This window comes from Hetaerina americana, unplaced genomic scaffold, assembly GCF_022747635.1.
Source record: "Hetaerina americana unplaced genomic scaffold, ioHetAmer1.1.p SCAF_12, whole genome shotgun sequence".
NCBI lineage: Eukaryota > Metazoa > Arthropoda > Insecta > Odonata > Calopterygidae > Hetaerina > Hetaerina americana.
Genome location: NW_027286292.1, coordinates 29803224 through 29947402, shown reverse-complemented (window position 1 = coordinate 29947402; position 144179 = coordinate 29803224). Strand labels below are relative to the sequence as shown.

Sequence of the window (144179 nt, the reverse complement as noted above, 5' to 3'; positions counted from 1 at the left end):
TACGGCGACTAAATTCTTTTATTCGCGGCTACTACGACCAAGGCAAACCTTCCCTTTAATGTAACCTTTCTCAGGAGTGTATTCTATCATTTAGCATCCACTCTCCCATCCATCTCGAGCATTTTTCGTTCCTTGATTTCCAATATTTGGTTTCATAACTAACGGTAATATTACAACTTTTTTCAAAATTATAGCTGTTTTGTATGATTCTCTTCATAGAAATGCTCTTTGAAAATAGACCGAAATCACTTTCCCACTTCCCACAAAACTGACTTAGTAATTTATTTATTTCACATTAATGCGAAAACAAAACTTTGGCCTTTACACCGGACTTTTAAAAAGAATACAACGATAGAAACAAAATTACAAATACCCAAGCCCAAGAGTAAAACCCCCCTTGGCGGGAATCGAACCCGGCACCTCTGGGTGGGCTACTACCGTTCCCTGAATACTTCGTGACTTTATAATGCATGTTACACATGAGAAATAGGATCATTTCGCAATATCACACAAGTGCGAGGACAAATCAAAACACAGGCGCAATGGAGGTATGTGGCCCTATATATTAACCTCCGTTTCAAGAAATAATATCAGGGCTAGGGCGAGGGTCGCATTGTGAGGTATTGGTCAATGCTTTGAATTGATGCTGTAGGGGAAATAATCCCGCCTGTCATCTCACAAGAGTGCCATCTACTCATGCGTAATAACACGGGGCAGGAACTTTAACATGACCGGCTAAGGACAGCATTAAAAACTATAATTAAGAGTCTAAAAGTAAGGACAAATTTATAAAAAGGGCGCGTCAGAAGCCAAAAAAGGTTTACTACAGACAGTTCAAAGAGATCCTGGAAAGGATCAATTCCAAACTAACATGATACTGTTCTGTCGTCAAAATATTAAAACCTAAAACAGATCAATAGCTAAGTGCTAATTTGGTGAAAACATTATCAGCAGTATAGTATTCTTAAGAATCGAAATCACATCGTACCACATTACGAAGGATGGTTCGACAGATCGGAACCATCAGCTTCATTGGTGTTCACCAACGACCACTGTAGTGGCGCGCCGCCACTTAATTTAGCCGTGATTGGAACGTGGAAAATTACGTTAGTAGGTATTTGTAAAAGGAAAACGTATAACACCCATCTTCCCTAAAAATAGAAGTTAATATCCATGCCGCTTCCATCGACTTACTCTCGCTCTTCAATCAATCTTGTTCTTATTATGAGTGCCACTTACGAAAGAGGAAACTGGCTATTTTATTATGACTGTTTGGATGTTCGTTTCTCTTCCTGTATCCGGCGGTCGTTTCTAAAATTAGCGCCGGAACTCGATAGTTTTCCCGGTTCTAAAAGTAAAACAAGAAAAGCCCAGTTCAGAGTCTAAAAGGAAGGAACCTAATTCGATTATTCTTTCAGGTAGTCCAGCGAGTAGGCAACCTTTATCGTCTCGTGAATAACTCTCGAGTCATAGAGCGGCACGAGCCGGTAAGTGGCACGCTTGAAACCACTAAGCAGCATTTTACTATTAATCCCGGGGGGAATTTACCACCACTCGACGGGCCGGATTGAAACCTGTTAACTGGATCCGGGACTTAGGGTTACCGACCCCTGTCGCTGAAAACTATTTACTCGCCCCCGTGGCGGATTTCTGCACAAAATAACCGCTTTTGGCAATGCACTACTCCAACTTTTCACCACCACTCCACACTGTGGCCCAAAACTATCCGTTCCTTTCCTCACCTTTCCGACCTACCTACAGTCCTCTCTTTACGGAAGACTCCAGGGGATCGGTATGGTGCGGTGGCTAACGTACAAAATTCCCACAGAAAGGGCCCCCGTTCAAATCCTGGTGACAACAAATATTTTTTCGGTAGCATCCCGATCCCTACTTGGGTAGCTTTGTGGAGAGCACTTTGAGTGAGAACGACGTCCGTCGGATGGGACCTTAAACTGCGGACCCCTTGGCTCCTTTCGACAAGAGTAGACTAATACCGGGTTTCTCTCCGCCCTTCCTTTCCCATCCATCTCTAATGGCACAATAATCCCTTAGCTGTCGATCACCCCCCCCCCAAAATAGTTAACTAACGGAAGACCCCATATGCCTCCCATTCACCCTTTCTTCCCCCTAAAAAATTCCACACAACTTCCTCTACCCAACGAAACGCTTTTCTTTCTCCACAGCTATACATATGTCTACATATATACGTCTATATGCATATGTCATGTCTATATACATATGTCTACATACAATACATGTCTTGTACATGTCTAGCCTCCAATATACGATATCCTTCGTACACAAACTCAATCAAGCCCATGTTCATGTCTTGATTAAATGTTTCTTTAGGTTTCCACTCGGTTACTTCAACTTTATTTTTTCCCTTGCTCCAATTACTACTCTACTAATGTCATGTGCATCCGTTCTAACCCCTGTACCAATTTACATGAAGTCAGCGTTATTATTCACACAACGTCTTCTGTGCGTGACCTATTAAGACGAAACAAACCTGATGAATAAATAAACCTATCTCCGGGAATTTTCGCCGCGAACGCAGGCATAAACGTGATTGCATCGACGCTGAGAGTGCTCAATAACCCCAATTTCCTACGCTTACATTGGGCCGCCGCCACAGGGGCTAGGGAAGAAGTTGTTAGGACAAGCCTGTCAGAGGCGAGAACTAAACGGGATAAGATTGCAAGCGGAATGAAAACCTTCTAGATGTATTCTATCAGCAAAAATTAATGTAAATGGTCATTAGGGCTCCTCTTAAAAGAACACACAGCAGGGTACGATCACAGAAAAATCCAACTAAGGAGAAGGTTCGTTGCACCATGAGAAGGTGCATCCCTTCAAGGCGTTGATGCGCCGGTAATACTTTTATTTCACGCACAAAATCCTAGTTTTCCTTAATTCCAGGTAGAGATTCAATTTCTACTCGCGTGGTTAAGGTTTGGCTCAAGCTTTTCCTGAAAGTTTCGTAAAAAGTGCGAGTTATTTACGAGTTTGCATGATATACCCCAATGGCATATAACGTTTGCGTCACGACTAAGGGAAAGGAGTGAGGTAACGTCAGTGACGGGGGACAAATTACCCCCATTCTTGGAGCTCGCTCATTCATTGGTAGCTTGCCTATTAAAGGTAGGTTTTGGGTGACCCCTGACATACATTACGTAATCCTATTAAAATTTCATTTTTCACTAAGTCCTTTTCCCTAAATATTGGTTGGATTGATTGTTGTGGAGAGCATGACTTTTAACTGGCTGAGCAAAATTAATTTTCATATTTTTTTCTCGACAAATGGCAATGGCATTGACCATGGTCGCTCCGTGTGCGCACAAAATGTATTCTATATTTTGCTATAGGGTGACACTACATAATAATCAACTTTTTGAAACTGGGACATTTCAGGGTAATTGACCGCTTTATACATAGTACAGAACCTAATTTCAAATTGATACCTAATCTAGTCCTAGGACCCTAGGTGATAGCATCTTACAGATATTTCAAATTCGTCCTTTAAGGTACTTAAACCATCATTAAATACACTCCCGAAACAATCTATTTTGTTGAATAATAAACTGTTAAAAAGGGCACGTTAACTGCTCTTAAAAGGGCACTGTGGTGATGCACACGCAGTGTTCTTCTGGTGAGAGGTCGAGAGTCCCTGAGGCTGGAAAACTCTGGTAGACTGAGTCAAAATATAAATCCATTTCAGATCTAATGCCACTAAGAATATTAAATTGCTGAGGTTTCGCGCAAGGCTCTCTCCAAATAAATCTGTACTTCTGCGTAACGGAGAGAGATGAATTTGAGTATTGACAAATATCAATTAAGGGGAAATGGGGGTGGGTTTGACTGCTCATAAGGTTGATAAAAACGATGGAAATATATTTGTTAAATACAATGAAGCCATATCTTTTTCTTTCCCTCTCTTCCTGGCTTCCAATTCAACGATCTTCGTCGGCGTTTCAGTTTCGAGGTGCGAGGGATGAAATGGGTAGCCTTAAAATAATGGGGGTCGACCCCCCACATGCCTCTCCTCCGCTTATCCCCCCCACTCCCCTCTCCCTCACTGCCCGCTCCATACCCCGGACGGCCACGCCTACTCGCTGAATATGACCGTTCCCTAATCAAAAACAATCCGCCAAACCTCAACACATGTGGGCCACGACACTTCAACGGTTGTTCTCATTGTACAATTATCACAGGATTACGGCCAATGACGAATGCCACGTGGTAAGCAGCCTATTTTCACCACATGGACGAACCGAAAGTCTCAACTTGAATCAAAGCGGGATTCCTATTGCCAAAGCATTACACTGTGTATGTACTGTAGGCCATTCGAGTACGCTGAATAAATCAACTTTCAAGAAGAATATGAACACTAGGCGTACGCTGTGCAATAGTAACACTATTATTTTTAAATGTCTGCCTAAAATAACGGTACGAAGAGTATCGAGCTTCTAAGATTTTAAAACTGTACACACTACCCTACAAATATAAATCGTTACTTGGACGTAAATGATATCACATTCCTTCACGCATTTATCAGCCATCGCTTACTTCATTGCCTTGCGAAAAGAGCCTATCGAAGCACCGAACTATACTCAAGCGACGAGCGACCTTGGCACATCGAACATCCCACCCTGGCTATGAAAACAAATCATATGCTTCCACTTCTCTTAAGTATTACAAGCCTCAAAAATCACGTTCCGTATGTGCCGAGTCCTATCTTTTTACAAAACAAGCAATAAATCCCTCACCACAATGAATTTTATGGAGCATTAGCATAGAGCAGCCATGAGCATGGTTTACCGACCTACTTGTGCGCGGAGGAAAAATGCCGAGTGGAGAAAAAAATCATACCTTTCTTTCATTCATTCTTAGCGGACAGGTGGACGTTTTGGCTATCCATCTGACCATCTGCTGGCCAGTCATTAAATCGTAGCTTTTTCGTCCAAAAAATATGATCAAAATGTAAAACACAAGAGCTTTAAACGCAGTCGTTACGCAAACGTATTAAGTAATTTTAATTTGGGAGATCTTAAAAACTGACCAGAGTACTTCACTGCGTAATTACAATGTGATCACACAGAAATAGTATCGGCGTTTTCCCATATTAAAAAACCACTTAGCTAAAATGACACAATGATGAGTTTCGTTCTATTTACGTCATTCAATTTCCGACACCAAGGAATGCGCCAATCATATTCAAATATAGAACGCAGAATAAATCCGCTAGTGCCATGAAAACCAGTTGGAAAATGGCTATTCGGTGGCCACATGTTATTTTTCACATCAACGGTTATTAATTATTACGGAATTCTGGAGAAGGCGCACATGCTTTCAATTGCTTGAAATAGAATATTTTGACGACATACAAATTGTGGCTGGATTATGTTCGATAAGGAATCATTTCCAATATGGTATGAAACCTAAAATATGACCCTGTTACCAGATTGGCACAGAGTCAGGGGAGTCAAATGAGTATTGCCACCCTATAACACCTCGACAACGTTTTTAACTGCAACCAATCCATGAGATGTGGCGTTATCCTTGGGTCAAGGCTTCCTTTTAGGCAATGTAGTAGTATGTTAAAGTTAACGGTAGATTACAACTGTTCATATCCATTAAGCCTTCAACCTGCGGCAAATCTATCGGATAAATTGCCATGTATTACTATATACCCATTCTACAACCATAAAAAGTTCCTAACTCGTTTAGTGCAAGTGGAAGAAGAGAGAGTACCAATTTTGCCCTTACATCACGATAATACCACAATTCCTTAGTGATTTTTCCGCGACAGCAATAATACTCTAAGGCTCGAATAATTGGATTTCCCGAAATACCATTCCCAGGAAAATAATTTCAAGAGAGACTCACTTATTGGTTGAATAATTAAATTAAGTAAATGTAAGCCATTTAACAAATTTCATTTTTCCCTAAAGCAGCTACACTATTTGGTGGTTAGATTTGTTGAAAGGCATTAACTGTAAACCTCCGTCAACAGGTGAATTAACTCAGCACAGAACTATATTTTTAAAACAAACCAACGCGTTCACAAAAGGAAGAAAACTCCAGTAACCATTGAAAGATGAGATACATCGACACTTCTAGCCCAAAGGTTAGACATGTGCCGCATTTACCCACCTGTCTTGCTTGTCGAAGACTGGAAACTTCTTCTGCCTTAGCTCTTGGATTGTACTCTGACTCTGAGGCTCCGCTGAAATTCCTTGAGCCCTCTGTTTCCTTGGCCGAGGAACCCATTCTCCTAATCTCCCGCCCCCATGAAAAGGAATCACAGATTGAAACTTGTCGAGATGCGATCGAAGTTCTAGTATTTCCTGCTCGCGTGCCCGCAATTTCTCTTCCAACTCCCGAACTCGAAGTTCCTTGGCGGCGAGGAGGATCCGGAGGTCGTCGGTTCGGCCTTCCGCTTCATTTCCGAAAAGAATCATGCTCGCCACGCCAGCCGACACCCCGTCGTCTAAACGAGTGCTCATCGTCCCAGCGAGCGGGGCGGCCGAGCCTCCGCTCGTAACGCTCCACACCGAACACAGCTCCTCCCTCAGCGATAGCGAGGCGGCTCACGGCCACACAACACACATCTACACTACGGACACGACAAGCACTCGGCGGTGCCACTATTATGATATGACGTTAATAGCAGTGGTGCTCGTTCAGTTCACTGGTTAAAAGCAGTGGGCTTGAAACTTTCGGGCGATGGCAGATTGCCTCCGAGAGACGTTCCCTCCCTCCTCCGACCGCACCGGTTAGAGAGTATGTCCACATGGGTAAATTATGCTAACGTCAAAGAACTGTCACATACAATTCATAGTAACACATGGGACGACAAACACCGAAAAACTGTCCACGTGAACGTTCAGTCAATGGCCTCTTGTTCCTCGAACTTGGGCTGGAACAAGTTAGAAGGTCACACACATTCACCCGAACTACCGCGCTAGCGACGACCTCCACACTGCAAGGTACAGAGGCGGTTGAGTCGAGTCGCGGGCTGGACGGGAGCCAAGCGGGAAAGGTACTCAAGGGGAAGAGCGCTACGCCGCGGCAAACACGAGAACTAACTTCAGTCGCCTAGCACCGCTCTCGGAAGAAATTATGGAGCCTACGAAAAACGCGCTATCTTATCGAAATAAAACAAATGAGCCCACTCATATGAGATAAATGAAAGTCGACAGGCCAACTTTCCGCGTATGAAGAAACATATTTCAACAAGTTCTTCTGAAAATTGCAGTCAACCAGCATCGCATCTGCATTTGCACTTGAAAATTTCCCAACGTCATCTTAAAACGTATCTCGAGGCATAAATCGGAGTGGCATGCGGATAGTGAAACTTGAAGTGAAAAAATTTGGATTCTAGTGAGCCCAACGGAGAGGCCCAAGTTCGACTTCATGAAAAGTAGGTTTCCACCCAAAAATGGAAGGGGAAAATTTTAGATTTTAGTGCTAAACTATTCATTTTTTAGCTTTTTACAGCATCGCCTTATAATAATGCATTCGGGCTAATACCGTTTTATAGGGATAAATAGTTTGAAATAGTAGCTTGAAATATGTTTAAAATTTTCTGTTTATTTCGTTCTTGTAAATTTAATGATATTTCTATTCGAAGGCAAAAACCAGCAAGTTTAAATTAGATATATTAAAGAAAAGTGATAGCTAGCTGCTGCGGAAGAATATGGTCGAAGAGAGAGGGTAAGCAACGGTATTTTTACACTTGCTGAAGGTAAAAAACGTGGTTTTATTAACGCCTCCTTCGATGAGCAATGTCTCGCACGTAAGTAATTAGAGTGTACTCACACTGCACTCCAGCACGATCGAACACAAGCATGTGAGACTAGTAACAATAGTCTGAATGTCAGCCTTCCTTATTTTGAAGTACGAGTGAGAAAGTGATGGGCGATAGGTGATACGTTTTTCTTTTTAATCCCACAACGTTAAATAATAAATTCAACTCTACAAGGTGTAAATCCGTGGAGATATTTGATGGTTCTTTTTACTACGATCTAAATTTTTTCCACAATTTTATTGGAAGGAGGCCCTGCAGTCCATAATTCGATTTCATTTAACCTGTTCATGAAATATCTTAAATCGGGAAAACGTTTACAGAGATTCTCAAGGAAATTTTTTGCTCATTGCTCCTTCTAGGATAGGTTGCGACTCAAAATTTCGTCGCACTCGCACGGGACATGTGTAACTGCCGTAGTTGAGCGTAACTTGCTCACATTTGATCGCACAGAGCTTCTGCTCCCTATGCACCATCTGCTGACTTAAGAGAGCACTGGTTCACAGACGCCAAAACGGGGTCAGCTCACATGAGTCTCGATAGATATTAGATAGGAAGAAGAATAACATAATAGCCAAAAACTTATACCCTCCCAAGAGCTTAGCCGTCTGAATGCGTTATAATATAAAATTATGCATGGTAAAATTATAAAAAATGCATTATGAACTTCTCGAATAAAATTATTCTAAGATTTAAAAAAAATTGAACGGTGGTACGTTTTCTTCCATAAAAAGAATACGCGATTTAGAACAACCTATAGATGTTCATGATATTTTCATTTTGTTTTGCCTATTATTAAAAATATTTCCACCAAAGGGAAATGTAGTTTTGGAGTCTTGGGTCCTTAACGAAGGCCACCGTTCTACACGTTCACATGCGGGCCAAAAGGTATTTCCAAAGCTATCCCCAGACCACAGGTAAATTTTTTACACTAGTCGCATACCTGCGGGGGATCCTATGGTTCTCACTTATGAGTGCAGGAATTTTTCAATTATGAGAGCATTCCCTTTTCTGGTAGAACGAGTTACATATGCGCTTTAAGGCAAATCCTCGACTACACTTCCGTTATAAAAGCTAAGGGCACTGGCTTAATGCCAACATTGAGTGTGCCTCAGTCATCACAGATTTTTTTTCTCATAGCTGCCTCTATTGTGCCAAATTCACTTATTTATTTTTCCTCAATGAGCTACAAACCACACTGTAAGGAGCATGATTTCATGACGGCCTGATTTTTCATGATAGATACATTTTTAACTGCTTTCCCGCAGTTTCAAAACTAGCTATATCCATTAGCAATCTTTTCCATATTAAAAGACTAATCTTTTCATATTAAAACAAAAATGGAACGACGCATATCATCTCTGTGAATACTGGAAGATTTCCTAGGCTTTGTGAATAATTATAGGCTTTCAAGAAAACACCAATGTGTTGGCAATGGTGGTTTGGTGTCGTGAAAATTCGACAGCTGATAAGAAAGTTCCGAGTTCAAATCTGAGTGATTTCTCCTTTAATTCACGCTACTTTGAACACGCCTAATTCGCGCAACTTTCTGGGGACCGGCTGAATTTGTCTGGTAAAGCAATCATCAGTCTGCAATTTCTGCAAATTTGTCTGGTCAGCAATCATCAAAAATGTAAAGTACCTAATTTCACAAGCTCTTGTATGGTAGAAAAAAATGTGCAATAAAAATAATAAGGGTTTATTGAATATCGATTCAATTAAACGTTGTGCGAAAAACAATATAAAACTCTGACATCCCATTGGAGATTAAAACAAGAAGAATTGAATATTGAGTATGAGGCGAGCGTTTGGGATCCATAAAAAAAATTAATTACAGCATTGTATGAGTACAGAGAAAGGCCGCTAGGTTCATGAAAAACTCGTAGCAAAGGACATAAGGCGTCACACATTTATATGCAGAATCTGTGGGGGGAACCTTTGGATATGCAGCGACGCAGGGCTGGATAAAACCTATTATAAATTTCAAAAGCGTACCGTTTCGCAACCGAAATTGGAGGTATAATTAGGTCCCCTAATTACATTAGCATGTCGACAATTGTCACAAAATTAGAGAGTTAGACTGTCCAACTGATAGATTCAAGTATTCGTTTTTCCCGCGCAGTATTCGTGGCAACGACCTAAAAAAATAATAGGTACGTTCTGTCGAAAATAGGGGTATACAAGATTAAATTCCCAAAACCCACTCTCCATGTCTGGCGTCCCAACGCCCCCAGACTTGTGCCCTCGTGCCCGGTGGGGTGTAACTGAATGTGCGTATAAAAGTCTATTGTATTTGTGAAATTTCCGTCCGGAATTTGTAGAATAGTAATGAGTAATAAGTGTCTGAATTGAATGTATGCCTGGTCTCTTTTAATGTATTTTCTTGTCCTCTTTGTGTAGGTATGGGAAAAGAAGCTAACCGTGTAATACTTAAAATATATGTAGGCATGCCGAATGATTTGTGTTCGGTCGCCCCCTTTCCACGCGGTTTATGGAGGATCGCGGTGTGCCAAGTGCAAAAGGGAATAGGGGGAATATAAGTAGAATGGCTGGTGACCAACCACCCCCTGCCACATGCCCTTGCGACGGCTTGCGGGGTTATTATGTAGACGTAGAGGAAGCCTATAAGGAATTTCAGGAGTTCACAATTCTGTGTTAATACATTGAAATCGAAAAAAACGAAAATTAAAAAAATAACTATAGCATCTCAGAACCTGTACATGCTCTTTCAATAATATGAGTGTAGCCAAATATAAAAAAATTAATTTAAAAAAATAATAAAAATTAATTAAGTGAAAAAGACACTAAAGAAACAAGCATACTACGCAATTCCCTTACGAGACTGATAATAGATCATAAGCAGCCAATAGGCCTGCCGGGTAACACTACTTTGTGTTCTGATAGTTGATAGAGTGTTTCCTTTCAATATTTCCTTTTAAAAAAGGCGGGAGGGCATTTATTTTCCGTGTCTAAGTGGTTTCTCCGACACCTCTGAACCACGCAATATAAGTCACACAAATTGCTTATGTCTTCAGATATCCAAAAATATCAACCGGATTTGACCCTGAAAACAGTAGCTATTGCTGATGACCCGACGCCTCGTAACGCAAGTAACCTGAATTTTTGAGGCCGTACATTACTCTTTCAAGATTTCGAATGATCATGCCAAAGAGTGATCAACTAGAAAATTCTGCTTGTCAGAAAAATTTCACTCGTAACTACTGAACTGAATATGTCACAACTCGCAGCAGTTGCCGCAATACTAGAGCACACTCAATGAAACTCCTAAAAAGTGTAAATAACACATTAGGCTATATGCCATATAGTATAAAATGAAATGTTCGCACCATAAATTATACGAATAAATGATTGATGATCACTCTGTAAGGAACGTGTATTTATTTTTCCTCCTAAGATATAATTGATACCCATACGACGTCTGGTCAGTAATTTCTCGAATTCATTTATTACAAAAAAATTCTTAACTAACAAATTATTGATCAGGGTCCCGTTCAAAGTAGTTTTCTCTCCAACTTATACCCTAATCTCAGCGGTGTTTCCACTTTTTGAGACAGCCCTGGAACGCTTTTTAAGGAATGCTTATAAGCTCCTCCGTAGAATTTTTCTCTATCAATATTATTCTATAGAATATTCTGAAATGGTGGCAAATCTTTTTCCTTTGAGCAGGGTTTTTAGTTTGGGGAACAGGAAAAAGTCACATGGGGCCAAGTCTGATGAGTATGGTGAGTGGGGAAGAACAGCAGTTTTGCTTTTGGCTAAAAACTCACGAGTTCTGAGAGACGAATGAGCCGGCACGCTGTCGTGGTGAAAAAAACTACTCGCCGCTTCTCGTAAGTTTAGGCCGTTTTCGCCTGATTCTTTCTCATAGACCTTTCATAACTCCAGGTAGTACTCCGTGTTGATTGTCTGGCCTATGAGTAGATATTTGTGATGCAGAACCCCCGTTTCCTTGAAAAAAAACAGTCAAAATCACCTTGGCATTCGAGCGAACTAGTCGAGCTTTTTTGGGGCGGGGGAATGTTTCATCAATCCATTGTGAAGATTTCACATTTGTTTCGATGTCATTTTCATCTTCCCATGATTCATCAACTGTTATGATCCTGGACAAGGTTTCATCCTTTTCAGCTCGATCACACAGTTCCTGACAGACTTGAACTCAATGTTGTTTCTGGTATGCTGTCATCTGACGAAGCACGAATTTTGTCGGCAACTCGTAGCATCCTCAATTTTTCAGTCAGGATTTCATAGCATGAACCTTTCCCAATGCCATACTCTTCTGCAAGTTCCCTGACAGTCAAAAGTCGATTTGCTCGAACGAGATCGTTCTTTTTCTCAATGTGGGAGTCATCAGTCGACGTTGATGGTCTCCCGGAACGCTTGTATTCTACTGATTTCTAATAACCCCCAGGGATACTCCCAGTTGGCTATCTTTGCTTGCTACGGGAACCTCTGGAACAGACCTCGTAAATTAACCAATGGAAGAAAGATTTGTGAACTGAAAACAAAAAGCACGTTTTTTAAGTGAAAAATTGTAATGAGAAATGTTTGTGAAGTTGGTTCATATTTGTCTCCTAAAATTGGGACAAGTTTATCCCAGAAATTGAGAGAATTAATCAGTCAGAAATGTTCTTCCGGTCTCTAAGTAATGCAAACAAGTCGTAGATAAGCGCATTGTTGACGCACTACTGAACAAAAAAGTATGATGGAATGAAAGATGGGGATAGGGATGGTGCAGCGGCTAACGTAATGGCTTCCCACCCAGAGGGCCCGAGTTCGAATTCCGACGGCAGCAGATATTTTATAGTGGTATCTCGATCCCTACTTTAGGTGCTCAGTGATGGGAGTGAGTACGTCGTCCGTCGGATGGGATGTTGAACTGCGGACCCCTTGGCGCCTTTCGCTAAGAGTAGACTAATACCGACGCCAGGTTTCTCTCCCCACTTCATCCTTACCTTTCCATCCCTAATGGCGAAAATGACCTTACCTGTTGCCTCCCCTAAGTACGATTACTACTATTGGAATGAAAGATTCTCAAAGGCTCAAACAAGGATAGGTAAAAGACACAACAAATGTACTATGATCACGCAATCGTGTGAAAAAATCGTACGTTCTTTGTGCCACTCACGAGCGTCGGCGTAAACATTTTCATTGGACAGTCCATGAGTCTTCTAGAGTCCCCACAAATAGTTGTGACCCTCCCACCACCCCTAACACCTTACTGACCCCTCACCTCTCATGTTAGACCGGATGGGTAGACCAAAGAGTTAGCGACAATAAAATTTTCACTTTATACACGTTAATAAAAATATCTTATACGTTAGATCAGGCATATATGATTGATTGCCTTTGGATTTCTAATTTTACATGAAAATTGGTGGGATAATTAATGAGCGAAAAAATATGTACCCCAGCATTAACAGCAGAAAATCTATTCCTTTTCCTATTTTTAATTTTGTAAAATTCCTTTTCTTCGCGGAGACATTCATCGCGAAAGTCACTCGTTTACCTGGAGACCTTCGCTTCATGACGCTTGGTGAATAGGGCCCAAGTCCCATGATTGTGTGTAAAGGCATGTCCCAAACGAAATCTACATATACACCTTTGATGGCCCATTCGGATATTTCGGCCATCCTGCGATGAGTATCCTAAACGCTTGCAGCTGTGGTATTGATTTCGCTCAAAATATTTGCAGGTGGGTCACGCCAATAGTATACGTTAAAAGTAAGGTAGAAAATTTCTCTTGTATCTTTTGAATAAATTGAGGAGGGTAAGTGTTTGCATAAATGAGGTGCGAGTTTCATTGGATATCAAAACAATTCACCAAAAAGCAACCTCATTAATCAACCCGAAAGTTGGTTTCATAGGCTAGGCTAGAGTTCGCAAAATAGTGAACCTATTCTCGGGAGAAATTCACACAGCGTGAAGAGAAGCCAATTCCTTTCCCTGCGCCTCCCCTGGTTTCTCAGGAACACCTGTTAACCAAGAAATCATACTGCTTGTGTGAAGCTGAGAGTGCCCTGAGGTGCCACCAGGAATCAAACCTGGTCCTTTCAGTTAGTAGCCTAGCGTTCCGCTCACTGGACTACCCCGCCTCACTCATTTCACAATCGGTAATCAATCCGAAGGTTGGTTTGATAGGTGAGGGTAAAGCTCACCTCGTAGTCGGAAACAACCACATTCTAAACCTATCCGTTTTGCAATCTATCTCTTTGATCTTGAATGCGTATATTGTGGTGTAGCGTATTAGGGTGGTCCGCCAGGGTGGTGGATGGGAGGGTGAGTATTAGTTTTCAACACCCCTACTCCCCTTCCTCCTCCTACTCCCTCAAATGATGAGAATGAGCAAGGGGGAAGAGTTTTCATGTACCGCATGATATTTATTTCCCAGTAAATTCAGTGAGTCCGAAATCGAAATATCACAAATCCAGTGAGAGAGAGGGAGTCCAGAGGCGTCACTCCGTCCCGATTATCAAGATGCCCATCAAACTATCCAAGTCGATCGTCCACCTACCACACTGCCTTTCACAGCTTGCAAATTCCTGTAAATAAGGTATCCTATCAGGTATCATCGTGATAGATTCTGGGGTGGTGTGGGATTGGGGAGGAGGGATATTGTAAGGCCAGCAGCCATGGTTAGAGTCTGACCAGTCTTGAGTAAAAGCATAACCACTGTTAGTTGAAGCCTATCAAATAGCTTGTCAATTAATGTCGTTCATTTTTAAGTATTTTTAACGATTTCTGCCTGATGCATGAAGAATTTTTCCAATATCCATTAAGTGAACTAACAATATATTAGTAGAAGAATGGGTGTCCACAAATTTTTATTAATTCAGAATAAAATATGCAAAGGGATGATAATATCTTGTGTGATGGATTGACGTGGAATGTCACAGTTATCAGTACATCTACTTGTATCATTTGACCGCTCAATTTTTAACTACTTTTTAAATGGATTACATCGATGCCCGGGTGGTATGGTACTCTGTCGCTCCTCTGAAATATTTTCCTAGTTTTTTCAAATTAATATTTGAGATTTTCCCAGTTCCAGGGTTTTTCTTCGTACAGTTTCCTAGGAACCCTCTCCTGCCGACGAGGTTGCTCATTTCATGGAGTGAGACGAGGGTGCTGGTTGGGAGGAATAAAATCCAAATTTTGCTACTTTTCTATTGAATCAATTACCCTCCATCAGATTTCAATGATCCTCGTCATATGGACGGCCATTTGTAAGTGCTATATGTAGAAAAATTGTGTAGAAAATTTGAGTTTCGCTCATCTCTACGCCTTACTATATGTACCTTAAAGGTATTCAAACAAGAAGTCCACGCAGATTTCTGCTAAATTTGCTTGACAAAAATGGTTGTCAAATTATTGCACTCATTTTTTTTTAATTTTAAACGGAGACTTAAAAGTTGCCCTTGAATTGATTCAAGGAAACGAGTACATGCGTTTTCGTTTCCATTAATATTAATAACTTCATTCATTTGTTCGTGCGTAAAATTTACATTAGTTTCATCAGCGACACAATTGCAAGGATCACAGATTCGTTGCATATCTCAAATGGCGAAAATGTTTCCATTCCATTTTTAGAACTGAAAAATAATAAATATTCAAGTTTCATAGTCGTATTCTCTGATATTCATTTTACAACATGTGTTATGCAAATATTTCATTGTTCCACGAACGGAATTCAGTTGAAGAAAACTTTCATCGATACTGGCTTTTCAAAAACTCTTTAAAAGTTTATCCAACCGGGTCATATGCGAAAATTGACCACGAAATTAATACATTCTCGGAGGAATGAACGTGATCCGATCATTTTTTTTTTTTAAGGTAATCTACCGGTTAAGGTAGGTTTTTGGATGGACACAACTACCAAACAAGCATTTTATTATTCCTAACAAAACAAAAAAAAATCCATCATCCTACTCTACATCAGGTCCCTCTTCATCTCTGAGTACTTTCTTCCTCCCTTCATCCCGTCCAACATCCCTATCCTGTTCCTTCCCTTTCCTCTTTTGCCCAGCATTCTACCCTCTATCACCGTCTTCAACATCCCACTGCCGGTCAAAATCCCCTTCATCCACTTTTCCTGCCTCCATAGGATTGCTCCCAACAAACCCCTGTCCTCGCCCACCATTTTAAGTACTTCCTCATTTGTTTTCTTCTCTGTCCATTTCACCTTCTCCAATCTTCTCCACACCCACATTTCAAAAGCCTCCAATCTACGTCTATCCTCCTGTTTCAATGACCATGTTTCCGCGCCGTACATAGCTACGCTCCATATCAAAGTTTTTACGAGTCTTTTCTTAACATCCTTACTCAATGTCCCTGTCATCAACTCCCTCCTCCTTGTGAAAGCCTCTTTGCCTAGCGCAATTCTTCTCCTTACGTCCCTACTACTTTGACCGTGCTGGTCCAAAACACTACCGAGATACGTAAACTGTTCTACCTGCTCTAGTTTTTGCCCTCCTATTTTAATGTTAAGCTTGGCCTTTTTCTTTCTAGAAAATCGCATAACCTTTGTTTTACTAATGTTGATTCTCATCCCATACCTGTCGCACTGAATTTCCAATTCACTCAGCAATGCTTGCAGCCCCTTGGCTGACTGACAAACTAAAGCTTGGTCATCAGCAAACCTAACTGATTTTACGACTTCCCCGCCCACTTTCATTCCTACCTCGAGTCCTTCCCATGCCTCTTTGATCATTTCCTCTGCATACAGGTTGAACAGCAATGGTGATAATGGGCAACCCTGCCTTACACCCCGTCCTAACACTGCCCATTCTGACTCCCCGTTTCCCACCCGCACCTGAGCAGTCTGAGACATGTACAGGTTGCGGATTAGCCTCCTTTCCCTCCAGTCTATACCTATTTTTGGCAATATACTCATTAGTTTTTCCCAATTCACTCTATCAAACGCTTTTTCGAAATCTACGAAACAGGCAAATACCTCCTGGTTGTGTTCTATATTCCTCTCGATTAATAATCTCATTACTGCAATGGCATCACGCGTCCCTCTCCCCTTCCTAAACCCAAACTGATCATTCCCTAAGTAATCTTTTGCCCTACTCTCTATCCTTTTGTTTATGATCCTAAGAACAACTTTAGCTGCGTGGGATATCAAACTAATTGTCCTGTAGTCCTCACATGACGTGGCCTTTACCTTTTTCGGAATAGGAACTAAAACTGATCTCACAAAGTCTTCCGGCCAGATTCCCTCCTCTTAAATACTACGGATCAGCCCATATAGACTCTTCCTCCCACATTTTCCTAAGCATTTTAAAAGTTCCACGGGAATGTTATCTACCCCCACGGCCTTATTTAGTTTCATATCCCTTAATGCCCTTTCTATCTCATTGTCTAGTATGCCTGGGCCTAAGCTGTCTTCCTCTACGTCATTTTCTTTTTCAATGTCTAACTTTGTTGGTCTAAGCTCCTTACTATACAGTTCTTCTATATACTCCTTCCATCTCTCTTGGATCTTTCTTGCGTCAACTATTACCTTACCCGCCTTATCTCTAACTGTTAGCAGAGCTCTTCCTTTCTTACTTCCCGATAACGATTTAACTTTGCTGTACAGCGCACCGATTTCACCCTTCCTCTGGAGACTCTCCACATCCTCGCACTGCGTCTTCCACCAGGCTTCTTTTGCTTTATTTGTTGCCCGCCTCAATTTATTGTTTAATTCTTTGTACTTCATTTTGCCTAACTCTGTATTTACATTCTTCCATTTTCGCCGCTCATCCATCTTTGTAATCACCTCATCCGTGATCCATGGTTTCCTAGTCCTTTTAGCGTTAACGGTTCCAATAGTATCTTTTGCGGCTTTAGACAGCCCTTTCTTGAAACTTTCCCATTTTTCTTCGATAGTACTTAGCTCTTTACCATCCTCCATGATTTTCTCTACCGCCTGTTTGTATTCCTTCCTTTTCAACCCATTTAATGCTTCTACATTCCATTTTCTAACTCGCCGCCCCTGACTTATCTTTTTGAAACGTACGCTACATTTCATAACAACTAAATTGTGGTCTGAGTCCGCATCCGCTCCCGGGAAGCTGTGGGAATTTATAACGCTGTTCCTAAACCTGTGTCTAACCAGGATATAATCTAGCTGATATCTTCCTGAGTCACCTGGCATTTTCCATGTATACCTGCGTCTTTTTGGTGTCTAAACCAAGTGTTGGTGATGATTAACCCCTGTCTCCTGCAGAACTCAACTGCTTTCTCCCCGCGGCCATTCCTCGCGCCTAAACCGTAGTCCCCCACCTCATCACCATCTCTTCCTTCGCCTACCGTCGCATTCCAATCCCCCCCATAACTATCAAATGTTTCCCTGCAGGAACACACGCGATCATGTCCTCTAACTGATGGTATATCCTATCGACCTCTTCTTCCTTATGGTTGCTCGGTGGCATGTATACCTGAATAATAACTAAGTTCGTCGGTTCTGCTTTTATCTCCACTAGTAGTATTCTATCCGTTACCTGCTCTATGTTGACTACGCTTCTCCCTACCTCTTCATTTAATACAATGGCAACCCCTCGTTGGCTCTCGTCCCCACCGCTGTATATTATTCTATACTTATCACTCCAGTAATCCCCGCTATCTTTCCATCTCACCTCGCATAGACCTAAAATATCTATATTTCCCCTTTCCATCTCTCGCTTAACATTCTCCAATTTCCCTGTCCTCATCATTGTCCTAACATTCCACGTTCCTATTCTAACTAATTTGGTCTTCTTCTCCTGCGTCTTCTGTCCTGCTGCTGCTGGTTTTCCCTTGCAAGGGTTTCGTGGGATGACGACCGCGCAAGCCTTGCCTCCCCCGCTGCCGGCCACGACACACGGCCGATTGGGCCGAGCCCCGTGGTTGCCAGGACTCAAAATATCTCTATTGTCCATCATATTTTTCTAGGGAATGATAATTGAGGTGGTTTCCCGTTGCCTTCCTCAATAGTGTTTTTAACGTGACACCATCAATTACTGGCCGCCCCACTGGGGTCAGACGCCATTGCAGCCACCTCACTGAGGAACAGACGCTGCGTGGACTACCTTTCGTCTGGCTCCTAACCTTCGACCTATCTGGCATGGGTGACCCTACCAGGAGCAATTTTTATTACTCCCGCCAGCACAGCTCTAGGGGTCATCGGAACACACAAGCCCTTCCACCACGTCAAGGTTGTAGTCCGGGGAGGGGATCCGATCATAGCCATAATCATATTTTAAATTAAATAACCCACCCACTATAAAAGTACACAAAGAATGTATTTCGTGAACCGGTAACCTGGATAACCAAAGATGTTTTCATATTCTAAAGCTATTTGCATTTCAAATTTCCTGAGGCGAAAACCAGCGCTCTTTGAACATACGCCACCCGAAATTGGGGCTATTCCAGAGGCCTCTACTATTTTCAAAAGTATTTGCGTAAACTTGTTGAATTTAGTGTATACTACATTGATCAAAAAGTTCCCGGAATAACCACCGTGTGGCGCTCCCATCGTTCCGATTTGAGTTCTGTTTTTTTTGTTAAATTGGTACATCTGTTGTTGATATTCCCTTTAAATCTTAGTGTCATAACTTGACATTTGCAAAAGTTACGGTCGGTTTTCGGTATGTCCATCAGTGCTTCCTGCGATTTTTCCATTACTTCCTCTCGGCTGCTAAAACGCGTTCCCCGTAATGGTTTTTTAACTCGATTGAACAGAAAGAAGTCACAGGGAGCCAAATCAGGTGAATTCGGTGGCTGTTGGATGGTATTTGTTGCATTTTTCGTCAAAAAAATTACGAATAATGATAGCACTGTGCGACGGTGCGTTATCATGGTGCAAAATCCACGAGTTTTCTGCCCACATTTCTGGTCTCTTTCGGCGAATTGCTTCACGCAAACGTCTCATAACGCCCAAATAATACTCTTTGTTTACTGTCTGGCCTTCTGGCAAAAATTCATGATGCACTACACCGTTGTAATCCATGAAAACCGTCAGCATTGCCTTCTTTTTTGACTGAAAACGACGTGGTTTTTTTGGTCTCGGCTCATTTGGTGAACGCCATTCACTTGCCTGATGTCTGGATTGCGTGTCGTACTCATAAACCCACGTCTCGTCTCCAGTAATGATCCTTTTGATGAATGTGGGATCGGATTCAGCCTCGCAAATCATGTCTTTTGCGACGTCAACACGGTCTCTTTTTTGCATGAAATTGAGGTCTTTTGGCACCAACTTTGCTGCTACACGACGGAAACCCAAATCATTAACCACAATGTCTTGGGCGGATCCATAGGCAATGTTCAAGTCCTCCGCTATTTCTCTGATGGTTAATTTGCGGTTATTGACCAACATTTCTTTTACTTTATCAATTTTTTCACCGACTTTCGATGTCGATGGTCTGCCACTGCGTTCATCATCTTCGATTGACTCACGACCACTTCTGAACCGCTCGTGCCACTGGTAAACGACCGTTTTTTTTAGAGAATCGTTGCCGAAACACTTTTCCAACATTTCCAACGTCCGTGCGCCACTAAATCCGTTTTTTACGCAAAATTTAATACAAGTTCGTTGTTGCAAATTTAAATCCATTTCTGAAATTGTAAAAAATCGCCAACACACACAGAGATAGATGTACTCTTGGCTACGTAACTTTTGCAAATGTCAAGTTATGACACTAAGATTTAAAGGGAATATCAACAACAGATGTACCAATTTAACAAAAAAAACAGAACTCAAATCGGAACGATGGGAGCACCACACGGTGGTTATTCCGGGAACTTTTTATTCAAGGTAGTATGTCTCAAAATCTAAAGAAATAATCACAAATAGTAGATAATACAAAAGTAGGTAATAGATTAAAATGGATAAAGAATAGTAAATAATATAATAGTAGTTAATAAAGCAGTATGTAATAGATTTGTCACTTTCATTAGGAAAACTTTCACGAAAATCTATTTTTTGCTAGTTTTAATGCATTACTTGCCAGGAATTGACGTCGACAAGGCTTACTCCCATCTTCAATTAGCTCACAGCACCCCGGTAACACACTGCAGTCGGATACGTTCACTTGGCACCAGTTGAATTTAGTTTAGAGCCATTCCCCTGGGATTGCTAGAAGTATGTCCTAAATACTCAACATTGCAACCTAATAATTCAAAATGCTAGCAGCGAGACAACTAGCAGAAGAATAATTGCCATGGCGGGAGTGTATTATACATGTTGGTCACAATAACATTGGTTATCCCTAAAAGAAGTACACTTCTACTCGTTAAAAAACGAAGGACTTTATTAAGGCGAGATAGGAAAAGAGCTTTCCGTAGGCAAGAGAAATTTGGCGTGAAATGGCGTGGCGAGAAATGTAGCTTGATTCTTGTACTAACTTTATTTTATCAAGTTATTGGGTAAAGATATTTGAAATGTAGAGTCAAGAATATATTTCTTCGTTTTTTGCTCCGTTTCATGAATAGAACATCGTATTTGTCGTCGTGCTTGTATCCATGCCTCGCTTGTGTGGTTATTAAATATTATTTGGGTATACAAACATTGCGGCAAACAAACCTCGAGCATAATTTTGTGTTTGGAGAGTGTGGGAGTTTATCAATGCCCTTAGTAAAAATACTATATAGCTGGTTGCACGAAACCAACTGGGTAATCATAGTTCGTTTGCCAAACCTTAGCAAAAGGAGTCGCTGTTTCACCCAGTTGGTTTGTTGGTTTTATTACACCCACGATGTAATAAAACCAACAAAAATGGAAAAGTGGCTACAAACACTAATTGTAGGATAAATATTTTATTGATGCTATGTTTAACTTCAAAATGTGAAACATTTAGCAAGGAAAGTACGCATAAATATAAATGAACAACAAAGCATATCTTAAAACAATTACTGACCAGCATTAACGACCGAAAAATTACACTGGAATTAAATACTATGCAATAAGGGTGAAAGAAAGAGAAAAAACAACTTTGCACTTCCACACACTTATTTAATGTAACACGACCATGGTTTCGATGCTGCGCATCATCTTCAGGTACAATACAACAAAATTATTCAACTTATATAGCCAGGAGCCAGGTAGGGGAAGTCAGGGAGAGGAGTGGTAGCAATCATTGGTGGGTGAAAGGAAAGTGAGGGGGAACTAATGGATGCAGACGGTACAAAGGGGGGTGGTTGTTTACAACGGTTGTTTAGCAAAGTTGTTTTTTCTCTTTCTTTCACCCTCACCATGAAAGAATTCCACAAAGTTAAGCCTGAAACTGTTAGCTTTAACTATGCAATAAGGTAAAATGTTGAAAGTTATTGAAATGTAAGACTATCTGACCGAATAATTAAAGCAAAATATAAAAAACTTATAATCCATAAAAAATTTAATATAGAAATCCATTAAATTTAAATATTAAGAAAAAATGAACGCGAAACTAGTGCCAAAAATCACTCAAGGTACTAAATTGAATGAAAAAATGGAAACCTATAATAAAAGACTACCGAATGAATTTTGAAGTGAACTCGAGAGTTACGCCAAAACCGTTTAGCGGTTTTGCAACTACACCCCAAAGTTACAATTTCAAATATCAAAATATTTACATTCGGGCATCATCTGTTTATGCCTTATTCTTTGCTAAATCGATGGCAGTACTACTGCGCAGGGTGTCTAAATTCAAGCTGCCTTTTCATTGTGCGCCTGACATTTAGGCAACTAAAAATCATGCTCCCTAATGCCTATCCTGTTTGGACGCAGCTTAAATGTAAAATGCCTATTGGAAAGGAATCTTGAGTTTGGATACCCTACGCAATAGTACTACCATCATTGTACCTTAGAATAAAAAATCAAGTGATGTATATAGATTTTTAATATAACTACAAAATAAGATATGGGATAAAAAATACAAGTAAAAATAGATTAGGACTATTGACATTGAGTAATTTGTGTGCAGCGCTTTCAGCACACTTCAATTAAAAATTCTTTTCGGCAGATTCAAGCGAGATGTAGCGGAAGTTTGTCTTGAGAAAACAAATTTGCACTTGTTCATAAGTTTATTGGTAACGAACAACGTGTTTCGGTTGACAGAACCATCTTGATCAACTGTCTTGTACCTGATGAGGTTTGGTGAACCGAAAAGCTTTCTACGTCAACAATAAACTTTTGGAAAGGTGCAAATTTGTTTTCTCATAAAATTATTTTGGTATTTTTTCGCATTCACCGTTCTATGTTCCTATTTATTCCAAAAAAAAGCAATTATGAGATTCCGTTGGGACTACAAGCTCCATTAATTTCGGGAATTTCAGAGTACCTTTGTGGATGTACGTAATGCTTATTCAAAAAAGTAAAAAATATAGAACTTATCCACGATGAATTGGGAAGAAAGCCATTCGACGGTGTGAGAATAAAACCACGTTTGTTGCTTCTTTGCCTGTAAGTTGCAATATTTTTTCTTTCACAAGAAATGAAGAAGGAAATAATATCGAGAAAACAAGAGTAAGGACTCGCAATGCGTAGAAGATAATAATAATTAGGGACCGTCTCAAAACCTAACTTATTGGGTAGAATACCTTGAATGAATCGCATATTATTTTCTCTTTTTAGGATTTTTAAATATGGACTTAGGCACCTAACTGATGAGTTGGTACGCAGCTTTAAGCTAGTACCGCTGAATCAAGCCTATTCTGAAATCTCACACTATCGACAACTACCTAGACAATGATAATGTTTTCTTCGGTTTAAAGTATGATGGCACCCGGTCTTTAAATATCGCGGAATATCTCTTCAATTTCAAGCTTATCTCGACGTACATATCTCTCTATTTTTAAGGCGGATGATTACTTCCGAAAAAGAGTAGGGAGTTAATCATTAAATTTTACATTTTAACTCCCAAATCTGTTACATCATATACAACCGTCTCACCAGCGCGTGCATAAATATTTGCAGAAGGATTCTGTTAATTTCTCCAGCAAAACTAGTAATTACTCATGAGAACGAAGGGATGTTGGGAAGGAATCTAGACACTTCCCGACGAGGAAGCGATCACGGGCCAACTTGCTTACACAAATCTATTTGATGACTATTTTACCATCTTGACGAGTGATTAATCCGGGGGTTGCTATGTAGCACCTCTCTAGTCGACGCCCAGATCCCTGCCAGGATCTTCATTCCCTCATAGCTCCTTGCACTGGCATCTTCCATCACATGCTTGTACGAGTAACGCCCACAAAGTAAGTTTCATTTTTATTTCTTGTCGTGGTCATGCTGTAATCTTAGTTCATTGCATACGCAATAGTGCACCGATTTCTTCGGAAGGCGCTGGAACCTTTTTGAGGTTAGTAAGTGTTGCATTCGCTCAAACCTGCTTGTTAAAAATGGAAAAGAAAATTGAAAATTCCAATCCCCCATAAGACTATGACCTGCGATGTGTTGTCTGATGACGTGGCGTGATAATGTGCCAGGCGATGAACGAAGTGGGGGAACGAAGTATTAGATTAGTGGTGATTTGATTCAAACAATTGAATAAAAGATTAAATAAAATCGTAGGTTTACAATTTATGCTCTGACTATTGAATTTTCCCAAATTTCAAGATCAGTACTTCATGAAATCGTTTATGAAAAAATTACTTCCGAAATTTTGTCACCAGCGAGGACAAAAGCCAAGCAAACTTTGACAGATCGACTCATTTACTTGACCTTTGACTCGACATTTAATGTTTACCGCAAGACGCTTAGGAAGCTGTGTGCGGCAATGAATGCTCCCTCGCGGTATTGTTCATGACAATGCCTGACCTCTTTGCGAATTTGACACGAACACGGTCAGAAGACTTTCGCTGGGAACAATTTGACCACCCTCCATAGAGCCCCGGCCTTGAATCTAGCGACTTCATCTCTTTTTAAACATGGAGTCCTACCTTGGTGGACTGAAGTTTGATAACGATGGCGACGTGAAATAAGCTTTCAACACACGGTTGAAATACGTAGGAGCAACAAATTTTTGTGGAGCGTGCATACAAAAACTCTTGGCCCACTAGGACTAAGTGTCTAGGGAATGATGGGAACTTCATAGAAAAATAGTTTAAGATTAATTAAAATTGTTTGACAAGACATTTTTTGTGCGTGCACTTGCTTTTTTTTAATTGCCAGACAGAGTTTTCTTGGTGAACATACTTCGTAGTAATTCATCCTTGGCCTTCCTCTGTGATTCTTCCCATCAATTAAGGTCTTCGGTCAATTATCACGCCTCAGAATGAACTCCACTTGTATCCATCTTCGCTGTGCAATTTCCCCCCATAGGCTTCTCGCGTCATTCATACTTTGAAGTACTTCTTCATTTGTTACTCTATCCATTCGATGTGTATTTCTCATTTCTCTGCGTTACCACGTTTCCATCTTCCTTTCTTTGCTGCTTCTAAAGAGGATTATCTCTCTCTCTCTCTCTCTCTCTCTCTCTCTCTCTATATATATATATATATATATATATATATATATATATATATATATATATATATATATATCGTATACAATGTATCACAATCAAAGAGAATGAGTCTCCAACTTTTTCTATAGGTAGAGTTGCCATCATTTTTGCCTTTGATTTTTTAACAGTAAATTAAAAAATAAAGGAACTGGGCTCCCTATCCCAAATTAAAGAAATTAAAACGCCTTTGGGCTTAGCAACAGGTGATCCCTAGCGTCACTTATGAAACCCAACTATGGGTTTGGAACTGTTTTGTTTGCGACATCATGTTTTTATAGCATGATGTCTAGTAGTTTACCAGGATGACGACCCTCTTTCGGAGACAATTTAGCTGACCTGAAAAGCATTCCAGGGAGGCAGGAGCAATGGCCCTCCACTTGTGCTCGGGCCAGCTTTAAGAAGCAACATTTCCCGGCAAACTCGTCTTCAGGTGTGTGCGGGGGGGAAGGGGGGGGAGAGAGAGAGAGGAGGCCAGCGGAAAGGGGAGTTGAGAGGGCTCCGTGGAGACTTGTGGGATCGCGTCACAAGCTTCTCGGCAGCCTCCCTTCCCACATATAAATGAGGTTTTACGGTCCTTAATGTCATTCGCACTCGTCTGGACATGGTCTGCTAAACTTTTCCCCTCCTAAAGACGATGGGACAATGAGACCATGTCTCAACAGGGCTCGGAAGCAGATTTGGTGCCACAATTTCATGTTCTCTCATGTCCCCAAGCCCCCCCCCCCCCCCCGCTCGAAGCTCAACGCCGGAATCATTTCTGAAAAATCACGACAGGGTTTCGGAGGTTAGCTTTTTGAGAATAGGTGGTATCATATTTTGTGTTGAATTACAATATCTAACTACTTCTTCGTGCGAGCAAGGGTGCATGGTGCTTTAAGCAAGCATTACATATCGGGGTGCCTAAGTGAGGTAAGGACTGTTTTATGATAAGGGGAACTGTTCGATCTGGAGGGAGGAATGCGATGGAGAAGCCCATATTTCCCAAGAGGTTAAGCTGTCTCGCCCGTTCGAAAGGTAAAACGTCTTGTAAATAGTTTTGATTCTATAAGCGTACATTTAATTTAAATGAATGCTGGGAACAGGAGTCCTTCTCCTTCTACTAACTTCTTTCGCGAGCCAGTAGTACACTTTAAAATTATCTCCTCAAATTAGATTAGGCATGTGCTGGAGACACGTTCCACAATCCAAAATATGAAATATTTTTGAATGGCCGAGAGAAGTATATTCCAAGAGACGGTTTTCTCTTGAAATGCTTTTGTCTCCTTCAACCTATAATTTGCTTCTAATTGTCGGTGAATATGCTGTATTTAATGATAAATGTATCCGTTTCCTTCTAAAAAATGGCTCATCTAGCAACTAGTGATCGCATTAAGTGGCCAGTACCGTCTCAATAATCAGTGTGCATGGAAATAACTGTAATAACCCTCGGGGTCGTGTATATGATTTAGTAACATGATTCGGTAGTTTATCGTAAAAAAATTTTTTCAAATTTTTGCTGGTGTTGTAATAGGTAAACTTCTACGCTTCGCATTAAATATCAATTTATTTACATTATCAAACAATCAAATGTAGATTCAAATAAGATCTGGTGTTTTCCCAGGGTATTGCAGGGTGCATTCCAAAGTTAAGGCAATTGAATTTCTCGCGCCGCTACTATTGGTCGGAGTGGGGTCAAACTACTATGAGTGGGTGGGGAGGCCGCTAAGCTTTTCCGCGAAACCGGTCTCAGTGCTCTTCAAATTGTGCAAGCGGCAGTGCGTCCGTTATTGTAAACCTCTGCGCGCTGACCGTGTCACAAAAAATTGGAATCGACGATCGAGCAACATTACGCGATTACTAAGTTTTGTGCTAAACTGAAAAAATCCCTTGAGGAGGCACAAAATGATTCCCGAGGCTTCCGGAGACTCTTGCTCTGTCCTACTCACAAGTTTATAGGTGGTTAAAGGTCTATAAGAAGTGCCGGGAGGAGGTTCAAGACAAACAACGCTCTGAGCGGCCGTCAACTAGCAAAACCCACAACAATGTGACTCGTGTTCGACAATTGTTGGACTCTAACCATCGATTGGGTATCAAGATGGTTGCCAATGAACTGAACTTATGGTCTACTGTTTTGTTTCGCATTGTTACTGAAGATTTAACGATGAGGACTTTGTGCGCAAAGCTCGTACCCAAGGTGTTTGCTACAACGCGCTACGAGTCCGCGATTTCCTGGCCAAAAACTAGGTGCCAACGCTGCCCCATCCCCCCTATAGTCTTGACGTCACCCCAGGAGACTTCTTTCTGTTCCCTCGGATTATGACAGCCCTGAAAGGAACCCGTTTATCGTCCATAGAAGAGATCCAATCAGCCGTGACGAAGCTTGCGAGAGGTCCCGGAAGACTACTTCCAGTGCGCGTACCGGCCATGGCAGAGTCGCTGGAAAAAATGTGTAGAGGCCCAAGGACAGTAATTTAAATAATTTTAAGTGTTTGTGCAAATCTGTTCAATTAATTACTAAAAAATAAATTGCATTACTTTTGGAACGCACCCTATTCGTGCAAAAATTTCTTTCTGATCTTCCACCGGGCGAGAGTCTCCATTCTGGCTGACGTTTTGATTCTCGACTCGGGCATCATCTTTACGGCAAGAGTGAAGCCCTCTTGCCCCGAAGGCAATTTCCGAGTCGAGCATCGAAACTTCGGCCGGAATGGAGACTCTCACCCGGTGGAAGAGCTGAGAGGGATTTCTACAAAAATGACTGTTCCCTCTAAATAAAACAATGCTTTCCTTAATTGGATTATTCCACATCAATTCCACAAATAAAAGTGTCATCTTTTGGCATCAACCTTTCAGATTTTGTTCAAAATTTCTGTATATGTTGATGCTCACCTAAAATTGAGCACCATCAAAGAGACAATTTCCTTTAGGTCCCCTAATAATAATCTCTTGTCTTTGTATTTAAGAGATTCCACGTGTACTTACCATGTCTTTGATGTCAGGCATTTTCCTACTTACGTTTGGCTCTGAATAAGAAATAATAATTTGTCTCCAAACTCTAGGGGCAGTGTCTTCCCGCCGCCTTGTCACATCCATCCGGTCTTTTCTCTGAACTTTTGTAAACGTAGGCCGCCGGCCGAGGAGTACGGAGCGAGCAGACGAGTAATCAGATTCCTTAAATTTACTTTCAACAATAGAATCATTTCCAAAATGTTACTGTGTTAAAGGTTTGATTCATTATTTTTTAGGGAGGAATACAAAAATAGAGGTGTGGTAGTCCAGTGAGTATAGAGCTGGGCTACTGACTGGAGGGCTCAGGTTCGCTTCCTGGGGGCGCATCTTGGTACCCTCAGTTTCACCCAACTGTGTGATTTATCCAGTACCAGATCTTCCAGGGAAACCACAGTTATCACAGGGAAAGGAACTGGCTCCTCCCGCGCCGTTCAGTTTAGTACTGGATGAGGTCTATCCTCACCTATCATACCGCTCTACCGGTTAATAACTGTGTTTGATGACGTGGTAAATTTATTAAGGAACTCAGCGAGTGATTATTTGAGAACATGAATTTGAGAAATGGGTTTTGTGGTTTTGAATCAATTGAAAATAAATTTAATGGGATCATTTGGGGGATTGCACACACGTTGACGACATTTCTCATTTTTCATTTGATTTGCAAAAATTGTTCATTCACAAATCCATTTCATGAGGATCAATTATGGATAGGTATCAATTGGTACAGAAAGTTTGAACAAAATCTGAGTGAGTGCCACCAGATCGTTCGTTAAATTGACGTAACATGACTCAAGTATTTTAAAGTCTATTTTGAGTCCTCAACTTTCCAAGTTAAGGCTGAAAATGTTGGCACGTTCACGAGGTTTTTATACTTGGGAATGCTGAGGGGCGACAATTATCGAATTTTTTACTATACCTTGTCCAACTTAACATCTCCATAATGATGTTTTATAATTGCAGCATTGATTTGTTGTAACCTCTCGTACTAACCAGATCCCCTCCAATCTCTGCATTTCCTCATCGCTCTTCACGGCCTTCAATAAAAAATTTCACCACAAAATTTGTTTTCCCCAATGAGTTTCCCTATTATTCTTGTCTCCATCATTTTCCGTAGAATAATCTCTCCACCCACACCCCTAGGGACTTACCCTTTTGCCACTAGGTCTGTTATGCTTTCACCAATTTTCTTTTCCCTTCGGTTTACTTTCTTATCTCTGCTATTGTTATCGTCTAAATATCACACCTATTTAAGTCCCTTAAATATGTTTATGAACCGTTTGTGATAGAGGGTCTCCTTCGTTTGGAATATTCTGTTATTTTCATCATATTTCATTCATTGCGGATGATCATGATGAAAGCTATATTTTTCCATTATTTTATGTGCATTCTATATTAGTTCTGATATTGATTTATCTTCATTGGATCGAACGCAGACCATTGCCCTCTTTTTGAATCTACTTCCATTCCAACTGAGTCGTAAGACAGGTCATACTCTACTGACTTCCAAGGAGATGTATGGCAGGGTGAAACTACGAGTATTTACTTAGATTTTGAACTTTTTTATCCTATTCTCCTAACTGCATACCTGGTGGGAAATCATTCCCTACCAGAAGAACCGCGGCGTAACATGAAAATATACGAGTATATAGTATTCGGGTTAGTGTTCTCATCAAACCTTTTTTTTCTATCCTGCAATCATGTTCTCACACCGCAACATTACTAATATTTCTCCAAGCATCAGTATATCGCCTCGTATTTTTCCTTGACCTCAATCATGTCTTTGTTGCTTAGTGTCTTACTGGCAGGATTCATTATTTCTCTCTTTCCGTGAATCATAATTTCACGATAAATGTTAATGAGCTGATTTCACAATTTCTTGTCCCAATGGCCTGTTGATAGTAGTTAATGAGTTCTGATGTGGCCCCTACCTTATAATAGACGGCATTAAAAAACTGACCGCACAAATGGGATCCAATAAATTTTCCTAATTGCAACGAGATTTATATAATTACTATTATTTACTGCCGGTTCAACGAATAAAGATTCTGCGAGGAGTGAAAATACCTTTCGTGTAGCTCCAACACTTCGATCTACGTGGCATTGTTGGTCTTAAAAATAATCGCCAATAGCTACTACTAGCTTCGAGGATTATCTATTTCACCATGTCAAATTCGCTATCCACGGGGAGAAGATGGTGAGCGAACTGCACTAATGGTTATGCATTTCCACATCTAAGAAGCAAAACCTTAGAAAGGATTTTTTTGTTACATAAGGGCAAAGAGATGTCAACACTGAGCGGCTTTGACAGATCGGTCCTACAGTGGGTAGAGAATTTAGTTGAAAACAAAATTCAGCTTGAAAATATCGCTTAGCCTCTGAAGTGATTGAGAGAGGTGACCGTCGGGAGAATATGGCGGGTACGAGAAGCCCAGACGAAGAAAGGGAATAAAGGGCACGTGGCCCACGTGGTTTCTCTGGTTGATACTTCTGCCGGTCACTTGCCATTACTTCCCCTAATCTCCTCTCTACTCCTAACTAGTCCTCTTTCCTCGCTCCCCCGCGATTATGGCATGAGAGCCACGAGCTTTAGTTTCGTCAACACTGACCGGATGACCGGAGTTCATATGCAAATGACTGACGCCCTCAAACAATCCGACCCCACAAAAGATGCCCAGGGAAACCTCAGACAGCAGAGGGAAAGAAGGAAGAAGCAACTTACCTATAAACCCCCCCCCCCCTCCCTCCTTCCATGATTCTTGGATCTTACGGGCCGCAAGGTTGGTAGGAGGCTCAACACGAAGTGAGATTCGCCTTCACCTATCAAACCAGTCATAGGGTAGATTAGATACGTAAGTGGTTAGCGAAACTGGTATTCAACGCAATAAAAATAAAGGGAGAAGAAGCAAAGACAAAAAGTGAGACAAATATCCATTTTATCTGAACAGAAAGGCAAAGAATATGAATTAAAGATAAGAAAATAGAGTTCAGAAAATAATTTGACGCTGAAGACACAAATGCCATTGAAGTGATTTCTTTTTTTTTAGCACTAATCCGAAAATAGATTTTTTTAGCCTTTATCTCGGATATTTAACTGTAATGTAACATTAAAGACGATTATAAAAATTCAACACTTAGGTTTAGATAAACCCACCTTGGCGGGGATCGAAGCCACGACCTCTTGTTTTCGCAGCCGAGGATGTCATGATTTTGTAATACGTGAAATATAACGGCATTTTTGCCGCTTGCACAAGATTCCCGCGTTTCCCATCTCGATGCTGAAGTCCAACCTATTTGCTGGCTTTGTAATTATGGCCGTAAAGATATCCCCTGTAAGAGACAACAATATATTAGAAAGGGAACGCCAAAGCACCGATACTCAATTCAATAAAATCTCAAGAAATGGAAACTGCAAGCTCCTTATTTCGCGCGCCGACAAATAAAATTATACCTACTCAAAAAAAGGTATTTATAAAAATATGATATGAAAACAAAAAACGATGAGATGGATAGGTCTTTATTTGGGCGAAATTGAGACTAAATGGTCCCTTCTTCCATTTAACCTATCGTCGTATACATATTATATTATCCATAAAATTTATAATTACATGCATACACATAAATACATATAGACAGACAGGCATGCACTGCATAAAGATTTGCACATATAAAAAATACATAAATATCCATATCTTAATTACATGCATACATATAAATACAGACAGGCATACACTTCGCACAGATTTTCACATATAAAAAATTCCAAGTCTGTTTCACAGGTCGTCGACTAGTCTTTCCTCTTGCATCAAAGTGAAAGTCGAAATGTGACACCAGACAGTTGCCTGTTGAGGGGCGCCATGCGGCCCTGAACTGCTGAAGCCATTCTGGCAAGGAGCATTGGCAGCTAACAATAAACGTCTCGATCATACTGCAGTGCTGTCTGTCAAAGCATGGCTGACCTGATGTTAGCAAGGGTTCTCATCTGTGGCCCCGTCAAAGGACACATTCAAAACCACTTCGAAAGTTGTGAGTTCGTCTACTTGTTGGTCTCGATCGCCCATCGGGCGACGTAAGCACTAGCCTCCGCACCAACCCGACTCCTTCAGCTTAGAATGGTGTTGGGAGAGACACGTCTGAAAAAATAACAGAACCATTTGGCGACAATAGAAAGAGCGTTAATGGTGAAAACCTTTGGGGAGTGCGCACAGAAAAATGATTATTCGTTTTGAATGCATGGTTACCATATGGCTGGAAATTTTTTTTAGGATTGCCTCCCTTGTGGCTTATCCTAATGTGGATGTTTTCGAATTAACCAATCTAATTCCTTCCACATTCAACTTTGTTCACATAACCCTGAATCAATTGATTAAAAATTTAATATAAAACTATTTTTTGCTAAAAGGAAACGTTTACTGGTCCACTTAAAATGTTGACCTTGAGCCGCAGAGACCATTTGGGGATGTCACGTTGTAACGAAAGCATCATCGCATTTAAAATTTTAAATGTGGATGACTTGTTTTGCTTTGTATATCTCTGATAACATCCCCACGAGAATGCCCGGGAACCGTACACTGAATGAACTCTTCGCCACGGATTACTATACACTGGTATGCTAATGGAATTTTTAGGACGAGCCCTCCGAAAATGAAGTATGCAATGCTTCTCCACTAAATCAGAGGCAAGATTCACCTCTCTGTGTGTCTTCCCCTTCTTTTTGTACTCCGTTGATTCCGGAGTGAACGCATCTGGAATCTAATCTGTCGAAGAAAAATAAAGATTTTCCGTGTGAAAAAAGAACGAAAGCTCGATTGATGCTACTTCAAACCACTTACCCGTATCAGGAAAGACTTACAGAGAGAACCCTGAGCGAAATCAAGCGTTTTTGCCACCTTTTTTCTTTAATTAAAAGAGACATTTTGGCTCGCTTGTCAATGATCCCTATTTCTCAAAGACGTTTGTGGGAGTGCGAGCTGGAATTTGTTAAATCCCCCTCAGAGTGAAACGTGCAAAAGCTAACGCTTTCACATTTTATGGCCAAATGCCGCGAGCGCCTAACTCCGCAACCCCTTGGCATTGACCCGTGGTAAGAAGTGAGGGATCACGACTGCATTATCGGAAGCCGACGAACTCACCCGACATCAAATTCGAAAACTGTGAACTTCGAACTTGGATGAAGGTTTTCTATTTGGAAGCAAGCACTTGAACACTTTTACGAAGGCTCTCCTCACCACCGATCAGCTATCTCCTTCTTCTGATGCCCGTGAAGCTAAGCGAGGCAGTTTGCGAAGAGTGTGAGGGAGAGAGATTCCTGGGGAAGGAGAGTGGGAGGTGAGGGGCGACAAGCAGGAGCAGACGTTGTTTTACATCGGAAGCACGAGGTTAAAGGAACAGAATGATGACCAGTAACCAAGGGAGAGAGTGGGGGGAGACAATGATGAAGAGGGGTCGCCCAGACAATACCCAGGCGAACGAAAGCGATACCATATTTAGCATTGGCGAGCAGCGTATTTTGACCAAGCGAGAGACAATGCCAGCGATCCCAGCGAGGACCTCGAGCGGGATGGGAAGAATTGGAAAGGGAATTCTCACTTTCAAACAGCTGTCAAACGGACTGCCGAGGAGTGGGAACGAAATCGGAAAATTAAGATACTTCTTCAATGAGTAAACAAAAGGTTTCCGCATCAATAGTATTTATTGCCGTAACGCGGTGATCCAGGGGCGAGACGTTGGACTGGTGACCGGGGAGACCCGGGTTTGATTTCCGGTCGCATCACTCTGATCACCATCAGCTCTGCACCCGAGATACACATTTAGGATGTTTCGTGTCTCATACCTTCCTGGGAAACCATTGGCAACACATCAAAAGAGTCTGAACCTTCTACCCTGATGGGACTTCAAGCGCCGATGTGTATACTACAGAATGAACTCTACCATCACCTATCAAACCGACCTCCGGATTGATAATTTTTATTCATGTTTAAGGTTTTTTTTAAAGCCTTAAGCATATTGGATACCGTCGCATATTACACCGTTTTACAGATCAATACACAGTATTCTTTTCTTATGTATTTCAGCATGATTGCATTGCATCAGTGGTTTTCCAATTCAACCAATTGAAAATCATGCCAGGGTAAAGGGGACGGACAATATTGACGCGTCTCACTCGATTCAAATTTATTTTTAATAAGACCTATGAGACAACGCCTGGATTGGATTTTCTATCAGGACAAACCACTTAGGTCGCTGCCGTCCGGGGGCGTATAAAGGGAAAATATAAACTATTTTTTAAAATTTAGATCTATTTAAAAAATATTACTTTGATAAAATCAAATACTATTTTTTTTTAATTTACATCTATATACGTGCACGTGCATTAATCGCGTCATTTACATCGACCATCTATTCAGCTTGCGCAGTCCCAGGAAAAAAGCCTTTGCCATTTCTTTCTAACATATCCAGCGCAAAACACATGGCAAAGGAAAATTGCTGATTTAGTGTTACAATAATGATTTCAAATGATAACTTAAGCCAATACTGCTTCCGGTATTAGGCACGTAAAATATATCGTTACTACTATTACCTTCTGTTTAGTATACTCAGGTCTGTTTATCTGAAAGCCGCAAGCAGAAAAAGTTGATAGGAGTGTTCGTCAAATGAAAAGTGGGGGGGCCTAAAATTTTTACTACAAAACATACAGGGTGCGGTCCAAACGTAATGCAATTGAATTTCCCGCGCCGCTCCTATTTGCCCAAGTGTGATCGAACCACTTGGAGAAGGGGGGGACGCTAAGCTTTGCCCCGAAACAGGTCTCAGTGCTCTCCAAGCTGGGGAAGCGGCAGGACGTCAGTTATTGAAAACCTCTGCGCGCCAAACGAGTCACGGAAAACCGACCGAGCGGAAATTTCAAGTGAACTTTGAAATACATTGAAAATGAACCTGATTATTGGACATCAAAACTTGCGATGAGACCTGGTTTTTTAATACGACCCACTAACAAAACGCCCAAGCTCTGATTGGCACACCAACCAGTCCCAAATGCTCAAAAAGGAAAGAATGAGCACATCAAAATTGAAAACAATGCTCATTTTCTCTTTCGACAAAAAAGGAGTGGTCCATACGAAGTTTGTTCCTCAAGGACAGACAGTTAACGCTGCCTACTACGAGGATTTTCTGGAAAGATTCTGAAAAAACTGTCATTAGGACGAGAAAATACATCTTCGCTACCTGGCAACTCCACCACGACAACGCGCCTTGCCACAACGCGCTACGAGTCCGTGAGTTCCTGGCCAAACACCAGGTGCCAACACTGCTCCCCCCCTATATTCCTGACGTCGCCCCAGCAGACTTCTTTTTGTTCCCTCGGATTAAGGCAGCCCTGAGAGGAACTCGTTTTTCGTCCACGGAAGCGATCCAATCAGCCGTGACGAAGCCCTTGCGAGAGGTCCCCGAAGACTCCTTCCAGTGCACGTACCGGTCATGGCAGGGTCGCTGGAAAAAATGTGTAGAGGCCCAAGGACAGTAGTTTGAAGAATTTTAAGTATTTGTGCAAATCTGTTCAACAAATTACTTTAAAAAAAATAAAAGCATTACTTTTGGAACGCACCCAGTACGCAAGTTGCGACTCGTTTCTGCAACATCGTTTAATACGATATATGAGTGCAGTCCATAAGACAACTTACGCTTTGAAATAAAATATGGACTTAGTCACAACTTAAAGTTTTATTATATACATTTGAAAGGCACATTCTTAAACTAGTCGCCATTCAAAATGCAACTGCCACCAAATGGAAACTTTTTGAGTGGGGAAGAGGAGAAAGATTTGTGATTTCAACTAAAGTGGCATATCAATGGATGATTTTAGCAAAAGAGGAAATAGCTCAGATGATAACATATTACGTTTATGGAGATAAAACATAATTCCAAACATGAAGTAGAAGAAAATAAGAAACTTTGGAGAAAGCTTGGAAATGGGTAACAAAGAGCAAATTAAGGAGAGGGGGAAGCAATTAATGTGATAAGGAATGTGTATATCCAAGATTGTTGCAATTTGAAAGATGCAGTACTTCGAGGATTTTTGCAAGTGAAATCAAAAACTTAAAAATTAGGGAATATAGAAGTTAGCAAATAATCCCCCAAGTGTATATTTGGTATTTGATTTGGTGCTAGATGCATACCAATGCTTTCAATAGCTTACCTATATATATATATATATATAATAACCATAGAAAGTATTGAGCAACCTCATCTCCAAGTGGCTACATTACTAATGACTTTAATAGACTTTTCTGATGGGACAAATGAATTTTTCCTCTGATTTCATCAATCTATTCAACCCAGAGATCACCTGAACAGGGCAGTGAGTATCAGATTGAAGCACTTTTCAAACACTTCAGCAATATGTGATACTCGCAGAGAAAATTACCTTCTTTGTCTTAGTACTCATAACTAGTCAGACTAACTAGTTTGTCATAACTAGTTACAAAATCAAAAAATGCCTCTATTATTGATCTATTCCAGGAAAAGCATGGGTAATGCCCACCCTTACATCTTTATATTCACAAAACATTAATTACAATCTCTATGCAATGATGTGAATTTAATGAATCAATTATAAATAACATGATATTATAAAAACATTTTAAAAACTATGGTTAGCATATTCTGAGCACTAATAAAGTATCATATGCTGCATGAGCTGAGTCCCAACTTTCTTTCCAAAATGACCTGACTTTGCATTTAGTATTCTATGGCAACCAGTTGAGACCTCCACCTACATAAAGTGCCGAAGAATATTAATAATATATTTCAACACTACTCCCGTGGTTGAGTTGTAAAACACAATGTTCTGAAGCATCATTTTGTTAAACAGTTACCCTTGAAATTTCTTTGGAATTGGGTACAGTTGAACCAGCTCTGCTAAACAGTCATTCATAATAAAAAACATTGTACCCTTCAAATTGAACTTCTTTTGTGTCATCCAGTGACCTCAGAAGTATTCTCAATAAAAACATTCAAGTACCTACCCGTTCAAAGTTTTTCAGATTGATTGTTTAAAATAAAACACATTAACAGTGACCTCAAACACGGGTTTTCATCAGATCAATTGCCAACTAATTCTTTGGCACCAGGACTTGTGCTATCTTCTTCCACCACGCATAATTATTAGTGTCAACTTCTTACATTAGTATTAATTCATCATTGTGTGAAAAAGATATGGTGGACAGAACAGTTTCCAGTTAATACAGAAGGTGGTAGGCCTGGCTCAGGATTAACTAACATCAAAACAATTTCGAGTATAAGGTTCACCAAGTGTTCATGAAATGGTGATGACAAATTATTTTATAGCCAATCAATCTAATATAAAAGTTCAACCATCACAATTTTCCCAGATATATCCTTTTGATGTTTCAGTCATATTTTATGACAAGTTATTTCCCCAATTTGCCCATTTGTAAAAAAATTTCATCAAAACCCCCACATTATAATTCAAATAAATTGTATGACCAGAAATAATATTAGTTGCAGGAATTCGTAATGACTGGCAAATACATGTTATTACAAAAACTTCTGAAAAATATGCCTACTTTGAACAATTAGATCTTCAAAAATGAGATTCAAAATGTATAATTATTAACATTACAGGTAACTGACACAATTGTAATTGGTGAATACCAAGGGGACATCAGCAATGCATCAGTAAAATAAGACTGACTTGTCAAATTATATAATGAGCCTTCACATACTAGTTTTAAGAAGGTTCCAATTCACGGTGGAATTAACTATTCTCCTTTTGCCATGGTTATTAGGCCCAAAAATTATACATATTGCAGTTATGTAGTTGAGGTAGCGAGTTCTGCACCACAAGGCACTTTTGGTCCACTGCAATGGATAAAATATGTTTCATGAGTAGCAGCAATGAAAATGAATTCAAATATGTACAATTTGAGCAAATTCTCTCATATACTACTGAAGGGGTATCCTTCTACGCTAGTGGACGTTAGGAAAAATTACACTCGAGCGTTAAACTCAACGGGTTTATTATCGAAACGGATTTACAGAGGGCGATCGTACAGCTTGCTTCTTCATTCGCGGCAGACTGACTCTCCCGCCCGACGTCCACCTTTCTCTCTCGTACCGACGCCGTGTCCCCCTGGTGGTACTTTCCGGAACTCGGAACAAATAAATTCCGCCGTGCGTTCCGTCTGCTCTCCTTGCGCCGCCACATCACCCCCTCTGTAGACTTTAGGCCACTAAAGAATGAAAAAGGAAGGATTAGCGAAAAGAAGTGAGATTCTATGGTACAAAATCTTCCAGGTGCTTTGGGAAATGGACCCTCCTCCCAAAGCGGGTCTCTCTCGGCTCTTCGGCAGGTGCAGCAGTGGTGGTTCTTGGGTGTGTTTTGTCCCGAAGAGATGCGGGTGCTGCGCTGCTCGTCCCGTCGTTCTCCTCAAGAGTGTAGGCAGGCTTTATGCGGTCGATTGAAATTGTTTTCTCACTACCTCGGACGTTGACCACGAAAAATTTTGGCTCTCTTCGGATGACCGGGAAGGGACCCTCGTACGGTGGTTGAAGATTAACCTTTGTCGCGTCGTTTCTCACGAAAACGTGGGATGAGGACGACAGGTCTTGATGCAAGAAGACAGACTTCTTGCCGTGGCGTGACGCAGGAACTGGTCGTATGGTGGAGAAATGTTGCCGTAGCTGCGCGGCGAAATTAAGGTCGTCGTCCGCCGGCCGCTCGCTAGGGACGAAAAACTCTCCTGGTAGACGGAGTGGTTGACCATAAACCATCTCCGCCGGCGACGCCCCAATGTCTGCTTTCCAGGCGGCTCGTATACCGAGCAGCACTACTGGCAGGACGTCCGGCCAACCATCCGACTGGTGGCACATTATGGCTGCCTTCAGTTGGCGGTGGAACCTCTCCACCATGCCATTTGCTGCGGGGTGATAAGCCGTGGTTCTCAGGTGCCTCGAACCGGTGAGCCCCGCCAACTGCTGGAACAGATGTGATTCAAACTGTCGGCCTTGGTCCGTCGTAATCCGGAGTGGAGTGCCGAAGCGAGCCACCCAATTCCGAAAGAATTCCTTGGCGACCGTGTCAGCTGTTGCGTCCCTAACCGGGAACGCCTCTGGCCATCTTGAAAAACGATCGACACACGTCAGGCAATACCGATATCCCGCGGAAACCGGCAAGGGGCCTACAATGTCGATATGAACATGTTCAAAACGCTGGGTGGGCGGCGCAAAGCCTCCCACAGGGGACACTGTGTGGCGATGAATCTTCGCTCGCTGGCAGGGAATACATGCGCGTGTCCATGCACGGCAATCCTTGCGCATCGAGGGCCACACGAACCGTTCTGCGACCAACTTGGTGGAAGCCCGTATTCCTGGGTGTGACAAGCAATGCAGCGAGTCAAAGACTGGCTTCCGGAAGGGTTCAGTTACATAAGGGCGGACTGATGGTGTCGACACGTCACAATATAACTGAAATTCACACTCGGGAATGCGCATCATTTTCAACCGGAGGGAATCGTTGGGCTGTTTGAGCTGGTCGTCTTCCGCCTGAGAACGTGCGAGGGCGCTGTAATCGATGGCACCACTCACAGCTTCTACCCTTGAAAGGGCGTCCGCGACTACGTTTTCGCTGCCTGAAAGATGACGGATGTCGCTGGAGAACTGGGCAATGTAATTTAGATGCCGAAACTGACGCGGGGAACACTTTTCTGGTTTTTGGGCGAAGGCATAAATCAGGGGTTTATGGTCAGTAAAAATTGAAAATTCACGACCCTCGAGCATATGCCGAAAATATTTAACAGATTCATACACGGCAAGCAGTTCCCTGTCGTACGGGCTGTACTTTTGCTGCGTGGAAGTGAGTCTACGGGTAAAGAAACCGAGTGGCTGCCAACCGTTGCTCGTACTCTGCTGCAAGACTCCGCCCAACGAGGCGTCCGACGCGTCCGTAAAAAGGCCTAAGGGCAGAGAGACGTCTGGGTGCGCGAGAAACGTCGCTTGCGCGAGGGCGTCTTTGCATTCATTGAACGCACGATCCAAGTCGTTATTCCACCGCACAGGTTCATTCCCTTTTACTCCCCCCCTTAGGACATCGTTAAGTGGCAGTTGGATTGCCGCAGCCTTTGGAATGAGCCGTCTATAAAAGTTAATCATGCCCAAGAATTGGCGCAGTTTTTTCACAGTTTCCGGGACAGGAAAGCATGTAATCGCATCTATTTTCGCCGTCGTCGGCTTAACCCCGGATGCACTGACACAGTAGCCTAAGAAGGACACTTCCGTCCTACCTAGCACACATTTGGCGGGATTTACAAGCACTCCGTACTCCCGCAAACGCGCAAATAGCTCACGTAGATGGCGCTCGTGCTCTTCAACGTCCATCGAGGCGACTAAAATGTCGTCTAAATAGGCGTACGAGTGGTCCAAACCCCTTAACACCTCATCGATGAACCTTTGAAATGTTTGGGCTGCATTTCTCAGGCCGAACGGCATGCACGGGAATTCAAAGAGTCCGAATGGCGTGATGATTGCCGTTTTTGAAATGTCGTCGGGGCACACAGGTATTTGGTGGTACGCGCGTACGAGGTCAATACGCGAAAATACAGTCTTACCGGCCAGATTGTGCGCAAAATCGGCGATATGAGGCACCGGGTATCGGTCGGGAATGGTCCGCGCGTTGAGACCGCGATAATCCCCGCAGGGACGCCACTCGCCATCCTTCTTGGGCACCAGATGCAGAGCCGAGGCCCAACAACTGTCCGACCGTCGGACCGTACCGCTGCGTAGCATCTCGTCGAACTCCTTCTTGGCGATGGCGAGCTTATCTGGTGCTAGTCGCCGGGGCTTGCAGGCGACGGGGGGTCCGGACGTCACCTTGATGTGATGCATGGTCGCGTGCCGGGGCTCCCTCGGTGTGCCAGCTGGGCGAGTGATCTCTGAGAATTCGGTCAGAATCTCATGGAATCGAGATGATTCGATTACAGTCTTCACCTGCGGGACCGAACACGGCACAATGCGACCGCCCGTGCCCAACGACGTTATCCCATCCGTTATTCGCTGCCGGCGGACGTCCACTAAAAGGCTGTAAAAGGACAGAAAGTCCACGCCAATGATGGGCCTATCGACATCCGCCACGACGAAGCGCCAACGGAAGTCCCGCTTTAGGCCTAAATTCAAGGCTAAGTCTATCCACCCGTAGGTCTTTATCACCGTCCCGTTCGCGGCAAATAGCTGGTAGGTAGAAAGTGGCTGTCGTCCCTTCACCAGCGTACGCGGGTAAACGCAAAGATCGGAACCGGTGTCGACCAGGAATTCTGTCTTCGTCACCGAGTCCACAACATACAGGCGGCGAGGCTGGGGGCAGCGGGCGTCGGCCGCAATTACGCCCTGCCCTCGTGGTTTTCCGACTTATAGGCGCACGGGGAACGGCACTTAGTCGCGCGAGCACCAAAAGTAACATGATACCAGCACCACCTTGCATCTGGGGGCGCGGAAGGGCTGCGGGCACGCCGCTGTCGGCTTTTGGAACGTTTCCGTCCGCGAAAATCTGGACAAGAAGCAGTCAACGCGGCGACCTGTTGTGTAAGGGCCGCTATCTGCCTTCGAAGTTCCTCCACTTCGGAATGCGGCGTGACCCTGGCGACTTGCGGGGGGCACGGCACCTCGTGCACCTTGTCGGCTAGTTTCGACAAGCTTTCCAGTTCCAGCGAGTCTTGTGAGGCCAGGATGGACTGTGTGTGGGATGGCAAGCGATTCATCCACAGCGTCTTCAGAAAGTCGTCTGGCACGGCAACGCCAGCCAACGTCCGTAGATGGCGCAAGAACTGCGATGGCTTCCGGTCCCCCAACTCCTCGTGCTCAAGGAGTTGCCGTATTTTCTGCGCCTGTGAGACGGAAAGTCGTTGGATTAATTCCTCCTTGATCTTCTGGTATGGGTCTGCCCTGGGGGGATTCACAATAATGTCCTCCACTTCCAGCGCGTGGCGATTGTCTAAATGGGCGACCACGTGGGAATACTTCGTCGCCTCACTCGTTATTCCCGCTAGCGAGAACTGAACTTCCAGCTGCGAAAACCATAGAGCCGGCTTTTCTGGCCAAAAAGGCGGAACTCGCATCGTCACTCTGTTCACGATTGACTCCTCCGACCCGTTGCTTGGAGGCGGCATTTTGCACCACGTGGCGCTTCAAGTCACAGAACGAAAAAAAAATGCAAACCTTAGCTCACGCGTGATCACGTCGGGGTCACCAATGAAGGGGTATCCTTCTACGCTAGTGGACGTTAGGAAAAATTACACTCGAGCGTTAAACTCAACGGGTTTATTATCGAAACGGATTTACAGAGGGCGATCGTACAGCTTGCTTCTTCATTCGCGGCAGACTGACTCTCCCGCCCGACGTCCACCTTTCTCTCTCGTACCGACGCCGTGTCCCCCTGGTGGTACTTTCCGGAACTCGGAACAAATAAATTCCGCCGTGCGTTCCGTCTGCTCTCCTTGCGCCGCCACACTACAATCAGGTCATAACTTTTGTGTTCTTTTGATCACAAAATATTTATTGTAAATCCTGAGTAAAAAAATAAAATTGGGAGATTTGTGTTCAATTGGAAGTACAGTTCACAACAAATACTTTCATCAAAGGAAAAAAAATTGTCCTACATTTGTTTTTCATTCAAAATCCAAGATGATAAATTACCTGAAAGGTGTTTTATTTGAAAAAAAAAGAAAAATGACCAACAAAATTCAGGAAACTGAAGGCAAAACTAATTCCTTACTATTTTGGAAAGGAAACAAACTATGCAAATTTCACTTGAATAGAGATTTATTCACGACCCGGGTTTCAAACACTTAATGTCATCTTCAGGTGACTATACAGAGTTACATATCCTATATATATGAAAAGCAATGGGGGGGGGGGGGTAGGGGTTTAGGAGCGGAGGAGAAGGGAAGAGGGAGGGGCGAGAGGGGGGGAGAGGGAAAAGAGTGTAGAGTGAGGTTTGAGAGAGAAAGGGGTGTTTGGGTTGGGTAAGGAGAGAGAAGGAGGAAAACGGGGGGGGGGGGGGTTGGGGAAGAAAGGGAGGGAGGGAGGGTTCTGGTAGAGGATGGGAGGAGGGGGAAGGTCCACGAGCCGAAAATTCCGCTGTGTCCTGTGAGTCATAGTCGGTCACTGGTGTCGTTGGCTGGGCGTTGACCGGCTGGGCTTGGTGGCTTTTAGGTAACGTCCTCATTACCTGGCTTGGTTTCCAAGGGTCGGCATTGGAAGGGCCTCCTGCGGGGGAGGCCAGCGTACCGGGAGGAAAAGGGGGGAGGGAAGGGGAAATTCCGTCTCCTCCTCATCAGCGTCTTACATTGGGTAGTCCCATGGACTCAAAGGGAATGGAAAAAAATGGGGGGTGGGATGGGAGAATTTGGTCGTTAACTAGTAACGTCTTTCTTCGGGAATGCTGGACGATTTCCAACGCTTCGAGGGCGTCCAGTCTCCTCTCCTTATCTTCGAAGTGCAAAATTTCTGGAGCGAAATTGCTAAAATGTCCATATTCAAGGAGATGCCTGGCGAACAAAGAATGATCCTTGCCCGCTTCGAAGCACTTCCGGTGTTCATCCGTTCTTATTTCAAGGCTCCGAATAGTCCTCCCGATGTACATGGCTGGGCAGTCGTTACATTTTAACCGATAGACGCCACTCTTTTTTCCGGTCGGGTACGTCATCTTTGGCGTTGATTAACTGTTTGCCTAGCGTGGATGGAGTAGCGTAGGCGATACGGTATTTGTCCACTGGGATTTTTTTGGCAGCCGCGTACGATATTTTTCCCAGAAAGGTCATTTTGCGCCACTGTTTTTCACTCTCTCAACCCAAACACCCCTTTCTCTCTCAAACCTCCCTCTACACTCTTTTCCCTCTCCCCCCTCCCTCTTCCCTTCTCCTCCGCTCCTAAACCCCTACCCCCCCCCCCCATTGCTTTTCATATATATAGGATATGTAACTCTGTATAGTCACCTGAAGATGACATTAAGTGTTTGAAACCCGGGTCGTGAATAAATCTCTATTCAAGTGAAATTTGCATAGTTTGTTTCCTTTCCATCATGGATAAATTTCACAGGGTTAACCCTAATACCGTTCGGTTTGTCCTTTCTATTTATTTTGTTACCCACTAAATTAAAAGAAATTAAGTTGGCAAAAAAACCATTATTTTATACTTTAAAATGGCCAAATCAGCTATTTGTAAGAATACCTGTATATAGGTATAGCCCCTCCCCAGACTACAACTTAGACGTCGTGGAAGGGCTTGTGCATTCTGATGACCCCTAAAGCTGTGCTAGCGGGAGTAATAATAATTTCTCCTGGTAGGGACACCCATACCAGATACGTCGAAGGTTAGGAGCCAGACGAAAGGTAGTCCACGGAGCATCTGTTCCTCGGTGAGGCAGCTGCAATGATGTCTGACCCCAGTGGGGCTACCAGCAAGTGATGGTGTCACGTTAAAAACACTATTGAGGAAGGCAACGGGAAACCACCTCATTTAACACTCCCAAGATTAACATAATGGACTAAACAGAGATTTTGAGTCCTGGCAACTACGGGGTTCAGCCCAATCGGCCGTGTGTCCTGCCCGACAGCGGGGGAGGCAAGGCTCCCGCGGTCGTCATCCCACGAAACCCTTGCAAGGAAAACCGGAAGCAGCAGGACAGAAGATGCAGGAGAAGAAGACCGAATTGGTTAGAATAGGAAGGTGGAATGTTAGGACAATGATGAGGAAAGGGAAATAGGAGAATGTTAAGCGAGAGATGGAAAGGGGAAATATAGATATCTTAGGTCTATGCGAGGTGAGATGGAAGGATAGCGGGGATTACTGGAGGGATAATTATAGAATAATATACAGTGGCGGGGACGAGAGCTAATGAGGGGTTGCTATAGTATTAAATGAAGAGATAGGAAGAAGAGAAGTCAGCATAGAGCAGGCAACGGATAGAATATTACTAGTAGAGATAAAAGCAGAACCGACAAACTTGGTTATTATTCAGGTATAGATGCCACCGAGCAACCATATAGAGGAAAAGGTCGATAGGATATATGAACAGTTAAGAGGACATAACTGTGTGTTGCTGCAGGAAAACATTTCATAGTGATGGGGGATTGGTAGGCGAAGGAAGAGATGGCGATGAGGTGGGGGACTACGGTTTAGCCACGAGGAATGACCGTGGGGAGAAAGCAGTTGAGTTCTGCAGGAGACGGGTTAGTCATCACCAACATTTGTTTAGACACCACAAAAGATGCAGGTATACATGGAAAATGCAAGGAGACTCAGAAAGGTGTCAGCTAGATTATATCCTGGTTAGACACAGGTTTAGGAACAGTGTGATAAATTCGCACAGCTTCCCAGGAGCGTATGCAGACACTGACCACAATTTAGCAGTTATGAAATGTAGCCTCCGTTTCAAAAAGATAGGGCAGGGGCGGCGGGTTAGAAAATGGAATGTAGAAGCATTAAATGGATTGAAAAGGAAGGAGTACCAACAGGCTGCAGAGGAAATAATGGAGGATTGTAAAGAGCTAAATATTATCGAAGAAAAACGGGAAAGTATCAAGAAAGGTTGCTCTAAACCCGCAAAAGACACTATTGGAACCATTAACATGAAAAGACTAGGAAACCATGGATCACGGATGAGATGATTACAAAGATGCATGGGAGGAGAAAATGGAAGAATTTACACACGGAGTTAGGCAGAATGAAGTACAAAGAGTCAAACATAAATTGAAGCGGGCAACAAATAAAGCAAAGGAAGCATGGTGGAAGACGCAGTGTGAGGATATGGAAAGTTTGAAGAGGAAGGGTGAAATTAGTGCGTTGTACAGCAAAGTTAAATCTTTATCGGAAAGTAAGAAAGGAAGATCTATGCTAACAGTTAGAGATAAAGTGGGTAAGATAATAGTTGACACAGGAAAGATCCAAGAGAGATGGAATGAATATATAGAAGAACTGTACAGTAAAGAACTTAGACCAACAAAGTTAGACATAGAAAAGGAACATGACGTGGAGGAAGATAGCTTAGGTCCGGGCATACTCGACGATGAGATAGAAAGGGCATTAAGGGAGATGAAACTAAATAAGGCCGTAGGGGTGGATAACATTCCTGCGGAACTACTCAAATGTTTAGGAAAATGTGGGAGGAGGCTATATGGGTTGATTCGTAGCATCTACGAAGAATGAATATGGCCGGAAGACTTTGTGAGATCAGTGTTAGTTCCTAATCTGAAAAAGGTTAAGGCTACATCATGTGAGGACTACAGGACAATAAGTTTGATATCCCACACAGCTAAAGTTGTCCTCAGGATCATCAATAAAAGGATAGAGAGTAGGGCAAATAATTACTTAGGGGATGATCGGTTTGGGTTTTGGAAGGGGAGAGGTATGCGTGATCCCATTGCAGTAATGAGATTGTTAATCCAAAGGTATATAGAATACAATCAGGAAGTATTTGCCTGCTTCGTAGATTTCGAAAAAGCGTTTGATAGAGTGAACTGGGAAAAACTAATGAGTATATTGCAGAAAATAGGAATAGATTGGAGGGAAAGGAGGCTAATCCGCAACCTGTACATGTCTCAGGCTGATCAGATGCGAGTGGGGAACAGGGAGCTCGGATAGGAAGTGTTAGGAAGAGGTGTAAGGCAGGGTTGCCCATTATCACCGTTGCTGTTCAACCTGTATGTAGAGGAAATGATTAAAGAGGCATGGGAAGAACTGATGGTAGGAATGAAAGTGGGCAGGAAATTCGTAAAATCAGTTAGATTTGCTGATAACCAAGCTTTAGTTTGTCAGTTAGCCAAGGGGTTGCAGGCATTGCTGAGTGAATTGGAAATTCAGTGTGACAGGTATGGGATGAGAATCAATATTAATAAAACAAAGGTTATGCGATTTTCTAGAAAGAAAAAGGCTAAGCTAAACATTAAAATAGGAGGGCAAAAACTAGAGCAGGTAGAACAGTTTACGTATCTCGGTAGTGTTTTGGACCAACACGGTCAAAGTAGTAGGGACGTAAGGAGAAGAATTGCGCTAGGCAAAGAGGCTTTCACAAGGAGGAGGGAGTTGATGACGGGGACGTTGAGTAAGGATATTAAGAGAAGACCAGCAAAAACTTTGATACAGAGCGTAGCTATTTGGTAGTTGTGTCCTGTACGGCGCGGAAACGTGGTCATTCAAGCAGGAGGATAGACATAGATTGGAGGCTTTTGAAATGTGGGTGTGGAGAAGAATGGAGCAGGTGAAATGGATTGAGAAGAAAACAAATGAAGAAGTACTTGGTATGGAGGGCAAAGAGAGGAGTTTGTTGGGAGAAATACTATGGAGGCAGGAAAAATGGATGATGGGCATATTGATCGGTAGTGGGATGTTGAAGGCTGTAATAGAGGGGAGAATGTTAGGCAAATGAGGAAAAGGTAAGCACAGGATAGGCATGTTGGACGGGATGAAGGCAGGAAGAAAGTACCCGGAGATGAAGAGGGATTTGATGTAGAGTAGGATATGGGATTTTGTGTTTTGTTAGGAGTAATAAAATATTTACTTGGTAGTTGTGTCCATCCAAAAACCTACCTTAACCGGTAGATTACCTTAAAAAATAATAGGTACCCGTAAGCCGTAAGGCCAACTACAGTGGTTGGGAAACTAGGGTTTTCTTTCCCAAATTGGTCAAAATTAAAGTGAAAAGATAAAGAGGCTACATATCCCAAAAAACCCCATGAGGCGCCAAGTCTAGCTACACTGCTGAACGGCATCTGTTAATTTAGGACCTTGCTTATGCATCGTAGAGTATTAGTTTAATATCTGGCACACTACTTGGCATTTTGAAATTTTTTTACTCGCTGTCTTGTGTAATAATAACCAAAAATCACTGCTGTACTTCCAGCGTAAATTTAACAATGACAACCTCTGCTGTCAGCCAAGGAATTGAAAAATCTAAAAATATTATAAGTTACGCACCCAAATTATACATAATTGCCAATAACAGGCCATTATTAAATATACAAGATAGTATATTATGGTAGTAAATGGTTGTTTTTAACCTCATCACTATCATTCTTTATTTATCTCTCAGAGCGTGATAAGAGCTTATATAATAAAAAAAATCACCTAAGTTATGGTAACATTAAAGATTAACTTTTCTAAACAAATTCTTTATTGATAATAATTTGATTTGATTAAAATTACAAATAAGAAAGAAACTGATAGGACATAATCAAACTATTATTCCTTGATTATAAATCAGAAAAGGAAAATTTAGCTTTGACCCATCAATGAGTTAATAAGCATATTTTAGGTGTAGCAGAGGCCAATGAACAAGTAAAATGACATAAGCCATATAATTTTATAAGATAGAAACTAATACTATTCCTGCAGCAAGAATACATCACACACTTGAATATATCTATTTTCATGTGCTCCATATTTTAGGGCAAACATGCTGTTGGACTGGCGTTCAATATCTTTCATAATGGTGCACTTCAACATCAGCAATACAATTAATGAAACATATAACACTTATATCAAATTAAATTAATGAAAATGCTGTAGACAATAAATACATTAACTTGATATGTTTCACAATGATGAATGAAGGAACTAAATATCAAATTTCGGAAAATTATTTCGGAAATGACAACCAAAACTTAATACCAACTACAAAATCATTTCACAATAAGAAAACCATCAAGTTACTTTTTCAGCATTTGCCCGAGTTTCTTTGATTTGATTGATTCTACCAATAGAAAAATGAAAAAAAACGTAAGTGAAAAGTTTTCTTTAAAATTCGCACAATATAAAATAAAACTTGAAAGACCAAATCAAGGCATGATTTTGATTTCATCTCACTGTAATGCTGCTTTAAAAAAAATTAATTTTATCATAAATTTAACAATTGATGTACAATAAATCAAAAAACCAATGTTTCCCTGGTCACAATAAAGTATAATTAACCACTGCAAGACATTCTGTGCTTAAACATTGTGTAAATATGAAATAAAGAGAACCATCTAATATTTTAAATATGAAAAAATACGCATGCACAAAATAAATAATGCAATTACTTTACAAAGTAGATTCACAAAAACAATGTTGGTGAATAACAAAACAGGTCTTTTCACCACATTAAGCATATACCAAATATTTTTCATAACACAAACTACATAATACTATTCCTGCAGCTGGAACAGATTAAGCACTCAATAATATAGGCATAGAGCCATTTCCATGATTCACCATTCAGAGCTGTGCTCTTGAACTTTGAAATTCCCGATTGAAATTTTACATTCACATCAGCAACATGCTTCATGAAAAATTACACATCAAATAAAATTAATTACAATAGTAATTAAAGATGAACTGCATGATTTTCAAATTCCATTTCCTTCGCAAATAGATCTTCAAAATTAAATAATCCAAAATGTACAAGTCAACAAAAAAAATTAAAATTTCATTTAATTCCTTTCTTAAAAAAGTCGATTTTGTAGCAAATAAACAAAAAAAAACAATAAACAAAAAAATGTACATTAATCAAGGAAATGAAAGTTTGGCTTCAACCAGATTTGCTGTTTTAATATAACCATATATCATTGAGAAAAATCACAGAATATAAGTGAATTGAAATTTTAGTACCATTTTTTTTTAGACAAAATAAATACTAAAAGAATGGGACAAGTTAGTTGATTTACCATTATTTCTTGGAAATATTTATAAATGAAACAAGGGAATAGAAACATATTAATTTCATCCTCAGCAAAAAAAGGTCATAATTTTAGGCATGAACTTTCAATCTAACCCTCTTTAATTTACTCAACCTCACCGATCTGTTTGAACGTCATAAGACATTTGTAGAATTTCATCCTTAAGGATACGGGATATCTGTAATGGAGATACAGCTTATTTTAGATAAATCTCATCACATAAGATTGAATATTCATGAGCATTATAATAACATTTACCTTTCACTATTGAGATATTCATGATGGGTGAAAATTCCATGCATAATTATAAACAAAAATTGAACGAGAAATGTACTCAAGACTGGGCCTTACCAGTGGTTTTTCCACACATATTATCATTTGTCAATGCTAAGAGAACATTGGAGATTAAGAAATATTCACTTATTCAAATAATAAAATTGATCGAGGGACAATACACTGAGTCAAGAGTTTAAAACGTTTCTCCAAGCTGTTTTAATTTTTCATCTAATATACAGCTACTGATTTTTTGGCCTCTTGGGATTCTTTTTTCACATGTGTTAATTACTGCTTCCTCCCATTCCAGATCCATTTTCAGCAAGGCAAAATTTATGAAATACCATATACCCTGGCACATAAGAAACACTTTGATTTTTCAGGTTAGACTTGACAAAAAATACTTTGATCAGAAAAATGGATCTAAGTGTTTTTATGCCAATACTTGATACAAAGAAAGTTGAATTACATTAAATTATAAGTAGCTATGTACACATCAATATTTATTGACCATAGAATTTCAAAAACTTGAAATTACTATGGCTAATTCATTTCCAGTTATTTTCACTGGGGTTGCTACTTTCCTCTTAAACAATTTCACCTCCAAATCCATGCAGCACATTGCTAATATCACATTTACAAAAAGAAATGACGATAGTCTAACTTTGAACTCTCTGGGAGGATTTTTTTCAGTAACAAACACTGGAAATCAATGGCAGTTTCATTAATCCTGCCAGAGTGAAGTCATGAGTTAGTGCCTTATAGCCTTTATTTCATATTCAAGTGGTAGTTTTGACAATTTAGGAGCACATGCATGTAAATTTTTTTACTCAAGTCCCAATTTACTAGATCCACCTGTTGCTCCCTCTATTCTTGTTATCATCTTCTCAGCTGGAGGTGGGCCAAAATGCCTTTCAGCTGCCTTGTTTCCAATTTTCTGAAGTGTAATTTACGAATTCAAATTTAAATGCAGTACTGTAAGACTATCTTCTCCCTTTATATCCCATTAGGTTACTATTATTTTACCTTTTTATGCAACGCTTAAGTTTCTGTTATTATTTTGACATTATTGACATGGTAGTAAAAGCAACCATTTTCTATGCCTTTGCAACACCCTCATACTACTTAAGGTTGAATGCCTGTAGACTCAAGAGTTTATTACACGAGATACTAAGTGTGACAGCATCACATGTGAGATAAATCTAAACTTGCTACATAGAATGAAATTAAGATTTATTTAGGAAATTTTAAAGGAAGTACTTTCAACGAAATATTGAAATTCTCTTGCTAATTACAGACTCAAAATAGTACTATTATCGAAATCTGTATTAAAGCTTGTGTTCAAAGGTTGAAGTTATCCCTGCATACCCCCAGCCCATAAAATGCAGCGTGATTTAAGAGCACATTAAAAGTAGTAAAAGAAGTAAAAAAAATTCAACTTATGGGGTAGAAAATACAGAGTATATATTTGCCAACTTTTTATACAGAATGCAGAGGGAAAACACAACATAATCAGTTGATTTTGATGGTGAATATAAATAACTAAATATATTTGAATTAAAATTTCAAAACTTATTCCAGGCATTACACAGCGCCATCTCCATGAGACAAGGTATTTTTCATGCTGACTCAGGATTCAAAACCTGAAGCCGTTCATAAATTGATGTTTTCAGGCTTAACTTTGAGGAAATCCATTATCACTAAAGTAAAAAATGCATCTTTGTACCTCTGTATCTAAAGTATCCTTAAAATAGGTGGAAAGATAGTTATTTTTTTTAATTCACTAATACTCTTCATTTAGGTCTACATAGTTAATATCCTTATTAACTTCTTAGTAAAACTTCCACCATAATTAGCTGGAACATTAATCTATAGTGTTAACGAACATAAAAAAAAATTTGCATCATCCATATAAGTTTATTACAAAAATCAGGCACATGAAACATTTAATTCTGGTAAAACCTCTTTCATAAAATTGATCAAACATTTTACTTACATTAGTTTAGGAGGTCAAAGGTACAACCTTTTTCAACAATTGGCCATCCAATATGAATATATCTAAGAAAAACATTCAGAATTCATCGCAATACTAGAAATACAAGCATTTAGAAATACCAACTCTTATAGCAATGCAAAATGATAAGTGCTGCCACGGAGAAAAATTCCAGTATTTTTCAAAATAAATAATAGAAGAGACATGATCTTGGCATCAAATTCTATGAATATAAAAATAAAAAAAATCAAATTAATGAGTTATATTGTACACAGTTGCATCAACAATCTCCTTGCAGGATGAGCTTCTTTTCCAGCCTTTCCTTCTATTTAAGGTTCACTTGTGTCATCTACTCCATAAGAGGAAATCCCAGTTACCTACAGCAGTACTTTTCCACATTGACGGTAGATTCAATAAAAGCACTTGTGTCATTACTTTGTTATAGATTGTGCATTTATTCTAAAAATTAATTATTTTGCATGACATTCTAAGGTCTAACTTTGGGTCACATTAAATATGAAACATTTCAGTTTTGAAATCCAAAAGAATCCAGGATTACCAAAAATGCATATTTCATTCTTGAATGAGTTTGCTTATCTCATTTAAATAAACAGACTGAACAAGGCCTTAAAGAAAACGATGAGTAACACACCAGTAGTAAAACAGCATTTAAAACCAAGATGACTTGAGCAATGAAGAAATGCAAATGAAAATGTGAAATTTATTTTAATCAACTGAGATTTAAGTGTACCCGGAAATGGAGCAACATTAAAGTGGGGCTGAAATAAACATTTTTCAAAATGCCATGGTACACCTTTTCAGGAATATAAAATGAAAATAGACTAATAACAAACTTCTGCAGAATTGAACAATTTTTTACTGTTCAGGCCTTTAGTCCATTTCCAAGTTCTATACATGTTATTAACCTACAAATGAAGCAATTCCTCTTGGCAGACACTCTTGCCATTGGCTAAAAATAGCCCAATCTATGAAGCAAGAGGATTCTCTTCTGGTTTCTATGCATGAAATATCCTTGAAATAGTCGTCATAATCAAGAATACATAGAGATCGAAAGAAATTACTTAAAAAAACATTTTTTCAAAGGAAGAACACAATAAAATGATAAACCCAGCCATGACCTCACAATTGAGGAATGCAAGGTGTTCATGGAGGGTATATTATGTGGTAACAAGGACCTAAGCATGGACCTTTTATTTTATATTCTCCAGATCTACCACACAAATTTGCTCATTGCAATTAGTTTCATGCTGTACAAAACTAGCATCAAAAAAAATAAAAGGACTTTTGGTGAAGAGGGATGAATTTTGAAATCTATATACAGTGAACTCTTGATTAACCATGTGAAGATTATCCATTTTTTGGATCCATTCCATTCTTTCTTCCCAGCACCTAAAAATTTTAATAAAATTACAACCATGAAGATAAAATGAATTCTTTTAAAATTTGTTACACCTTTTAGAAAATATAAGTTTTAAATTGCTCAGCTTTCTTAAAAGATTTTAATTTTCATTGCAAAATAAGTTGTCAATCGAGTTTAATGCTTCAAGGTTAACATTTTTGTACAATCCATACTTTCACATTATCGTTTGCCTGGCATTCATTAGCCCTTAGAATGTCATATTCTCCTTTAAAGTAAACAAATACATACAGAGAAACTCCAAATTCGTGTTATCGGAATTTACCTTTTCCCAAAATTTACATTTATATCACCAGGCCCAAAAAAATTTCCCATTTTTCCATAATATGTGGAACACCATATTAACATGATTTCATTTACAGTCTTCCAACTATTTGCATCGGTATGTGCTCGGTTAAAAAATTTCACACTTCTTAGTTATTCATATACATCAGCCTTAATAATAATTTTTTTTAACTTCATTTTGCCCTTATACACTCGAAAAAGATGGGAGAGACCAGTATTGTGAATGGTTTCAGTGAAAAATTAAATATGGAGACAGTACAGAGTGCCACTAGTGACAGAAATATGTGAACTCGTCATCTCAGGCTGCCAAGAAAAGATTCCTGCTATGAAAATACCTTGTCAGACTAGAAGTTAGTCATGCAATTTATGCATTGTAATATCACCTGAGGGAGACTATTTATGTTGCACATACCTTAAAAACATGAGCAATAAAAATGAATTTGACCTTTGACCTAAACATGATGACAAATGAAAAACAGAAGAACTGGTAAATGACATCAGGGATCATTTACACTACCTCCAAGCAACAGATATAATAGTGATAAATCATGCAACAGAACCTAACCCGAGAGGGGATGTAGCTTAAGTTTCACCGGCACAATCTTGAACTACTAGGTTTAAGCCTAAGTGTCCAGGAATATTTCCCAACCCATAGCAGTGGGAATTCTTGAGTTACTTAATTTAAAGGGATTAGAATGCAAAATTCAAGATTTTTTCATGATAGTACTGCTTCAAATCTGAAAATAGCTTAATCAAGACAGGAAATAAATAATCACCAGGGAGTACATCAAGAGGTAAGTACATATATTTTTTAATGAATGCATATCAATTAACATCATTTCCCTAAGTATTTGTAAAATATCCAAGTAACTTTTTTTATTAGATCAAGCCTTCTTGGTATAAAAAATGCAACATATCCTGATTGTTACATTTTTGATGAACACGGAGCTAAGTTAACACATCAATTGGTTAGTATCCTTACATTCATTTAAATTGTCATTGATTCAGTTTCTTAAACATGTTGACTTTATTTCATTAACTCTTAATCTATATCTCAACATGTTTTCTCAACATGCTGTTTCACAGTAAGTGCTGAAAATCCTTTATACTCAAATTAAGGACCTGTAAAGTAAGACCAATTCCTTATTACAACCTTATTATTCCTATTTAAAAATCTTAAAAGATTACAAAATTTCATGCATCTCCTGTATCTTGCTGAACACCAAATCTTACCATTGTTCTAAAAATAACATGATGCTATTCTGATGCACAAAAAACTTTGGAGAAAATTCATCCCCATGCTTCTCAATAGGTGTTACAAATCTTTATTATATTTACTTCATAATGAACTGACCAAAATTCTACCTAACTAAGTTATTCTGAAAAATATTCGTAAATTGAACATCCTTAGCTGAAACTGGTTATATGCATGCCAATTCCTTGAATCCTGAAAGCCTACACCAGAAAAAATAGTAATTGCATTAGTATTTGCATACAGCATCAAGCACGTAAGACTGGCACATGATTTTAAACAAATCCAAGGAGGCAAGTGTTATCATATGTATGGAGCTTATTATTTCCCAAGACTGTCTATTGGTATTGTGGTCACTATATATAGTGACCACAATACCAATAGTTATACAAATTATTCATTACATTATTTTAAAGTTAATCCATATCTTTTAATGTGAAGTCTTGTGTTTCTTCCAACTAAGAAAATTGAAGCAAGGAGCAAGAAGCTTGCATAATTTTGGAGCTCTTCTTAGTAGATATATGTGCAATGAAAACTCCATGATCATTTACTCACATTGCGCTCAAGAAGTGACTATATTTATTACATTATGCATTTTCTGTAATCTGAAACTATTCAAAAATAATCGCAGCTTCATTCTTACTGGGAGTGCCATTCAGGTTCTCACAATGATGCTTCAATGCATTAAGTCTATTTAATAAAGTTTGTGTAGCATTATGAAGTAACTACTTTCACTTCAATAAGTTGAGTAAACTCCATAAGTTATGCTTGAGACAACAAACACTAAGCAAGCATGAAAACTACTAAGAATTAAGTTATGCCGGCGAGTCTACAGAAAAGCTGGCTCCACTTTAATGCCATCAACTGAATCTCATAATAGCTGCATTGCCCATGCATTACAGCAAAATTTTCCATTACTGCAGTGCAATGAAAGGTTATTCGGCAAACTACCGTTTATGGGTTAAATGACCAATTGTAGATTCATTTTCATTTTTCTGTACTAAAAATATGCATAATCCTGTGACTGAGGCCAGACATTCAAATAATACATATGCTGGTACAATACCCACTTAAGCAGGTTAAAACAGTTTTCTGTACACTTAATGATCATTATTTTCATTTTTTTAAATTCCTAAGATCAAAGAAGTGATAACTGACCAAATAGTAGATAAAATTGTACAATATTACCTCTTGAAAAATTACTGTAAGTCTGTTACCACCTTTAATGCATACCAAAATGTGAACAATTTTCACAGAAAAAGTGTATATCATAAAAGAGAAAATGCCAGTAAGCCACCACTTAAGACAGAGCTCCCAAAACAGAATGGAGCATCGATGAAAGCACCCTCTAAAAGAGCATATAGTTAAACAATATTTTGACTAACAAGAATGTTTAATCCTGAAGTTCTATTCATACTTCAGATGACAAACTCTTACAATTAAAATTCAAAATTTACCATATCAGTTAACATTCCATTTATATGATTTCCTTTCACCCCTGAGTTACCAAGAAGAGTCTAGAGCTATTTATGTAAGAAAATGTCATAAAAGGTGGTTCGGTGGCTAACATACTGGCTTTCCACCCTGAGGGCCCGGGTTTGAATCCCGGTGATGGCAGATATTTTCAGTGGTATCCTGATCTCCACTTGAGGTGCTTCGTGGAGGGCACTTTCAGTCAGTAAGCAGTCCGTTGGATGGGACGTTAAGCTGTGGACCCCTTGGTGCCTTTTGTTAAGAGTAGGCTAATGCCGACTCAGGGTTTCTCTCCACCCTTCATCCTTTCCTGTCATAATGGCGCAAATGACCTTAGCTGTCGGTCGCCACCCCTAAATACTATAACTACATTAGCAACTTACCATTCATTAAATTGGGAGTAGGTATCTCACATATGGTACTTCAACATCTTCCCCATCAGCATCATTGCAGCAAAGCTCGAAAACCAAAGCTTTGACATGAGGTTCAATTTTCTTTTTTGAAACCCTTTTCACAACCTCTTGCATCCTGAAAACAAACAGAAAAATAAATGATTATGAAAATGGTTACCAAATCAAATTTTTGTCATCCTCATTATTTGGGCTCTTGAAAATCCAGAATTAACAAAATTTGTCAATATTTGACTTATGTATTATTCAAATTATTTCACAAGGGCAGGGGTGGCAACACACATTTGTGATGTGTTCTCAACTGGATGGTTTCAATATGTCAGGTCATTTTGTGTACATTAATTATTCATAGTTTTACGGCTGTGTAATGTCTAGTAAATTTGTTTCCCTCTCTTTCTGAGCTACCAAAACATGGCGCTAGATGTGAGCATAGATCTGTGCACATTCAAAAATATGCACAGATCTCCCATTATTGTGCTTGCTTATGTCTACGCAAGAAATTAAAATCCGGAAAGTAGTACCCGTTCGTGCCGCATGAAGTGCTGACGATGCGAGTAGCCGCTGGACGAGGTCAGATAGCTTCAGTGGCTTGTCTGCCTTCTCTGAGCCAAGTTGCGTGACGCTAGCATTGCCTGTGTTGTTTCTGTGATTGTTTACAATGTTTAAAAAAATTGAGAACGCCGCCAGTTGTGAAGTGAGGGCAGTGATTAAATTCCTCAATGCAAGAAACGTTCGCCCATGTGATATTCATCGCCAATTAAAGGAGGTGTATGGAGACAATGTAATGGACGAGTCGTCTGTTCGGCGGTGGTGTCGCAACTTCAACATGGGGAGGGGGAACACACACGACGATGAGCGTTCGGGGAGACCGTCTGTCATTACAGACCAACTGGTGAGCTCAGTTGACGAATTCGTGAGGAACGATCGGCGCGTCACAATTGATGACATCTGTGAGCATTTTCCCAATGTTTCTCGAACAATTGTTCATGAAATTGTTAAACACCATCTGCATTATGCAAAAATTTGTGCAAGATGGGTCCCTCGCGTATCTCAATGAGCTGGCGGCGAAGGACTATGCAGCAGGAATACAGAAACTTGTCACACGTTATGACAAATGCCTTAATTTGCTTGGAGATTATGTTGAGAAGTAGTTTAAAGTATCCTCTTTCAAATAAAATTTTTTATGTTTGTTAATATTTACTTTTGTGTCTTTATTTCACGAACGGGTACTACTTTCCGGATGACCCTCGTACTATTACAGTAGGGGATGCAAAATGGAATCAACAAAGTGTACGGTATGGAATACTAAGGGAATGTTAATTTGGGCAAGGATGCGTATGACAGAACGAGAATGTCACTTTATACGTAATTTTAACACTTAAAAGGTGATATGATTTTGCTTTGCCAATGGTGACTGTTCTGCCATTGCGAGTAGATTCACTTAGGTGGTGTTATGGTTCAATAGTATGTGTTTCAATTTTGAATATCTTCAACAAAGTTTAATAACTCTCCTGTACAATTACGAAACAAATACTAACTCCTTCTGTAGAACAAACAGAGAACTTAATGAGATAAATAGAACAAGGATTTTCAGACAAGAGAGACCATGAAGTCCTCACTTTAAAATGGAATCACAATATGGATTCACTTTATAATTTACTCCAAGAAGAAGCTCGTGACTTCATGATTGAAATCTTTCATTTTGATCATGTGTAGCCATTAGAATTTATGATCTCATGGGATTAATTGTACTTGGATCACAGTTGTTCCAGCATTTAATGCTATTATACAACTCCCAATGTAATTCTTGCAAGATGTAACAACACCTTTAAGAAATTAAAGCACCTTTAAAAACCTCTTCAACTGTGAAAAGGTCACCAGCCTTTGATCATGAAAGGAAAATAACTCCTCCATAAGCTTTCATTTTTCATACCAGAATACCATTTTCTATAATTAATAATAAGAAGATATAAGTTTAAAATAATTACTTACGACAGCTGCATTCTTTCTTTACGTTTTGTTGCAGCCATAAAGAAGGAATAAAGCATGCAGACGCCTTGTGAAAGCATTGTAATTTCCAGCTTATACTCATTCTTGAAGTGATCAATGAACTGCTGAAGGGTCATTTCTCCTTGGACTTCAAATCTATCCCAAAGTGTCCACTCATAGTCATAGAACTATAAGCACAAACGATTATTGCTTTCAATATTACTTTGAAAATAAGAAAAACCACAAAACTCAAGTCAAATTTTTCAAGTTACCTTCTGTTTGGGTGCTGCTAAGGGTTCTGAGAAAGCAAAAAATGGAAGCGCCAGGTTGACAAAGCCATTTTTGTAGTATTCCAATGTTTTATGTCCTTGCACCAGCTTTATCAATTCCAAGCAAACCAACCCAGATACCACCGATGTTGTCGTAGCAATGGCTGGAATAATCTTCCCAGCAATAAGTTTACTCTGTAAAATATGAACAAAACACTTGATTACCAACACATTTCAATGAAATATTATTTTTAAGAGTCCAATAACATCTTTCATGAGCAATCCATTATTCCTAAATAAAATCAGTTTTCGCTGAAAATATTGGTAGGAAAAACAGGGTGACTATATTCATGCTAAAAGAATTAGCAATAAAAATATTAGTACCAGTAGTTAATACTCACGATTATCATTTGAAATTTCCATAGAAACTGCGGGAGATGCCGCAACAGTAACTTTTAACGGAGTCATCTGCTAATGTGCATTTCAATGCAACAATTTCAGTGCAAAAATCATTCCCAGTCAAGGCAAATGATTTTTACACTCTGAAATTGTGGCATTATCATTTGATTTGGCACACAAGCCATAATAGCTTTTAATTCTATTTTCTGTAAAGCTATGCTCATATATACATCACAAGAGCATGATATATTTTTTAAAGATCCAAATATGTCAAACCAAATTTTTATATCTATGCAACTTTTCATAGATGCTCCTGATTCTCCTCAATGTTATATTTTATTGTTGTTCATACAGGAATCTCCAAAACATTATCAATTATGTCATGATACCTTTCTACTGTATTTTTAAAAATGTATTTTTACTCAAGAAAGTTCATTAAAATATTTCACTCCCTTAATTTCTAAACCAAGCATGTGCACATAAGGGGATGTTTTTAAAAATGGTGATTCATTATAATCAATAATTATTTGGCCACTCATCCAGGCCAGATGATTTAAAAAGTAATTTTCTACACATAAATGGCAAACTCAAGGCTATTTTAAAAAGAGTTATTGGATTTTAGTTGTCATTTATTTCTATGAATATTACATGCTAAAATAAATAGCAGTTACTGAACTACCCAGTCCAGTGATTTTTTTAAATTGGCAACCTCTTCAAAATGTTGAATGTGAAGTCTGTTGTGGGATTCAGACTCCCAAAACAAACCATAAAAAAGGGGAGAGGGGGAAGAGCAGGACTACATTCAGAGATATAAAGTAATGTAACGATAACTAATTGGTAAATCAATTGCAAAACCAAAAGCTTTTGAAATCATATGCTAAATTCCTTTGGATTTGATTTTAACAACAAACCTTGTGTCGATCGGCAGTAGGAATTTTATAATTTTGAGCACGTAAATTTGAAGCAGCAACAATAAAGTCCATGTGGAAGTTTCCATCATCATCCTTTTCGAATTGCAGTGGTTTTATGGTAAGGGATTTCAATTCATTTGGAGAAGGCAATACCTTTTGAAGTGTTTGCAAGCGATCATGATCTGGAAAAACAATAGTCAACAGTGAGTCCTTTCATAGTTTATTTTACAACAAGCTTGGAATATATAGATTGGCTAAAATTAATTCTATCACATCTAGCATGCCTAGGTAGAAAGCATAACATGATAGAATGAACACACACACTCTCCCCTTGATTATTAGAATAATCATTTGGCAACGACATCCAGACATTTAAACTAACTTTCAAACATCATCAAGAAGTAAGAAGTACAAATTAGGCATTGGATATTTTGCAAGCTAATTATAGTTCTGTATTTCAACAAAATCAATTTTAACTACATACACTGAAATATTCTTTACAGATTTTGCGTGTAAAAAAATTGTTAAAGTAACCATCTTCACCTTTCTGATAATTGGGGTTTCATACTAAACAATAGTTATAATATTGCCATGCACAGGGACAGTATTAGCCCTATTAATTAAGTGTAAGTAGACTAACAAATATATGCAAATGACAACATGTCACTTACCAACATTTCCACTGGCATTTTGGGCTTCAGCATCAGTGACAGCGATTTTAATACCACATTTTGGAGTAAATGGTGGAACTTCAATCGTAGACACCATTTCTATGACTTCATTTCTTCCTACATTCTGTTTAATTCCATAAACTTCTGCTTTCAAATTGGCCGCAGCATAGATGTAATCAACATGCAATGACTAAAGAAATCAATTTTAAAGAGTGGTACCATGAACCATTACCCTGTGGAATGAGAGTCATTATTTCATAAGTAACTTACGTCTTCAACGGAAAAGGACAGTGGCTCAGGGCAACGCTTGGGACCAGACCAGAAGGGTTGCCCACTGGCAGTATTTTGATCTGGTGGAAAATTGAATAGCAACTGTCGTATTTGATTGTTGTAGTGGTCTTCCCATTGATTTCTCGCCCATTTCACACAATCGTAAAAATTTGAAGGACAATCATCCACCAAGGCTTTTTTCACCAGCTCCAATGTTTCTACCTGAATAAAAATGAAGCAAACAATGCATACTCAATTCAATACTCTAATAATAAAAACTATAACTTATTTTATGTAAGCCACCCCAGTTAACTACAGTTAGCTATGGGGTGGATCTTAGCGTGGGGGATTTTCAAGTTTAAAATATTTCAAAATGACTGCTCATGGATATGAAAATATAAATTTCAATAAAAATGATTAATGGAGGTACTAGATATGCAGCATTGGCATTTAAAATGTAAAATAGCTAAGGGTATGTGGCAGGCTATCCATATTTTTTCTGCTTGGGTCCAAGACAAAGACTTGGAGGGCCAATGCTAACAGCCAATTTCCAAACAGGTCAGAAAGAAACATGATAGAGTGAACTCCTCAAATGCCTCGAGTTCTTTTCAAATATAAACTATTTTTATTGCTTTTAAGCTACCCCTTGCCAAAAAATAAAATACTTAGGTGACTTATACGGAGATCTATCATAGATGGCGAAAATTATAAAATGAAATTAATTAAATTTTTTAATAACTTGGTTTCACTAAAAATTTCAAGTCAACAAGAATTTACTGTTAGCTACAATTACTATAATAGGCAAACACCAGTTACTTCAACCATAAGGTTATAGCCAGGACTGAATGTAGCCAACTTCAAAGATCTGGATAACAGCTTTTTTTTGTGCCTTTGCATTTATTCGCACAGATAAGGAAATAGTTTTTACATGGAAATATAGTATTAAGAATTATTTTGCTTAGTTTTTCAATTACTAATTTATTAGAATCATGCATCAAAAAGAGCACAATTATATATCGAGTTAGACACGGGGAAAATCAGCCATGGAGGGCAAATTTTCCTATATTATTTACACATTTGATATTGAAAAAAAATAGAATTTGTGGCTAATAAATTAGTAAACATTGTTAAGAACAGTGGGTTAGTGATGGGTTAAATTAAACAGCACTACTACTAATGCTAAGCATTGATGGTGTTTATTAGGAGAGGCGACAAACAGCTGCGATCATATACACCATTATGGATAAAGAGGGTAATATGGTGGAGGTAGGATTTCCAACAAATGAAGGTCAGTAGATGGGTGGAGAAAAACCCCACATTGGCATCGACTATTCTTGAAGAACATTGCTACAGGGTCCACAATTTAACATCTCATTAGATGGATGGCATTTAATAAACCATTGCAGTGGAGCCAGTCACCCTGTCCTCGGCATTCTTGAAGAAAAATTCAATGTGAATAAACCTTTATAGATACCATATTTATGTAAGGCAGGTTTTCATGGACAAAAGCTTAAGTTGTGGTAAAGAGTATTTGAATGTAGCTTGCACAAATGTCAATGAGGATATCAATTTTTAATGAAAAACAGACAAATAATAAATAAAAAACAATTTAATTCAATTCACAATTTACATTATACTTGGTAATTCTGAATGTTACACACATTAATTGCAAAAAAATATGCAAATAAGTAAATAAAATTATAAAAACAATTCAGTTGTTGAATATGATGGTGTTTATTTACACTCAATGTTTTGTGTGAAATGTAAAACTTATGCATTGCATCCAACTTTATCTGCAGTGTAATTACAGTGACCAATATAAGTTGAGAATTAGGTTTTGATGGCAATAAAACATGATTACTTAATTTGTAGCAATTAAAAACAATTCACAATTGTCTCTTCATAAAATATTTTCATAAGCTTTTACTTTTTTCACAATTGATGTCATTAGATATGAAAAATAGAATATCTAATAATTAATACCAACAAGAAAATTTCATTTCCCTCGGTCACAACACTCAATGCAATTCAGAAAGACTCAACAGTCAAGTGATTAAAAATTCAGAAACACGTACCCTGGAATCAAAAATCCTAGAGAGCATAAAGGTTTTCAACTCAAAAGAAAGGCAAATTGAATCCATACTCAAGGTAATAATGTTTGCTCACTAATGAGAGGGTATATGTACATGCCTCAGATATGGTGCCTAGATCAAAACTTTTCAAGCCATCCATTTGGGGCTTTGATCTCATATTGAATATCTTTCGCAATTTTGAAAACTTCTACTTGAACATTGAGTGAACAAGCCATACAAAACCATTCACGAATTACTCTGTGCAACATAAGTTCTACACATTTTGGAATTATTAGCATGACATCTCCCACTACTTCATTACTGCTCCACCAATTTGAGATATCTCAAGAAACATATTTTCCAGTGAATCAGCTATTTTCTTAAGTGTGTCCATTGGGAGGGATGTTTTCCCCGGAAGAAAAGTAGTAACGAATCACAAGTTGTGTCCATTATTTCAAGTGACCAAAATTTAAAAGTTTTAGCTCCAATAGATAGATAGAAATCCATACTATGCTGCTGAATAATCATAAATTATCCTCTGTTGGCAGAGTTGGCTATTACCTGCGTGATCCGAAAGCTTTTTGATCTCAACATGAAGATGGCAGTATTCTTTAATGGAGGTTGGGAAATATTTTTAGGCATGCGTTGAATGGCATTTACCAAAATTTCAGCCAATCTGGACACTCAGCTTTGTTGCTTGACCAAGTCACAGTGGGGTTTTTTATGAAAATGGAAAAAAATAGAGTGAGGAGCTGCATTTGGTATTTGTTTTTGAAAGGCAATATGCCTACACAAATCATTGATGAGTGAGACAGGATGAGTAAGAGGACTCTGAAGCAGCATTCATGACCATGGCTGCAGCATTCGGAAGCTGAATTAAAAGTGGCCGTATCAGCTTGGCTGATGAGGAGTGTACAGGATGGCCAATAACTGCAACGACTGATAAAATCAAAAAAGTTTACCAAATCGTACCAGATGAATGTCTAATTAAGGTTAGCAAGATAGCAGAGGTTATGGTAAAATGAAAAAAATGCATTTGCCATTCAATGACTGAAGAATTGGGCATGCATAAGCTACCCACATGCTGGGTGCCATGTTTGCTTACTTTGGACCAAAAATACTTCAGACTGAACATTTCAAAGGCCCTAATGGGGCTGTTAAGCAAAACAAGTAATGATCTCTTGCTTCAATTCACAACTGTACATGAAACTTGGATCCACCACTACACTCCTGAGATGAAAGAACAGACCAACAGTGAACTGTGAATGGCGAACCTGCCCCAAAAATGTCAAAGACAGGTCAGTTCCATTAACCGGGAAGGTGATGGTTACTGTTTTTTCGAGATATAGTCATGGAATTGTGTCCATCAAATACCCTCAAAAAGGTAAAAATACAGGGGAGTAATAAGACTGTTCAAAAAGTTACCAAATTTACCTATTACCAAAAAATACTTTACAAACAAATTATTGGTCCGGGTCCCCTTCACAGTAGCCTCCACCCCAACGTATGCACTTATCCCAACAGTTTTTCCACTTTTTGAAACAGCCCTGAAACACTTCTCCCGGAATGCTCCTCCATCAAATTTTTATCCAACTCTGGAATAATGGCAAATCTTTTCCTTTGAGTGAGGTTTTTAGTTTTGGGAACACGAATAAGTCACATGGGGCCAGGTCTGGTGAGTAGGGTGGGTGGGAAACCACAGCGGCCTTGTATTTGGCTAAAAACTCATGAGTTCTGACAGATGAATGAGCCAGTGCATTGTCGTGGCGAAAAAACCACTCATTGCTCCTCCAAAGTTTGGGCCATTTTCACCTGATTCTCTCTTAGGCATTTCATAACCCCCAGGTAATGCTCTGTGTTGACTGCCTATCCTTTAGGTAGGTATTCATGATGCACAACCCCTTTTGCATAGAAAAAACAGCCAATATTACCTTGAAAATCAAGCAAACTTATCGAGCTTTTTTGGGGTGGGGGATGTTTCACCAATCTATTGTGAAGATTGCAAGTTTGTTTTGATGTGATATTCATAAACCCGTGAATCATCACCTGTTATGATCCTGGACAAGAAGTTTTCATCCTCTTCGGCTTGATCAAACAGCTCCTGAGAGACTTTAACTAGAAGTTGTCTCTGGCCTGCTGTCATCAGGCGAAGCACAAATTTGGCGATTACTCCCTGCAACCTCAATTTTTCAGTCAGGATTTCACAGCATTAATCAAACAAGATGCCACAGTCTTCTGCAAGTTCCCTGTCAGCCAAATGAAGATTTGCATGAACAAGATCATTTATTTTCTCGATGTGGTCGTCATCAGTCAACGTTAATGGTCTTCCGAAATGCTCATCATCTTCCACTGATTGCCACCCCTTTTTGAACCAGGTTAACCACTCATAACATGCAGAAGTTTCATAGCATCCTCACTATAAGTCTTGGTAATCAACTCAAACCTTTCTGTAAAGGATTGGCTAACTTTCACAGACCAACGCTGCTCCTTCAGACAGCTTCTTTCCGTGGATCAGATTTTTTGCCTTACTCCACGAATGCCCCTTAACATTAACGGCCACAACTAATCAACAAAAGGAGAAAGCAAAATGGTTTATGGCAGTTGTTCGGGAAGTTTCCCAAGACACGTTGCCTCCAAGTGGATTAAAAAATTACCAATTGGAGGAGTACTGTTCAAAACATTTGGAAACTTTTTGACCTCGTACCATGCATCATTACTTGACAAACTGAAGGCAGAAATCAGAAAAAAGAACCACATTTAAAGAAGAAGAGTGTGCTTTTCTATCACGACAATGCACCAGCTCACATTCCAGTGGTCACCATGGCTAAAATTCATGAATTTCACTTCAAATTGGTTGGCCAGTCACCATATTCACCACATCTGGCTCCCAGTCACTTCTGTTTACCATTTCTTAACCTTCACTTGGAGGACAAAGATTTTCACTGGAGGTTATTGCATACATCTATTTTGTGGAGAAGATGTCAACTACTATTTAGAAGGGTTAAAAAAGAGCATCATTGGAAAACGGCATAGACTTAAAAAGGAAACCATGCTGAAAATAACAAGTTTGAAGAAAAAATGTCTCGTTTATTTGTTAAGTCGCAAACTTTTAAGACTACCCACATATGTGATGCTAATTAAGGGAGATTTCATCGGACATAGAATGGTCCTCAATCCTGTGAATTAATTCATGAGTTTACTAGAATTTGAAATGAAATAACTTCAGTCTTACCATTTTTGGGGCACGTAGCACTATATTGTTTTAGAATAGACAGACTGGATACACAACTGGATCATGCATAACTTTCCTTTTTACAATAATGTGCTATGCCTATGCCCAAGGTTGTACTTGAACCCGCAACCTTTAGGTAGGCAGTTACCCACCTGACTAACCCGGTCTGCAAAAAATCATTTTCATTCAAACAAAGATAAGTAGAATATTGAGCAAAATTCTCACTCAACAAAACTACCATACACACAAAAATTAAACGTCTTATAACTAATGCAACATGAATATTAGGGTTAGTAACTAATTAGAAATTTATTAGCTTGCAAACATAACACCATATGTACAGAAATTTAAAATCATACAAGTAATGCACATGAAGCCAGGTAAAATGAGGTCATAGTTAGTAACAAATTAGAAACTTTATAGCCAGCAAACACCACACAAATTAAAAATCATATAAATAATGTGCCACGAAGCAAGGTGAGATGATGGTTAGTAACTAATTAGAAACTTTTTAGCAGGCAAACATGACACCAAAAATTGCCATACATACTGGTTGACATCCAGGAAGCTTAAGAACACGCTCCATATAGGTGGGATCAGTCAAGTACTGAGCTGCATTGGCAGCTGCTTGCCTAAATACACCTTCAAAGGTATCTCTAGCCCACTGTAATGTGTGTTCAATCGCATATGGAAAATTCTTAAGCGTGCAAATTGGAATGCTCTTCTCCGGAGGATCTTGTGAAGAACTGTAAGATTCAGTGAGAAATGGAACCACCACTTGTGTATTTCCCTTTGTTCCCAATGTTCCAGATTCCAGAAGAGACTTCCTGTAGTAAACACATCTACGGTCCATGTAAATTCCTGAAAAAAATTCATTCAGTATGCATACATGGCTATCAGTAAATACTTCCACTACAAATAAACCATTTTAGGGCATTTCATTCATACTTGCATCCACATTGTCCAAGGCATTGGCTACACCATCAAGGTTTTCAAAGAAGGCATCATCATAAACTTTCTCCGTCTCTGTTCCAACTCTATTTTCATGAGCAACAATATTAATTTTGGGATTCATTCTTTTCACCTATCAAAATAGAGATAGAAAAACTTTTAAACATCCAATATTACGACTAGAAATGATGACACTTCTCCTTGATACAATACTTAATTTACATCTAATGATGATGAAATTGAAATAAACTCACCGCCCTTGCTGCAATGGTGGATTTTGGTTGTTGAACGTCCCATGCTCTGAATAAGAACTGTCGATTCAAATTTGATTTCTCTATCAAATCCATATCTGTTACAGTGACACATCCATCTCCTGTACACCAAACAAACAAATTATTTTATGATGAAGGGGTTTCAGCAAGTGTGAAAACACACCTACACCGAAATTTTACACAATTATTGAAACAAAAAACTTTGTACTCTTTAAAACTTAGGGAAGTGAACACTTCCATGACAATAAATGTTATTCAAACCTGAATAACAGCAGGGGATTGGACAGGCATCCTATTGCAACTCTAAAGTTGGAGATATTTTATGAATATGAGAAATACTGGAGAACAGGAAAATTATTAAAACCATTTTATATCATAAAAAGTGTTCATATTATACGGAGTCTCGAGTATTTACATCCTTGGGTGATAGGATTGGCCTCGGATGAGTAATTTCCCAGAAGCATGGCAGTTTGATCCTCTTTTACGTGGTCTGTGCCATAAATATGCAAACTGGTGCAATCTGGTGGCCATGACGCGGACTATAGCCCTGCCCACTAGTGGTGCTAGTGGGCAGGGCTCCACAAGGACTCAATTGCTGCTGCTGTCTTCCCTGAGAGTGGAGGAATGATCACCAAGATCACCGGATCACGAGGTGCCACCGGGTAGCCAAGGAGCGAGGGATAGGAGAATCAGCAAAGGCCACCTATTTGCAGCCCGAAGGAAACATAGGATTGCCACCTAGAGCTGCTGATGGACCGACAACCGTTTGGAGATAGACCAAGGTAACCCCGAAGGATTCCCACCAGCAGTCGTGCAGGTGACGAGAGGGGATTACACAGTTTGCTGACATTGTAAGTAAAGCACACTTGCTCCTCTTTTACCCCTCCCATAGAAATTAATTGGGCAGTGTGGTGAGGCGATAGTCTTTTGAAGATGGAAGGGATTGTAGAATCAAATGGTAGCTGCAGTTACTGTGGAATTGCAGAGGCGATAAATATAATTGGTGAACATTTCAGTGGAAATAAGAGAAGGCTACAGGAATTCATAGAAAACGTCGACGTAGTTTTTGATCTGGTTGATCCTTCAGTACACAATAGGTTGCTGAAATTTGTGAAGACAAGGATTACGAGCGAGGTGCGATCCCAAGATTTCAGTAAGGGATAATACACACTTGTAGCCACTTGTTAGGGCTATATTGGAGGAAAATTATGCCACAAGGCCTACATGAGACTTCTACGCATGAACTAGGTTCAGTTCAAAATAAGGCGCTAAGGAGAGCATTTCTAGTTCAGGGAGCTGAATGGATTCCATTCAATCTGATCTTTATGTGGCCACTAGGAGAGTGTCAGCAACAGAGGAAATTATGGGGCCATAAATCTAGTAGACCATTTGTGCCTTGACAACACATAAGTGCATTAGGTTTATCTGACGTTTCCATATGAAAGTTTCAACCTTTTAACGCTAACTTTCTTCAGATCATTCTGTCGTTTGATCATTACATGTGTTGTTTACAGTGTCTCCAAAATTTTTTCTCAGCGAAAAAATGGAGTTAACTCATGAACCCTTTCGTGCGATGATTTTTTTATGACTTTCGACGTGGATTATCAGAACAGAAGTGCAACGATAATATTACTTCCAGTTTTGGCGATGAAGCCCCATCCTTTGCCATTGTGAAACGCTGGTAAAACGTATTCCATCATGGCTGCCATTCGATCAGCGATATGAAAGTCATGAAGGACATCCAAAATCAGTTGTTGTGCCAGAAAATGTTGATGCTGTGCAAGAACTAGTCAAGGAAGATCGTCATGTGACTTATCCTGAGATTGAGGCATCCTTGGAGATTGGTATGACAAGCATCAATAAGATACTGCATGAACATTTAGCTGTGAAAAAATGTCCGCGTTGGATCCAACATAATTTGACATAAGCTCAAAAAGGTGCACATGTCAATTGGTCCAAAGAAATTCTTAACAAATACAATCGCAGTGCATCAAAAGCTGTGTATAGCATCTACACAGGTGACGAATCTTGGATCTATGTGTTTGAGTCCGAAACAAAGCAACAATCCACTGTATGGGTCTCCAAAGATGACAAAAGTGATTCGTGCAAGAAGCACATCGAAGCAAATGATTACCTGTTTCTTCGGAATAACTGGACATGTGGCAACCGTACCATTAGAGCAATGTAGAACCGCAAACTCTGAAAGGTACACAAGCATTTCTTTGGCAGAAGTGCTTGGTGAAATATGAAAAAAGAAGCGGCAATGAAGTTCAAGCTCTCACAAATCGGCAGAAACAACTACCAATTTGACGGACCAAAATGTCAAATTGTAGGGTCATCCTTTGTACAGCCTTGATTTAGCACCAAATGATTTCTTTTTATTCCTGTTTATCAAGAAAAAATTGCATGGCCAACATTTATCAGCGCCAGAAGAAGCCGTTGATGCATTCAAAAACCATGTTTTGGAGGTACCTCAATTGGAGTGGAAAAAGTGGCACGAAAATTGGCTTGAGCACATACAAAAGTGTATTGATTATCATTGATAATACTTGGAAAAACAATAAAGCCATTTTCAACAATAAATTACCGTATTTTCATTATTAGACTAAAAATATAAAAATAGAAACCTTCATATAATCATTTAATAATGATGAGACTGATAGGGAATGGGTGCAGTTTAATACATATTTACCTTCTAGAATATGAGAAAACTATTTGAGCAGAATATCAAAAGAAAATGCAAATTTTGCTAAATGATGCAAGCTCTTAGACAACTGCTAGTCACCTTGTGAGATACACTTAAGAAAATTTGAGAGCCAAAACAGTTTGTTCCATTTAAAGCTGGATGATTGACACCGGCCTTAAAAATTGTGACCAGTAGTGACAAGTCAGGAGAGGTTTGCAAGCTTCCCCTCACCCCTTTAACACCACAGCTCGGGCTTGCTAGCTACAGCATGTTACGTACGACCTTGCAAATGCAGCTAGAGAATCCAAGGCAGCTGGAGGGGATAGAGAAGAGGGGAATCCAGCTACATTATTGTCTATACACTAGTATATATCTGCCACTAGAAGAAAACTTCTTACAAAACCAAACCTTCCAGCCTCTTCACTGGGAGCAACCACCTTTATTCCTGTTGCGCATAAAATCCATAATATCCCCCCTGTAATACCCCTCGGCCTCCTTCAAACATCACCATACTTGAATGACATCCTGAGATTCACAAGACCACTCACAAAACCACCCTATCTTCCTCTTTGTGCAACCACTCAAATTGTGAGTGCTATGTTCTCCACCCCAGAGACTAATTATCTTCGCCCGAGTATTTTCCTCTAGCCACTTGTACATCCAAAAATGCAATTAACAAATTAACATGCAACTCCTGCCCTTCCTTTCACAAATTCAAATGTACCAGTGCATTCACCTTGGTAAAAAGAGTAGCAGAAGTTACACGAGAAGTGGTATATTTTATTTTTCAGAAGGTAAGTGGTCTTTGAGGGTAATTATAATATAACGGCATGTTGATGAGACAAAAAAACGGAAGATACTCAAAAACTTTTTAATATTTCTGTGGCATTACCACCTTCTTCACCAGATTGAAGAGGACTAGTCATAAGTGTTTTCGTTCTTTTGGTGAAAAAGGTGACTTGAATGCCAATATTCAATACCAAATTTCAACATACAGGAACCTGCATACCCAGCAAATTGAAATCCCCAGATAACCACACAGTGTTACCAGTGCTGTTCACTTTTAAGTTAAAGATTTAGATACATGCAAGGAAAATAACTGTATACCTTAAAGAATACAAATATTTGGTAAAGGAATAATAAAAATGATTTCTACAAATAATTGCACATTCCGGAGAGTACAACGTATGACAAAAGAGGGCAATTGCACAAAAATGGTTGTAAACGCTATTTTGATCAAAATAATCATAGTTTGCTTCATTTCCATGCAAAGAAAAACTGTTACTATGCATCATTTTCCAAATAGATATAACAACAAGACTAAACAGGTTTAACAATATGTGTACCACATTAATTACAAGTACATGCACCATACCAATTTTATTCTCAACTTCGAGAAAACAATTTTTGGGTCTTTTGGGACCAACTTTTCATGATCATGGTTTCATTGCATGGCAACATGCCACCCTGCCACGTGAGTCTTCCCTCATATACACCTAATATGAAAGACATCTGCCAAGTAACGCCTGAGACAGTGGCTTACATGAAGATTATAACCTGATATATTTATTGACACTTATACAGATGATTTGGGGATGCATGAACCCCTAGATAAATTGGAAGGGAATAATCAAGATGGAACACACTCTAAAAACAAGTTAAGGAGACATTATGCATTGCAATAATTACATGAAAAATTATCTACAAGTGATTAGAGATGTAATCCCAGCAGCTAGCCATCAATGAATGGTTAAATATGAATACTCCAGATTCTCTGATAATTCAAAACCAAAGTGGCATAGGGGTATGGTCATCCCCCAAAAACACCAAGGTTAACGTGGCTCACAATGCACTGGAAGTAAATATTTAGAGACTTGGAATCAGCCTTATTTTCTCTTTTTGGCTAGCTTTTGGTTTCAACTATGCAAAAAAATATTCTTTATTGCCTTATAATTATTACGAAACTCGCTTAAGTATCTACATTTGTACATACTGTGTGCTTATGCGGAGGTAAGCAAAAGGTTAAAGAATTTCAAATAATTTACTACTATCGCAAAAAAGTTTTTAGAAGATTTTTGAGAAAAAACAAGATGCTATTGGTCTATTATTCTCCAAATCAATGTGGGAACTAGAATATTTAATGATATTTTCAGTTTTGTGGGAAATTTACTATTAGAGATATTTGATAAAGGGTGGGATATTAATTTAGCTGCTACTTCGATAAAGAGTATAGGTACTCCACCAATCCCAACTGATCATTTATTTTGAAAAATTTGTTCTGACATTTTCACCTCTTTACTGTCACAAGGCATAAGAAATTAATGAGTGCGGTTGGTTACACTCTGATCATTAAAACTTTGCAATGTCCGGAAGTTCTCTCTGATAATTTATCAAATTTTGTTGGAGCAGAATTTCTATCATATGTTATCTCTTAAGTTAATTCAAGATAATTCTTGTGACTTTATAATCATTACTAGATGCTATTATGAAAATATTATGATAGTTTTTCCTTGATTGTTTGACCTCATACTTGTAAAGACTTAATGGCTCCTAATATTTAAGATGGATCATAGAATTTCCATTGAAAATGTAGTTCAAGCATTCAAATTGCCCTTCTTCACCAGCCCTACAAGGAATTCAACATTTTTTCGACCTTGACGCTATAAAATGTTGGTGGGATGATGGGTGAATCAAAATTAAAATAGCATGTGCTGATGATTTTTGGGAATAGGAGTAGTTCCCTCCCTAATGGCTACTGTATCATAAATACCAAAATAGAAAAGTGCAGACTTGATTAAATACTAGGGCATTACCATTACTCTCAACCTCTCCTAAGGAAAAATTTACAGAGAATGTGTTAACAAGCTAATAAAAAATTATGCTTCAATCAAAGGGTATTGGTGAAATATGACAAACTGTTTAAGAGCAACGTTATATTTCACTAAATAGGCTTACTTCAGAATATGCTGCTAGTATATGTGAGCCTCATGAAGTTGGATTGATTGCTGAATTAGATCATGAGCAGCATAGAGGAGCTAGATTTGTATATGATATCATGATAAAATGAGTAATGTACCAAGATTATTAGAGAAACTAGGTGAGAGTCACACATTGAGCAAAGGTTTAACTACAGATAAAAAAATCTTGGATAAATTGGATGGTCTCTTGAGTAATGATGTTGAAAATGTATTAATGGCCCTGTCATAATACATCTGGAGAGATCACATCAATAAAATTAGAAGTATTAAGGGCACAAGAGATGGATTTAAGATATAATTTTTCTCACAAATGGTAAGGGAACAGAATAACACCACTTGAACGTGGTAAGCAGAGAACATTCTTTTTATTTTCTCATTCGAAGAATCCTTGTATATTTTTATTTCATCTAGTTTTAGTTACTGTTCTTTTTACTAACCACTCCGCTAAAGAAAAGAAGTATCTCTCTCTAAGATACCACAATGCATGTACCTGTCATTATCATGATCTATACTATTTGAATTATTTTACAAACATATTGTAACTAAAAATCAAGAAAAATTTCATTTTTGATTATGTCTGGTGTATAATCACTCTCTGCCACATACCCTAGCGGTGCCTTACATCGTACCATGTAGATTTACGGACAAAAATAAAGTGCAAATAACCAATCTTAGCCATAAGACTAACCATGATTTTCCTTGGACATTTACTTTTCATTTATAATAATCAAATGCAAGTATCTTTTAGGAGGTTTACAGTAACATTTTTGTCATAATTCTTATGTTCTATAAATATAAAACAGTATACTGATAAATACGGACATGTCCACTGCATTTAACCAAAACTACATCAAAACAAATTAATGCCCTCCAGGATAATAGCACTTCACTTCAGTCCATTATTTTTGTTAGTTTAAGGAGCGACTGTTAGATGGGTTAGGAGTTCGGGAATGATAGCAGAGCTTAACAGCATTAACTCACCAGCCCCTATTCCCATCATTGCAAAATTCTTCAGCAGCTCACATCCAATGGCACCAGCACCAACGACAAAATACCTCAGTGATTCAAGCCTCTTTTGAAACTCTTTTCCAAATAATGCGATTTGGGAGTCGTATCTACTTCCATTCTGAGTAAAACAAAGTTGATATACATTAAGTTTTGTCCCATTGTTATAATATAAACACTTCAATAAAATATCCCATTCACTGTGCTGATGATAATGAATGATAACAGTTACAATATTTCTATTTCAATTACATCTAATTATACAAAAGTATTTACAGGGTGTCTAGCCAGAAAGTAGTTGTCAATAACTTTTTCTTTATTTTTTAACTCATACCACATTTTGGTACTTCTGCCAGTTTCATTTAGACCAAGGCATTACTGTTTACTTGAATGATTTTTTACTACCCATTATTGTTCCAATATTTGATTTTTTTCTTTTTATCTTACTTATTAACACATTCAATGAATTTTTATAAGCTTCAGTTTTATCTAAATGTTATATATTCCCATTATATTTTTTCATGTTTCCCTCTTTAACAGAAGAAAGTTCATAGTGCAAGGTGGCCATGGGGTTGGAATTAATACAAGAGGTAGAAAAAACAGTTCACAGTAAAGGTGTTTTGCAGGTTTTATAGGATCATACCCAAGTCCTTCAAACTAGTTCACAAAGGTAGTTAGAGGGTTTTAATGATGTAAGGGCTGGTGTTATGACTCTTTGTTCAGTATTTATACTCAGTTAAAAAACGGGTTCAATTAGCTTCAAGATGAAGCCACCAATAAGGAAGAAATTGAAAGTTATTTAAGAAATATGGCTGTTTCACTTAGGGAAGTTTAATATGGTATAATAAAACTCAAAAAAAACAAAGAATGCTTAATTCAAACAAACCTTAATAATTTTAACAAATGCTAATGAAGTTGTCTCTTATCAATTTTCTTTTTGGACATTTAAATTACATATTTTGAGCTAAAAGTCAACGAGATCAATAATAACACTCATCAATTAGCTGGTTGATTTTGTTTTTCAATGATATATGGTTAATGATTAAAGGTTCATCCAAATAATTTGTCTGTGATATCATCATTACTTTGGTTAGTTAATTTTATTCCATGCTTAGATATCATTGCAAAGAGGAGCTGTGTAGATGCAGTTGAGTGACAAAAAAACTCCACTACTAACATTTGAAACTAACAACTACTCAATGGATATAAACAACCAGCAAGTGAACAATCATTGTTTACAATAATGCTTGCATTATATTTGACAAGGAAAAATATTAACTCATAGAATTATGTGATATCACCAAAAAAATATGGTATTCCAGGGAAAATTAACTTACTTGCAAATGAAAGAGTATCATAATTGTGAATTATGCATGCCAATCGCATTCTTGAATTGTAATCAAGAGCATAAAAAGATGGCCATATACCATACTTATGATAATAATTAGGTAGGTAATAGAGTTTGCTTACGGCTTGATAAATGCACACAAATGGTACTGGGAAAGTATTTTGCAAATTCAAGTAAAAGAGATACGTAGAGCAGGTATATTCATGTTATTTATTACATGAGGCCATTCTTCGGTTACACTTGTTTACTCTGTTATGGCTACATATTTGTTTCAATAAATGGAATTTTCAAGCAGCACCCATTATTTTTAGAAGGAGATTTGTAGGTGCTTTTATACTGAAATAATGATGATTTGAAACCCTAATTCACTTACACTTTCCACATCAATGTTTTCAAGAAAGAGGTATCTCATTTATTTATGTCATTAATATATGATTTTCAACCACCTTAAATATAACCATTTATTTTCTTCAGAAAAGTATGATACTCTTGCTTGTTTTGCTATTTCCTGAATTTCTTATAGTCCTCAATAAAATCACCAAGCGTGAAATTCAATGGTATGAGATACAAAAGATAATCAAACACAATGGAAATGTACATTTCTGATAACCTTTAGCTTAAAATTTAATATCCAACAGTTTCATAATTATAAGTTGATAAACTGTCATTCATATCCATTTAAATAAAACAACATTTTCCATATTGTTTTATTTAAATGGATATGAATGATTTTGAAGTTTCAATTGTTGCTCATAATAATAATAAAGCACTTTTATTTCTACTCGATATATCCACAGAACATTAATGTGGTATTTTATATCTTATGGAATGAAATGATCATGGACCCAGTCTGTTCTGATAATCCCAATGAACTATGAATTTATTAAATTCCTTTGTGGTAGAGACAGGCCATCCATAATCCTCCCCATAGTTCGAGGTTGTCAATATTATCCCATGGCATCACTTATTAATTTGACTACAATAGGCATTAGCAACTGGTAGAATAAACGCCCTTTCTTTAGTGATTTTTCGACCAGAAATATTGGTTTCACTTTATAAAGCATGCATATTTTCCATCAAAGATTTCCAGTACATGCCCATTTTATCTGTATTTTATAATGGTGATAACAGCAAATCATATTTAATCATCAGTGCTTGAAAATGTTCAAGACAAGGTTCAACATCATTTTATCAATATTTGGGAAATGATAGGCATTTGCCAAGAGTTAGTGCTCTCAGCACCCATGGTGCATATTGCTCCATAAGTCATGGAATACTAAATTGATAATCTGGGAATTCTTGATGAAACAATAAGTTCTTACTCACACAAGCATGAGCAACAACTAAAAATCTCTAATCATTTTCCATTGGAAAGAAGGGAGTCAAGGGAGTAATTTATTATTTTTAATCTTCCAGGCTTTCAAGGTACGTGGCTACCATGTGATAACTATCTTTGGCTAAATCTAACTAGCCCCTACCTCACTTTTTTGTGGCTTTTTTTCCAGACAAAAATTTTAATAGTTATATGGCATATTTTATGCACCCATTCTAAATACTTCATATGCAGCCATTTAACTAGGAAGTTTGCATAAAAATACACTGTACTTACTGAATGAAATTCCATGATATTTGGCACTTCGTCTGGCAAGCATTCGACAGCATCAAAATAGAGCCACTGAAATATTGGCATAAATTTTCCACTTGATGCTTTTAAAACCTATGAATCAAGTATAATAGAGTCATTAGATCAAAAAATATTAATCTCAAAATACATACAGAGCCAAAGTCAGCCATTTATATAATTACTTCTTGAGCAACAATTCCTCCAATAACAGCATTCATTGGGCAAATGTCTCCAGAAGCCATCTTGGCGAATTTGAGTAGATCATCTTCCTTGAACTCTGAGACATTGAAATTAGGAGCATGATCTCTTGCCAAACTCAAGAACTCTTCAGCATCATTCTGAAGTGGAATAATTTTTATAAAATTTTAGGTTAAGTGATGTAAAATATTATTTTACACATTTCAATAGCCCATTAAAGTGGACCATTCATCTATAAATTGACTCTCAAAAATCACTGTGAAATAAAGATTAAGTAAAGTATCTACAGACATTTCTAATAAAATTACCATTTCCAATATACCTACATTACAGTTAATTTATTTTGTTAAAATTAAAATAATTCATGGAACTGCTTAATCACCTAATACTTGCAAATGAAGTTAGATCCACACAATTCCTCTATGAGCAATAATTAATAGAAATGCATGCGCTATGGTGTTAGTTCAAAAATGGAAAGGGGAGTTAATGGATTTGATTAGGGGGTTGTACAATAATACTAAATAATCTGTTAAAACTTGAATGCATTACCTAAAATAAAAGAAAAACCTGACCAAAATGTTCTCCATTACATAAATAGAATTAGAGAAATAACAGTTAAATATTGATACAGAGTGTACTCATATGTACACATTCAGTGAAGACATTTTTTTACCATTTATTACTAAAAAAGAAAACTTTATATGAATAAGTGTAGAATAAAACAAGTAACCTCTACTAAAATGAACCACAATCAGGATAAAAACAATTTAGCCATTAATTTACTGACAAATCAAACCAACATGACCTTGCAGTCACTATTCCACCCTTACTGATAGTACCACATATACCACTACACAGAAGTGACTTAAATAGTGCTATTTAATTGGATAATTAAGAAGAGATGTGCACAACATTTCTCTCATGTAAAGACACACTTTCCTGGAGTACTATGTTAATTTATTAAAACATCTGTACACAGCTAATAGATCTGCCTACATTGGAAGGTGCAAATGTGTTAAAGACCTCCTTGGCCCTCGGTCAGAAAACCAAAAAAACTGGCCTTCTTCACAGTAATTTTCACACACTACACAAGGTAAACTACACACAAGGCAGAAGAGGCTTCTTTGGAAAAGCAAACACACACAATAGAAAAAAGTTGCAGCAAACATGCAGAGCCCAGCAAAGGAAATGGCCCCACAAGACCAATACAAACATTCACACAAAAAAACCTGCAACATTGTGAAAAACATTCATTTGAGTTCAACATATTGAAGAGGGGGCATGGAAATAGAAAAATGTGCCAATGGCATGTCGCAACAAATTCCAGATGGCTAATTTTGAACCAAAAAAGTTTGTTCCAACTGGGATTCAACCAATGGATTTTCAATTAATGCAGCCTCCCAGAGAAGAATGCACGGTCTGAGCACCATAATAAAAGTCTAAGACAAAAAATTGATTAGGGTAATTTTAACAGCTTCATCCATAAGTGGAAAACATATAGCAAACAAATCAAATGAAATAATGACAGATTAAGGGACTTTCTTTTGACTAGCTAGAAGTCAGCAAAACCACAATTTTGGCTGACAATCAAAGAAATTAAATTGACAGGTTAATTCACTTTAATATGCTTGAAGAAAGTCAAACCATTCCAAATCAATGTCTTTTAAGATTCAGTTACTAAATGTGAGGCAAAATAACATTAATTACCTCATTCCATGGTTGTGGCAGCCTGCAGTGTTTTGCCTTGAAGTGATGAAGTGTGAGAAAAGCCAAATGAATACTTGACAAAGAGTCCATTTTTGAAAAATCAGTAACCAGCATATCAGGAGAACTTATAGACTTTTTCAGTTCCTTAAAATTCAAAATCTTCGGCATTTTAACTTGTGAAACAATACCTCCTCTCTGGTACTTTGAAAATTTTGAGGTATTACCAATGCTAAGTGTATATGGGCCTGAAGATAAAAATTACGTTTATTAGAAAACTTTCAAAAAATTAAGCATGGATTTATTTAAACAAACAATCATAATATGCAGTTGCTAGTCTCTCTATGCCTACTTAAGTCTACATTTCTATATGAAATATGACTCATGATTACTAACTCAAGGTTACACTAATTATCTAAGAGTCTACCTAACAGCCCTTTCCTGTCCAACAGAAATTCAACTCTACATTGCATTTACTCTGGCCCAGTCCAAGGTAGCGTGTCAGTTGAAAAGTGGAACTTTATACAGAACTTCATGAACTTAGGCACTTTCTACAGAAATTTTTCAGAACTCTCTTTTTTCATCAATATCACATCTCAAGTTTTGTTTTTGCTTTGTTTCCAAGTGATTACCTAAATTAAAAGACAAAGTGTTCATAGGAAAATCTATACTTGTAGGCTTTTTTTACACAGTTAAATGTGAAACTGATATTTATATTTTAGTTTACTGTAGATAAAAAACCGCCCTGATACCGATGAAATATTGGAAAAGTAATGACTAAAAGCATGACAATTTCTTTTAAAAACTATTTTCAAGAGACACCAGCTTGTAGCAATACTGTTGTGCTTTTCAGTCATATGATAACCTTCAGTGTTCGTAAATGCTTGTAGACTTGGTGTAGCCACTCTTGTTTATGGGTTGCATCTATTAATTTACTAGATAAGTAGCTTTTTTAAAATACCTTAGACATTGTTTACTCGTTCGATCCATTGCTTTTAGAGAATTTAGAAAACACTTCTAGTTATTAAAAAATTAATTATTTTTTGCCTTTTTCAATCTGCAGAGTGTAATTACCCTCCACTACTCTCCAATTTTGCAATAGCATCAGAATGCATTGCAGTTTTTTCTAGTTTTCATTAAATTTTATGCATCATTGGATTTACTACATTATTTTCCTTATATGGTTAAGTTATTGATTACGTTTCAAGTTCTTTTCCCTGAAGTGCAACTATATACGAAAATCCGAATTGCTTCAGAATAATTTTTGTTTTTTTATTATTTCTAAAAAGATTTACAGATTATAATTAGGCGAGTGTCAGCTAACATCTTGATCTAGTTCACTAGCACATTTTCAGTCCTTTACTATCATGCATTAGCGATTATATATTTCCATAGAACTAGTTTTCTCCTGATTATTTTATTTACTGTCTTATTTAGTTACAAGAGGAAGTAAGATTTTATCAGATTGGTTCTGCTAAAGATCCAATATTTAAATACACATACCTACTGATTTTTCCTAGCATGAATTAGGTATAAACCTGTTAGATGAGAGAGAAAATATCTTACATTTATTTCTTAAATCTTTACGTCAACAATTCTTGAACTCAAAATGGTAGTGACCAGCAAAGGGGAGGAAACAGGAAGGGAATTCCAAAGAAAGAGCAGTATTGGATGGAAAACTCTCTTTGTAGCCTCACCATCCACTCCCCACAGCAGTCCCCAACCAACCAGCCCCCTCTTTCCTCTAGCCCCATGTCCTTGGCCAACCTCCAGTTCATTGGAAACAAATATCAAAGATTTGTTGCAGGAAGAAGAAGAAGAGAGTAAGGATTTCTTTAAAGAAAATGAGCGAGGATCCTCTTCAGAACAACAACTACTCCAAGAGATGAGTAATACCTCATTAGGTGGGCAAGATATTACCCCTTCCTCTCCTAACCCTCACAAAGGCAGCAAAATCCTCAAAATCTTTTACGCAGGATAAAAACTATGATTGAACATCAAAAAGACCAACAAATCTTATGATACCCTTCACTGACATTCTTGCCTCAACACTCCAAACCCAGCAGAGTATCCCAGAAAATAATGGGATCTTTCACTGATATATGACTTATCTAATGATAACATGAACTATCAACTACACATAACTTTACCTCAATTGATACAACCATAAAATATTTCCAATTTGTTTGAGACTCTTACCAATTACTTTGATCCTCTTTGGTGGACAGTTATTCAGTTCCTCCATTCCTTGGATTTCAGAGAAGGTAACATGGTCCCCATCTTCCAGGCCATGGCGGGAGTCATCAATGCATGTTATTATTCCTTCAGTATCCTTAAATTAAAATTCATTGGCTAAGCTTATGTCAACTCAAGCATACATATACTACCTAAAATAAAACCAACCTGAGATATGCTAGCTATCATTGCAGACACGGGATTTTCTCCAGTTTGATCCACAACTCTGAATTCTTCACCAAAATCACAAAAAATTTGCCCATACAGTCCTTTTGTATCAGCAATTACTAATGCAATCCCAGTAGAATGAGTCAACTCTGAAATACGAAGCTGCTCATCCAATGTTGATGCAGTTAGAACAACAACCTAAATGAAGAAATTAAATTAAATGAGGGATGAACAAATATTATGCTTCAAAATTCAAGCCGTCAACCATGCATAGCTTGGAAATCCAAACTACAAGGCCATATTAAATGCAGTCATGCTCAGAGTTCTGACAAACCATTAAATTTGATAACTTTTCATTATCTATTGGTGAGAAACATAAAATCAGCACTTCCTGGTATGGACAATTTTAAAGGTGTATTTTAGGTTGCCCATTCCACCTGCTAAGGGATAAGCAACAATTATATACATTCTGGACAGGCTAGTTTCAAAGTGTTGCTGGGCCTCATTGCCGCCCCATTAACTTTTCAGCAAGCTTTAGGGTATTTTACAAAGACATCATATGATATATCATATTCTTAACTCCGTTTTCAAGTACCAGATCAAGATATAAAGAATGGGCACATTGCTGATGGAGTAAAATATCTGAAGTCTAATATATTTTATCTCTTCTAACTTATATGGGCTCCCACTTTCAAATAATAAGCATGGAAATCAAATTACAGAGGAGTAGGAGACCCCACCTCCCAAGTGAATTGCCTACCATCTGCAGATTTGTTGGGGATAGTAGGGAAGATGAAAGAAAAACAGCAGAGGAGATGGTGGCTGTGAGAATGCTACAGTGAAAGAGTAAAACCACACATGTTCTCTGTATATTTGTTTGCATGAGTGTTGGATGAAGGGATTTTTGCACAAGTGTGTGCGCTGCTGTGGGTGCAATTTTCCGTGTTGTTGTTTTGCATGTGGTATTGTTCCTTTTTATGGTTGGTGACCTAACACCACCCGCCACACGCCCTTGCGGCGGCTTGCGGGGTATTACGTAGATGTAGATGTGGATGACATTGCCGCACACAAAGACTCATCCCATCCCATGGACTACAACCTTGATGTGGTGGAACGGCTTGTGTGTTCCAATGTCCCCAAGAGCTGTGAGGGTGGGAGTAATGATAATTGCTCCTGGTAGGGTCACCCATGACATATAGGTCGAGGGTTATGAGCCAGACAAAAGGTAAGCCATGCAGAGTCTGTTCCTCAAGTGAGGTGGCTGCAAAGGCATCTGACCCCAATGGGGTGGCCATTGAGTGTCACGTTAAAAACACTATTGAGGAAGACAACTGGAAAAAAATGCCCAATAGTGAAAATTCTCCTTCCTGCAATTTACATTTTCCTTTTCCACTTTTTTATGGAGTCCCTATAAATGTACAAAAAAGGGGGTTTTCCTGTGTATATACAAGCATTATTCATTACAAAAATGACATCTTTCCAAAATTGACCAACCCATGTTCTATATTTATATTAAACATTTTTCAAGGTCTCACCACTCAAAACAATGGTCAGTTAACCCAGATGACCACAATACGACAATATTACCTGAAATTTCTTGAGAAAATCTGCAATTAAAGGCCCTTCATAAGCCAATGTCTGCACATAATCATTGAGTTCAGCAAGCTTCTGGACGCATGCTTGAGCACGATTTTTTCCAATGTCATGCTCTTCCAAATAGAACTGAAATGAGAAAAATTGATAACAAACAAATTGATTCCAACAAACATAGTGTAACGAAAATCACAACAGTAAAAACTTGTATAGATAAGATGAGAACAAAATTTAGCAACTATGAGCTGTAACAAACAATTACTTTATAAAATGATCCAGTTTACAAGCATAAAAAATGTCAACCACTTCCCATTCTTAATTTAAAATGGGGCCAGTAGCCACACAAGTGGCTTCAAATGGAGCACACTTTACAGTTGCCTTGCATGACAACACATAGCCATACGAGGGTTATCTGAAATCTTTCCGAGTTGAACATGAATATAGCAGCACCCTTAAACAAAAGTTGGGGAATGCTATTAAAAATGCAATGAAAGGTAAACACCTAAATTTTTGCCATTTTGAACCTTCAGTTGTTTGGCAAACATTTGATTAAGATAGTTACGAGGGTTTTTGTTAAAATGGGAAAAAAGTGGAGCTGTCACAAAATATTTTTTTAAAGGTAATGTGCTTATGTAAATCAAAGACAAATTGGACACCGTGTACGGGGGACTCTGCAGCATCTTTTATAACCATGAAATGATTGTAAAAATTAAGGTTAGAGAGAGAGCTCTATGGGCAAAGAGAGAGGGCTATGGGCAAATCAAAAGAATGCCTGCGCAAACCAACCAAAGAATTGGACATGCATAGACTACCCACAAGTTGGGGTGCCATGTTTACTAACTTTGGACCAAAAATGCATCTTAATGAACATTTCGAGCCCTGTTGAGGCGGTTTAAGTGAAGCGAGTCATCTTTCACGTCGATTCATAACTGTGGCTGAAACTTTGACACACCACTACACTCCTGAGATGAAAGAACAGTTAAAACAGAGGGCTCTGAAGTGTTAACCTGCTTCAAAAAGGCAAAGATGGTTCCATCGCCAGGGAAGGTGATAGCAACTCTTTTTTGGGTTAGTTACACAATTGTGTTCATCAATTATCTTCAAAAAGATAAAACAATGATAGGAGAGTATTATGCATTACTACTTGACAATCTGAAAGCAGAAATTGCAAAAACAAAACCGCATTTGAATAAGAAGAAAGTGCTTTTCCATCAGGACAACAACATAACTGCTTACACTTAGGCAGTTGCCATGGCTAAAATTCACAAAATGTACTTTGAATTGGCTGACCACTCCTACTCACCAGATCTGGCCCCCAGCGACATTAACCTGATTCCCAACCTTAAAGCTTTAATTTGTGGGCAGAAGTTTCCACCAAATGAGGAGGTTATTGCAATAATAAAAATCTCTTTTACTGAGAAAGATGTTAACTACTATTTGGAAGGATTAAAAAAATTATAGAATCATTGAATACAGTGTATCAACTTAAAAGGAAATTTGTAAACTTATAAGAAATCTTAAAAATAAATTTGAAGAAATAAGGTCTATTATTAAGGCCCGAAACTTTTCAGAACACCCTCGTATGTCAACAATTATGCATTATCTCCCACAACACAATTGTTTTCCAATAGCAGCACAGCAAGGAAAAATCATGATGGTTACATTGAAAGAATTTCCTTGGTGTTGTAACAGGTAACTCGAGTTTAAGTGATTGAGATGAAGGAGTTAATTAGAAGACAGTATTTCATAAAAAATTATTTCCTTTGGCATTTAGTATACCTATTGCATAACATAGTACATGGAGAAGTTTCAAAAACCTCTAATCGTTGAACACAAAACAAGTATACACGTGGCTAAAAAATAATTAAACAACAAATATGGCTAAAATAGCATTATTCTCATCACTATCAAGGCTATTCCCATTATTTCAAAATAAATTATTTTTATTGAGATGTTTTTTTTTTAATTAAATTTAATGTCAACAAACAGAAATGAGAAATTTTAAACAAAGATTGAGTTATAATATTACATTAGTTCACCAGCTATGTATTTCCAATGTGAATATGAAATAAGCTAGAAACCACAGGGATGTCACTTGAATCAGCAGACATATTGCAGTTTCAGATAGTATTATGATAGAAATACGTAAAAAATTAACACAAATTTAGTTTACTTTCAGTTCTATAGTTATTTTTTAAACGTTCAAGTTTGATATACTAAAAACAAACCAATATTTCACCAAAAAATTATCTCGTATTTTTCTTATTTTCCTTACAGCTAATAACCTAAAATACGTGCATACCCCGCACTTGAATTGGTTTTTCTACTTTTGATCCCAAGGAAATTTCAAGGGAGCATGTACAGGGTTGCACCCAAAAGTGGTAGGACTGATTTTCTCTGACGCGAACGGAGCGGTGGAGGGGGGTCTGCCTGGCAGGGTAAGGTGGATGGGGCTCTTAGCAACAGATGGACACCAACCTCAGTCGCCTGCGGGCTGTCATTGAGTGAGGACACTGTTTTTAGTGAAGCAAGTTTTTTGTCCGCGTCGAAAAACAAAATGAATCTGAATTAAGATCAACGTTATTCCGAGAAGTTTCGTGCGAAACTCGGGAAGACGGCAACTGAGACCCTCGATATGATCAAGCAGACTTATGGGGACACTGCCTTAAGCCATTCCACAGTATTTGAGTGGCACAAGTTGTTTAAAGAGGTTAGGGAGCTCGTTGAAGACGACCATCGCTCCGGACGGCCGTTGACGGCAAGCCTGTACGACATTATTGACAAATTATCCTACCACCTATTTTTTATTGTGAAGTTGAATTTGACTTAGTTCACAAAATGTTCAGTTGCCAACTGAATTCTAGCAGTGCTGTTCACCAGAACACTCCCATTACTTCATATTCTACTAATTTTTCAAAGATTTTTCTCCATTAACAGCTTACTTTAAGCGACATTATTGGCGATGCATCCTTTGGCCCTCCTTTGCTTTCTCTTATCAGCAAGTGTTTAATACCATTTGTTTAACACAGTGTGGGAATAATGTTTGTAAAAGGTGATTTTTTGCTCCATGCTTTAACTTGGATCCCAAAGAGTTTATTCCTGATGGCTGAGAGCATTATTATTTCAGTCAAAGGCATTAAATTGTTTCATCCAAAGATTTTGGTGCATTTCCCACAGATAAACCAAAGGGATCAGGTTTCTCAACCTGATAAGTTTCAAGAGAAAGAACTGCATAGCCAAAATTGGTCTTCAGCAACAGCATTCAGATTCAATGTGAGATCACAATGCACTGAAACCCCTTCATTGCATTTCCAACATTTGCAGCATTATTCCGAGATTCAATCAAAACTTTTCCAAAATAGAATTTTGCATTGGGAGCTACTTCATTATTACAAAAATACATCATAGCAGATTATTTTTAATGTCTAATTGGCATAAAAGCAGTCTAATTGTAGCTTGTGTGTAGTGTGGATGGGTAAACAAAGTTCTTCCATGCCATGCACGGAACAGCAGCCCAGGCAAGACATAGAACGATGGGGAACGTGCATGGCTAAAAACAAAATGCATTTGCATGGGGTACCTTCAATTTTCGATAAAAATGTTAACACCACATCAAGATACCCATTTGTGTATTTAGTTTCTCAGTTTTACCAACAGCTCTATTTAGCAGTTCACATCTTTCCATACAAGGGTGGTCCCAGAAGTACCCGGCCTGACCTAGACATGGCAGTAGTTGTTTGAAAAATATCACTGTATTAGAAATTATGCAATCTATGAAGCATATGTTTCACATTTGAAGATGCTACGTTGTTTAGTATTTGTTTGGCAGTCATTAATAGTGAATCAGTGAATTTTCAGTGAATTGGTGAAAATGGAAAAAATTGATCATCGTTATGTGATAAAATACTTATATTTGAAAGGTCTCAGCCCAACCAATATAAAAGCTGAACTGGATTCTACTCTGGGTGAGTCTTCTCCTTCCTTTACAACAGTAAAATATTGGTTAGCAGAGTTTAAACAAGGCCGTACGAGCTGTCAAGACGAGCATCGCATAAGTCGACCAAATGAGTTGATGACTCCAGAAAAATTGAAGAAAATCCACGAAGTGATACTGGATGATCGCCAACTGAAAGTGTGCGAGCTAGCAGGCATAGTAGGCATTTCAAAAAGTGCGGTGCATTGCATATTAACTGAAAATTTGGACATGAGAAAGCTGTGTGCAAGATGGCTGCCACATTTGCTCACTCTCGAACAAAACCAATGTCGTGAAAATGTTTCAATTGAGTGTTAAGCAAAATTTCACAGCAACAGAGCAGAATTTTTGTGCCGTTTCATAACCATTGATGAGACATGGGTCCATTACTTCACACCCTAGGCAAAATAACAATCAAAACAATGGATTCAAAAGGGAGAACACTACTGCAAACAAGGCGAAGACCATTTCATCTGCAGTCAAGATCATGGCGTCGGTTTTTTGGGATGCACGTGGGATAATTTTCATTGCCTATCTTAAAAAAGGAGAAACTATCAACGGTGACTATTATGCAAACTTATTGCAACGTTTGAGTGAAGAAATCAAGCAAAAGCAGCGACATTTGGCTAAGAAGAGTGTGTTGTTTCATCAAAACAATGCACCAGCTCACAAATCCACCATTGCAATGGTCAAAATTCATGAATTTAAGTTTGAATTGCTACCGCATGCGCCCTATTTGCCAGATTTAGCCACCTCGGATTATTTTCTGTTTGCAAACTTGAAAAAATGGCTCGGTGATCGAAGATTTCCAACCGTGAAGAAGTGATGTCAGCAGTTAATGGCCAATTTGAGGAGCAAAACAGTTCTTATTATAAAAAAGTATCAAACAATTGAACATCACTGGGTAAAGTGTAAAGAGCTGAAAGGAGATTATGTTGAAGAATAAATACATTTTTTTCCAAATTTTTGTTTTCTTTTATGGGCCGGGTACTTCTGGGATTACCCTCGTAAAATATTAATGTGAGTAACTAACATCGGCTAGGTCCCGTTCGTATATACTTTTCTGGAAATATTTAATTACTAAAAATATCGGTTTTTGAAAAAAGTTTTTCCCAACACATGGTAGCACGGTTCGTTCAAATTTAATGTTTCAATTCACTTACTTCAGTGAGCAGTGAAAACTCTCTCATTCAGTTTCTAACTATTATATACATCATTTATAAATGTATACTATGATTTATGTCGATCCAGTAACCAGGGGCGTATTTACCAGTACGCCAACTACGCCATGGCGTGGGGCGGCAGCTCCCAGGGGGCAGCACAATTTCCGGAATTTTTATTTCATCAGTTTTTTAATTTTTTTTAAATGCGATCATATTGATTCAAAATCCCGCGCGTTTTCTTTTTTAGAAAAAAGGTTCCGCCATAGGCCGCCAGGAGCACGAATCCTGTATTTACATTAGTCATTGTCTTGCGAATGATCACGCCATTAAAAAATTGTAAATTTATAATCAGTCAAAGTATTAATTGATGGAATTCTAGTCTTGAACATTAAGTACCTCAAAATAAATATTAAACATATTTCATATGAATTATTCTAGCGTTTCCTTTCTAAAGTGTATATTTTGTATAAGTACTTGAAAAAGAATAAATGGATACATTCTTTTTATTGACGTGAAAATGTAGAAAATTAATTCCTTAAGGGAGCGGCAGACATTGACTATAGCGCAGGGCGGCAAATGGGGTTAATACGCCCCTGCCAGTAACGGCTGTGCGTATACATTGGTCCGCAAACCCAGGCACTTAGACCGTATTTCCCGGCCCATAAGACTAGTTTTTTTACTCCAAAATGTGTCCTAAAATCATCCTGTCTTATGGGCCGGGGGTATATAGGGATTGAAAATATATTGTCTTTATTTTGGGGAAGATCGAGATTTTGGGGCCAGATGGAGACTATGGAGTCTCTTCGGAAGTATAATGGTATAACTTCGACCTATAAACGCAAACCAATTCGCCGGAAAAATACGCATTTTTCCCCATATCAGGCATAGAAAATTGCTACCTTAATTGCAAATTTCGATAAAATCACTTTTTCGACGGTAGTAATCAACAAAAATTTAATATTTCGTAGTAACTACTTCCTATAAAAATCCCAAATAAATCGTAATTTATAAAATCTAGAGCTTCATCTGACACGTAGTGCGACCGCGAAAGTTAATACGCGTTGGGCTAGCGAGGATATCGCCTTCCGCTAATTTGTTCATACATTGTATCTCCCGATGAAATCCGAGTCGACATGTATTCAAACTCAATTAGTGCGAGAGTCTAACGGTCATTTCGTCCCGCCCCTCTGCCGACACGTATACATTGTTTATCCCGATTAACGCGGGAGTCTACCAGTAATCAACCAGTACTGTGCGAGTCGTTGAGGCATAGAAATGGTTGCTTTCAATTCAAATGTCGATCTAACAAATACTAAATGCGGACACAAGTGAAATTATTTACGCTCGAGTGCAAAAACGAAATAAGATTAACGTACAAGGCATTCATGCTGGCACACCGACAGAAAGAATGAAACGGCAGTTGACTTCTAGTGTTTGTGAATGAAAACGTCCTGACAGTTTAAAGTGAGACCATCATAATATCTTTTTAAAAATGTGATGTTAGCAACAGGATACAAGAAAGTGATGGTGACATTGTGCACGAGGAAAGTGACAAACCCAGTGAAAATGAATTATCAGTAGTGATGTCGAATTCCAGGTATTCTAAGATGAACAAAAATTGATATACATTACTGCATAGTTTTCTATGTAACGATTAAATTTTCTTCGTAAAGTGCTAATAAAAGACTTTAGATGATCAACTTGATAGATGACATTGGACAATCAACAATTACATAGAAATATCAAGACATGGCGCAAGTAGTATCGGAAATGGTTTGCTTCATCAGGCCTCATCTCTCACTTGACTGCTGTTAAAGGTAAGCTATATATCCCATCACTTGGTTTCATTTTCATAGTCTATTGAAGCAACAAACTTTTGCTAATTTATAAAACGGAAAAAAATGAATTTCATGCTGTGATTGAACGTTTCTGTTTTAAAGGCTTAACCCTGAAAGAGATCAAAGCCGAGTTGGATCAAGTTCATGGCACATCTGTTCCTGTGTTTGCGACTGTTTACATTTGGGTCAAAGCTCGCGTAATAGTTGAGGCAACAGGCATATCGCAAGGTACAGTGTTTTCAAGTTTTCATTAAAAATTGGGCGTAAAAATATCGGCATAATTTGTCTGTGCTTGCACTCAGTGAAGCATAAACGCCATCCTAGGGTCAATTCGGAGGCTGGTTTTCGAAGCCATATCACTTGTCGGCTGCGGCTGAATGTTACGCCGTGTTTGCTTCTAATAAGGAGTCAGTAGTCATGGACCCCGGCGTGCCGACACCTTTGACATGAACAGTTCTTTGTGAATAATTCTCCACACACTGCCGTAACTAATATCAGGCTCATTCTGGATCACATGAATGGTTGGTTGCATTTCAGTCCAATAGGATCAAGTTCTCTTCTTCACTGTGGCAGGATCGTCCGTAAGTGATGGTCTTCAAATTCTTGGATCGACTGTCAAGAATGTTTGCCCAGTTGGAAAATTCCTTATCCACCTAACAACTGTCATACGACAGGCTATCATTTCCATAAACAGCCATCATTCCATTGAGGATTTGCCGGACACTGTGACCTTTCAAACGAAGGAACTTAATCACACCGCGAGCCTCTTATCTCCTCTATAATGCGATTTACTTCAATTTACGGTTTCCAAAACAAATCAATACCATTAGCAGTAATTTACAGAATTATATGAAAAAGGATTAATTAAAACGTAGAAAAATTTTATCTCGATATCTCGGTTATTTCTCGGTGATAATTACTTAAAAACGATACCCGCACTTCATTTTACGTGCATAATGCCTATGAACAAAATATTTATCACACCTTGTTAAGCATTAAACAATAATTGCCATTATATTAAAAAATATAATAATTTTGATAAAAATTGATACATACAAGTTGTTAGTGGGCCGCGGTGGTCCAGGGGGCAGAGCGTTGGACTACTGACCGTAGGGCCCGGGTTCGATTCCCGGGAAAGCCTCTCTGGGCACCTGCAGCTCCACCCCAGCTATGTGACTTTTCGGGTACCAGATCTTCCTGGGAAACCATAACCGGCACAGGGAAAGGAACTGCCCCCCCCCTTTCCCTGATGTGTGAATTTCACACGCCGTCGGGTGTCCTGGGTGAACTCTACCATCACCTACCAAACCGACCTTGGGGCTGATTACTGTGTTTACGGTTTTTTTTACAAGTTATTAAATAATTCCTTTGAAATGCCAAGACATGGTGGTAATGGTATCTCACAAGGTTTTTCTTTTAAGAGCCTTTCCCTCTCTAAAAAGCAGGCATTCAAGCTGCGTCCAGACTCTTCAGTTAGGGGCCTAAATTGCTCGGATTTGGAAGTCAAAATGAATACTACGCGATCCACCGAAACGGTGGGCGACAGGGGGTGCAAGCACCAGGTGGGAAGGGTAATTGACAAGGGAGGATGAGGGAGAGGAAGGGAAAAATATTAGTACAAAATTATCACATAACGTGCACATTTGTAAACATGTTAGAACAAGACAATTCAAAACAAGGGTTAATTCACCAAATAAATTAGTTATTTGTTATGCGAAAAAAGGAATAAAAATGATTCACAACCATTTATACGATAGGCCTCTACCATAAAAAGACAGGTCATGCAGAATTGAAAATTGTACTATTTAATGGCATGCAACTGTCTCCGCCAACGAAGTCACACCCAGAGATGTGACACACCGCTGTAGGCAGCCAACGGTGAGAGGCACCCCCCCCCCCCACAGAGAGACAAGCTCGAACACAACAAAAAGTACGCTTGTTGTAATGGGCATCACATTTCCGTATTAAATGGCAGTCCGATGCGGGAAGGGATTTTACAAGAAAACACACGAGATTAGTGAAAGTGGATGCATTTTAGTAAAACTAATTATTCCCCTGATGCTGTGAGTGGCAAGTTTGGCTGTCTACCCTTACAGTTTGTATACCGTAGTGTCCGTAGGAAGGAGTCATTGAGTCTGCTAGTTCAGGAATCTATTTCCCGAATTTTATATTCATGATCCTGGCGACTAATGTATGTTGGAGTGCGAATACATTGCGAGACCTCAGCATACGGCTCTGAATTTATTCAGTACGTTCAACCTAGCATTGAATTGCCTTTCTGCTAATGATTCCCAACTCTCTTATTCTAGTCTAGGGCTTCTTCCTTAACTAAAAGTCGCTCGACGCAACTCTTCAAACAGCATCGGAAGTTATTCCGTAGAAGCGCTAGGAGATAGAATCAGCTTCTGTTACAACCGATGCCACGGATAATCAGGGAAGAGTGAAGTAATGCCTTCTGCATGACGATTCAAGTTGATGGAAGATTGGCAAAAGAAACATATATTATTTCAATCAATGCCAATAGTGGAAATAATAGTTTCCAGCCATTGAAAAACAGCAGGGGCGGATTATTTATGTTAACTGAATAGTTTTATTTACATATTCGTCAGTTCACTTTTTAAGGTCATATAACTTATATTTAACTCGCATTTTATAATTTTTATATCATGGATAACTTGTGGTACGTTATACAGTATGATATGGAATTATGAAACAAGAAATCTTTGGTACTATTTTGTCAGGTATTATCAATGGCCGTACACATCCATTTGCCTCTGCAAACATCACTCATGTCACAAGTCATCAGATTAAGACAAATGTTAAGTATAAAGATTTTATCTCAAATTGAAACTCGAGAACCTTCTAATGAAGAGTTATTATTAATGGAATGGATTCTTAAATGACAAGCAAATGTAGTGCATTGTGCTTTTATTAATTGCCCTAATGTATACGTTCTCTTTAAAGCGTGTTCATAGTGTTGAAATGTACCTATATTTTGTGTTTGACGACTCCCGTACCTCTACTACCTTGATCAAAAATTTCCCGGAATTTATTCAGAAAATTAAGTTTACAAATACAAGTTTATTCATCTAAATCTATATTGTCCCCTTCAAAGTAATCCCCATCGACTGCAACACACTTATGCCAGCGCTTGATCCAATCCTCGAAACATTTTTTATATTCGGTTTTCGGTATGTCCATCAGTGCTTCCTGCGATTTTTCCATTACTTCCTCTCGGCTGCTAAAACGCGTTCCCCGTAATGGTTTTTTAACTCGATTGAACAGAAAGAAGTCACAGGGAGCCAAATCAGGTGAATTCGGTGGCTGTTGGATGGTATTTGTTGCATTTTTCGTCAAAAAATTACGAATAATGATAGCACTGTGCGACGGTGCGTTATCATTGGTGCAAAATCCACGAGTTTTCTGCCCACATTTCTGGTCTCTTTCGGCGAATTGCTTCACGCAAACGTCTCATAACGCCCAAATAATACTCTTTGTTTACTGTCTGGCCTTCTGGCAAAAATTCATGATGCACTACACCGTTGTAATCCATGAAAACCGTCAGCATTGCCTTCTTTTTTGACTGAAAACGACGTGGTTTTTTTGGTCTCGGCTCATTTGGTGAACGCCATTCACTTGCCTGATGTCTGGATTGCGTGTCGTACTCATAAACCCACGTCTCGTCTCCAGTAATGATCCTTTTGATGAATGTGGGATCGGATTCACCCTCGCAAATCATGTCTTTTGCGACGTCAACACGGTCTCTTTTTTGCATGAAATTGAGGTCTTTTGGCATGCTACACGACGGAAACCCAAATCATTAACCACAATGTCTTGGGCGGATCCATAGGCAATGTTCAAGTCCTCCGCTATTTCTCTGATGGTTAATTTGCGGTTATTGACCAACATTTCTTTTACTTTATCAATTTTTTCACCGACTTTCGATGTCGATGGTCTGCCACTGCGTTCATCATCTTCGATTGACTCACGACCACTTCTGAACCGCTCGTGCCACTGGTAAACGACCGTTTTTTTTAGAGAATCGTTGCCGAAACACTTTTCCAACATCCGTGCGCCACTAAATCCGTTTTTTACGCAAAATTTAATACAAGTTCGTTGTTGCAAATTTAAATCCATTTCTGCAATTGTAAAAAATCGCCAACACACACAGAGATAGATGTACTCTTGGCTACGTAACTTTTGCAAATGTCAAGTTATGACACTAAGATTTAAAGGGAATATCAACAACAGATGTACCAATTTAACAAAAAAAACAGAACTCAAATCGGAACGATGGGAGCGCCACACGGTGGTTATTCCGGGAACTTTTTGATCAAGGTAGTATGTGCAGTGAACAAGGAAAATATTGTTATTACCGCATTAGAAGATAACGACTAGCTCTGTGGCATGGAATTTTTGTCCAACGACTCGCAGACACTTGATCCTCAGGCATTAATGGCTGAGGATCAAGTGTCTGCGAGTCGTTGGACAAAAATTCCATGCCAGAGAGCTAGTCGTTATCTGACTGAAATTATAGTTCGAGCACAAATAGCTTTCGCATTAAATTTATAAAAAATAATTGAATCCAAAATTCATTCCGCAAAAATAACAAATTATTACGTTATGTAGATATATTTCGTCCACAACACGAACTAAATTTGTTCAATTACGGTTCGTCCAATGATCTTACGTAGTGATTACGTTGCAATTTTGCGTGTGCTACGGAATTAAAGTTGCAGATTGGTAAAATCTAAGGTATGAATTGCTAACAAAGATATGTAGTTATACAGTGGTACTATCGTTAGTGGTAATAATCCGACGGCAAAGGCAGGATTTTGGATAGAAACAGCCTCGACAGCGGTACAATGATTCATTTACTTGCCTCTCCTACCAAAACAATCGAACATCCGACACTAAAATAAGCTCCTCTTCATTAACGCATACTTCTTTCATTACTTCCAACATTCAAATTATTTTTCCTTCCCCTGCCTCGCTTACCTAACGTTCTCCCCTCCTAAGTCTTCAATATTCGTAGGGAACTCAAAAACCAGGGACAAAACTTGGTAGCACACTATGAAATGGTTTGATTTAACACGTAGGCTTCGCTTAAGAATTAATAAAACTCGCCGTCTGTTGCAAGGGACAAAAAATCAGCCGCATCAAGTCACCGAATCCTCTTTGAATCTATGTTTACATGGTTTCGTGTGACGATTGTAACAATTGACTACCGCAAAGCAATGCATTACTGTATCCCATTTCAACGATGCCATTACGTCACTGGCTAGGCAGCCCAGTACTCAACTGCGCCTTATACGGAAAAACTTCTGATGTCATTTAAAGTGGCCGATGCCATCCTTAAGCAAATAGCATAGGGTGCCATCGTCCTGGAATAACCATCCAGACGCATTTTCTGTGACAGTTGGTAATGAAATATGGTGCCGTGTTGAAACTTTTCTATTTCCCGAATGAGGCATTTTTCAGTCAGTATATAAACACTACGGAAAATAATCTAACAGCTTAACGTTTTGTTTGGAGACTGTCAGCATTTACTAATACCCTTAGTACAAATATAGCTGTCTACATAGATACAACTGGGCAATCATAAGTCACCGTTTCACAACGTACGCCCACGGAGTAATAAAACAAAAAAAATAATGTCGCCAAAGACTAAATGATACTACTAAGCTAGACGTAAAAATTTGAAACATTTAGCAAGAGAAGTTCTCCTACATGTAAATGAACTACACATTACCCAAAGCCTATTTTAAAACTATCTCTGACAAGGATTGATGACCGAAAAATTACCCAAGAGTAAAATACCATAAGAAAAGGTATGAAGTATAAAATTATTGATATGTAATACTATCTGACATGATCATTACCACAAAGAAACGGATGAACAAAAGAGTAGACAGAGCCAGATATGAGAAAATGAATAGGAAACGAGTACTAAAATCGTATTATTTTACTAAATGAATAGAAATAAACGGCAAACTTTAATGAAACACTGTCGACAGAATTGTTAAGTGAACTTAGAATTATCCAAACAACATTATGTGCTTCCGCAACTACACACATGATTGCACAACTATCTCAAGCGGCAAAATATTTACATTTGGACATCATCTGTTTATTCCCTATCCTTAGCTACATAGATGGCAGTACTATTGTGCTGGTGGTCCAAGCTGCCTTTTCACTTGGAGCCTTAAACTAAGGCACCTAAAAGCACACTCCCAAATGCCTAACCAATTTGGGTGAAGTTTCAGCTACATCCATCATATGGCTTCATTTTCATCGTTGATTGAAAAAATAAATTTCTTCTGTACTTATCCATCACAATCCTGATGAATTTCTAAGATGTTATATATCTGTGGATGAAACATGATATACTACCAAACTTCCAGATACAAAGGAACAGTTACAACTTTGTTCTCTAGATATTATATACGTATATAATTTACAAAGGTATATTACAGTTTATGCCGACAGCTGAGCAGATGCTTCAAACACTGTAAACAGCTGCTCCTCTTATCGGCACTGCATCTGGGTGGTATTGAAAAGATTGTGGGGTTGTGTGAGAGATGCCATGCTACTGGGTTAGTAACTATGGGTAGTTAGTGGGTGTTAGTAACTCATATACCATATGTATGCTTCACAAAACATTCTCACAATTTAACAAAATTCTCAACGTAAACAAAATTAGTTTCTTTTAGGGCTGTGGTCCTATTTAGATTTTCTTGAACTATCTTCAAACTACCTCAACTAGGCTCTCAAAAATTCTGAATGCACTTCCATATTGCACAAATGAATAAAGTTATAAAATAATATTTCTGCTTGCATGGTTGGTGCACCTACCACATGCCATTGCGGCACATTGTGTAGATGTAGTGAATTTCACTCATAAGGGCATTGCATCTGTTGAAGATTTGTCTTCTTCCATCTTGTCAATAGGTTCCAATGGAAAAACTAGCTACTGCCAGGGCATGGGATGAAGTGAAGTCTTAAAGTGTTCATGAGAGCATAGCAGAGAGTGGTCTGTTGATAGAATAATGCACTCTCCTCCAAATCATAAATTCACTTCAAATGGTTTCAACAATAAAGCTAGCATTGCATCAGGGGGGTTTGGTGTGATTTCTAGCTACACTTCTAATGTAGTCCCTAGTGACTTGCATTTGTTCCCTGTGTTGAAAGAACTGGAAGGTCAATTATCCAACAATAATCAGGCTCTAGAGGCATGTACATAAATTCCCCTACACATGAGTCAAGCTTTTCTTTGAAGTTTTCTCCTTCAGATAAAACCTGAGACCTAATTCTTTCATGTCTGAGTGTTCAGGGATATAGCAAAAAGGATTTCATACATTTAAAGAGTTGAGTGCCTTCCTTATTCCTGTACATGAAAGAATACATGCTAGATTTTGGGAACTTTTTAAATTAACTGTTAACTCAGTAAACCACTGCAAGCAATTTCATAAAAACTGTGGGTACCAAATTATAGGCTCTTATTATTATGTTACTCCCTTATGTAAATAATTTTCTTGAAGGTCATTCCACTCCACAATACATGGCATTTTCATTTTTTTTTAATTTTGAACAACATTCAAAGGGCAGTATCTTTGATTTTACTCATTTCTTGGTATTATATATATCATGAAATAAATGTATTGTATAACATTTTAGAAATAGAAAAATTAGCGATTAATTAATACAGCTCCATGAAGACCTTCCAGATATGTCTTATTGTCATTATTTTTGTTCGGCTTTCAATATTTTTTCCAAAAAAGAGCTCAGGGTGAATGGTTAAATTATAAAAATCATGAGATGCCATTTAAAATAGATTTATCGCTTGCTTCACTTAAAAACATAGAGGCAATGCACTCTATTGGAATTGTAAACATACCTACGCTGTCGCTTTGAATGATTGGCTTTTCTTGCATATAAATGACTCTTTGTTGAGTTCAAATACACCCAACATAACATGGACAATGCCCAAGGTATTTTAAACAACTTTTTACCATGTCATCATCCACTTACCATTCATTACCGTGCACATCAGCTGCCTGGTGAATGTTGGGATATTGCTGAAGTTCTTTGCTCTATTTCTGTGCAGAAGGTGTGGGTAAGGGTAAATCAATTTAGAAGTTGTTGAAATCTCCAAAATACGCTGTTTTACGGCGTAGTTTTCATGCTCTCTAAACTCCATTCACTGACATTTTCCATTACTTGTTTCCCATAGCTAATTTTTGGGCCTCCCACTTCCCATGCTCACCTCAATTATTATTTTCCGTAAATTATCATGCCTCAGGCAGTGTAACATTAATTTTCCTCTTCCATTAAGTATCCTCCACGAGCTTCCACAGCTTCCTCCATGAGTGCATATGATATAGCTGGCAATTAAATGATGTGCATAAGATGTGATAGGATAAAGGGAGGATTGTACTACATGCAAATCTACATCTTAGTATTTAAAGGGTTTAATTTTTTAATACACCAAAACCTATTCATTGATCATGCCTGATACTTAGATTTGTTATTCGCTCAATGATTTTATTTTATCATTGATTGGTAGCACCACATTCCCAAAAATTTAATTGACAATGAGCCATCAAATATCTTTTTACAAGTATATACCCCGAGTAATAAGGTATGAAAATTTTGTGCTTAAAATTACCGTTTCGATAAATGGCAGTAATTTAACTGTTTTTACGATATTTGCTGAACGTTCCTAAATTATTTTCATAATGGCCAACATATCCCACAATTTTCATCTAAATCCGAGGTCGATCAGAAGTGGCACGGAAGGACCCATATCAAAATCATTTACAAAAGAGGACATAACAACCAGAGCCTATAATTTGTTACCCAGTCACTATGAGATTAGTTGAAGTTGTTCCCTGCATTTAGAGTCCATTTAAATACTTCCCAAAAGCAAGAATATATTCCATTATGTACAGGATGATTGTGAGTCTGTGTTCTATCGTACTTTTGAGTGTGAATTAAAATCTTTATTCAGCAGGCTCTTGTGAGTCAGGGAATATTCAAGAAAGTGGTGAACCAATCACTATGTTGGGAAAGAGAAGGGCAATGAACCCAACTAAGAAGAACTTAGGAAAAGTAATACTTTTAAGTCATATTTCCTCAGTTCCTCATCAATACAGAATTCAACTAAGTATAGATCTCAACCAACAGCTAGATTGAAGCTTTTGTTAGTGTGAAAACTTTGATTACAACCTGATTGGTGGCCTTAAAAACTCAGCAATCTGCTCGGTGTGGATAAATGCTTACGGATGTCTCGCAATAAAATATTTGGAAATATGGTGTAATTTCCATTCTGTAAGGGGTTTACCTTACAGCCACAATTGAGGAAAGCATTTCACCCTCTGAATAAGTGATATCCCATTCATCTTTTCCCGGACAGCTCAGGCACGAAAGAATTTGCTGCCATGTGTGGAGTGGATAGAGCATTCTCCATTTAGTGTCCCTTTCCCTTCATTGATCAGCATTGCCAGGAGATTTGCATCACAAATTCATGATCTCACAATCTAAGTTCAATGAATTTTGAAAGAATAATGGAATTAAAAACCTAAAGTGGGGAACACTAGAGTAGTGTGTGTGCTGAGGGATGTGTGCTAATTATACACTATTTTGTTGAAATAAAAAAGACTGATGAAATCTTAAAAGAGTATGTAGACATAGCTTCAATTAGTGACTTCAACGGATAGTCCTCCTTTATTCAGGGGTGACATTGAGACTATGGGGTCTCTTCTATTATCCAGCCCCTAGAAATTGCAGTACATCAAATTTGTGAAAGCAAAGATTATCAGTGGCATTGTCGCCAAGATAATGGTTAGGGATGAGATTAACATGCACCTTCATGACCCATTTCCAAAAGATTAAAGCATGCAGCACCCACATTGGATTGTTAATTGCGCACAATGTTTAATGCCAGGTAAAAGAAGCGAGAAGTTATTGCTAATTTAACAATCAATATTCATACCATACAGGTCATGCAGGAAGGGGAATACCCTCGTCAGTTTTGCTGAGAGGTAGGTACATTGCAGGGGCTATTGCCATCCTGAATCATTTATTTACTAAATGTAAAATTCATAATTTAGGAACTATGAAAATATCTTAAAGAAATTCAATAAAAAAGGGGGAGAATATTTTTGCATAAGCAAAATTAGGCATGGATACCTTAGCTCAACATAAGATTGCATTTCAGTCGAGGTATTACCAACAAAAGGTGGTTTCTGGATGGCTCACATCTAGGATTATAGTTCACATATCATAAGTACTTACTTTTGTTTGCCCTTAATTAGATTGTGCAAGATTTTATGGGATGAATGTGAACTAGAACCTGATAGAATACCAGCGTATAGTCTTCTTTGAGAATAACTAGGCTTGGCTTCTGAAACTTATGACTCACTGAAAGGACCATCCAATAAAAAGATAACAAATCTTCTATCTTTAAGATATTGGTGCAATCACTCTCTGGCTTCCAATAGCACACAATAAGGAACTAAGTCACACGATTACAATGTCCAGACAAATTTCAGGCACTCTCCTCTCCCCTTTTAAACCAATGGTCATGCTCATCATTTGCACCCCTTTCGGACTTTTCTTAAACCATTTTTGTACAGCTTGTACCTCTCCCACATTTTAAGACTGGACTCCAGGCAGTCTTTTGATCACTCCACCACTTGCTACAATCGAGCAAACCCATTTGATCCCATTGGCATGGCGAGTTTTTGCAATTCCACCCAGAGTCAAGCACTTCCACAGAGAAGTAACCTTCCCTTGAACCTAAGCTCAGACACGATACCCTCCAACACAGTGATATGGACCCTTTAAAAGCCATGCATTCACCAGCACAGGCGTACATCATGACAGAAGACCCCGTAAAGGCCATCCTAATTCTATCGAAAAAGCCAAATTTTTAAAAAAGAGCTAGGTTTAAACAGTGAAAGTTACAAATTTAATAAATAATAATTTCCTAAATGTAGCCCAACGAGTGCTACTTTATTAAGCAAATTTGTGTCACTGACCTGCTTACCTAATAAATAAATCCACTAGCTACTAATGACAATAGATTACATTATATGCAGACGGCATGCAATTGAAAACGATTGCAACACAATCATATGGCACACGGCAAGGCGAGACTAGTACCATCAACACACTTGAATAACACACAAAGTAAACTCTACTTTCTACCAACTAACTAATATTTCTCACACACAAATAAGAAATTACTGTCATGCACTAAACTCTGTAAAGAATAAAATACAAAATATTAATCACTATGTCAACAAAACAGCCTGTAAGGGCCACTACAAAACTGGAACATTGGTAAAGGGTAGTAGGTGGGGGAGATGAGCTAACGCTTGCTGAAACACGTTCATTTACATTAACAGCCAAGAGCTGCATTTGAAGCTAAATTATTTGTCAATGAGAACTTTAGAGACCCAATATTTTAACAATTCACTGACCCATAGTTTAATCTAAAAAAGCCCTGCAATGCCTGAATATCCCAATCTTTTTCCATGTTTTCATCGGTTGTTGATGTGCTGGAGCATTCATCATCTTCAACGTTTTCACGGCTTTCTTGGGAACGCTTATATCAGTCGTCAACTCTTGTTTTACTTGCGTAGGCCTTTGCTAACATTCCACTCACTTTGTCACACTTTAATTCATTTTTTTACGCAAAATTTGATACAAATTCTTTGATCCATTTTTTTAACCAAGGAAAATTGCCGAGATCATAAAAACATCGTCTAACCTTAGCGACTGCCAAAAAGTAAACAATTAATACAGCTGAAAATTTATCAAACTTTAGGGACATTTATACCACCTTAGTAAAAACATTTGACAATTGGACTCCACAAACCTGCAAATTTTAAAAATTCCCATTTTCTGAAAACACGTCGTATTTGAAAAAGGAAGTGAAAAATAAAGCTTACTCGCATTGTGTATACTGGGACATTGTGCACTATATCATAGGTTCCATTATTCATAACTACTACATCCAATTGACAAAAAAAATGCTTCACATGCTGTCGGGTAAGTCAGAAAGGAAATTGTAGGGCAAACAAGCTACAAAAATTCCTTTTTGTGGTGGGAAAATGGTAAATATCCACTAACAACGCAAACTGCTAAAAATATACCATTTTAATCCCATAAATTACACTGAATTAGCCCTTGGTCAAATTTAAGTATCCTTTTCAAGTATTATTGAAAGCATCCCATCAAGCATATTTGGAACTAATCGAACAGCTCTGCTAAGTGAAGGGACAGTTGAAGTCCGTGACACATCTGAACTGGAACAAAGAGAGCAGGTCTGCGAAAGTAAATCATGCCGAACCTGCACTGGGCACTTAGGCTGCCGACAGGCAAATTTCCGATCAACGCGATACATTTCAATGCGTTTCATTGGGCCTGTGCCGTAAAGCAATGAGAAGGTGGTGGTTCTTCACCTTATTCCATCATCGAGACTCCTGAATTAAGAATCAGGGGAGTCAGAACCACAGACTCCACCTGAAATAGCCATTGGGCAAATTTTCTTCAAAGCCAAACTGAGAAATTGTTCCAGCAGTGATTACCTATCAGACAGCCATATGCATGGCATTTGACCACTGCTTTTTATCCTTAAAAATATACCATCAGGGAGCATTTCATTCGGAATGTTCAAGAGAAAAAGAAGCATCACACGCATTTACATGGCTGTTATTTCAACAATTTATCTAGGTGCTTTTTTATGAAGAAGCCAATTAAAATTTCTCTACTTTAGATTAAACAATAAACACAGTGATCAACCCAAAGTATGGTTTGGTGGGTGATGGCCGAGCTAAGCCCGACTGCATGTGAAATTCACAAACCAGGGTAGGGGAGCCAGTTCCTTTCCCTGTGCCGGTTATGGTTTGCCAGGAAGATCTGGTACCAAAAAATCATACAGCTCGAGTGGAGCTGAGGAAACCCAGAGAGGCTTGCCCGGAATAAAACTTGGGCCCTCAGGTCAGTATTCCAACACTCAACCCCTGGACTACCGTGACCCACCTACTTTAGATTTATGTCTGAAAATTGATTTAATTTCACTAAGTTTACATATTAGGTAATTACTAAAATCGAATAAAACCTCATGATTTGAATTGCTCTTAATAATTCTGAATTAAGTGATAAGATTCTAAGGAGCACTGTGAGAAAGTAGACATAAATACTGCATCGGAAAACAGTATTGTTTATTTCTACATGCTATTTTTTGCACTTTTATGAGTTAGCAAGACTTGAGATCGCTGAGGAAAAAGCCAAGTTGAGGAATTTGGGTCCCAAGGCCTGATTTTAAAATGACAACACCACAAATCTAAATTTTAAAGGACCAAACCCATTCCTAAAGCATATAGCCCTCCTTTTAGAATGTCAGTATTTCTGAGAGACATCAATGCAAAAGGTGTCAAATCTTATTATCACCTATTACACCAATGCCACCTAAACAATTTACACCCAAATTAAGAAGTGGTACAGATACATGAACTATATCTCACAAAGCTAAAGTGGCCTTGCCCATTAAATATTTCCAGACCAACAAAAATATTGTAAAAATGCCCATTACATGAATAGAATGGTTTCAGGCGTCACACTTTGTGGAAGCGATTCATTTCAGAAAATAATTACTTGGTTATTCCACATATATTTTTTATAAAGCACGACCTGGGTTTCGACTTTCAAAGTTGAGAAGGAAAAGAAAAACTTAGTTATTCCACATTCCTGATGATGACTTTGTAAGTCGAAACCCGGGTCGTGTTTAATAAAAAATATATGTGACATAAGCAAGTAATTATTTTTTGCCCATTACATCTTTGAAGCATATAACTTTCAGAGCAATATAGATTGTTGTTTAACGATGAAAGCCAAAACTACCTCACCTAAAATCTTGTTACTGCCACCAAAACGTCTCCGGCTTTTTTTTACGGATACTGATGTCTGAATTTTTTATACAATTGGTCATTCTTCCGCAAAAAAACGCAACTAAGCCAATGACTGAAATAAACCAAAATAATTATTCGTACATTATAATTCCTGAGATCATCTCATTCAATTCTCTGAGATCATTCCTGAGAGGTGAAGGAACCATCATCTTGTTAGAAAAATTAAGGTGGCGAGCACAAAACTCAAATATAATTGTTCTAACTTCATAAATCTTCCACAAAGTTGCTGCATTAAAAAATCATATTGAATAAATCCTTTATCGGGCACAAGGTACACATTAACTGGAAAACTGCTATTGTAACAGTTATATTTAACCTTTTTGCTGCTGTGAATGCACCTAGTATGTTCGAACGGCACGTTAATGGGAACAATTCATCCTCTCTCTAACGGGCTATCATACTTCATCATGGATTACCCAGGGAATTGCTACTGAATTTTAATGGAAATGTAGACTCAATAAAATATTTTAGCATTACCCATACTCACAACCTCTCCTAGGTGAAACATAAGTGGAATATTTGGACAAGCTAACAAAAGTATAAGAAGAGTATTTAAGAGATGTGACCAGAAGGTTACCGAGTAATGTTATCTTTCACTAGCTGGGTCTCATTAGGAATATGATACTATTATTTGGTATCCTCATGAAGTTGGGTTGACTGCACACACCCTAGGGATGGCTAGCAGGGTACAATGTAGAATTAATTTAAGAATGGAAGATTTATTTTGTTTAAATTTTAGCTACTACATATTCTAATTATTAGTTTTCATAGCATAAAAAACAATTTATTTGCCAGAAAACCCAGATTTTTTTCGATTTCCCTGACTCGACAGCCACTGTCTATATTACAGCAGAGAGAATTCCAATATTGTCCCACACACCAGACCAAAGATGTAGACGGTATTAATAGGATACTTTCTTTGCATTCAATTACGAACGTGAAGTTTATATTTACGAAGTTTACAATTTTCAAGGGGAGAGTTACCTAGAACAAGAAAAGGAATATGGAATTCCACAACCTCCACTCAGCCAAAATTAAAACCTGGTATCATCAATGAAGTGCTAAAAAAACCATGGCTCCACAAATTGTAGACAATAGCAATGGTAACGAAAGCAACAAAATAAGAACCCCGCCAAAGGCCGCAATATTACTCAGCTCCGCTAACTACAAAAACAAAAAAATCACAATGAAAGTTCCAATACAATGAGGGCACTGACAGTTGCTAATATGCCAAACTGTCATAAAAGTATTAAAATAGTTGTAATTTCATATCTTAGTAATAAAGCAATTAAGCTAATACGATATTATAAATTAATCCCTCGCAACCATTATAATTTTCGTCTCCTTTAAGATTAAATGGCGTTTTATCAATTAATGGGTAGAATAGACGATATTACCCCTCATAAACCTATCTGAAGATATTATAGTTTCTCCGTACTACCCAGGGACGCGCCTAATGTTTAGCATAACATATCTAATAATAATGGATTGTAGGGATAGGGGGTTTCCTATAGACGATATTACCCCTCATAAACCTATCTGAAGATATTATAGTTTCTCCGTACTACCCAGTGACGCGCCTAATGTTTAGCATAACATATCTATAATAATGGATTGTAGGGATAGGGGGTTTCCTATAGACGATATTACCCCTATCTGAAGACATTATAGTTTCTCCGTACTACCCAGTGACGCGCCTAATGTTTAGCATAACATATCTAATAATAATGGATTGTGGGGATGTGTCATTGTTAGGAGAAGCTGCGTATTTCTACGGACGCAAACATGATAAATAAACATAATGTCATCCCAAGAATAAAAAACAATTCTTTCTGATCCCAAAGCAAGGTACGGACTGGCAACATTTACTGTGAGGGTAAACAAACACCCGACGCGTACAACAGAGCAAAAGGTTAATCCAGACAAGGTAATGCGCCTTAAGGGCTTTTAAATGAATAATTAAGGAATTTAATGGCAACTCCAAGCTCAATTATTCCCCACCAGTGATAAGTACACTTCAGGTGACGTTTTTTGGATAAATTTGGAATCTGGACAATTCACTAAGTGGTTGGATGGGAGCGAGTCCTTACCTGAGAAGACAAGTCACTGTAGCTGCATATTTCTTGATCATGGAGTGTCACACTTCTCACACCAGAAAGGATTACATTTTTTGCTACCTCCACACCCAAACCTCCCATTCCCGAAATGAGCACGTCACATGTGGCCATTTGCCGCATAGCATCATGTCCCAACACGTACAACTGTCTTGAATATAATCCTTCGTCAATTTCTCCATGCTGCACTCCATTTGTATCCATTGGCTGGAGAGGAAATCAGGAAAATTACGCACATTAATAAATGAACCTAACAACATGGAACGCAACAATGAAGTCATACAATTCCCAGTAAAATGAGCCCACCACCTCTAATTAACAATAGGAAACCATATGATTTCAGAAATACATCTTTCTCCACGGCAGGGGAGAAATTAGTAGAATTCACTGACACATTGATGACAAATTTTCACGCGACGTGACGTCACGAAACATTGCAAGGCTTTAAACTGCCGTTAGAAAGAGTTACCGCCCCCAAATTAAAACAAATAAACATAATATCTTTGTTTTTACCTAATAACGTTTGTAGATTTTTTGAATGATATTTTATTGGTTCCAAGAACCTAATCAAAATAAACAGTATCGGCAACAACGCAAGCAGAAATCCACGCTTCTTTTTTAACCTAGGTTTCGTATGATCGTGTAATTCAGGGCATTTAAGTGTCTTACTCTCCGTTGATTAAATAGAGCAATCTGTTTTTACGAAAATCGACCTAAGAACGTACCAAATGCATTCCAGACACACCGATCAATACTATCAAATCGTGGATAAAGCTTAGCTATAGCTTGCTTTCCTTTCAACAATGAAACTATTAAAGATCATAGAATGTAAATACCTATAGGGAATGACTATTGTGACGGCTAGTTCCGCGAAAATTAAGCAATTTGAAGGAGAACCGTCCCGTTATGGAGGATCTCCACAGCACAATGACTAAACTGACCAAAGAGACTACTACAATGTAAGATGGAGGCGAAGATCGACCCGAGCACACTAATTCTGGAGCCACGTCACGGTGACGTAAGCACAGGGGACAAATTAACATACCGGTTGAGAGTGAGTATTGCTTAAAATTCAGAAAATTAAAGCCCAATACTCAGAATTCTTACCCGTAATCAGTTTCACAAATACATTATGGTTTTTTTATAGTAAAAAGTATTTTTTTAACACCGAACGACCACAACCAAACGCAGTTGGCCAAATATTATTAAGTCTTCCTTTAGCACGTAACGAGACAGGTGCTAAAATTGTTTCAGACTGTATAAAGAAAGCAAGTCATACAATGAAACTAGACGGACAGAGAATAACGAATATGTGTAACGTTTAGAACCACTAACTATTTACCGAATGTAGGGAAATATCTGCGATCAGAATACGCACAGGCTACCGCAAGAAAACAAATGGGAGTTGCACGTTTGACGATGGTACTTGACTCATGCGTTAGAAATAGTCACCTGGTTTCGCTAAATACAGCGAATCACGACGGAATTTCTCAAATAGACCCACGGTAATATCAGCCACGTGATCAGAGACGTAGAAAACCTAAACGATCGTAACGAATGTCAGTACGAAAAACACTCCTATTAGTGAATTATTACCTATATGCATGGGCACCAAAGTGTTTCCTAGTGTATATCAACCGGTATTACAATGCTATCATTTAATCTTAAAAGACCTCTCACGGACAGTATGTTTCGCCAGGATTTCAACAACCATTTCAACGAACGGATTCAACACGACTCATTAAAACCCTTGTCTGTTACTCTAGTGGTCAAATATTTATAAATTAGCTATGGGCACATAAAAGAGAGACCACTCAAGACTTGAGACATTTATATTTGCTTCTCAAATTGTAGATTCATTTCTACCTACACAAATGTAAATGGGCAATAGCTTTTAGTCAAAAGTTTGGCGATGAAATAATTCGCCATAATTGACATTAATTCCGGCAATAAACGGGAACCAATAATTTTCTAGAAACTTAATCAATGTCATAAATCAGACCACAGAATTTAAAACTAAATGGACATGACATATGAAAACATCTTAAAATTATCTACCAGATGGTCAATTCATGGCAGTTAAACTGCAACTTGCTTGATAGAAAGTAAAATATCATATCAAACGTTACAGCTAAGAGCTAAAGGTTAAATCAGAACATTGCTTACCGCTTCAATAGAAATAAATTCACCAGAAACACTTCTCCTCTTTCTGTCTGGGGAGGTTGACTCGCTTCTACACCTTTTTTCGCAGGGAAACATATTGAGTAAAAATAAACTCAAAAAAACTTCAAACAAAAAATACTATTTTTCGCTTCATGGATTCATAGCAGTATGACAACTCTCTGAAACAAAGATATAAAAATTATTTCGCTCGATTGTGGGCTACGAAGAATAATTCCCGAACTACGTACTTATAAAGTCATAAATACGATGATTATTGAAAAACCGGGACGTAAAAAATGTTCTTGTTGGAAACGACACAACTAGCAATCATTATAGAAAGAGTACAAGTGAATGAAATGTTACTACCTCCATCAACACAGTGATAATTTGAAATAGAGAAATACCAAAAAATGAGTCTGAAACAAAACACACGTTTACCCGTACCCAAAATTAACAATATAATTTCTTATTTCAAATGTTTTCATGAGCAACGAATACTGTAGTATAACATGAATGTTCCTTTCCGCGTTGTCGCATGTGTTAGTAGCGACTGTAGAGGGTCGGCCATTTTTGTAACTAAGTGATCCGGATCGGCGTATTCAAAATTTAAATGGTTAATTTGTTCATTGTATATTTTATTTAAAGACATAATAGCAACAAGAAAAATTATAAGAATAGTCGTAATTATCTGAAAATGTCGTAAGAGAGACCTTCATTTGTGAAGTGGGTGTTTAATCAGCTTTAATGTAAGTAATTCTTGAAAACTCAATTTGTTTGGGGACTAATGAAGCCAAGATGGAACGGCGTCAGGTCATCTATTTTTTTAATAAATAGGGCAAACATTCACGAAAAAACATAAGCAAGGTCCGAACTGGAAATTAATTTCTGGACATTTTTGAGATTGAAAACACAATTTAAAACACATTCCTCTTTTTACACACAGATGGCGACACATATTAGCCTAAGATAAAAAGTGATGTCGGTTTTACTCTTCAGATTGGCGCCTAAACCGCTAAAATTTAGAGAGGATGCCTTCTTGAATGTTGTCTAATCCCATAAGGCAGCAATTTAGGCACCCACTTCGGCTCCAGGATGATACAAGAAGTGATCCTCAATAAGCCATTTTGCGACCCCATAACTCCAAGTGTTGGAAGTTTGGCAACCAGCAGAAGAATTATCGTCATGGCGGGAATTTATAATCTATATGGGGCACAACAACATGCTTTTTTCAATGAGAGTGTACACTTATTTCAACTCAGGGAGCCCTGAAAACACAGAGGACTTTATAAACGCAGTGTGGGAAAACACGGAGCTTCTCCTAGGCAAGGAACATTTGGCTGCTTCCGCATTAATTTAGTTTTAATTCCTGTAATAACTTTATTTTATAAAACTATTGAATAGAGATATTTGAAATGTAGAGGTGAGCACATATTTCTTGGTACGGCGCTTCATTTCATGACAAAGAACACTGTCTTTTTAAGTTATTGTTTACTCTTTTTCGCGCACATTTTTCCGGGATACGACTTTGATTTGGCGTTTTCGAAATGAAAGTAGTTTTAATAAGGATATTTGTTTATGTACTTCACTTCAGATTTTAATTCCTAGGCGAGAGTTGATCACAGGTCTCGCCTCGGAGATGCGCTTTTGACATTTTAATACGAAGTCAACCCGCCGCCAACCTGATAATATTTCTCACACATGAATAAGAAACGACTAATATACTAACTTTTTGATGTTAACAAAATAAAATATAGAATACTTATCGCTACAGCTGGTAGTTAGTCACAGCAACCAGACAGCTGGGTTGCTGGTAAAGGGCAAGTGCAGGTGGGTGGGGTAGATTTAAGCCAAAGCTACCTGAGACACGTCGGTTCACATGAACAACCAAGAGCTCAATGAAGTCTGAAATCGAAGTTGTTTTGTTAGAAGAGGCAAGTAAATGTATCGTTACGCTGTTATTTAGGCTCTGCCCATTCAAAAACCTTACTTAAGTGGTGCATTTTCAACAATAATAATAACGAAAATAATATTGTTGGAGCGGCGGCTGCGGGAACTGTTCCAGGCTCCGGATCGCGACTCATGTTGGCGTCATCGATGCTGTCGACAGTGGATCTGAAGAGATTCTAAATTCCTAAAGGGTATTGGGTGGTGCCGAGGGGGTTGATGTGAGTGATGCTCTTGATCTGCAGCCTTGTCCTGAGGATCGATCGTGGACCTACGGTTTGGAGCCGAGTGGGAGGCATAAATCAGAGGTTGCGTGCTTTCTGCAGGGATATTGGGGCAACCTCTGTCGACCTTCAGCCGGCGATCCAGTCGTGTAGGAACCCCCTGAACCGTTATGGTGTTCACTGCACATCTGAGACCGTGAGGTATGTAGCAGATAGGATATTCGAGCACTGCAGGGCTTTTTTTAGATTAAAGTGTAGGTCAAATAGTGGGTTTACATAGTATTGTTTGACAAATTATGTAGCTTTAAATGAAGTGAGACTCAGTGCTAACAATAGTCCCTTTAACACGAATCAGATAGCATCGGACGGAAAATTTAATAAGGGATTCAATACTAATAAGAAGACGATCCTCATTTAAAATTTTTAAAACCGTAAGGTCAAGGAAACATTACCTGTATTAGTAGTGAACTACCGAAGTTTAAAAAACAATGTTGCAGAATATCTTCGCCTTATACAAGTATAGGCGCAAATATAGTATAACGATTGGCACAGAAAGCTGGTTATCCGCTGATATTGCCGATGGTGTAATTTCCCCAAATCCTTTTCCATTTACAGAACAAATGAAGAAATGAAAGAACAAATAGAATCGAGGGTGGTGTCTTTATTGCAGTTAAAAATCCTTGCGTCAATAGGGCTGAGGTATTTCCGGCTAATGGTTTGGAAAGCGTTTGGTGCTCAATCAAAAGTCCTTAATCCGAAAGAATTTGTGTATGTACATTTTACAGACCGCCAGTCGACAGAGACAATTCAATACTAGAAGTAGATCAGCAAATCAAAGGTTTCTCATCGTAACTCAATGATCGCGACGATATAATCGGTGGAGATTTAAATGGCCCGTCTATTGACTGGAGCACATATAGTTTTAAAACGGGCGGTAAAGACAAAGTTATCTGCAAATCGCTATTGAATTATTTTACGTTGAACTCATTGAATCAACTCGTCACTTCAACTAGGGGCGATAATAGTCGTGATTTGTTAGCAACAAATATTCCCGAAAAAGTATTAACTATAGAAGAAATTAATGACCACTTAAAATTAAATGCTAATTTTTCGCAACATCGGGTCAGAAAAAAAGAAGCATAAAAGGAAAGTTTAGTAATAAGCAAATACTAGGTTAAAGAAGGGGACTGCAAAGGCCTAAAGTGCGTGCCACAAAATCAATTTGCTAGTTTTAAGAAAGATTGTAATCACCGAAATACTGAGGATACGTGTACGTGGAATCACTTCCACAATCACGCGCTCAGCAGTCAACAAGTTCATTCCCAGTAAATTTATAAAAGATCAAATATTCAAATCGTCTTCACCAATATCACACAGAAAACCTCCAATAGCTTACCAAACCGTGCCGATCAATCAATGCCCAAAATTGAAATCTCATATCATGGAATAGAACGTTTGCTGAAAAATATCAAGCCTAATAAATCCTCCGGGCCCGATGAAATACCCGCTCGTATATTTAATAAGATACGTTTATTTGCCGATGATGCAGTATTTTACCATGATATCCGTGATCCTGAGGACACAGCAGCTTTGACAGGTGACCTTAATGCTATATAACACTGGTGCGACACTTGGCAATTAGAGTTGAACTTAAAAAGGTGCGTAGTCATGATTTTTTGGAAAAAGAGCAATTGCCACCAGAACGCCTATTGCATTGGGAACACCGAAATGGAATTTGTAGACTCAATTAAATACCCAGGCGTTCCCCGCACTCACGATCTCTGCTGGGTGAAACACATGCGGGGAATGAGTGGACAAGCTAACAACAAATTAAGATTCATCAGAAGAGTACTAGGTAAATGTGATGAAAACGCCAAAGGGAAATGTTCTCTGACTTTGGTTCGGCCTCATTTAGAATATGCTGTAAGCATATGGGATTCTCACAAAGTTGGATTAATTGCAGTATTGGATCGCGAGAAGTGTAGAGGAGCTAGATTTGTAAAACGTTGTTATGATAAACTAAGTAGCGTATCCAAAATATTAGAGCAGCTAAGCTGGGAATCACTCACGAGGCGAAGGTTAAATTATAGATTGAAGTTCTTGCATAAATTGGTAGGAGGTCTCCTAAGCAGTGATGTTGAAAATCTAGTATTACCGCCATCGTACGACAGTAGGAGAGGTCATGTCAGTAAAATTATAGAGATTAAGTGTAGAACAGATAGATTTAAGATATCATTTTTTCCACGAACGATAGGCGACCATAATAACATTGTTCGACCGCGGGAGGGTCATGTTCGAGTAAAATTATGTTGGTGTGTGCTCAGCCACTCGCACACACCCTAGTGGTGGCTTGCAGGGTACATGAATAAATAAAATAAATATTGTATAACCATACCTTTGACAGGCACGTTGAAGTATATCTTAGATTTCTCCACTCCACAACTTTTAACTCATACCTGTAAATGCACCGAGTTGATGAAGAAATCCCATACCACATGCCAATCTGCAACATAATTATTACATTAGGTATTAGTTTAAAGAAATAGGGAATGTAGTTTGTAATACTCAACGAAATATAGTTCTATAGGTTAACTATTTCATATTTTTGCGGCATTAATTTTTAATTCAATTATTACTCGATGAAACTCAACAAAATAGCATTTTGCACAAAAGTTACTAATGATTACCCTAAAATTTATGGCTGAAGGTAGCTACCAGCAAGGTGCTGGACACGATTCCGTGCCAGGAAACGTCAACTTTTCAAACCGTAAATTTAAACTACTACCTCTACTTTTTGATACAATTGCATACTAGTGTCTAACTTTTTTATTACCTTTTGACATGGGTGACGTTAGCAGAGGTAATGGGACATTAACGGAAGATAATAATATATACTTAACGAAATAGTACTGACGTCTTCTTGTTTCATAATTCCGTATCTGAATGTATAAGCTGCTAGAAGCTTTGCCAGGTATAAAAATGTTCATAATAAAATACAAGGCAAATTGGAGGTACACGAATAAAAAAATAAATATATGAATATAAAGAGAACACTAACTACATCCAAACTAGTTAGGCATCGGTTTGCACGCTTTCAGATGCCTAAATATAAGGCGCCTAATTGTCTAGACCCCCTGGTGTCATCTGTGGTGCCACCTATGTAAATAACAAAAAGGTGATAACAGATGATGTGCGAATGTAAATATTACGGTAATTGAGAAAGCTTGCGGATAAATATTGTGTACTTGCAAAAGCACGTTATGTTTTTTTCCGAAATTTCGAGTTCATTTTTCAATTCTCTCGGTTGTTTTTTAGTTGAATTTTACATTTCACTTCTAGAAACACTGGCTATGACAAATTCAGATAAACCTAGTATTGCTGGCTTGGTTTTAATTTAATTTCATGTCATGGAAAAATGCGTATGATTTTTTAAATTGTTGTATGCCAGATGTGCTACCTTGTGTTATGCCGCATGTGATGATATGTGTTACCTGTCCATCGTGTTTTGTTTGACGAGTCTATGACTACTCAATGATCGGTAAAATTATGATTTAATTTAGTAAATTAGGCTAGTTTTAAGACTAAATTCGTGTGTTTGTGTTTCTATATTTATTTATCTCTTATCGTACCACTTATATTTTCTATCGGCTATCTGGTTTTTCATTTTGATTCAGTTCAGATGTTATTTCATATCAGTAATATTAGACTTTTTGTCATATTATACCGTATTTTATTTAGGGGTAGTTTTTCGGCAATTAGTCCATGCCAGTAATTATTTTAAATGTGCTTTGTGTATTGTTTAGTTCATTTATGTACAACGGCGTTATTTTGTGGCTTAAGGTTAAATAGTTTAATAAAGTTTGAATCACCATCAATTAACCTTTTATCATGCAAATAGTTTTTGTTGGCAGTTCTTAATTTTCGTTGGTTTAACTGAAGGGAACCTGAAACTAGTTAGGTAAAGTAAGCTGTAATCTGGTGGCATTAATTGTCGCTAATGTGGTTGATCATATGAGTTTCAACGGAAGGAAATTCTCTGGGGAAAATAGGCCGTGCTATCGCAGCTTCTCTCCTGACGCGATCCTCTAAATTCGGTAGAGCAATGAAGAAAACGACGGAAATATGGTTCAGGAAAGATTACTAAACCCGTTGTTCACTTATGATTCGTTTATATATCCATCGGAAAACTTAGTGCCAATATGAGATAATGATGGAAAAAATAATGGTAAATTTTTTATCGGTGAAGCTTACACCACGGATTTAATGTTTTATCAAAGGCAGAGAATATATTTTGTGGGAATGTATTCTTTCGATACATGTTGATTAGACTGGCTGGTGGGCATAAGAAGGAAAATGTACTCTGCAGCTTCCACTTTGAGGAATAGATGTTGTCTTAAAGAATGGTGTTATGCATTGGTCATTACCCTAGTTCATTAATTTTTCAAAGTTTATTTTCTTTGCAAACATTTTACAAAAGATATATCAAAAGGTGTTAAAGAAATAAAACATTGGAGAGTAAAATGAACATGGATAGGGACCCAGAAACATTCAGAAATACAGTATAAGGCAGAAGACAGAATAAAGACACGACAGGTACCCAGCGGCCTCACAAAGATATCATAAATGACTCGAGGTACATCTCTTGGAATAATGCAGTAAATAGCAAAATATAAGAGAACGCAATGATAATATAATACAACAGTCAACAGAAAATTATAAATGAAGAGAAAAATGGTCTGGGGACAAATGTAGAGATATTGAGGAAATTATGTCTAAGAGAAACACAGAACGCTTACTCCTAAACCTGAAGGATATTTATTTATTGCGAGAAAAAACTTTTAGAAAGAAAATTGTAAAAATAATTATTGGTGGAAAGGAATTTGTATTGAGAATGGATGAATTGTACAATGAAGAATAATATTCAGAACAATTGTACTCAGAATTTGTAAACAGGACATTTAGGAAATGATATCCTGGAAGAAGGTCAAACATTTTCTGATGAAGAAATTACACGAAGCATAACTATAACAAAATTTGACCAAGCCCTGGGGGTAAAAGTAGATTAAAGCACCAGGGCCAGATCTAAAACAGGTGACAGATTTGGCCAAGGAAGCACTTCATATCAAAAGCAGACTGTCAACATGCAAAGAAATCAAGGTAGACATAAAACAGTTTCTGTAAACCTATTCATAGATTGTGGCATTGTACTGGGTAGAAAGCTGTGACATCCGAGGAAAATACGAAGAGATAATTCGAATTTTTTAATATGCTGGTGCCTATGTTGTAGATACTCAAGAAAAATAACCAATGAAATTCTGGAAAGAATGAGGGAAGAATGCCAGTTGACAGAAGCAACGGAATGAACCGGCTAGTGTGGCACCTGGTAAGACTAAATGTCTAAATTTGAACATTTTCATTTAAAACTATATGCTAATTGAAGTATTGTACAGGGTAAAATGCTGGGGCATCTTGGAAAAAGAGAGGTAATTTGAATGTTCCGGTGCCTTTTTTTACAATACTCTTGATGAACAAGCTAGGAAGAATATCTTGACGGGGTGAGGGAGAAGTTCAAGTTGAAAGGAGTAGAGGCAACAGGCTAGTAGGGCACCTGATGAGACATTGAGATTGCATTTAAACCTCATCGGGGAAGATTAGATGCAATAAAGAGAAGAGGAAAACTAGAATGAAATTTATGGATGGTAAAAAGAAATATATTGGTCATTGAATGTGAAAGAACTGTTATTAAACAGAGGAGTCCTTATAAAGAGATCATGCAATCCACCCACATAATCTACTGGTCTAGTTAGAAGTCCTTCTGAGCCAGATAGTGGCTTTTAATGTAGTACTTATTTCTGTCTTGTTCACAATGATTGATGTATTTTAAAGTCAGAATCTTGACTTGGGCAATGTTTCTGTTGTCTGGGCAATGTTATAGTCAATTGTGCATGTGTGCAATGAACATTTAGGCTAAATACATAAACATTTTGTTGCCATTGAGCCTCACCTTAGGAGCAGATACTTCTTTATATTTTTAAAAAGCTCACCATAGGTCTTTTATTATGCAGATGATTGAGCATTGCGTTAACAGTAATTGGGTATCACTGCAGTAATTCCATCACCACCAAATTTGCTGAAATACTATGATAGAATATTGCAGTTACACCTCTCTTCATTACATGTTACTTGAACCACTTTCAATGTTTTATACTTGTTTAATTTCCTGGTTGCCACACTTCCAGTTCTTGGAATTATAGGGTTAAAATATGGGGTATTGACAATGAACTTCTTGTATCCTGAGCCAAGTGGAAGACATTAATCAAAGGTTGTGTCATTTCTGTAGGTATATTGGGGTCTCCTTCGTCAACCTTTAGCCGGTGATCCAATCATGTAGGAACCCTCAGAACCATAAGTAGTTCACTAATTCTTCATTTCCTTACTTAATATGGCAAAATGCATTATATCTAGCTATAATGACACGAACATGAAAGAGTAATAATTGGAGTAGCTCTGGATAATCAATGGTATTTAACAAAGAATGTCAAAAGAAGAGATAAATAGATTTGGAACCTCACAATGGCACCCACATGAATGAATACCTGACAAATCATGTAAGGGAACACAATATTACACAAGTTCTTCATTACTTATTTTAAAGTGATAACTAGCATTCCGCAAAATTTTTTTGTCCTAGTGTAGATTTATTCGAAGCATTAACAATTTGTTTCATGAATTACTTCTCCAATTTTGCTCTAAGGACGAATGTATATGAAAGTGTAGTAATTACAATAAAAAATTAAAGATCTCAGTTTTAAAATCAACTAAATGTAAGCGGCATGAAATAATAGGTATTTTTTACAAAATTAATAATTAATTTGTTTTGATAAAATAGAGAAGTTCACTGTAGTTCTTTTGAGATATTTTTGAAGAGCCATTATTGCTTATATCACTTCACCTGTTTTTGTACATATATTCTGGGTAAAGTTTATGCAAAACAGTAGCATTTAACACACTTCTACCCTAAATTTAATGATTTTAATATGCTAGGTGGGGACTACCGATGTAAACAAACTGCTACCATATTGAAAATACAGCCAGGCAGGGTACCAGGGCTGGGCTGGGCAGCATATGATTAATCATATGGTCAGAAGCATCAAAATTATGGCGTCATATTCCTCAATTATTCAAGAGACTTTATCCTTGCACATAAAGAAACACTCTCTGAGTACATCTAAGACTGATGCTTTTATTGGTTCTTCCCTCTATGCCTGTTCAAAATGCTTTGGGGAATAAGATGAAAGGTGAACTTCTGGTCAACATGTGTAACACCATAAAGAGGACTTTACTAATAGCACTTAATAATGATTAACTAGCATTAAAATGAGTGAAAAAGGCAACTAACCACTGGCTACAAGTGTATGTACTGATTGGAGCTACAACTAAATGGCTGAGGATTTGTGCAGCAACATATACACTCAATATTGCATAACCCACAGGATTCTGTTTCATTAACGTGTACAGGAGAAAGTAAAATAATCGACCTCTATCCCAGTTATACAGGGTTTTAGCAGAATGCGTAGTAGGATATGAACAGGTCAGTATGATATATGTAATGGAACAGTTGATTGAAAAATAACTACATGACTTAAAAGAAAGATATGCCATTAATATTAGCATATAAATAAAATTTCACTTCTTGATTATAATGACACATAATTGTCCACCATCATAGGCAACACCATCCTCCAAGTTCCACAAGGAATCCTGCATGACATGATCCAGCATTTCTTAGGGAACACTCCACATAGTGTCTTGCATCTGATTCTTAATGCCAGCCAGTGATTGAGGTTGTGAAGCAAAAACAATTCTCTTGAGGTACGACCCTAAGAAGTCTGAGGTGGATATATCGGGCAGCTGGTCAAGTAATGCCTCCAAATCTGGAAATCAGATGACCCGGGGACTAAGTCTGTTACTTTTCTCTCTGGGAAAAAAAGAGAAAATAATTTCTTCTTTAGAATTTTCCCAGCACAAATGTGTAACTGACAGAGAAAACTCTTTCTGCTGACCAGAGGATAGAAAAGTCTGGACTCAGTGATGTTTATGGAAGAGAAGTTCCTGTGAGAAGTGTTTTGCCCGTCAATGAAATAATTCCGTACTATCTTTTTACTTTTTATGTTACCTGATCGCTTATTGTGCAGATCATGGAGATGATTATGCTGAGTATGAAAATTTCATATGGTTCATATTTGGTAAATATTATGATAAATTAATTGGCTGAGGATGCTACTGCAGCAATCTGCCAAGACATTTGCATTAATAGGAAGATAGTAATAGCATTAATAGTAATGGCAGCAGGCAATAAGACACAACTCTGACTGCCTTTTTATGGTCAATGCCACATCCAGCATGAAGTTGCTAGTGGACACTGGGGCAGACATGTGTGTTTTCACCATAGCATGTCTTCAGGAGTGGCAAACTATATCAGATTTGCAGCTACCTTCCTCTTGGTCTATTCGCAAATGAATTCATTTGTGGAACCCTTAAACAACTTACCCCAGATGTTTGGCAGCCTCTCAGCTTCTGGGCCAGGAAGTTGAATGAGGCCCAAAAACGGTACAGCACTTATGACAGGTAGCATTTGGCAGCTTACAAAGTAGTTCCCCAGTCCCAACATGCTCTCCTCAGCAATTTTGACAATTGGACCTGATGAGCCAATCCACCACAGGTATCCAATATATCACTTGCATGGACAACATGTTGCAGATATATCCAGCATTTAGGGAATTTCCTCCACTTTAAGTTTCTCTGCATTATCAGTGTCACAGGAGACTAATGAGGAGTTGATGGCCACTTGTGACAATTCTTTGCTAGCCCTTTGAGTGCCTCTGATTTTTTGGTGGGTACTCCCAGAATTGTCAAAACTATTTTGCTAATTTTATTGGTCTTTATTTCAAAAATCATATTTCGTTTAAATATTGCTATATTTACATGATTTCTTCTGCATTTGAAAGTAAATGTCTTCTTCCTAATGAATTCTAAATAGATGCACCATTTATTTTCAATGAATTGCTATTGTTATGGTTTAATTTTCAAATTACAAGTTTGAATCATTTTATTTTTCGCTTTAGACCAAGAAATTGAGAAATAACTGTAAAGTCAACATTTGAAAAATAAAAGATTGATAAATATAAAATGTCATTATTTTTTTATTAAATAATGATATAATATCCAAGGAAATAGCACAAATTTTCAGTATGTATTCAAATAATTTTTACAATCCTAATTGCATACAAATCAGGGGAGATTATCAAAACGATAAGAGGTAAAACTTCTTCTAAACTAGAGAAAAATTCATGTGAAAATATTGCTATCATCATTATATTCGATAATTGCCGGTCTCTTCTTAGGAAGGATTTTCACAGTTTCATCTGAGTCTGATAACTATTCACCGAGTTCCTGGCCAAACACCAGGTGCCAATGCTGCCCCACTCCCCCTATATTCCCGACGTTGCCCCAGCAGACTTCTTTTTATTCCCTCCGATTAAGGCAGCTCTGAAAGGAACCCATTTTTCATCCATTGACCAATCAGCCATGATGAAGACCTTGCGAGAGGTCCCCGAAGTTGCCTTCCAGGGCACACCGGTCATAGCAGAGTCGTTGGAAAAAAATGTGTAGAGGCCCAAGGAGGGTACTTTGAAGTACTTAAAGTGTTTGTGCAAATCTTTTCAATAAATTACTTTGAAAAAAAATAATTGCATTACTTTTGGAATGCACCCTGCATTATAATTTTGGTTTTCTTCACATTAACTTTCAGTTTCCATTTATTCAAAGCTGTGGACAGGGTTTCGAGCATTCTATTAATACAGGGTCGCACTCAAAAGTGGTAGGATTGATTTTTTTACAAGAATTTTATTGACGATATACTTACATCGACTTAATAATCTTCAAAGTATGCTCCTTGAGCTGATATGCACTTAGTATCACGTTGCTCCCATTCCCCGTACGCGCGCTGGAAATTTTCTTTGGGGATGCAGTTGATGACCCTCGTCGAAGCCTCTTGAACGGCCTTTATCGAGTCAAAACGTCGTCTCTTGAGCTGTCTTTTCATCAGGGGGAAGAAGAAGAAGTCCGGTGGTGCCAGATCGGGAGAATAGAGCGGGTGCGGCAACGTGGCAACACCGTATTTGGCCAGGAGACTCAGAATTTTCGGCACCATCTTGGCGCACACCTTGCGCATGGCCAAATCCTGTGAAATAATGCGTTGGACGTTGGATGCAGACAGACCCAACTGGTCTGCAATTTCTTCACTGGTTAAGCGTCGGTCTGTGTTCAGCAGTGTCCTGACTCTGTCCACATTCGTGTCGGTTCTTGCCGTAGACGGCCGTCCGGAGCGATGGTCGTCTTCAACGAGTTCCCTACCCTCTTTAAACAACTTGTGCCACTCAAATACTGTGGAACGGCTTAAGGCAGTGTCCCCATAAGCCTGCTTGATCATATCGAGGGTCTCAGTTGCCGTCTTCCCGAGTTTCGCACAAAACTTCACGGAATAACTTTGCTCTAAATTCAGATTCATTTTGTTTTTCGACGCGGACAAAAAACTTGCTTCACTAAAAACGGTGTCCTCACTCAACGACAGCCCGCAGGTGACTAAGGTTGGTGTCGGTCTGTTGCTAAGAGCCCCCTCCACCTTACCCTGCCAGGCAGACCCCCCTCCACCGCTCCGTTCGCACCAGAGAAAATCAGTCCTACCACTATTGGGTGCTACCCTGTATCTTTGGCTGATTCTGCCTGGGTCACAATATCATCTGCAAGTCTTAATGAAGTATCTTTCTACCATTTATCTTTGTTCCATTTCTTTTATTCTTCATTGTATCTATAGCTTCTTTAATATACAAGTTAAATAGATATAGGGAAAGTGAAAATCCTTGTCTTGCCCCTTTTCTAATATTTGCCTCTTTCTTGCATCCCTTTACCTCTATTTAAGTACTTTGGTTCTGGTAGAGCTGAAATATGAGCTTCCTGTCTTTGTAGTATATTCTTTTTCTCCTCATTGTTTCAAATCTGTAGTATTGAAGATTTTTTCCATATCAGCAAAGGCAAGGAAAACTTGTTCCTGTATTCCTGTTCATTTCTTGCCTTCTCTCTAGGATCAAGCACAGTGCCAGTATAGTGTCTCCCATTCCTTTAACTCCCCATAAGCCAAATTGATCTTCTTCTACAATTTCCTGCACTTTTTTGATTCTGTTCCCTATTGAATGTAAAAGAACCTTGGAAGCATGTGACAGAATAGCAATTGTTCAGTAGTTCATGCATTCAATTACTTTCCCTGCTTTTGGTATCACAACAGTTTTGCTTGTAACAAAGTCTTCAGGTATCTCCCCATTCTCATAACATTAATTCACTATTTTAAAGTCTTTCTTTCATTTTATTTCAAAGGTCTTTTAATATTTCAACCGGTACATTATCCACACCCTTAGTTTTTCCAGCATTTAGCTTTTGAAGGGCATGCTCAAATTCCCTCTTCGTGATTGGGGGCCCATTTTCTGTTCCTACTTTTTCTCTAATTTCAATACTATTTTCTCCTATTGCTACATTTTCGCCATGGTGTAGCTCCTCCATGTATTTTTTCCATCATTCACACACTTTTTCATTATCTACTAACAACCTTCCCTCTATGTTATTAATCACTGTTGACTTTATTCTTGGTTGATAATGTGGAGCTTGAATTTTCTGATAGGCTAAATCTTATTTTCCGGCATGGATATGCTCTTCTATTTTCTTCACCCATAGTTTTGTCTACCTCTCCTTTTCTACTCTACATTTGTCTGTTATCTTATTCTTTACTGTCCTGTATTCGTTGATATCCTTCTTTGCTCTTAGCTTATTTCTCTTCTCTATTAGGTTTAAATTTCCTTTGTCATCCAAGGTTTCTGCGCTTCAAGTTTCTTCCTGCCCTGGAATTCATCTGCCACTTCTACTATTCCATGTTCCATTTCAATTCACTTTACTCTTTCTTCCCATTTCTCAGCAATTTCAATTGACTTCTCAAACTTCCTTGTATCTTCCTCCTTCAGTTTTTCCTTTCGTATTTCACTCCTCCCTTCCTCATTTCTTATCCATCTCTGATGGCGCAAATGATCTTAGCTGTCGGTCGCCTCTCCTAAAACTAAGATGTAAATGAGAAGTGAGGTTCGGTCCTCTACCGAAGAGTGACTAAATGTACACGTAACTTCTGAAACAGTCAAAGGTTCATGCCTATTCTGCGATTGTGATTACCATCATTTCAAAACTTTTATGTGAGAAAGCCAGGTTAAACACTGGTCGAAGTTCAAACTCAGAAACGTAAGAAAATTTAAATCTTGGCCTTTCATCATCAATAATTTTTGGGATAACGTGCTCCTGAAGCTATTAAAAAGGACACCGTATTTTTCAATTGAAAAACAGAGGCCAATGATGAGTGATCAATCTAGAAATCAACTGAATAGTTTCAATAGTTGCACCTAGCCTTCGGCGAACGACACGTTTGACGATCGGAAATATACTGCCAGGCCGTTAATGTGTTGTAGCAGGCTTAAACCTGTGGTAGAGTGGAGTTGACTAAAAAATTAATCGGAATTGCAAGAGTAACATCCACAACAGATACTCCATTTTCATTGGAGAGAGATATTTATTTTCAATAGGAAATTTAAAAAGTCTTATGTTCAGTAATTGCCAATACGGGAATATATATTGCCTCGATAAGACTTAAACGACAGATTATAACATCATCATCCGGTTTTCTGCGGCATGAGAGGTGCCATACCCCATGTTTGTCTAAATCTGTTTATATCCTTTTCGTGGTCCTTTTCTTCTTTGTAACTTTTTCCAAACTTTAAGTCACCCAACATTTTCAATCTCCTAATTCCTCTTCTATTTTTCTATTCCCCGCTCCTTCCATTGGTCTTTTTAATATTCCGTCTCCTCTTATTTTATGTCCTATCCAATTTTATTTTCTCCACTGGATCGATTTGAGAAGAGTTCTCTCTTATCCAAGCTATTTCAGCATTTCTTCATTCTTTACCCTGTCCACCCATCTTATTCTTTCCAACTTCCTCCAAGTCCAAATCTCAAGTACCTCAATTCTGCCCTTCTATCTTTTACCCAAGGTCCGCGTTTTATATCCATGCATGTTTACACTCCACATGTAGCGCTTTATTATTTCACTATTATAACGCATGACTTCTCAAGGTCGCAGAAGACTCCAGTGAAATGAAGGCGATGGAAAACACTTCCTGGATTGGATTGAGCAAACCAACCGTACTATAGGATTGTACTGCTGTATTGGTGTACTACTGTATATGGTCGATGGGACACATGTGGTGTAAAAAGCCGCGCTGGAGATTAAAGTGGTGTTCCGGTTTCCCAGCCGTCACGAGTTTGTGATTACGATACGTGAAACCGCGAGGAAAATATTAGGGTGTATCGTATTTTTTTAGTTATTACTAAAAATAATCAAGGTAGATTACTAATTTTTGTATGTTTTTCTTAAGACCTCTCGAAATAGTCACCATCAAGAGTTATACATATCCCTCAGTGTTTCGTGAACTTTCGAAGACCGTATTTTTAGAACTCGGCAGACTGTGTCGAAAATTATTGTTCAACCTCCGGAATGAAGTCATTTGTGTTGTAAAATCTCCGACCCCAAATGGTTTTTTTCGAGCTCTGGGAATAAGGTATAGGGTGACATGATGAGAATTGGGCGGATGTGGCACCATCCATATCGCTTTTATTGTCGGATCGTGCGGTATTAGCTTCCGGAAAGGAGTCAGTAGTCATGGAACCCGACGTGCCGACACCTTTGACATACGCAGTTCTTCGTAGCGGAAAATAACAGTGCTAACTAATTGAAGAAATAATTCCCAGAATCACTGGAAACAACATCAATTGCGCAAACGTTGAAAGTATGACACTTAAGGCACTATCAAGTTGGCATCCGGTTTCATTTTAAGCTGATTCGGTGAAAGTAGTTTTCTATATTTAAGAATGCGGACTTGGATTAGGCCTTATTGATATGGAAGTCCTGCACAAATTCAATATAGTCATGCGAAGAAAACAATAGTAAGGTTTATCTTTTCAGACCGATTAGACTCATGAACCACAATGATTACAGTTAAACTAAATTTTAAACTAAACACAAAGGGCAAAAGCGAAAAGAAATAGGCAAAAATATAAATAGGAAAACCATATTATACGCACGTATATTAAACCATAGTTGTAGCATGTAAAGCTGCCTACCCGAAAACCGCGCTACTTTAGTGGAGGGATACATTTTTATGGAGGATTTTATTAAAGAGAAATATTAACAGACACCACTCGTGAATGTCGTACTTCCAGTTCCCAAGAAATCAAGAGGATTAGATTTATTCGGCGTCAAGAATTTCCATTCCAATTTAGCATATTTTCAATACTAATTGTACCTTTACCCGAATCATCTGGTAATAAGCTAGATGCAAAAAGGAAGTTGGGCAAAGAGAATCGATTTGTGAAATATGCTAAGAAATTCTATTATGCCTAGATTAATCCAAGCGATTTATATGCAAACAATCAGTTGCGATTTTAGAATCGGTGTCCATTTTCCATAAAGGAATAGAGACGGCTAAAAGGTTCATATCAATCGCAGTAAAAGTCCCAAAAATCCAAGTCTACATAGATGAGAAGAACACTTGTGATCGTTTGGAAGTTACTGAAACATTGAACGCATTGGAGCGAGAGTTTACTATACGGACGGGAAATAAGGTTTTATATCTAGGTGATATCATTTCAGCTACTGCCCATTGACTCAATGAGCTCACTTTGCTCCAAGGGAACACAGAAAAGTGTAATCTTCTCACTCGAAGCTGATAAACGCTCGCATGTCTCGGAACGCAAGGGGATTTTATAGAACCCCTCCTGCTGTTGACGGCATGCGCGTCACGAAGGCACGCTCGTTATTACCTTGCCGCGGGGGTCACTTAGCTGTCCGGTCTCCTTTCATCCCACAGTTATCTCAGTTATCTACCGAAGGAGTCAAGCTAGATGCCTGGCAGCGGAGCTCCCTGATTCCTTTCATGAAATCAGCATCTCTATAGATTATTCCACTGTATTTCACGACCTTAGGTAAGGAGGAGGAGGAAGAAAGGAGAGTGTTTGCAATTTGCTCGGGCATTCATGCCTTGTCGCGTGCTGTAGGTAGCCAATGGGCATGCGCGATGAGATTTTGAGGCAGCCGCCTGCCTTAAAGTGGAATCATGTGGGCTATTTAGTGATAAGGAGATACCACAATGTGCCACTACTCCCGATGGGTTATCTGGAGACGACAGCCTCCTAAAATTCAAGTGCCCTTCAACAGATAAAAAACTGAGTCTAGACGAAGAAATTGCCCAAAGAAATTGCAATCTGGAAAACAGATGAGAATGGCAGACCTCTGAATATTGAGCCACAACATAATTTCCAAATCCAGGGCCAACTTGACGTAATGTAACTGGGGAATTGTCACCTAGTCGTGTGGACCCCAAAGGGAATGAAACTCCAAAAAAATTTAAAGTGATGGTATCTTTTGGGAGCAGTTATTACTTCCAAAGCTGGAGAAGTTTTACTTTAATTGATTGCTGCCTGAAATAATTAATCCATGCCACTATCGAGCAATACCTATCAGAAATCCGCGTTACATTGAAGAAGCAAGACTTTGGTAAGTATAGAAGAAATCACTGTTATTGAAGCGAAAAGTTAAAGAAGTTAATGACTAAAAGAACTTCATTGGTATTTTTCTGTTTATAATTTTTAGGGTGGCCTTAGGATACAGGAAAGGTGGAAATCTTAATAGAAAAAAATCGTCTTTCATATAGTTATATAAATGTGTGCTTACGAATACCTTTGTCCAATTTGAATAAAATCAGTGCTTCCCTTAGCAATGCCACTTGGTTTATCTAGATGTTGAAATGTCAACACCTATTTTTTCTTTTGTAGCATCTAATCTTCCCTTGATCTCGGTCGTGCTTCAAGAGAATGCCCGCTGCTTCTTTGCGGGTTGTGTCAGGAATCCGGACCCCGTCGAATTGCTTTCCAAAAAAGGAATCAGAGGAACTTGACCCCAACCACTAGGTCGCGGAGTCATTATTCCTGGCCATAGCACTGGCATGATAATATGTTTATATAAGGATATTTCGCCGTACGAGTAAATTTATTGTGAACACCGGTCATAGTCGGGATTTGGCATCAACCAATTTAAAACTTGTTCCGTATGATATTCCCATTAAAAGTGCTTGTGTTAAACTCACATTCATGAGGTGAAAGGTCCATCCCTTATTCCTTTTATCATTGACAGTAAAGCATATCCTCACGACGTGCTGGCAATATATTTAGGAAATGCGTCCTATGATGGAACTTGGATTAGATTTCATGATCACTTATTGCTGCACGACACATTCGGCACTTTCAACGTTAATTGCTAATGGTTCCCTCCAAATACTGTTGAAATCCAGCATCACTAAGCCGGTCGAAATTGACTTAATTTTATTTAATGAGCATTATGTCAGTAGTAACCCCGAGATCGTTTCCTATGAGGACTCAGAGCCCATCAAAATGAACAATTTAGAACGTCAGTTATGGTCCTTCGACAATTCGTCCCTGGAAGTCAAAGAGAAGGTGTACGAATTCGATGCAGCGCTTCCATAGATTCGGATACATTAAGGAATATTGCGGGATTCGAGGAAATCGGATTAATAGACTAGCAAATAATGACTCAAGATAAGACAAGTGAGAGAAAGGAGATGAAACGCATCCAGAAAAGAAAGCCACATTTACAATGAAAATGGAAATAGAGAGTGAGGAAGCAGGCGATGATAACGCTAGTCCATTAGAGACCTATAAGTCTATTAGTTTGGGTTCGGATCCAGCTTGTGGTCTTACCGTAGTCTCATTAATCGAGAAGGATTTTCCTGTGTCTGAAAGTGGCTTTGAAATGTTTTGTATTGAGGAAACCGTCAGTTGTGTTGTGCTGGCCAAAAAATGAAAAGCTGGTCGGTGAAAACGGTCTTCATGAAGAGAACAGTGAAAATGATTGCGTGCCATCGGTGAATGTTAATGTCTCGAATAGAGGATTCGAGCCTATTTTTTTTAAATCTCGAGTTGGGCAATGAGATTTTTCAAAGCGGGAAGAATATTTAAAAAAACATTTATGAAGAAAGCACAAAACCGACTATAAATAAGCTCCACAGCAAGAGGAACGAATTTTGGCCCGAAGAGGGGTCAATCAGAGGAACTATTTTGTCAAGATTTGATTTAAGATACGTGTCTCCGGAAGTCTTTGAGTAATTGAAAGTACTATTATGGATTGTTATGATACTTTTGATCACAGTAGAAACCCTCTAAGCTGTATAAATTTGGCAAACCATACGTTCGAGGTGGGAGATTCAAAACTATTAACAAATAATTTCATCGCGTTTCGCATTCTTAACGAACTACCCTATATAATTGCATTTTGGAAATTCTTGAACAGGGCATAATATCACCAGAACGACCACTTGGTCCTCGCAAATTATTTTAGTGGAAAAGAAGTCACCCTCTGGACCCCGTCCCATATCGTCCGTACGTAGATTATCGCGCGAAAAATAGTGTAACTAAAAAAAAGTATTCCCGTTGCCAAACTTGGAGGAAATGTTGACCATTTAGGAGGCGCATGATATTTTTATACGATGTATGTGTGCAACGGTTAGCAGCAAGTAGAAATGCACGAGCAGAGTAGGGAGTATCCCTTTTTCAGCACACCTGATGCCCATTTCCAATGTGATCGCATGAGCTTCGGGCGATTGAAAACCCAGTCCACATGTCCTCGCCTTATGACAGAAGTAGCAATAAAGCAGGGCAATACTGATACCACTCCTTGGGACTACCCTCCAACGCTGGGTCGAGGACTGGAGATGCATCTTCCGTTACTAAGAGCCCTTGCCGCCCCAGCAGACGTTAATCTTCCGCACAACCCTTAGACGTGAGACGATTGGAATGACATCTACTTCCTCGCGTCGGTTACTCCATCACCGACCTCTAGCTCGCCCCTATGTGACTACCTCTTTGTGGAGGCGTCCCATTCGTCTTACCAGTCCTTGGGACTATGAAGACGTTTTGTGTTCTTCTGCGTTGTCTCTTGGCGGCTTTATTACTTCAGGGAAGTCTTCTTAGCACTTCCTAGGCTTCTTCCCTGGCGGAAGTGATGCAGGGGTGTCCAGGCAAGCGATGGGTCGTTTTTGACGATCCCACGGCCAGACCTGTACCTCGGAGATTCTTCGGATAGCAGCAAAGTCCGACTCCGCTGCTTTTCTGAAGAAATCCTGCGCTGCATTCGGAAGTAGAACGTCTAGCGGTTCCAAATTCCCGTCGCGGTGCATGCTTGAGGCGGGTTCGTAGCGACCCCGCCCCAATATGCACCGAAGTGCAGCAGTCTGAACTACCTGGACTCGAGCAAGACTCGTCTTTGGCACTCCAGACCATACCGGTGATGCGTACGTAATTGCTGGGAGCACGCACGCTTGGTACAGTCTTCTCTTAGTGCCCGCGCTTAGGGCTCGCGGGTGAAGAATCGGCCGAAGTCGACTCAACGCCGCAAAGCCCTTGGCGCGGGCACGCTCGCACTGGGATTTCCAGGTGAGCTTTCGATCCATCTGCACACCAAGATAAAGGACTTCAGACTCCCACGGAAGGACGACTCCATCCACCGATATTCGCTCGTTTGGTGGCGCTCCTCGGCCGGTTTGGAAGACGATGGCTTTCGTCTTCCCGGCATTGACTTCAATCCGCCATCGACGATACCATTTAATGAGATCACCGATGGCCATCTGAAGTCGCTCGGCAGCAAGGTTCTTCTGCCAAGAGCGGTAGAGTAGCGCCGCGTCGTCTGCATATAGTGACAGGATTCCATGACGCCCATGATCCCTAGGGATGTCATGAGTGTAGATATTAAACAGCATAGGCCCAAGAACTGAGCCCTGAGGCACGCCGGCGTGTATCCGTCGAACCCCAGAGTCCGTCCTGAGCCAGCTGGTGACGAATGTCCTGTCCTGCAGGTAGGATCTGATTAGGCGCCAGATCCATGCCGGGAAGCGGAGTCGCTGCATCTTCAACAGGAGGGCTGGGTGCCAGACGCGGTCGAATGCCTTCTTTATGTCAAAGAAGGCACCGGCTACCGCCATTCTCCTATTGAAGGCGACCGTGATGAAGTCTGTAGTCCTCGCTAGCTGATGGATTGTTGAGTGCCGTTCGCGGAAGCCGAACTGTTCCTCCGGGAGAATTTCTTCTGCCCCTATGAAGTCGCAGATCGGCCCCTGCAGTATTCTTTCGAATATCTTTCCAAAGCCGTCCAGAAGGGAGATGGGCCGGAAGTCTCCGGGGCCCAACTCAGTCTTCTGCGACTTTGGAAGACAGACGACTTTTGCTCTCCTCCAGGTGGACGGGAAGAAGGAAATTATGATGCAGCCGTTAAATATGGTGGCCAAGTACGCCACTGCCGCCTTCGGAAGTTCCCGGATGACGGTATTAGAAATGCCGTCAGTGCCGGTCGCTTTCCTTGGGTGAAGGTGACGCATAACCGCTGTGACGTCTTCTTTCTCGATGACAGGCCCAGGAATCACATCATTGGCTTCCCCTGTCTCGTGGATTTCCGCCTCAATCACCGCGGAAGTACTGTTCCGTGGGTTCGGAGTGAAGACGCCTTCGAGTTACCTCGCTAGCATCTCTGCCTTCTCCGCCGGGGAGGCCGCTACTTGATTTCCGCTTATGATGAGAGGGTCGGTGTGCTGAGAGCCGCGCAGTTTCCTGCACAGTTTCCACACGCCATCAACCCTCTCTTCCCCGTTTTCATTGAGGAGTTCCTCCTCCAGGTGTGATTCCCGGTGGTCCTTCCGGACTTCTGTTAGAGCAGGACTTCGACATTCAGGGCTCTCAGCTGTTTCTTCAGGTCTGTGGTCCGGTACTGCTGCCAGTGCCGACGGGTGTTATTTCGGCGCCTGATGAGTTCACACACCGGGGTTGGGAGTGATATTCGGAGGAAGTGTGGGTGCACCGCCTTCCTTGGAATGGAAGTCTCCATGGCAGTGGTAACCGTCTCCACAAGATGACGTACCATGTCATCCGCTTCTTCGCCCGTCGTAGGTTCCTCAGCTTCCTTCGGTAGCTTCGAGGCGATGTGTCGCCTGTAGGAAGCCCAATCTGCTCTTTTATAATCCCACCTGCTCGCCGGAGGAACACCTGGAGCTTTGGTACCCATGAAGAGGATCGTTGGATTGTGATCCGACGAGAGCTCGACACACGTATGTATGCTGAACGACGTCCTGATACCACGAGCAATCGCAATATCCAGGACACCGCCTCTCACGTGAGTCGGCTCCGTCGGGCCAAGTACCGTTAGTCTTTCCTCGTCCGCTAGTGCCCTCAGCGCTCTTCCTCTGGGGTTGTGGTTTCTCGAGTGCCAGCTTGGGTGTCGAGCATTCAGGTCCCCCAAAATAAGTGCTGCGCTGCTGCCGTCTCTGATAAGTTGTAGGATTAGGTCTTCGTCCCACGGTTTTGCCGGAGGATAGTATACTGACGAAACTCTTATCCATCCTTCCCTCGTTCTGATGTCCACCGAGCAGGCCTCAACGTGCGGGTGAGAGATTGTCCTGCACGCCCGATGCTCAATACTTTGGTGAACGAGTATCGCCGCACCTCCTGATGGTGTCCGCTGGTGCTGGGCATCCCGGTCAGCCCGAAAGATGGACCACCCCGGAATCTTCCATTTGTCAGCAGGACAGAGATGAGTTTCATTGACGGCAGCGATTTTGGCGTTTCTGTCCTGAAGGAACACTCGGAATTCCTCTCGCTTTCGGAGGATCCCGTTGGCGTTCCACTGGGCGAGCACCAGTGGGCCGTTAGCCATGATGGTTCATGGTTGACCTCGTTCTCGCTAGCCCTTCCAGTACGGTTAGGAGAATATGTCCCTCCCTTGAGGTGACGTATCTCCGCAGAGCTTTACAGATGGTAGCTATGGTTTCCCATAGCTCCCTGTCCTCTCCATCCTTCGCGGCAACCACGTCCTTAGCAGGTGCAGTAGTTTTAGGTTCTTTCGCTCCCTTGTCTTCCTTTTCCACTGCAAGAGGTGGAGGCGTGGCGATTTCCTCCTGTTGGGGTAGATTTGAGGGAAGGGGTTTAGGATTGCCCTTCTCTTTCTTCTTCTTCTTCTTCCCCTTTCTTCTCCTGGTCTTCATCTTTCGCTGCGACCGCTCGGGTAGGAGGTTCCTCCTCTTTGTCCTGGTTTTCTTTTTCTCCAGGGAGTTGGGATGTGGCATCGTCTATTCCCCTGGTTTCTGCGGCGTCGATGGCTACTTCTTCCCTTCTCAGCATCGAGGAAAAGGTGAGTGTTTCAGTCGACGGCCTCCCGGGTGCTGTGACTTTGGGAGGAACCACCAGCTTCGGCTTCCAGGTGGTGGTTCGGATTTGCGCCGGCGTTTTTCCAGCGTGTCGGTGGCGTTGCTGGACCTCCAGAAATGCGGGGCATTTCTTCGACACTGCTGCATGTTCTCCCCCACAGTTGACGCAGGTTGCAGTGTCAGACCGCGTCCTCTTGCAGTCATCAATGGGATGCAGGCCGGCACAACGAAGGCATCGTGGTGCGCACCTGCAAGCGACTGCGATATGCCCAAATCGGAGACAATTTAGGCACTGCGTCGGGCCGCTCTCTCCTTGAAATGTTTCCACCTGCACCCAACAGTGAAGTATCTTCTTAATGTCGAATGCATTCACCGCCCTTGGAGTCTTTATCAGATTGCAGATGTGTCGGTTGATGGGAACTAGTTTCCCAGCCTCCATGACAGTCATCTGCCTGACGCTCCGTACTTCGTAGCCCAGTTCCAAGAGGGCCTTTATGACCTCGCTCGTGGGGATCCACCGGGAGATACCTGTAATCAGGTACCTCACCCCCGGTATTCTGTCGGTCGGGTGCGTGTGAAATTGAATTTTCAATTCACCCAGGAGATCCAGCGCTGCTTTATGATCCGCTATGGATACGACCAGAGGGCGAGTAGAGGCACGCCTGGCCTCCAACTCGAATGCTTTCCCGATCTTCTCCTCAAGAGCGGTAATTACCTCGCTCATCCCCGTTACACCGTACATGACAATAGAAGGGACGCGAGGTTTCTTCGGGCGATCTTCTATATTGGCCGGTGTGGCTGTAGTGGCTCCGAGGGTGGCAGTGATCGGCGAAGTAGGAGCTGTCTTCTTCTTCTTCCGCTTCGAGACGACAGTAAACCCGTAGTAGTAGTAGTTTTGAGGGGAGGCGACCGACAGCTAAGGTCATTTGCGCCATAGGGGATGGACAGGAAAGGATGAAGGGTGGAGAGAAACCCGGCGTCGGCATTAGCCTACTCTTTACGAAAGGCGCCAAGGGGTCCGCAGTTTAACGTCCCATCCGACGGACGGCGTACTCACTCAAAGTGCCCTCCACAAAGCACCTCTAGTAGGGATCGAGATACCTCTGAAAAATATTCAACACCGCCGGGATTTGAACCCGCGCCCTCAGGGTGGGAAGCCAGTACGTTAGCCCCCGCACCATCTCGATCCCCCAGTTCGGGATCCTTTTTGCACCCGCTGACAACCTTATGTTGATTTATAGCAAATTGGAGGTGTATGCTCGGAACCCCTCATAATACGAGCATAATCCGTCCCGCAATTTTTCTCGCAAAGCGAAAGACTTATTTATTGAACCAAATTTTTTTATATAAATTGATGTAAAATACGATAATGCATTATTTGCAAAATAAATTATATACAAGATTTCTCCAAAGGAAATTTTGCATTAATTGTTTAGTATCTTGGGTCATGGTGACCCTTTCTTCCATCGCGGAATGAAGGAATGCGAACTCGATTGGTAAAAGCAAAAATGAATCGAAATAAATTGCTAATTATTTATGATACGTACCTAATATTTTTTTCCTATATAGCTGTCTAGAGACATTGTTTTCGCCGATGCTTCATAATTTGGCAAAATTTCGGCTCAGAATGACAGTTAAATGAAGTTATGGCGCGCATTGTCACCACCTTATTGAGGCGACTCGGTATGGTACGATACAAAAGTTATTATCAATGATAAATGGGTCGAGGGGCGAGCTGTTGGGGACGGGAAACAATCGCAATCAGATGCATCCTCTTCACCTGTCACCAGATGCAAGGATTGCGAGGAAAGGGCACCGATGACGTGTGCGGGGGAAGGGGGGGGGCGAATGATGATCCATCCTCATTTGACAAGGTAACGGAGACGGGGGCAGGAGGTCGTGTGAGACTAGGCGAGGTGGTAGGTACGTGAGCTACTTGTGGATCAGTATTCGAGACCAGGAGCTTGGGGTCATCTGTCCTCTTTTTCGGATCCCTTCCTTCCGTTGACGATTTTCGCTCCCGCTGACATATCCCTTCAAGTGGATGTGGATGCGGGGGACCGACGGAAGCTGTCAGGGCAGCACCCTCGATGAATAGCAGCGACCGCGCTCTTTCCTTCACAGCCACCTCGGGCTCGTCCATCTCCACGGCATCTCCACGGCGGCCATCGTCATTGCCTCCACATAGGTCTTCCCTCCCTGGTTCCAAGGGTAGGTCCTGCGCTCGTTGCCTTCTTGGTTGAAGCGGGCGCAAGTGCGGCGCTAAACCTCATAGATGATGATCGCCCGGTAGCCGCGGATGTGGAGGTACGAGGGGATATTTATCTCGACCGTCATCCGCACCACCCTGGTGCCCATAAGCACATGCATCATCTTTTCTCTTTCCCACCTGTTCTACCACGCGCGATGGATTACCAAACGGAATACCAAAATACCAAAACATTGGAGCTCGCTTGCTGTGTCTTCCAACGGGGTCTCCACGGAGAGACAAAGAACCCTGACATTACACGGGCTGCCAGAAGTCTCGTCAATGGTTGTTGTCGACCTCTGGTCACTTAAAGTAGGAAACGGTAGTTTCCGTGGAGTATTGTCTAAAATTCTAGTCATTGTAGCTTCGGTTACCAACTTCAGGAATATCAAATGGCGATTGTATCCAAATTGTATCGCCACCATCTCTTCGGGTGTGAGGCCCAGCGACTCCAATGAGAAGCGGTGGACCTCCAACGGGGTAGGGGGCTTAGCCTTTCGTCAACTTGCAAGGCGAGCGTGTTTAGGCGGCGTACAGCCACTAAAAAAATCAAATTAAGCACACTTGCATGAAAAAGGAAAGCGCACCAAAAGAACGAGCACTCCAAAGGGAAAAAACAGTCATGTACGCTCCCTTCCCGCTCCACACACCCGGCGGGGTCAAAAAGAAGGATTCTAATATCTATACAAGGAGTCAATCAGTCTTGAACCAGTAAACAAAACCAGAGCAAGGCCCTCCCGGTGGAAGAGGGTCGAAATTCAAACCTCACGCTTCTAGAAGAACTAGGCGGTCGACCGCAACTCGAAAAAAAACACGATCGGAACCTCGATTTCCGAGAGTCGGCAGTGCCACTCTTCAAATCCCGGCGGCCGATATCTCGGTCGGTGGCGAAAACAGACAATTGGTAGAAAAAGACACGTCCTAGCTATCGCGGAAACGTAATTTACACTGAAATCTGCGGGGAGTTTATGCAGTTTAGTGCCCTGAGGCTTAAGCCAGGAGATGGCGTTTGGGAGCTGTTTTACCCACCAAAGGAGAAATGGACGACATTATAACGTTGCCTTATGTACGTCATACTTACGTTGTATCATTGTTGTATGGCGTACAGTGATTCATCACTGATTCTGATGACTCAGGCAGACGTGGTTACCGGGGAAATCATTCAAAAAGTCCACGCCATGATTCTCGCTGATCGACGAACGAAAGTGCGCGAAGTAGCAGATGCCGTGGGTGTGTCGACCAGAACGGCAATTAATATTTTACATGATAAGTTGGCGATGAAAAAATTGTCGGCCCGATGGGTGCCGCGATTGCTCACGGCGGACGATAACGCACCAGCACATTCATCCGGAGTTGTCGCCGCCAAACTGCATGAACTACGTTATGAATTGATGCCGCACCCCCCGTATTCACCCGATCTAGCTCCCTGCGACTTTTTCTTATTCCCTAACGTGAAGAAATGGCTCGCGGGAAAATATTTAGCTCAAACGAGGAAGTTATCGCCGAGACAGAGGCGTATTTTGGAGAGTGATAAATCCTATTTTTTGGAGGGGTTAAAAAATGGCCAGAACGTTGGGAGAAATTTATCTATCTAAAACGGGACTATGTTGAAAAATAAAAAAAAATGTTTTTGAAAAAATGGTTTCTTCATTTCTAACACGGGTACTTATTGAACCGCCCTCGTACAATGGATTAGTTAAAACATAAAATGAGGAAAAATTGAAGGGAAGATACCGTGAGGAAGCCCAAGAGACAAGTACATAGAGCAAATAAAGAAGGACGTTAAACAGGGAACCTATCAGAGGGCAAGGGAATTAACACTAAATAGGAAAGAATGGAGGGCTGCAGTAAACCAATCTTAGGATTGAAAACTGATGATAATATATACACACAGACACACAAATACATTACTATTAGGTAATCTACCGGTTAAGGTAGGTTTTTAGATGGACACAACTACTAAATAAATATTTTGTGACTCCTAACAAAACACAAAATCCAGTATCCTACTCTACATCAGGTCCCTCTTCATGTCTGAGTAATTTATTCCTCCCTTCATCCCGTCCAACATCCCTATCCGGTTCCTTCCCTTCCTTCGTTTGCCTAACATCCTCCCCTCCATCACAGTCTTCAACATCCCACTGCCGGTCACTACTCCCGCCATCAACTTTTCCTGCCTCCATAGGATTTCTCCCAACCCCTCTCTTCGCCCACCATACCAAGTACTTCCTCATTTGTTTTCTTCTCTGCCCATTTCACCATCTCCATTCTTCTCCACACCCACATTTCAAAAGCCTCCAGTCTACGTCTATCCTCCTGCTTCAATGACCACGTTTCCGCGCCGTACATAGCTACGCTCATATCAAAGTTTTTACGAGTCTTTTCTTAACATCCTTACCCAACGTCCCTCTCATCAACTCCCTCCTCGTTGTGAAAGCCCGTTTGCCTAACGCAATTCTTCTCCTTAGGTCTCTACTACTTTGACCGTGTTGGTCCAAAACACTTCCGAGATACGTGAACTGTCCTACCTGCTCTAGTTTTTGCCCTCCTATTTTAACGTTTAGCTTAGCCTTTCTCTTTCTATTAAATCGCTAAAATTGATATCACAAAGTCATCCGGCCAGATTCCTTCCTCATAGATACTACGAATCAGTCCATGTAGCCTTTTCCTCCCACATTTTCCTAAACATTTCAGTAGTTCCGCCGGAATGTTACCCACCCCCACGGCCTTATTTAGTTTATCTCCCTTAATGCCTTTTCTATCTCATGGTCGAGTATGCCTAGACCTAAGCTATCTTCCTCTACGACATGTTCCTTTTCTATGTCTAACTTTGTTGGTCTAAGTTCCTTACTATACAGTTCTTCTATATATTCCTTCCATCTCTCTTGGATCTTTCCTGCGTCAACTATCATCTTACCCGCCTTATCTCTAACTGTTAGCATAGATTTTCCTTTCTTACTTCCCGATAAAGATTTAACTTTGCTGTACATCACACCAATTTCACCCTTCCTCTGCAAACTTTCCATATCCTATCACTGGATCTTCCACAATGCTTCTTTTGCTTTATTTGTTGCCCGCCTCCATTTATTGTTCAACTCTTTGTACTTAATTTTGCCTAACTCCGTATGTACATTCTTCCATTTTTTCCTCCCATGCATCTTTGTAATCATCTCATCCGTGATCCATGGTTTCCTAGTCCTATTCGCGTTAATGGTTCAAATAGTGTCTTTTGCGGCTTTCGGTAACTATATATATATACATATATATATATATATATATATATATATATATATATATATATATATATATATATATAATTTCTATATAATTCACGCAAATGAGCGAGATGACGATAGAAAACTAAATCATAGAAAAACAAAAATAAGGACACTAACACGTACTCTGAGATTTTTGGCGGCAAGACCACATTTCTATGAGGAAATAAGGAACTTATCTTAGCAGAGGAAGGTGGTGTTGCCACGGAAAATTTCGGAATACATGTGAGTGTCCTTATTTATGTTTTACCTTATTTTGTTGGTTAACACCGTCCTACTCTTTCAAATCAAAAATGCTAAGCGAATATCTTGAGGAAAATCCAAAGTCACTCTTGTCTTTTGTTAGGTAAATACAGTTACGTCAGGGAAACAGGGTAAACGTCCAACTGTACAGTTTTTGAAGGCGGAAAATGGAGAAATTATTACAGACAGCGTGAAAAAGGCTAATATTTTAAACAAGTTTTTCCAGAGGGTCTAATAAAAACAGACGCACCAAACGATCCTCCACACCCCCCAGGGGAACACATGAGCAATATAACACTGACCAAGAAAGCAAAGGAACATCTGCTCCGTAGCATCAAAGCAAACAAAGCACCAGGACCGGAAGAAATACCTGCAAGAATATTAAAGGAATTAGCTGAAGAGATTGCCCCGTTTTTAGAAATAGTTTTTCTCAAATCGATACAAGAAGGCTCAGTGCCTCACGACTGGAAGCTAGCCCATATAACTCCCATCTGTAAAGGTGACCATCGAGATAAACCAACCAATTACCGGCCCATTTTTTTAACAACGATCTCTTGTGAAATATTAGAACACATTATTGTCAGTAACATTATGAGATTTCTTGATAGTAGGAAAATACTAAGCCACAACCAGCACCAATTTAGGAAAAGCAGATCTTGCGAAACACAACTAGGTATTTTCATTCACGATATACTTAGATCGGGAGAAAACAACACACAAGTCGATGCAGTATTCCTAGATTTCAAAAAAGCCTTCGATAAAGTCCCACGCAATACATTTTTACACAAACGTAAATGCTATGGTATCAACGAGAAAATCATTAATTGGATAAGAGACTTCTTGTCAAATCGCAAACAAATAGCAATCATCGATGGGTTGTGCTCAACGGATAGGGATATAACTTCGGGCGGCCCACAAGAAGGTGTGATAGGGCTTCTTCTGTTCTTAATAAACATTATTGACTGAATCTCACACGTTAGTAGCAATCTCAGATTATTTGCTGACTACGCGGTGGTATACAGGGAAATAAGCAGCCAAGTAGATCGCGAGCTACTCTCTCGAGACCTAGACAATCTCGAATTGGTGCAAGGAATGGGGATTAATGCTTAATATAGACAAATGCGCAGTTGTGAAATTTTGGAACAGAGGAAGTGCCGTACAGGACATAAACTATGAAATATAGGGTTCAGTACGGCCAATCAAGTTAAGTATTTGGGGGTAGTTCTAACACTACGCCTTTCATGGAGAGCAGATATCAGGACAATATGCGGATCCGCCTTAAAGAAACTCGGCTTCATTAAACGGGTGGTGGGGAAATGTGATGAAAAATGTTAAAGAGAGGCTTTATTTTGCTCCAGTTAGACCTCATTTGGAATTTGCCGCAAGTATTTGTGATCCTTGGGAGAAAATTTGGCAAAAAAATTAAAATAATTCCAGAGAAAATCCGCCAGATTCGTTAAAAATCGTTATCGTAAGAACACAAGTTTTACAGATTCACTAAGGGAATTTAGGCTGGGAGCCAATGGAAATACGAAGAGCTCAAGCAAGATTTAGACTTTAATAAAGAAACGAGTCTCACGATGACACTAAAGGAATTATAAAGGCCCCATACTACTTAGGTTAATGAGACCACAAAGATAAAATAAGGGAGATAGGTTCCAGTAAATGTAGATACAAATACTCAGTATTTCCCCGAATCAGAAATCATAATAGTCAGAAACCGAAGTCACTTAAGAAATATTAAAAATCTTTAATGTACAAGTCGGAACAAAATTAAACTATCCAAAGATATCAGGAATATTTGTAGGTGTATGTGTACAAGTTGTGATGAAAAAAAGACAGGACTGATTTTATAACTTGTTTATTTCGACGGATACAGCTTCATTGATCTTGCCGCCCTCAAAATGCATGCCTTGGCTGACGACACACCTTTGCCAACGTTTCTTCCAGCTCTCGAACCCTACCTGGTAAGCCGCCTTAGGGATTCTCTTCAGGTCCGACGTACTATACTATATAATTAGTTTTAATGTCCGCAATAGAGTCGAATCGGCGCCCTTTCTAGGTTGATTTTAACTTTGGAAACAAAAAAAGCCTGATGGAACCACGTCTAGAGAGCAGGGTGGCTGCGGGATCATGGAAGTTCCGGTTCTGGCGAAAAACTCTGTCACGATCAGCGCCGTGTGAGCCGGCGCGTTATCGTGGTGGAAACGCCATGCATTGTTTCTCCATAGGTCCAGCCTCTTTCTGCTCACTGCGACCCTCAGCCTCTTCATAACCTTTAAGTAGAAATCTTTGTTGACGGTTTTACCTTGAGGGACGTATTCGTATTGAATCAGTCATTGCCAATCGAAGAAACACCAGTATAACCTTCACATTGGACCGGGACATGAGAGCTTTCTTTGGTCGCGGAGGATGAGGACCTTGCCACTGAGAAGACTGGGCCTTTGTCTTAACATCATAACCGTAAACCCAGGTTTAGTCACTGGTTATGATAGTTTTAAGAAACTCTGGGTCGGCATTGGCTCTATCCAGGAGTTCCAAAGACAAATTTCCACAAGTTTTTGTCTCTGTTCATCAGTCAGCACCCGCGGGATGAATTTTGATTCGACGCGCGTCATGCCCAAAATGTCTGTCAAAATTTTCTGACAGGGTCCAAAACTAATGTTCACTTCCTCGGCTATCTCCCTAACAGTTAAACGGCGGTTTTCTGGTAACAAATCGTTCACCAATTTGACATGGTTGGGGTCTGTCGAAGTGGAAGGCCGCCCCGTTCGCGAATCGTCATCTGTCGAGGGTCTGCCCGATTTAAAACGACTTCACCACTCAAGACACTGGCTTCGACTCATAGCTTAATTGACAAAGGCTTGCTGAATCAGTCCAAATGTCTCCGTAGCACTTTTGCCAAGTTTGAAACAAAATTTCACGCATACATGCTATTCCTCTAGCTCCTTCATTGCTGCCGTTAAACGCGGCGACGAACAGGTTAAGACACGTACCGCTTCTGCTACGTAACGATTCAACGTAAACAAACGCAACACCTCTCGTTCTAGTCGTCATTTGTGTCGCTAGATGGCGCACTGTGTTTCGTTTCGATCCGCTGAACGGTTTGCGCAAAATAAAATCAGTCCGGTCTTTTTTAGATCAGACCTTATATGTTAGTTAGCAGTTTGTGTGTTTGCATGTGTGTGGCTTGTAAGGGTATTTTCATGAATGCATATTATGTTTTGTTTAAGGACTGTATAAATTTGTGGCTTTTGCATGCGGTTTTTTCTTAATTACGGGTGGTACCCTAACACTCTCCGCAACACGCCCTTGCGGCGGCTTGCGGGGACTAAAATGTGGAAGTACTCCTTTTGAATTATTATTCATGAGACTTCGTACAAGGTTTAAAGATATATATATGTGTATAAATAAATAAATAAATATATATATATATATATATGTGTGTGTGTGGGTCGCGGTAGTCCAAGGGGTAGAGCGTTGGACTACTGACCGGAGGGTCCCGGGTTCGAGTCGCGGGAAAGGCACTCTGGGCACCTGCAGCTCCACCCAAGCTGTGTGTTTTTTCGGGTACCAGATCTTCCTGGGAAACCATAACCGGCACAGGGAAAGGAACTGGCACCCCTACCCTGATGTGTGAATTTCACACGCCATCGGGCTTAGTACTGGGTGAACTCTACCATCACCTACCAAACCGACCTTTGGGTTGATTACTGTGTTTATGGTTTTGTATATATATATATATATATAATATATATATTATATATATATATATATATATATATATATATATATATATATATATATATATATACATGTGTGTGTGTGTATTCTACTGGTTAGGGTAGGTTTTGGATGGACAAAACAACCAAATAAATATTTTGTTTCTCCTGACAAAACACAACCCTACTCCCTGCTCTGCAACAAGCCCCTCTTCATATCTGTGTACTTCCTTCCTCCATTCATCCCGTCCAACATCGGTAACCCCTTCCTGCCCTTTTCTCGTTTTCCTCCCATTCTCCCCTCTATCACAGTCTTCAACATCCCACTGCCGGTCAATACCCCCTTCATCCACTTTTCCTGCCTCCATAGGATTTCTCCCAACAAACCCCTTTGTTTTATTAACATTGATTCTCATCCCATATCTGTCCCACTGAATTTACAATTTTCTCATCAATGATTGAAACCCCTTGGCTGACTGACAAACTGAAGCTTGGTCATCAGCAAATCTAACTGATTCTACGAATTCTCTGCCGACTTTTATTCCCTATTCCAGTTCTTCCCATGCCCCTTTAATCATTTCCTCCACATATATGTAGAACAAAAACGGTGATAATGGGCAACCCTGCCTTACACTTTTTGCTAACACTGCCCATCCCAACTCCCCGTTTGAGAGTGGTTTGAAAGAAAATTCATACTGACTTCCAGAACATTTTGCTCCTTCACATTCAACTTTGGCCTAGAAGACAAACGATGTAGTGGTTTGTCACAATGTGTCACAACCCCACAAACTATAGCACAAGTGCATTATATTAGCAAAAGTGGAGGATCACCTAATGAAAGTGTGAAAAATTGATGTAGGGATGTCATTTTGGTGGGCATATCACATTTTAACAGTGGCATTGGATATGAGGAAATTATCTGATAGATAGGGACTAGGAATGCTAATGTAGGATCACAAAAGAATGGAAATTTCCAAACAATGCTTGATCTGATTTAAGAGCATCCAATAAGATTTTCTGCACCAGTTTGTGATGACAGATGAAACTTAGGTTCACTGCTCTACGCCAGAGACAGAGCAGCAGTCAAAACAGTGGAAACATGTTGATTCACCACCACCAAGAAAGCAAAGACAATACGGTCAGCGGGAAAGTTGATGGCTTTAATTTTCTGGGATGCAAAAGGGATTTTTACTGATTTAACAATTACTGAACAATATTACATGAACCCCCTGGAACAACTACAGCAGAAGATACATGAAAAAAGGCCAGGTTTGGCAAGGAAGAAAGTCATCTTCCATCAAGACAATGCATGCCCACAGACAAGTGTCATTGCCATAGCAAACATAAGTGAACTAAGATACGAATTGTTGCCACACCCACATTATTTGCCTGATTTGGTTCCATCAGTTTTGCATCTCTTCCCCAAATGCACTTCCTGGTCACAAGCCAATGAAAGGCCATCTCATGCTGCTATTTTGTGCCCATGCAAACCTCAATTTGAAAATTAAATCTCGTTTAATATTCAGAAACTCCATCAGTGAAAAGACGTGTAAAGTCCAGAGCATTTGGCTAAATGTGATATGGGGGTCATGGGAAAGCATGAGACTCTGTTGCATTGTACATTGAGAAGCATCACCATAATGAGGCTGTGGCTATGCACGCTAGAAATTTATATAATAATAATGCTGAGTCCAGTTTCACAACATGTTGAAGTTTCAGCAAGAGCTAATGTCTCCAGACAACTTTCTGGTAAAAAAGAATAAGGAAAATATCATAAATAATTCATATCAATTTTATTTGTTTTTACAAATTGAGCTCACATTCCAGGTTGGTTCATTCCACAATAGAAGAAAAGAAGATGATCTATGATCCTTACCTAATTTTATATAATCTTCTTTTAATAAACCTTATAAATCATTTCTTTTATTTGGCATGGCAAGTATTATCATATTCTACATTAATTCATAGGGGAAAAATTGCTTAACTAAACAGGTATTTCACTTTATGGGAAAACTTTACTTCCCAGAAAGAATTATTCAAGATTCCACCACACATTGGTGTCTATTTTTTAATAGAAAATCAAACTAAACATTTAATTTTTCTTTTATTTCAATTATGGTGTTCAAATATGTTATAATTTCATGCATCATTCTTATCAGTAATCATTACTCTATTGCCACAGAACATGGTGGCCTTATTCTG

The 144179-nt window shown here is 39.3% G+C and overlaps 2 protein-coding genes across 10 annotated transcripts in view; both read right to left on the bottom strand.

Moving 5' to 3' along the window:
• The window catches only part of for (cGMP-dependent protein kinase for), a 175603-nt gene extending 168621 nt beyond the window's left edge, over positions 1 to 6982 (bottom strand). Inside the window, exon 1 of the mRNA XM_071582842.1 lies at positions 6154 to 6982. Coding sequence (XP_071438943.1) covers positions 6154 to 6506 — 353 coding nt within the window. The 5' untranslated portion in view covers positions 6507 to 6982. The remainder of the gene's footprint in view (positions 1 to 6153) is intronic.
• Positions 6983 to 31788: 24806 nt separating this feature from the next.
• Uba1 (ubiquitin-like activating enzyme 1) lies at positions 31789 to 109351 on the bottom strand. 9 transcript variants are annotated; one of them, XR_011700223.1, is made up of 21 exons: positions 109278 to 109351; positions 108915 to 109090; positions 106725 to 106955; positions 83676 to 83810; positions 82089 to 82286; positions 81885 to 82017; positions 79689 to 79933; positions 77966 to 78121; positions 77769 to 77876; positions 74788 to 74932; positions 68125 to 68243; positions 67868 to 68003; positions 67470 to 67780; positions 61616 to 61837; positions 61346 to 61535; positions 60675 to 60856; positions 59368 to 59559; positions 59099 to 59283; positions 57080 to 57224; positions 55205 to 55426; positions 54759 to 55093 (listed from the first exon to the last, which is right to left on the bottom strand). XR_011700223.1 is itself a non-coding variant. In XM_071582838.1 (20 exons), the coding sequence occupies exons 2-19, from the start codon at positions 109005 to 109007 to the stop codon at positions 57086 to 57088; spliced, it is 3120 nt and encodes a 1039-aa protein (XP_071438939.1). In that variant the 5' UTR covers positions 109008 to 109090; positions 109278 to 109351; the 3' UTR covers positions 31789 to 32393; positions 57080 to 57085. The 9 variants fall into 9 exon arrangements, 8 of the variants coding, with proteins under 8 accessions (XP_071438939.1, XP_071438934.1, XP_071438935.1 ...); XM_071582838.1 differs by lacking the exons at positions 54759 to 55093; positions 55205 to 55426 and adding an exon at positions 31789 to 32393; XM_071582833.1 differs by lacking the exons at positions 54759 to 55093; positions 55205 to 55426 and adding an exon at positions 48437 to 50160.
• Between the last annotated feature and the right edge of the window lie 34828 nt (positions 109352 to 144179).

Excerpts from the sequence above, each read along its gene's own strand:
- Uba1 (XM_071582838.1), bottom strand. The coding sequence starts at position 109,007 with ATGTTTCCCTGCGAAAAAAGGTGTAGAAGCGAGTCAACCTCCCCAGAC. Across the intron at positions 82,287-83,675 it reads ATTTTCTCAAGAAATTTCAG|GTTGTTGTTCTAACTGCATC; the intron begins GTAATATTGTCG and ends TTCTTCATTTAG. Across the intron at positions 60,857-61,345 it reads AAATGCCAGTGGAAATGTTG|ATCATGATCGCTTGCAAACA; the intron begins GTAAGTGACATG and ends TTGTTTTTCCAG.